This window comes from Ostrea edulis, chromosome 10 (assembly GCF_947568905.1).
Source record: "Ostrea edulis chromosome 10, xbOstEdul1.1, whole genome shotgun sequence".
NCBI lineage: Eukaryota > Metazoa > Mollusca > Bivalvia > Ostreida > Ostreidae > Ostrea > Ostrea edulis.
In genome coordinates, this window is record NC_079173.1 from 40503473 (window position 1) to 40639108 (window position 135636).

Sequence of the window (135636 nt, forward strand, 5' to 3'; positions counted from 1 at the left end):
GTTGATGCATCTTGAGTCTACGGAGTGTGTCGACCAAAAAGTAGGTCACCTTGACCTACTTTTGGAATTTGACGGCTATATTTATATATTTCAGATACTATTTGACCTACAGTCATCAAACTTTGTCAGTTGATGGGTCTTGCATGTTCGAAGGGTTTCGACCAAAAAGTAGGTCACCTTGACCTACTTTTGGAATTGGACGGCTATATTTATATATTTCAGATACTATTTGACCTACAGTCATCAAACTTTGTCAGTTGATGGGTCTTGCATGTTCGGAGTTCGCTGACCAAAAAGTAGGTCACCGTGACCTACGATTGGAATTTGACAGCTATATTTCAATATTCAGATACTAATTGGCTTAAAATCATCAAACTTTGTCAGTTGATATTTCTTGGGTTCTCAAAATGTGTAAACCAAAAAGTAGGTCACATTGACCTACTTTTTTGAATTCTTAGGATTTAACTAAAGATTTAGAATACTAAGAGGCTAAGAATAGAAATGGTGGGGTTGTACAATTTATCAGAAGAGCGATTCTAGGCCCTTGGGCCTCTTGTTAAGGTTCATATCGAAAAAACATGTGATTCTCATTTCTAAATGCCGAACATTTGGTGAAGTAGCAATCGCTGCCTATTGTAACATTTTAGGTTTGAAGTGGCCATGGCACGGGAGCCAGGCTCGAACTCACGACCTCCTAGATATGAAGCAAACATTCTACCACTGAGTTACTGCAACCAGTTCATTAGATTATTGGTTAGAACTGGTCTCTTATAATGGTACATATACAGTCTTCTTCACTTATATTGAAATTGTTATAGTGAACTATCTGTTATATTGAAATAAAATCCACGCTACCATTATGTATATGGTTCAACATCGGTTATATTGAACTTTAGAAATAATGATCAATTTGGGTCAGCCCACTGAATTTCAATATATCCGGAGTAGACTGTAAATTGAACAATTCGGCTCGGTTCCCTGAATTTCAATATATCTGGAGTAGACTGTATAATGAACAATTCAGGTCGGTCCCCTGTATAATGAACAATTTAGGTCCGTTCCCTGAATTTCAATATATTTCGAATTGTACATGGGAAATACTTTCATAGATTGTGTTCTATTGTTTGCTTACGTCACTAATATGAGAGTTTCAGACACTTATTGACTTTGAGATGTTTATAAGTTTGACATGTTATGTCACCCATTGTTTTTATCATGCATAGTACGTGTATAGCTGAAGATGTCAAAGCATTTACTTACAAGTGTTGTAGCACCTTTATAAACCAGCCAGCTCAGAGGAAAATGGCTGCTTTAATGGGGCAGAGTTGTTAGTTGGGATTGCATATAAAGTAGTCAAAATACGGAAGTAAGTTAATGGATAATTACAGACTTGTCAGACAAGGGAGATGTACTATGCGACACCTGTCTACTTATGTGACTATAAGTGCCACATGCGTGATCACCTAGTATCTACCTATGTATGACTACTAGTATCACATGCGTGACCACCTTTCGGCTTACGTGCGACCTTTCTGAATTACTTATTTTTAATTCAAAAATCTTACAACCGCAACTCCCCATTTTCCTCATAAATGCACTTCCAAGTGAAAATTTTCAAAGATATATTCCACTTTTAAGACTTTCCCAACGATACGTGCACATAACAGGGAACCATTTAATTTGTTGATCGCCAATATACAGCGACCATGGAGTCGTATTTTGGTACATACACAAGGCCTTGTTTTCTCGAAAAGTCTGAGATTTTACTCAAATTTAGACTGCTCAAATAGAAGAAAACTCAAACTTAAGTTTGAGATTTCTTCGAGAAATCCAAGCCTGCACTGTAGAATACCAGTGGCGTAGCTTCCATTGAGGCAACCGAGGCAGCTGCCTCGGTAAAAAAAAACACCTTTTACGTTGTTAAAATGTCGATAGCTTCTGGGGGGCGCAGCCCCCCAGACCCCCTGCCTCGGTAATATTCGAACCCAAGCTACGCCTATGATACCCCTTCTCATAGTTCAACATGTACGTTTCTATTTCTAAAAACGTAATCAAGTCATGGGGTTAACAGCAGGTGTGGGCAGTCAATTAGAAAGTCTTGCTCCTACTAGACACATGATCTCACCTGGTGTGCCCAGGGGTCAATGTTAGCCCCACTCTTGATATTGCATTTTTATAGGATGACGTCATCTCCACCTTTTCATTATTGCAATTTGAATACTGGATTCTAATAGTCTTGGTTGGATTTGAACATATTGTATAAATGCATTTTATACAAAGGGTTTGAACACAAGTTCTTTCAATTTACGAGGTTCTCACTTAATTAAAATACAGATGTCAATATACTAATTGATATAAATAGGCATAATCCTATCTTAGTTACATTAAATAAATATACATGTATTAAAGGTTAGTTATTTAAATAAGGCACGGTGTTAGGTAGTAGTAACAGTAAATCTTCCAGAATCTCTGATGAACTTTTGAACAGGGGAAAAATATGTTGGTTTATTTCAGCATGTTGAGCTTCGTCTCCCCACAGAAGTAAGTGACAATCAATAATAGATAGCCTTGTTCTAAAGTTTGAACCATCTATCCAGGGGTGATAGATTTACACTTTTGTCGGAAGACTCCGGGTTTATTATGTTATGCCAAAACCAAGGTCCCGTGTCACTGCAGGTGTGGTACGATAAAGATCTCTCCCTGGTCAAAGGCTGTAAGCGCCAATCATAGGCCTAAGTCTTGCAGCACATCACCGGCAATGGTGACGTCTCCATACGAGTGAAATATTCCCCAGAGGGACGTTAAACAATATACAAATGTACAACCAATAAACTCAGGCGTCGGAAGCAAATTGAAAATGGGGAGAGGGGGAGGGCTAAACCAAAAACGTTTCTACGTCGAGCACACATACAAGCTACTTCCTATTGTCTATTGAATTCATATACAAATTATAACTGAAACTACAGTACTTGAGTGAGCTGCAGGAATTGGCTCATCAAAACGTCACAGCATTTCAGTTCTTTCATTAGAATTTTCCAAAAACGGATAATCTGTGTACATTCTCACTAACAAATTCATTGCTACGCCCCATAGATCCAGATTCTCCGTCTCTTCTTCATATACGTGAAGGATCATCCGGTTATTTAGCTAACTTGGGTAAAAGTTGATCGCAGATATGATTTGATGCGGTGCAGCGTGCTGAACATTCTTTCATTAGTAGCATTTGGTGCTGGCATTACAAGAAGTTCATTCAAAACTGCAATTTCGCTATACAGTAATATGCCTTCTGTTTTGATGAATTCAGTTATTGTCTGACTGGAAGGAGTGTGTCTTTGTGGAGATTGCACCTGAGTGTTTGAAATTGAATTCTCAAATTGTTGGCATTGATGTCTGTACCGTATAAATTTGAGACCATCTCAAATTCCTTATCAAAATTTTCTCCTCTAACCCCTTCAACAATAACAATTCCAGCTGCATATATTTGGCATACCCTGGCTGATCAAAACGATTTCTAATGCCATTCACAAGTAAATCAATTGTCTCAAAATATTTAACTCTGTACAAATCTTTGCAAGTGTCGTGGTGATACAGATATCCTTCGTCATTTTTTTTTCGGAGGATGCCTTCGACGAGGCACTGCAGGACCATCAATATCAAAATCTGTGGCTCTTTTTTAGCACCCTCATAAAATGAGAGAAAAGCTTTGTCTGTTCTAAAAGACTGTTATACAACAGAAACAAAATGCTGCATGTAATGACACATAATAGTGGAGCCATTTTCATTTCTCACACCAAGATCGCTGGAAAAAAACTTTTCTGAACCCCTAAACTTGATAAAGGAAATTTGAAATTCGTGGGTTGGAAAGGAGACTCTTTTATGTAAAACTTATACGGTACTAATTTTGAGACCATCTGACAGAATGTTGTAAGTTTTCTGTTCCAAGCTTGTCCAATTGTTGCTTTTTAGAGGTTGAAGTATTACTTGGACTATCTTCAAGCTCATACTCCTCACATTTTAGATCTTCATCACCCATTCTGAATGTAGAAGGATTTTCGAGAGTATCATAAAGCTCCGCTTCATAACCATTTTCCAAATCAGAGCTGCTAGGGTTTCTTGAACCCTCGGTAAGGACATCCGATGGAACACAGAGAACAAAGTGGTTAAAAGACCAATTCTGTGGTACCACATTGGATGTATGAGTCCACATCACACATATTTCATTTGAAGACACATCGTAGTCCTTGAACGGCTTTATTAGCTGATTATGGCCGTCTCTGCTGATAGCAGAATTTATTATCTCTGGGAAAATGCTTCGGATGGGCCTACAAATTGCATTGCAAACACCACAAATGTGCAGCAATGAGGACTACTCGCCTAACTTTGCAGTTATAAGAACTTCATTCTGCAGAGATTTTGTTGTATTACCAGTTACTCTGCATTCATCTGAAAGCGAACTCTCACAAAAATATGGCATCAAGAATGCATTTTCCGATATTTTGTCTAAATTTCAGCGTTTAAATACCATTTCTCATTATGCACCAGTTCAGATAAAGTTCGAACTCGCATTTCAACATGGTGCTTTTCATATTCAAATATTGAAAGGGAAATTGAGCGGTAAAAAACAATTATCACCACCTTACACTTTCACTGGAGTTTGACATTGAGGAGCGTCAGAAGGATACAAGGTCAAAGATTGATTGTCTTTGAAAATCGCTCTGAGATACGGATGGTAAACATACAGCCTCTATCCTTTTCAACATGACTAGGAATTTCAGTGCTGCCCACCATTTTGTTGATGCATTCAGAGCTTCACATAGTATTTTCTCGATGATACTCTGGAATTGTCATCCATTGTAAACCGTTATCTTTCAGTTCAGTATGCAAGGTGAAGATAACGAACAGTGATCAATCTCATAACTCCTACAAGCAATACAAAATAGATAGTTGGGCAAACACGGACCCCTGGACACACCAGAGGTGGGATCAGGTGCCTAGGAGGAGTAAGCATCCCCTGTTGACCGGTCACACCCGCCGTGAGCCCCATATCTTGATCAGGTAAACGGAGTTATCCGCAGTCAAATCAGTGTGCCAAGAACGGCTTAACAATCGGTATGAAACACGTCAGACAGCATTTGACCCAATGCGAGGTTGTATTGACGAACTAGATCGTTATAACGACCATAGAATTTGCAAAATACTGACTTCAATCGAGACTGTTGAAATCCCTGTACCATCGACTTGTTTGTCAGTAGCTTACCTCGATTTAAAAACTGACTATACCCAGAACAAGCTCTTGCATATCGAATCAGTTGAGATATATAAACACCATATGCAGGTGATAATGGAATATTGCTACATAAATGTGGGAAGTTGACGATGGAGAAGCTGAAATCATCCTGTTTGTCATACAGTTGAGTTGTCAGTTTGCCGTTAATGTCTACTTTCAATAAAATATCTAAGTATGAAGTAGAAGTGGACGACTCTGTGGTGTCCTTTATTTCGAGCTCACAGGGATATATCAAATCGACATATGAATGAAAGCTATCATTGTTAATAGACAAAACGTCATCGATATATCACAGCGAGAGATTTTTGCTTCTCACGTAGAAGTTTTTGAATAAATTCTGCTTCATATGAATAATGAATCAATAATAATGAATTCATATGAATCAATCACGAAAGGTACATAAAGATAATCAAAAAGGTATAAACGAAATTCTATCCATAAATCTTATTCTGATAATATGAACAACCAATATGACAGGACGAATGACGTATACGCCGTGCAATGTAACATTTAAAGGTAGTTTTAGAATTCTGCTGCTCAGGTTATTTTCCCGGATTAAACCGCTTAGTGGTGCAATTTAAACGATTAATTGATTGATTGATTATTGGTAGTTTTACGTCCTGCTCGAGAATATTTCACTCATATGGAGACGTCACCATTGCCGGTGAAGGGCTCCAAAATTTAGGCCTATGATCGGTGCTCAGGGCCTTTAAGCAGGGAGGGATCTTTATTTCCGGTCTCATGATCCGTAAGTCGCCTCTTACAACACACAAGGGGATGCCGAAGACCTATTCTAGCCCGGATTCCCACGGGTCCCATTGAGTCGCCTCTTAGTTATGACACGCAAAGGGATGCTGAAGACCTATTCTAATCCGGATATCCACGGGCCGTGGAATTTAAATGTTATACACTGGGAATAAGAAATTGATTAATAACGGTCAGCAATATTATCAACTTAATTTTCAAACAGTTTAAATGAAATGGCTAATTTTACGAACAGTGACCAATGTCATAAATAAAAATGAAATCAGAGAATTGAGGTAACTCTCTGCCAAAAACGTTTGGGAGCTAAACCCCTATATTCAATGCATATATCATGTTTATATTTGCCAAAAAATTGGAAGGGGGAGCTCCTAGCCCCCCGATTCTGACGCATATGCAGTAACACGGATGTATTACGAGAAAAAAATTGAAATGATGAAATTTAAAGTGGGAATCACAATGCTTTAAAATATTCCTTAGGAAGTGGGACAATGACATTATACTGTACTAGATGTTATGATTTTATTTTAAAAAAGTGAAAAGATTATAATTTAATACGCCGGTTTCGAGATACGTCCGAGTTATTCCATTTGGAGAACTCTCGTACATAGTAAGGCGCGAAAGAATTTATTTACACGCGGGAGTGGGACAGATGTTCATCACAGCGTAAGTGAATGTACACAGTAAGTTTCTCATACGCTGTTTGATAACCCGAATTCGACTGATACACAAACTAAGTAAGTGATAAGTATTTAGGGAGTAATTAAATACATAGAATTCTTATTCTATCACGTTATTTCGTTGGTCATAAGTACCATATCCAAGATATTTCTTGCAAATATGACATTGTTTGATAAGATAACATAAGTTTATTCCAATTTTGGGCCCAGAGGGCATAACAGTAAGACATTTTATAAAGAAGGAAATTCAAAAAAGAAAGAAAGTTTACAACATTAACTACAGGTGCAAACTGCGTGTGGATGCAGCATGTTGGGGAAACAAGTACATACATATATGAATTGCTAATCATGTATATATACAAGTAGTTGGACAGTATCAGTATTATACCAATATATGAATAATAAACTATAATGATTTTTGCAGTTTTAAAGCATCACTTCTTTTTCTGAAAGTTTGCACTAAATATTCATTCAATTTGACAATTACTGGTTTGTCTTCATTAATCATCAACCAAGTAAATTTGTCCTTCTTTGTTAAATAGATAAAAAATTTGTTGAGCTTGTATATACCATTAAAAAACATATTTCTCTCTTCAACATAGAATGGACAATCAGTAAGGAAATGAAATTCATCTTCAACACAATTAAGGTTACATAATTCACATATTCTTTTGTTTCTTTCTAAAGAAATCTTCTGGCCAGAATTGGTTTTTGTAAATTCATATCTTCCTCTTTCAATTCGAAGGTCATGTGCACTAATTCGAAATCTACATAGAGTGTTTCTTAATTCTAGGGATTATAAAATTATATAACTTTCCATAGTAAAGTTTTCTTTATACGAAAAATATGTTGTGAGTTTTCCTGATTTCTGACCCTCTTCACGTCGTTTTGATCAGTAAAGTAAAAATTGTTTCCGTACCTGATTCTTCATTTGTTTTTTGAAAAATGAGAATTTGAGATTTTTACAATTGGGTACCAAAATGCCCATTTTTGCCTTAAAATGATTAACGTTTTTGTACCAAAAATTTATATTATATGAATTCAGATTGATATTCTCTGTATAAGCACTGTATAACAGGGATGATTCTGGGCAATTCTCAAGGCTATGCCAATATAGTAAAATACTTTGGATTATAGAGCAGAACATAGGATATCTACCCAATTCAGAGATTATTGCAATATTAGTACTTCTTTTACCGGCACCCAGTAGATGTTTACAAAACTTAATATTCAGGTTTTCTACCTCCCAATTTTTAAAGATATCATATAAATCTCTGTCTTTTTCCAGCATGCGTGTTGAAAGTGTTCCCCATATCTCGCAGCCATACAAGGCGATGGGTTTTACCATATGGTCAAAAAGATGCAAAAATGTTTTAATTGGTGGATCGATAGATTTGATGTCTTTATAAAGTTTGAATGAGGCCTTAAGAGCTTTATTGTATAGATCAGATTTTACTTCCTTGAATGAACCACAGGAGGATAATATTACTCCTAGATATTTATATTTGTTAGTACATTCAATACATATGTTACCGAACACAAAATTTTCTTTAATTAGGTGTCCGCTTTTATTAAAAATGACTACTTTTGTCTTATTGGTATTAATTTCTAAGCACCAATCATTCAATATTTTTCAAGTAAGTTTAGTTTGTATGTTTCCACTTCGGTAAAACATTTCTTTCGACAGTATTTTGTATTTCCCACATTTACATATTTAAAGAGAAGCCGCTTTTAATATATTTCATCGTCTTCCTCGTTGGCTGTATATCCACTCTGTCCCACTTAGGCATTCAAAATTCCACTAAATGCACCTCCTATACAGAAGAGTTCGTATCTCGAAACTGGCGTATTTAAAATCAGGAATTACAGTAATTTATTATTGCAAGTTTGATTGTTTCCGATGTCCAATAGGTCTGCGCCCTTCGTCGTACGTCGTCCGTTAACAACTTCTTCCCAGAAACTAGTGGATCATTCTTGACCAAATTTGGTATGTAGCATCTTTAGTTGAAGTAGACCGGAATTTTGAAATTTCATGACCCCCCCCCCCCCTCATTGTAAGGCGTCTTAATGTTTGGGGTAAAAACGGTAAAATTGATGTATTTCTTTAAAAGTCTTTTTCTGAAGAATCACACACATGTAGCAAAAACTAAATGCTAAATGCTGTAGAGCAGGAAGACCTCTACCAAAATTGTAAATTTCATGATCCCCGGGGTATGGGTCTGACTCCAGGGTGGGGGCAAACTTAGTATGTTGGACTTATGTGTAAAACATATTACTGAATTGAAACTAAATGGATATTTAGAAGGAGTAGGTAGACCTTTGCTGAAATTGTAATTTCATCATCCCGGGGTAGTGCTTCTGACCCCAGAGTGGGGCAAAATTTAAAATTAGTATGTAGTATTTATGTGTAAGTTTGTTGATACTGTATAAAATCTAAATGCATACTTAGGAATAGCAGAAAGGGACGTACTAAAAATGGTAAATTTCACAACCCAGGGTTTTGACTCTAGGATGGCTCCAATTAGTCATATCTTTCAATGTTTTAATGTTAATACACCTATCATATAATGTAAAGCCTTTCATCGGTGTATACACTTTTGAGGGCATTAAAGTTTTAAGAACACATCTTATTTTATACTGTTGCTGAACATTAGAATTTAACTTAGATATTCAAAATAAGTAAAAAAAAAAATTTAGATTTCATAGCCCTTGGGAGTAGTGATACTTTTTTACTAGTACTCAGGTGACCGATAGGGCCTGTGGGCCGCTTGTTAATACTTAGCCTTAGAGTTGGTAGGAACTGAGAGTGTATGTTGTTATAAGGTCAGTTTTTCATTCTCATAGTTTGAGTGTGTACTTTGTGAGATGATGGAGACGAGAACAAAATGCATATCAATTATGCTGTAGGCTTAACTGTTTTTAATTTCTATATAACAATTTTCTCGGAGTTTAACAGAGTCTCTGTCCAACTGCTTTTTATGGCGGTCCTTCCACCGACAAAAATGACCTGTACGTCTTTTTCCTCGCACATTTGTTCGAAAATTTTATGGAAAAAAAAACCCCTCAGTGTACATGTTTTCTTCTGATATGTCTGACACGTAAGTGGAAGAAAACACCCCAATGAAATGAAGACCTTAATGTGATAATTGGCTTTTTCGTAATCCGTTTATGAAACGATCAACAACCTTCTCACTTGAGGTCGCAAATGACGTCACTTATAATTTCGCTTGAAATGAATTAGATTCCATGGCTTTCAAACTCGAAAACTACTAATTATTTAAGTCATTTTAAGAATTCAAAGAAAAGAATTTTGCTAAAACAATTGCTGAGTTTAGTTACATGCGATTTGTCTTTCAAATTTCCATGGTAAAATATATCAAAAACAATTAATTCAATGTGCTTCTGTAAGCGAGCGTTATGGAAGATTGGAGATATTTAATCCGTTAGAGTCAACCTGGCCCAGTATTGTCATAAACACTGTCATAAATTGTTCCGGATTCATATTCTCCTGCTAGTCAATGGTAAACAATGGCGTAACTCGTAAAGCTGACGAATATAACTTTCAAAAACGGTAGTCTCGTGTTATTCAGAAATTGATATCCATTTTAATTTACATCTTATAAGCAATATAATAATAATTGGGTTTCCGTGATTGGAACTTCATACAGTGGTAAAATAGTTTCATAGAGATTTGATTCTGAATTATTTTTGATTTCTGCCTTTGTCCCATACATACGTGTACTATATATACTATATGTAACAGTTATATGCCCATCATATATATGATATATATATTAACATGTATTATATATATATGAAATACATTTGTATTCAAATTAACGCAATAAATTTTGATGTATGTCTTTATAATAACAACGCCCACTTGCACGGCTATATTATTGCCGCTAGTTCAGATGCTGTCTGACGTGTTCATACCGATCGTTAGGCCGTTCTTGGCACACTGATTTGACCATGGACTACTCCGTTTACCTGATCAAGATATAGGGCTCACGGCGGGTGTGAACGGTCGACAAGGGTTGTGCACTCCTCTTAGGCACCTGATCCCACCTCTGGTGTGTCCAGGGGCCGTGTTAGCCCAACTGTCTACTTTCCATTCTTTATTGAAGTTATGAGATTGATCACTGTTCGTTATCTTCACCTTTCATATTTCTACCTTTACTAAATTCGATTTTAAGTGAACAAAAATAGTTTTGAAGAAGATTTTATTTTTGTTTCTTAAGAAATTGTACACATGACATGATATAACAGTAACAAGACAAACAACAGCACTTGTAAATGAATATCCAGCCTTACTTTAATCGTTGTTTGATTTCAATGATATACGTTGCATGATAATCCTAGTTTCAGGATATACAAAAGTTAATGATACAAGTTCATTGATCTAAGTTGTATGATATAAGTTCAAAGTGTTAAGTTGCACCAATGTACCACTCTCAATGGACTTACTTCATACAGCGTGAACCCTTACAACAGTCTCCAGATCACGTTTTACAGAGTTATAGTGATGTCACATTGAGTCTTGATAAGAGTAAACATCATCCAAACCACACGTCTTCGTTGGGTGAGATGACAAAAAAGTACCTCCATGCAGTGGCAAACCTGAGGCAGATTTGGAAGTGCAAAAAATGCTGATATGATCCAATGCTTTGTGGAATTGATCTTCACTAAGTCTGAGCAGAGTTGAGGTGAGTTGTGGAACGTTGCATTGTTTTGGCATTACGATGGCCATAGTGAGGTTTCTGTGATGTTGCTGAAACGTATCTAAGGAAAACAGTTCACTTTATCTCTTTATATAATGAAGTAAAAGTAGTTTTTGTGAGTAATGTTTTAATTTCACGGCTCACTAGTGACCTCTCACGTTCACCGCAGATGGCTCTCATAGCAAGTAATTACAGCATTAAAATGTTCTATAATTCCGATAATATTATTAAATTAGATGCTAACTGACACGTTGAATTCATAAAAATCGTTATGAAACATGAAACCTTACAAACAAAGATACATTGCTGGATCCAGTAAGTGCTCTACCAAGCTCCTATCTTTGCTCCTCACGAAAATATTAACAGCTGTGAAGGAGAAACTTCAAACTTACTGTGCGACTACATACATATGCCAGAAGTGGTGTTAATCAAATGTGGATTCTAAAACATTCTAAAGAACTTTTAGTAAACTTGAAATCGCAAAACTTTTCCCAAATCAATAACTTCAAAACCTATGACTTTTCAAAACTATACACGACCATTCCTCACAATAATTTAAAGACTAGACTTTTTGACATCATAGACAGTAGCTTCTTCAACAAAAATGGAAAAAGGAAATATTCGTATCTAGTGATCAGTCATCCAAACACTTACTTTGTTAAACACCACTCTGATTCCACGCATAAGTACTCTGAAGTTGAAATAAAATATATGCTAGAGTTCCTCATTAACAATATCTTCGTGGTCTTTGGTGATCAGGTCTTCCAACAGCCTGTTGGTATTCTCATGGGCACGAAATGTGCTCCTTTGTTAGCTGACCTGTTTCTATATTCATATGAAGCAGAATTTATTCAAAAACGTCTAAGCGAGAGGAAATAATTTGTTGCTGTGGCCTTCAATTCGACATTTAGATATATTGATGACGTTTTGTCTATTAACAATAAGAACTTTCATTCATATGTCGATTCGATATATCCCTGTGAGCTCGAAATAAAAGACACCACAGAGTCGTCCATCTCTGTTTCATACTTAGATATTTTATTGAAAGTAGACATTAACGGCAATTTGACAACGGGATGATTTCAGCTTCTCCATCGTCAACTTGTAATATTTATGTAGCAATATTCCATTGTTACCTGCATATGGTGTTTGTATCTCTCAACTGATTCGATATGTAAGAGCTTGTTCTACGTACAGTCAGTTTTTTAAATCGAGGCAAGCTACTGAGAAACAAGTTGATGGTACAGAGGTTTCAACAGTCTCGATTGAAGTCAGCATTTTGCAAATTCTATGGTCGTTATAACGATCTAGTTCGTCAATACAACCTATCATTGGGTCAAATGCTGTCTGGCGTGTTTCATACTGATTGTTAGGCCGTTCTTGGTACACTGATTGTGACTACGAATAGGTCCCGCTTACCTGGTCAGGATATAGGGTTCACGGCGGGTGTGGCCGGTCAACAGGGGATGCTTACTCTCCTAGGTACCTGATCCCATCTCTGATGTGTCCAGGGGTCCGTGTTTGCCCAACTATCTATTTGTATTGCTTGTAGGAGTTATGAGATTGATAACTGTTCGTTATCTTCACCTTTCATGACAGACAGTATTTGACCCAATGATAAGTTGTATTGAATGAATAAATGAATTCTTTTATATATATTGAGCTATCAGAAATTAATAATTATAGCAATAAGTCAGAACATTTAGAAATTAATGTGTAAACCATTGTTTGATTTCTGATAGTGTAAAACAAATATCAATTATATTAAAATCATGTTGCTCAAAGGACTTTCTATAACATTAATTACGAGAAAATAGCAGTTGTGGACATGTGAATGCTATAAAAATTCTGGTATGCTGGACTTCCTTAAATAAAAAAAATGTCGTTAAATATTGTATGTTATTGTTATCAAAACACCTTTCTGGGTACCTCCAGACCACAGTCTCTGCAGGTGTCATTCTATCTGAGATGAAAGGTGAAGATAACGTACAGTGAGCAATCTCACAACTCCTATAAGCAATACAAGATAGAGAATTGGGCAAAAACAGAACCCTCAATATACCAGGTGCCTAAGAGGAGTAAGCATCCCCTGTCGACCGGTCATTTCCGCCCTGATAATATATGGTTAAATCTAATGCTGTTGGACGCGTTTCATGCATTTCCTTATTGTTAGACAATTCTTTACATATTGATTTGACTATTGAATTCTCCTTTTGCTTGATCAAGATATAGAAGTTTCCGGCCAACAGAGGATAGTTACTTCTGCTAGGGATATGACCCCACCTTTGTAGAAATGGAGGGTATTTCTTTTTTTTTTTTTTTTTTTTTTTTTTTTTTAGGTCCAGCTACTATTTTAAAATCTGAATTTCAACAGGATCATTCTCAAAAGGTTTTATTTATTGAATGAAAATATTTTAGAATTTGCATTTTGCAAGCATTTTAATTCAAAATTAAAATTATTCATTTGAATCAAAAGTGTCCATCAGATTGACTGCGTGTATTTCATTTAAAAATCTCTACATCTTATATACCTAAAGATATATTTTGTAACAAGTAGAAAAAGTATATTCGAACAAGAAAGAGTGAAAGCTGCAAGGAAAGGGACCCAGTCTGAACTCCACCTATTTACAAAGAGTAAGCCCTATAACATGTACACTGTACACCACTCAAAAATTTGTATAGCATCAATGAAGAGACATTATTTGTCGAAATGCGCATCTGGTGCATCAAAATTGGTACCATATAAGTTTTACATGATATTAATTTGGTATAAAGATATGTAAACTGACAACACAACTTGATGACAAACGGGATGACTGACAAACAAGTTGATATTACAGGGATTTCAAGAGTTTCCTTTAAAGGCAGCTTTTTTACAAATCATATTGTCGTAATAACGAGTTAGTTTGCCAAAACAACCTGCCATTGGGTCAAATGCTGTCTGAAGTGTTTCATGAACTAATTGGTAGGTCAGTTTTACACACTGAGTTTTACTGTTTAACTGATCAAGATATAGGACTCACTGCGGATGTGACCGGTCGACAGAAGATGTTTACTCCTCCTAGGCACTAGATCCCACCATTGCTATATATAGGGGTACGTGTTTGCCCAACTTTTGATTTTGTTATCCTTGTAGGCGTAATGAAACTAGTAAATGTTCGTTATCTTCAAATTTTCATACCAATCGAGGCTGTTCTTTGCGCACGGTTTTTGACTGCGAATTACTTCGTTTACCCGATCGAAAAAAAGAGCTAACGACGGGTGTGACCGGTCGATGTGGGAGACTAACTCATCCCTGGCACATGATCCCTCCACTGGTATGTCCATGGGTCTAATTATGTTGGCCCTCCTCTGAATTTTGTATTCCTTGTAAAATGACGATACATGTCTGGTTATTACATGTACATTTTGTTTTGCAACACATGCATGTATACTAATTGTATGGTGCATGTAGAATTGCACCCTTTACCAAGTTTTCCTTCATTTACACAGTGTAAGGAATGGTAAACTAAAATCACAAAACAAAATGCATAAAGACCAAGATATTTTCAAGCGTAGGAACTTCATTCATGAATACATAAATACATATATTCAGAAAAATCGCATGCATGCATTGCAGGACTATAGCATTTGTGTGTTTTAACGTTTCTGTAACATGCCATAATGATTACTTTCAGGCATGAGTGTAATTTATTCATAAATATTTTCATTTCGTAGATCTGGCGCAATGGCCATACCGCTGTACGTAGAAATTTCAAATTAAAATGTATTCGATAAGATGTTAGTATGCATAAATCAGTAAAATTCGTGTTGAGCTTTTACTAGTATTTGATATGATAAAATGTCAATATACTGTAATGCATTAGTAGGATATACAGAAGGCAAGAGTATAAACATTTTCTTTTTTCATTATCAGTATCAATATCTATATGATCACGAAAAAATATTATATAATTTACTAGTATATCCGGATTCATTTATACCGATTTAGATATCAATAAAAACAAAGCTGCATAGTTTGGGAGAGGGGTTTCTTATGAGTCTGATGAAATTAAAAGAAGGAACCCAACATTTGCATTCAAACTAGATATACTTCAACATGAATTCATTTCTGCTCTGACTGAAAGCATGATTCTAAATTCGGGAACGAATCTTGCATACAAAATAATCAATAGGGGAACACATAAATTTGGGCGCCTTTGGAATTTAATGAAATGTAGATATGCACCTTTCTTTCAACACGAATTGATATGTTGTTTCAAGCACGAAAACAGGGTGGTTGGGGTGGGCAGGAAGGCTGGTCTGCTTTCCCCACTTTTTTTGACAATTTACTTTTTCCCCGTTATTCTAACATACAAAGTAAGTATTTTCTACATGCACAGTTCAAACTAATATTTTTTTTTTAATTTGTAATGAATTCAATTATAAGCATCAACTCCTGTAAGTTTCCAATACATTGTCAATCACAAATTTTTAATGCTTGAAAGCTTACATTTATATAAAGTGATCAATTTTCTTTCCTTCTGTGAAATGATACTAGTATATCATAAATCGAAGTAGGACGGTCGTTCTCTCTTTCTCTCTCTCTCTCTCTCTCTCTCTCTCTCTCAATGAATATGGACATACAGAGACCGTAAATAATTATGTGGTTCCAAAAGAGACAACAAAACTATATTTTCGTTTATAAATTTCCTTTCATATGTGTCTTTGTGTAATGAACTGTTTATTATGGATTGCAAATGTAATACACGCATTTGCACACAGATGTATATTTTCGATCATTATTCCCTTATTTGTATATCCAAGTTTGTATATGATCATCGAGAAATTTTGAATTGTGCACGCAATATATCCAACCAGATATTAGATTCCCAATTTCTATAAACTGCAAAACCTCGACCAGACAAGCATTCAATACAGGAAAAATTTTCGACTCTGACATCTCCCCTGATTGAAGACACACTTTGGCACGGGTGAAGTGTGTCGCAGTCTGTATAATGGAATGACAACGTGTTGTAAAGTTCTAACGAGATACAAATGGAGTTTATCATTTTGTTTCGTGGATTTATCAGAATAAAGAGAATCTAATATTTTCGGTAAGTGCACATCTCCGATACCTGTTGAATAGACGCCCGTATTTGATACTTTTTTTTGGCGATTATACCTTGTGCATTGCATATTATGCATATGGCATGCACCTTTATTTTGCAAGAATTGATATAAATAATATATTTTATGCTATTTGCCTATTTCATTCTATCAGTATGTAATTGGCAAACGATTTATCCGCATTTATTTTATTAGAAAATGCAAATACTTGTCTAACTTATCTAAACTTTCCAGAATGTTGCATTAGTATACAATCAATATTTTGTAATTTTGAGCAAAGCATAATGTTTTAAAATGTTATTTTATTTGTTTCTCATTCCCTATATATTACTATCGGAGATGTGCACTGGTCGAGTCCACCTAGAAAATCACTCAGGTGTGACAATCGCATTTGGGGTATATACGGGTAGAGTAAATTAGGCTACCTGAAAGAAATATGGCGGATAAGATGAGAAAGGTGTACGTATTTATTAATTCATGTCAGCTTTAATTACAGATTACTCTGTTTACCTGATCAAGACATAGGGATCGCGGCGGGTATTTCATTAAAAAGGGAAATAAAAATCCGTGACAAAGTCAAATCAAAATAATAAATACATTTCAAAGACAAAAAGAGCAATAAAAGAAATATAGAAATAAATAGTCGATCTGCCTTCACGTCAAGATGTACATTTCTAGCATGTACTACATGCATTTCCATCAGGAAGTATTCAATTTTACAAATTTATATGGATAAAGAATCATTTCTATTGGTAACAAAAGTTGTATGTTGATCATTATTCAATTAAACCTCTCAATTAAGACGAAATAAATTAATGATCTCTGAAAATAACACAATTTAATACAAAACACAGCAATTAAAGAAATGTGTTGTTTTTCTTCATGCAATTTTCACCTTTTATTTGTGAAGATGTTCTGAAAATGTTTATTAGATATATAATGAATAACATAGATGTCAGCACAATGTTACGTGATATTCTTTTCGTAGCTATTCAAATTTCGTTTTACATTTCTATCAGGTGTTTTTATTTATCATCCTTATAATATTTCAAATAACACGGGGGCGAGACATCAGATCAACAATGTGTATTCTGTTAACATGAAAAGCTTCAACGACCAATAATAATATTTTTCTTCTAGATTGGAACCCACGAAATGAAAATACGGTGGGATTGGGCAGATTAGGTTCACCCAATTATGTCCTACAAACGCATTAATCTCCACCAGTGAAATGACTGATTTATGATAGTACAACAGAACACACAAAGGATTTAGATCCACCTTTGGCTTCCTTTTTACGATCCCGTGGGGATACGGGTTAGAATAGGTCCTCAGTACCCCTTGCTTGTCGTAAGAGGCGACTAAATGGGGCAGTCCTTCGACTGGGTCCGCAAAAACCGAGGTCCTGTGTCACAGCAGGTGTGGCACGGCAAAGATTCCTCCTTGTTTAATGGCCATAAGCGCCGAGCATAGGCCTGAATTTTGCAGCCCTTCACCGGCAGTGGTGACGTCTCCATATTAATGAAATATTCTCGAGACAATATTCAATCAATCAATCTTTTTTACGTCATTGTAAACTATGCCTTGGTTTTTGAATCAAACAACCATAAAAATGAATCAGTTGTAACGATGTGTAACCTACCGCGATTGTATTCCATACGAAAACTGCGATTTTACCAAAACTTAATTCAATAACATATGGAATAAAGTTTTTTCTTCTTAGATATGAATCTGCAAAAACTGTGGAATTAATAACCACATTGTTTTGAGATATCAGTTGACACGGGGGTTATTGTACTTCTTGTGCACGTATTTAATTTTCGAGGTAGAAGTATTTCACTAGAGAACCAACTACATGTACATATTGTGCCAAATAATTATTTATATGTTTGGTTGGTAGAACAGGCTTTACTCTGTTTTTAAATAATTTATGAAAATTGCTAGTTATACACACACACACACACACACACACACACACACACACACACACACACACACACACACACACACATATATATATATATATATATATATATATATATATAACTCTAAACACTTTGTTGAATTATTTTGACCGTGTTACCGGTCTTCTTCAATCGTGTTTGTCTCTCACGTAACGTAACGCACGACTACATACGCGGAAGGGCCATGACGTCAAAGTAAGTATTATAAACGACAAAGTTGATATTGCGCGAAAAACATTTGAGAAAGGCAAGAGTCGTAATAATAAAATGAACAATACTCACCCGACCTCGTGGACATATCCTAAAATATGACTATGAGTACAATTGAATATTTGGTATTAGTAATGAAACAGAATTTTAGAAATGTTTGTTCACAAAGCAGTCAACTACTGGCCTAAGTGAATACAAACAAGAAATATTACAGTAAGTAGCTAATCGTAAATACATCAATATTGTTATAATCAGTTATTACAACACGTTCTTTGCATACCAGTCTTACAAGACATTAATTATCAATTTTTTTTGCAAAACACTCCATAAACTACATTGCTGGATTTACAATTGATATAATTTTTTATATGATATTTGTTACCGTTGCAGTCTTCAAATTGATTGTTTTAATGACATATTGACATAAAGTACACATTTTAGCACCACACGGCTCGCACAAATTTTCTTTTCTAAAAAATAGATTATTGTGTTTCTTATGTACCAGAATGTCTTTTAAATTTTTGGCTCTTTGAAAAGCCACTATGGGCATATCTCTAAAAACGTTTTTGAGGCAGTCAGAATTTTCAAGAAGTTTTTGACGGTTTTTTAAAATCTTATGAATATTGGGAAGCCCTTTAGAATAGTCTACCACAAAGGGAACACGGTTACCCTGCTTCGTCTTTTTTCTGTAGTTTAGGAGATTTGATCGGTCGAGTTTATTTACATTCTTAAGTTCATTTTCTAAATAACCGCGTTTTCTTAGATTTTTCTTTAATTCCTTCCGCTGAATTTGATATTTTTCTTCTGTGGAACAAATTCTACGCGCACGGAGCCCAAGTTCAAAGGGAATGGATTTTTTTGTAGATTCGGGGTGGCTAGAGGTTTTATAAAGGTGCATATGTTTATCGGTGGGTTTACAATATAAGTCAGTACAAGGGATTTCGTCTGTTATTGAGATTGTTACATCGAGGAAATCGATTTTGGTGTTTGATAGACATAAGACAAGCTGAATGTTTGGATGTATTTCATTCGCGGATTTATGGAATTGTTTTTAAAAGTTCTTTTTCTGTACCTGTCCAGATACCAATATATATATATATATATATATATATATATATATATATATATTTTACCGGACACTGTGCTTTTTTTAAAAACCACAATTTGGATATATATATATATATATATATATATATATATATATATATATAAGTAGTATAACGCGCCCCGATAGGCGGTTCAACTGAGTGCAGTTTTGAGTGCGGGCGGATAGGCGGTTCAACTGAGTGCAGTTTTGAGTGTAGTTTGGAGTGCGGGGTTTTTATACAGGGGACAAGCAGTTGGCCAGGGCCACCTGGCACGGTCCAACGGGGTTGGGACGGTCAAGCTGGGGAGGTGGGGGAGGTGGGGATGTGTAGCAGGCGAGGTGTGGGGGGATAGCGTGTGAGCGTTTTGTATTCCTTTATGTTAAATTTTCAAATAAAAAGAATTAAAGAACAATAGTTGAAAGTTTACACATTTATTCAATGAACAAATTTACACATAAAGGAATACACCAGGAATACAAAACGCTCACACGCTATCCCCCGCCGCCCCCCCCCCCCCCCACACACACACACCTCGCCTGCTACACATATATATATTCAATTGCTGTGATAAAATTTAGAAATTCATTTCAAAATTAAGGATTATCTCCATCATGCATAGCTCTTATCCTTAGACGAATGTGACTCCGCTTTTTGGCACTCTGTCTTCCCCTAAAATAGCTCTACAAGTTTATCGTTATTTCGGATTTCAAACATTTCGGTTGAGCATCACTGAAGAGACATTATTTGTCGAAATGCGCATCTGGTGCATCAAAATTGGTACCGTATAAGTTTAACATTATGACACCTGGGTCGAGGCCTCTGCTAGTGGACTGTTAGTCCCCGAGGGTCTCTACAGCCCAGCAGCTAAGTACTTCGTTACTAGCTTGAAAATACGGATGTACAGTGTATATTTAATTGCTGTGATAAAATTTAGAAATTCATTTCAAAATTAAGGATTATCTCCCTCATGCATAGCTCTTATCCTTAGACGAATTTGACTCCTTTTTTTGACACTCTGTTTTTCCCTTAAAATAGCTCTAGCAAGTTTATCGTTATTTCGGATTTCAAACATTTCGGTTGAGCATCACTGAAGAGACGTTATTTGTCGAAATGCGCATCTGGTGCATTAAAATTGGTACCGTATAAGTTTTACATTACATGTAGGTCGTTGACTAAGAGTCAACATACCGATTCTAATGCTATAGTTATTGTACTTAACCTATATTGGATTACTGTAATAGTACTGTTGTGTATGTGTTGTTACATGTGTATGCGCGTTTATTGTATGTAGTCAGAAAATAGCTCTTAAGAGCTAATGATTCTGTTTGTAAACCCGACTTTAAATGAATATTATCTTATCTTATTTGTACAAGTAACATGTATTTTTTTTTACATAGATATTATCCTATCTTACATGTATTTGTACAAGGAACATGTACTGGGACATGAATATTATCTTATTTGTACAAGTAACATGTATTTGGATATGGATATTCAGTCAATAATTACCATCTAAATCTAAATATCAGAAACATTCCTAATATTTATGGTCCCTACCAAATAAATGGTGCAGGATCACTGCTTAAATGACCACAATGTAAAGTACACGGTCAAAAATTAATTTTTCTTCAGATGATGGTGGAGGTACCCTGTATCTTGTCCAATAAGTTCTGCGCAAACAAATGCGACGGCGCGTTGCAATGAAAATCCAACACCTGGAAATATAATTGGTCAATTTACAAATGGAGTGTATGAAACGGAAACTAATTTCCATTGATGACTCCACCGTGGTTTCGGCTTAGAATAGGTCCTCAGTACTCCTTGCTTGTTGTAAGAGGCGACGACCGTCGGATGAAACCGAGACCTCGTGTCACAGCAGGTATTCACGATAAAGATGCCTCCTTTATAAAAGACAGCAAGCGCGGAGCATAGGTCTAAATTTTACAGCCTTTCATCGGCAATTGTGATGTCTACATACGCATGAAATATTCTATGTTTGCATTTAAATGTTTCTATTTCATTCGTGATAAGTATGTTTACCAACACCGAGTGGATTAAGTATAGTATGGGTAATACACCCATTCATTACTGGTATTTTAGTAATCTATTTACATAATAATGAAAGTATTGTACTTTGAATTTGGGTCAACCAATGTTTGTAACTAAAGGTTCAGTCTGGATCAATACGATGGTCAACCTGTGACTAGCTTAAAATTGTTACAATATTTGCAAATCATACATGCCTGATTGACCTCGTCTACATGTATGCAGGACCAGGTGCTTAGGAGGAGTAAACATTCCCTGTTGACTGGTCACTTCACGGTGAGCCCTATATTTTGATCAGATTAACGGAGTAATCCGTAGTAAAAATTAATGTAAAGAACCGCCTAACAATCGCTACAATTGATGTCTGACGTTCCGTATCAATTGTTAGGCCGTTCTTGGCACACTGATTCTGACTACGGATTATTCCGTTTTCCTGATCAAGATATAGGACTCACGGTGGATATGACCGGTTGAAAGGGTATGCTTACTCCTTCTAAGCACCTGATTCCATCTCTGGTATGTCCAGGGGTCCGTGTTTCCCAACTTTCTTCGAGTATTTGGAATTCTTTATGCGAATTCTGATATTGATCACTGTTCGTTATTTTCACCTTTTCAGTGTGAAACGCGTCAGACAGCATTAGATATAATAATATTATCGAAATTGTCATCACATTTTAATGCGGTAATTACTGACTATGAGAGACATTTGCTGTATACGTGAAAGGTCACTAGTGAGCCGTGAAAAATTACTTACAAAAACAAGTTCTACTTCACTATATAAAGAGATGAAGTTAACTTTTTTCCTTATATACGTTTCAGCCACACTAGCACAGGGACCTCACTATGGCCATCGTAATGCCAAGACAATGCAACGTTCCACAACTCAACTCAACTCAGCTAAGACTTAGTGAAGACATATTCCACAAACCATTGGATCATATCAGCATTGCTTGCATTTTCAAGCCCGCTTCAGATTTGCCGCTGAATGGAGGAACTCTTTTGTCATCTCGCCCTACAAAGACCTGTGGTCTGCGTGATATTTACGTATATCAAGACTCAGAGTGACATCAATATAACCAAACCGTGATGTGGAGACTGTTAAAAAGGATTGCTGTATGAAGTAAGTCCACTGAGAGTGGCACATTGGTGCAACTTAAAACATTGAACTTGTGTCATACAACGCACATCAATGAACTTTGTTATATCCTGAAATGCAACGTATTGATATATAATTGAATTCAAATGATGATTGAGTATGACTGGATATTCATTACAGCTTATGTTGTTAGTGATTTGTTTTTGTCATATGTTATGTGTAACAGAAATAAAATATTTCTCTTCAAAACGGTTTTTGTTCACTTGAAATTGAAGTTGGTAAAGGTAGAATTATTCAAAAGTAAATTTTGAGAAATGAACCGTAGTTAAATCACAGCTACGAAACTGTAGGTGGACGTTATTATTATAAAGATATATATCAAGATATACCTAGACTTAGCGCTTACTGCTGGAACAGTTGTTTAACGTGTCAACGGCTACCGCGACAGGAGACCTACGTTGTTTACTTGGTCTTATCTAGGAGACCCTTGATTCTCTAATCTAAATGCTGGACGTCTGGCGAAGAAGCAATCATCACCTATGTTTACGTCTTAGGTTTGACGCTGCTGTAGTACAGGATACAGGTTCAGTCACACCTCAGAGCACAGTGTTCAGTCACATCTCAGAGCACAGTGTTCAGTCACATCTCGGAGCACAGTGTTCAGTCACACCTCGGAGCACAGTGTTCAGTCACACCTCAGAGCACAGTGTTCAGTCACACCTCAGAGCACAATGTATAAAATCTATATTTAACGAGTCCTCGACTATGAAAAATGTAGTCAATGGTCGGTATGACCAACCGATAGTCGAGTACTCGACTACTCATTCACATCCCTAACTATAATTAAAATACAGGACCCATGAAAAATATCCATAAGGTCTAAGTATTAGAATTATCCAGTGTTACAGCCTTTGTAAATTTCTGACAAGAGAACATTTGATGGTGTTCCACTAAAACACAATGGTCCTGCGATGATATCATGTACACCTGTAGGTTGTAAGTTGTAACTTGTTTAACGTTCCGCTCGAGAATGTTTCACTCATATTGAGACGTTATCATTGCTGGGGAAGGGCTGCAAAAATTTAGACCTAGTCACCTATGCGCGGCGATAACGGTCTTTGGGTAGGGGTATCATTATTGTGCTACACCTGCTGTGACACTGGTCCTCGGTTTTTGCTGTCTCATCCGAAGGACCGTACGTCTCATTTAGTCGCCTCTTACGACAAGCAAGGGGGTACTGAGGGCCTATCATAACCCGGATCCCCACGGGAATGTACATCTGTAAAGATCATTGTTCTGTAAACAGTTTAGTATTAAGCACCTACCACCATTTCTTAAAATATGATAATGACATTTTAGCTTTGCCCTTCATTCTGGATTTAAAATTTGAGATTGAATGAGCATCCCATATCATAAGAGAGAGGGATTCTACTCATTGCTTATACATGTTGTTAGGATAATGAATGACTTTTAAGATTGCAGTTGTTTGAGAACCGTGTTTGGATATGTAAATGTTTGTAGCCATGCTCTTAAAAAGTATTCAGACATTAAATTGTTATGCAAAAAGTTGTCGAAAATATCACTTATCCACAGAACCAATTTATTTTGAAATCAGCACATATCATGCTATGATTTTTCTACATATATTTAATGGAGTGTATGTTCATATTTTGCAAAGTTTTACACATCAGAAGTGGATATTTAAAAAGAAAACAAGCGTCTTACGGTAGCGCTTCTGTAGACCTGTGGGAGTAACTGTATACACACAGGGGATCCTAGCGGCGGAGTTGGGCAGGCAGAAGATTAAGAAATAGAAGTTGTTGTTATCAAAATCAAATGTGCATAATTCTAAACAATTTGTGAAGCCTTTTCAAAGGCATTTTGTGGTATATACAGGAAGATATTCCCGAATTACTCACCTTATAGTACATTCCTCGATTCATGAATATTCATAAGTTAACGGCATTGTAATCAACGATAATCTCGCTCTTTGGATAATATTCACTGCTGGATAAGAGAGGAATGAGGTTCATCCAAATCGATATTGATAATGAAGCAATTTTACTGTGGGTGATTAATGTGGTCAAAGGTTCCTGATTAATGTGGTCAAAGGTTCCTGATTAATGTGGTCAAAGGTTCCTGATTAATGTGGCCAGAGGTTCTTGATTAATGTGGTCAAATGTTCTTGGTCCTCTTTCAGGACCTTCTTGGTACTTGACATGATTTTTACCCGAAAATTAACCTTCTCTCATGGAGACAGGTTCTGTAATTTGTCTAATGAGGATAATAGTTTATTTTCTAACAACTCCTAATTGATATCGAACATGTCAACAGAGGCTTTCGATGAAGTGAATTAGTTAAAATCTATTTCTATCTAAAGCTTGAAGAGTGGCTCCATAACCTGTTTTTAATTCTTGATACGCACGAGACTTTGATCTTGTAGTTTGAGAAAGCGTATGGCTAAAGGGTCGATCGCCATGCATGTCTTTTATGAAATCCTCCGCTTCTGGCCGACAGAGGAACGTGTTCACTGGAATTAGCGGAAGATGTTTTTGGAGGTTGATTGTTACATTTCCTGGGTCCAGTATTGTTCACACATCTTTTAAATCCTGTTCACAAGTGTATTGGTTATTTCCATTTCGAAGAGGTCGTGAATGTGGAGTAGTATCAATTGTTAGGCCGTTCTTGGCACACTGATTCTGACTACGGATTATTCCGTTTTCCTGATCAAGATATAGGACTCACGGCGGATATGACCGGTTGAAAGGGTATGCTTACTCCTTCTAAGCACCTGGTTCCACCTCTGGTATGTCCAGGGGTCCGTGTTTCCCAACTTTCTTCGAGTATTTGGAATTCTTTATGCGAATTCTGATATTGATCACTGTTCGTTATTTTCACCTTTTCAGTGTGAAACGCGTCAAACAGCATTAAATTTAATAATATTATCGAAATTGTCATCACATTTTAATGCGGTAATTACTGACTATGAGAGACATTTGCTGTATACGTGAAGGTCACTAGTGTGGCGTGAAAAATTACTTACAAAAACAAGTTCTACTTCACTATATAAAGATATGAAGTTAACTTTTTTCCTTAGATACCTTTCAGCCACAACAGCACAGGGACCTCACTATGGCCATCGTAATGCCAAGACAATGCAACGTTCCACAACTCAACTCAACTCAGCTAAGACTTAGTGAAGACATATTCCACAAACCATTGGATCATATCAGCTTTGCTTGCACTTTCAAGCCCGCTTCAGATTTGCTGCTGTATGGAGGAACTCTTTTCTCATCTCACCCTACGAAGACGTGTGGTCTGCGTGATATTTATGTATATCAAGACTCAGAGTGACATCAATATAACCAAACCGTGATGTGGAGACTGTTAAAAAGGATTGCTGTATGAAGTAAGTCCACTGAGAGTGGCACATTGGTGCAACTTAAAACATTGAACGTGTGCCATACAACGCACATCAATGAACTTTGTTATATCCTGAAATGCAACGTATTGTTATTTCATTGAAATCAAATGATGATTGAGTATGACTGGATATTCATTACAGCTTATGTTGTAAGTGATTTGTTTTTGTCATATGTTATGTGTAACAGAAATAAAATATTTCTCTTCAAAACGGTTTTTGTTCACTTGAAATTGAAGTTGGTAAAGGTAGAATTATTCAAAAGTAAATTTTGAGAAATGAACCGTAGTTAAATCACAGCTACAAAACTGTAGGTGGGCGTTATTATTATAAAGATATATATCAAAATATACCTAGACTTAGCGCTTACTGCTGGAACAGTTGTTTAACGTGTCAACGGCTACCGCGACAGGAGACCTACGTTGTTTACTTGGTCTTATCTAGGAGACCCTTGATTCTCTAATCTAAATGCTGGACGTCTGGCGAAGAAGCAATCATCACCTATGTTTACGTCTTAGGTTTGACGTTGCCGTAGTACAGGATACAGGTTCAGTCACACCTCAGAGCACAGTGTTCAGTCACACCTCAGAGCACAGTGTTCAGTCACACCTCGGAGCACAGTGTTCAGTCACACCTCAGAGCACAGTGTTCAGTCACACCTCGGAGCACAGTGTTCAGTCACACCTCAGAGCACAGTGTTCAGTCACACCTCGGAGCACAGTGTTCAGTCACACCTCGGAGCACAGTGTTCAGTCACACCTCAGAGCACAGTGTTCAGTCACACCTCGGAGCACAGTGTTCTGTCACACCTCAGAGCACAGTGTATAAATTCTATATTTAACGAGTCCTCGACTATGAAAAATGTAGTTAATGGTCGGTATGACCAATCGATAGTCGAATACTCGACTACTCATTCACATCCCTAAATATAATTAAAATACAGGACCCATGAAAAATATCCATAAGGTCTAAGTATTAGAATTATCCAGTGTTACAGCCTTTGTAAATTTCTGACAAGAGAACATTTGATAGTGTTCCACTAGAACACAATGGTCCTGCGATGATATCATGTACACCTGTAGGTTGTAAGTTGTAACTTGTTTAACGTTCTGCTCGAGAATGTTTCACTCATATTGAGACGTTATCATTGCTGGGGAAGGGCTGCAAAATTTAGACCTAGTCACCTATGCGCGGCGCTAACGGTCTTTGGGTAGGGGTATCATTATTGTACCACACCTGCTGTGACACGGGTCCTCGGTTTTTGCGGTCTCATTCGAAGGACCGTTCCATTTAGTCGCCTCTTACGACAAGCAAGGGGTACTGAGGGCCTATTATAACCTGGATCCCCACGGGAATGTACCACTGTAAAGATCATTGTTCTGTAAGCAGTTTGGTATTAAGCACCTACCACCATTTCTTAAAATATGATGATGACATTTTAGCTTTGCCCTTCATTCTGGATTTAAAATTTGAGATTGAATGAGCATCACATATCATAAGAGAGAGGGATTCTACTCATTGATTATACATGTTGTTAGGATAATGAATGACTTTTAAGATTGCAGTTGTTTGAGAACCGTGTTTGGATATGCAAATGTTTGTAGCCATGCTCTTAAAAAGTATTCAGACATTAAATTGTTATGCAAAAAGTTGTCGAAAATATCACTTATGCACAGAACCAATTTATTTTGAAATCAGCATATATCATGCTATGATTTTTCTACATGTATTTAATGGAGTGTATGTTCATATTTTGCAAAGTTTTACACATCAGAAGTGGATATTTAAAAAGAAAACAAGCGTCTTACGGTAGCGCTTCTGTAGACCTGTGGGAGTAGCTGTATACACACAGGGGATCCTAGCGGCGGAGTTGGGCAGGCAGAAGATTAAGAAATAGAAGTTGTTGTTATCAAAATCAAATGTGCATAATTCTAAACAATTTGTGAAGCCTTTTCAAAGGCATTTTGTGGTATATACAGGAAGATATTCCCGAATTACTCACCTTATAGTACATTCCTCGATTCATGAATATTCATAAGTTAATGGCATTGTAATCAACGATAATCTCGCTCTTTGGATAATATTCACTGCTGGATAAGAGAGGAATGAGGTTCATCCAAATCGATATTGATAATGAAGCAATTTTACTGTGGGTGATTAATGTGGTCAAAGGTTCCTGATTAATGTGGTCAAAGGTTCCTGATTAATGTGGTCAAAGGTTCCTGATTAATGTGGCCAGAGGTTCTTGATTAATGTGGTCAAATGTTCTTGGTCCTCTTTCAGGACCTTCTTGGTACTTGACATGATTTTTACCCGAAAATTAACCTTCTCTCATGGAGACAGGTTCTGTAGTTTGTCTAATGAGGATAATAGTTTATTTTCTAACAACTCCTAATTGATATCGAACATGTCAACAGAGGCTTTCGATGAAGTGAATTAGTTAAAATCTATTTCTATCTAAAGCTTAAAGAGTGGCTCCATAATCTGTTTTTAATTCTTGATACGCACGAGACTTTGATCTTGTAGTTTGAGAAAGCGTATGGCTAAAGGGTCGATCGCCATGCATGTCTTTTATGAAATCCTCCGCTTCTGGCCGACAGAGGAATGTGTTCACTGGAATTAGCGGAAGATGTTTTTGGAGGTTGATTGTTACATTTCCTGGGTCCAGTGTTGTTCACACATCTTTTGAATCCTGTTCCCAAGTGTATTGGTTATTTCCATTTCGAAGAGGTCGTGAATGTGGAGTAGTATCAATTGTTAGGCCGTTCTTGGCACACTGATTCTGACTACGGATTATTCCGTTTTCCTGATCAAGATATAGGACTCACGGCGGATATGACCGGTTGAAAGGGTATGCTTACTCCTTCTAAGCACCTGATTCCACCTCTGGTATGTCCAGGGGTCCGTGTTTCCCAACTTTCTTCGAGTATTTGGAATTCTTTATGCGAATTCTGATATTGATCACTGTTCGTTATTTTCACCTTTTCAGTGTGAAACGCGTCAGACAGCATTAGATGTAATAATATTATCGAAATTGTCATCACATTTTAATGCGGTAATTACTGACTATGAGAGACATTTGCTGTATACGTGAAAGGTCACTAGTGTCCCGTGAAAAATACTTACAAAAGCAAGTTCTACTTCACTATATAAAGAGATGAAGTTAACTTTTTTCCTTATATACGTTTCAGCCACACTAGCACAGGGACCTCACTATGGCCATCGTAATGCCAAGACAATGCAACGTTCCACAACTCAACTCAACTCAGCTAAGACTTAGTGAAGACATATTCCACAAACCATTGGATCATATCAGCATTGCTTGCATTTTCAAGCCCGCTTCAGATTTGCCGCTGTATGGAGGAACTCTTTTGTCATCTCGCCCTACAAAGACCTGTGGTCTGCGTGATATTTACGTATATCAAGACTCAGAGTGACATCAATATAACCAAACCGTGATATGGAGACTGTTAAAAAGGATTGCTGTATGAAGTAAGTCCACTGAGAGTGGCACATTGGTGCAACTTAAAACATTGAACTTGTGCCATACAACGCACATCAATGAACTTTGTTATATCCTGAAATGCAACGTATTGATGTATAATTGAAATCAAATGATGATTGAGTATGACTGGATATTCATTACAGCTTATGTTGTTAGTGATTTGTTTTTGTCATATGTTATGTGTAACAGAAATAAAATATTTCTCTTCAAAACGGTTTTTGTTCACTTGAAATTGAAGTTGGTAAAGGTAGAATTATTCAAAAGTAAATTTTGAGAAATGAACCGTAGTTAAATCACAGCTACAAAACTGTAGGTGGGCGTTATTATTATAAAGATATATATCAAAATATACCTAGACTTAGCGCTTACTACTGGAACAGTTGTTTAACGTGTCAACGGCTACCGCGACAGGAGACCTACGTTGTTTACTTGGTCTTATCTAGGAGACCCTTGATTCTCTAATCTAAATGCTGGACGTCTGGCGAAGAAGCAATCATCACCTATGTTTACGTCTTATGTTTGACGCTGCTGTAGTACAGGATACAGGTTCAGTCACACCTCAGAGCACAGTGTTCAGTCACACCTCAGAGCACAGTGTTCAGTCACACCTCGGAGAACAGTGTTCAGTCACACCTCGGAGCACAGTGTTCAGTCACACCTCGGAGAACAGTGTTCAGTCACACCTCGGAACACAGTGTTCAGTCACACTTCGGAGCACAGTGTTCAATCACACCTCAGAGCACAGTGTTCAGTCACACCTCGGAGCACAGTGTTCAGTCACACCTCGGAGCACAGTGTTCAGTCACACCTCGGAGCACAATGTTCAGTCACACCTCAGAGCACAGTGTTCAGTCACACCTCGGAGCACAGTGTTCAGTCACACCTCGGAGCATAATGTTCAGTCACACCTCAGAGCACAGTGTTCAGTCACACCTCAGAGGACAGTGTATAAATTCTATATTTAACGAGTCCTCGACTATGAAAAATGTAGTCAATGGTCGGTATGACCAACCGATAGTCAAGTACTCGACTACTCATTCACATCCTTAACTATAATTAAAATACAGGACCCATGAAAAATATCCATAAGGTCTAAGTATTAGAATTATCCAGTGTTACAGTCTTTGTAAATTTCTGACAAGAGAACATTTGATAGTGTTCCACTAGAACACAATGGTCCTGCGATGATATCATGTACACCTGTAGGTTGTAAGTTGTAACTTGTTTAACGTTCCGCTCGAGAATGTTTCACTCATATTGAGACGTTATCATTGCTGGGGAAGGGCTGCAAAAATTTAGACCTAGTCACCTATGCGCGGCGCTAACGGTCTTTGGGTAGGGGTATCATTATTGTACCACACCTGCTGTGACACGGGTCCTCGGTTTTTGGGTCTCATTCGAAGGACCGTCCCATTTAGTCGCCTCTTACGACAAGCAAGGGGGTACTGAGGGCCTATCATAACCCGGATCCCCACGGGAATGTACATCTGTAAAGATCATTGTTCTGTAAACAGTTTAGTATTAAGCACCTACCACCATTTGTTAAAATATGATGATGACATTTTAGCTTTGCCCTTCATTCTGGATTTAAAATTTGAGATTGAATGAGCATCACATATCATAAGAGAGAGGGATTCTACTCATTGATTATACATGTTGTTAGGATAATGAATGACTTTTAAGATTGCAGTTGTTTGAGAACCGTGTTTGGATATGTAAATGTTTGTAGCCATGCTCTTAAAAAGTATTCAGACATTAAATTGTTATGCAAAAAGTTGTCGAAAATATCACTTATGCACAGAACCAATTTATTTTGAAATCAGCACATATCATGCTATGATTTTTCTACATGTATGTAATGGAGTGTATGTTCATATTTTGCAAAGTTTTACACATCAGAAGTGGATATTTAAAAAGAAAACAAGCGTCTTACGGTAGCGCTTCTGTAGACCTGTGGGAGTAACTGTATACACACAGGGGATCCTAGCGGCGGAGTTGGGCAGGCAGAAGATTAAGAAATAGAAGTTGTTGTTATCAAAATCAAATGTGCATAATTCTAAACAATTTGTGAAGCCTTTTCAAAGGCATTTTGTGGTATATACAGGAAGATATTCCCGAATTACTCACCTTATAGTACATTCCTCGATTCATGAATATTCATAAGTTAACGGCATTGTAATCAACGATAATCTCGCTCTTTGGATAATATTCACTGCTGGATAAGAGAGGAATGAGGTTCATCCAAATCGATATTGATAATGAAGCAATTTTACTGTGGGTGATTAATGTGGTCAAAGGTTCCTGATTAATGTGGGCAAAGGTTCCTGATTAATGTGACCAGAGGTTCTTGATTAATGTGGTCAAATGTTCTTGGTCCTCTTCCAGGGCCTTCTTGGTACTTGACATGATTTTTACCCGAAAATTAACCTTCTCTCATGGAGACAGGTTCTGTAGTTTGTCTAATGAGGATAATAGTTTTTTTTTCTAACAACTCCTAATTGATATCGAATATGTCAACAGAGGCTTTCGACGAAGTGAATTAGTTAAAATCTATTTCTATCTAAAGTTTGAAGAGTGACTCCATAACCTGTTTTTAATTCTTGATACGCACGAGACTTTGATCTTGTAGTTTGAGAAAGCGTATGGCTAAAGGGTCGATCGCCATGTATGTCTTTTATGAAATCGACAGAGGAACGTGTTCACTGGAATTAGCAGAAGATGTTTTTGGAGGTTGATTGTTACATTTCCTGGGTCCAGTGTTGTCTTTTAAATCCTGTTCCCAAGTTTATTGGTTATTTCCATCTCGAAGAGGTCGTGAATGTGGAGTAGTGAGTTCTTTTCTAAAACTATTTTGAGGATTTTGACCAGCCTCTGGATTTATCGTCCTTAACAGCAATCTGACGACACATGGTTTTCTTTTAGATATTCTCATCCCCCAAGATGTTCGCCAGCTGTGTGTGAATTTTCTGATCCACTTCAGCCTCCATATGAATCCCCTGATATAATGTTCATTATCAGCGGTTCGCTATGGGAGTTGTAACACTTATTTCAGGAACCGTTTACGGAACATTGAGAGCGACTTTAGATCTTGTCCTCAAAGTGTTAACTTTAGACTTTCAAATCCATATAATGTCTTGGGTTTCTCAAACATATTCCACATTTTAATGCTGATGGTTGGATTTATTCCATTGTATCTGTGCATTTCAGCTCCCATGAGTGAGGATAGGGTTCGTCTTCCCAGTGATATAGAATTTAGATGGTTTGTTTTATTCATGGTTTCTTGTCTGTTTACGTCAATATGTTTATAACTGTTTACTTGCTCTGAAGGGTTTTCGATAAGGGTTATCACATCTGAGTGTGTTTCCGTATGCTGAATATTTTGATTTTTGCTTACTTAGAAGATAGCGTTCCATATTTGCCTAATCTTTCTGGATTTTCGTTATTGTGGCAAGTTCAAATGTATTATTCGACAGGAGAAGTTGATAGTCTTCAAGTGGACTTACTAGGCTAGCAGTCCTGATATTAAATTCTAGAGTTTACTTCTATATTGGGTCCAATGCAGAACCCATTACATACTTCAAGGGTAGGCACCGGATGCCACCTCTGGTGTGTCCAGGGGTCCGTGTTTGCCCAACTCTCTATTTTGCATTGCTAATAGGAGTTATGAGATTGATCACTGTTCGTTATCGTCACCTTTCATTTCAACAGTCTCGATTGAAGTCAGCATTTCGCAAACTCTATGGTCGTTATCATGATCTAGTTTGTCAATACAACCTCGCATTGGGTCAAATGCTGTCTGACGTGTTTCATACCGATTGTTAGCCGTTGTTGGCGCACTGATTTTGACTACGGATACCTCCGTTTACCTGATCAGGATATAGGGCTCACGTCGGGTGTGACCGGTCAACAGGGGATGTTTACTCCTCCTAGACACCTGATCCCACCTCTGGTGTGTCCAGGGGTCCGTGTTTGCCCAACTCGCTATTTTGTATTGTTTGTAGGAGTTATGAGATTGATCACTGTTCCCAATCGTCACCTTTCATATCATTGTTTCTAACTGAGGTAATAGCAAATTACTTGGAAACGCTATAACATGCAACTTCCTAGGAAGCTAGTAAATCATTGACTCAGTCTGATATACATCAATCCTAAGAAACGTTTTTTTTTTCCAGTACGTTTTTGAATGCTTCCAGTATTTTTCATTCCAGAATAAGGTTGAACAGCACCAAAGACAAGTCCCTCCAGATCTTCTATGTTGCTCAGCGCTGATATGATGAGCATGAAAATTTTCCCAGTAAATATTCAGCTGCTGACATAGTTCTTTAACACTGAGAATGTGCAGTTCTACTTTTTGTCTTATTCAGCATCGAATTTTGTCTACCCATTTTATCAACACTCTCGCTATGTGTTGTTAAAAAAAAAAGTTTTTATTGGTCATGTTTGTACCTTTTTTTTTAAAACCACAGAGTAGCAGTGTTCCAGTGTTTATATCTCTCAACTGATTCGATATGCAAGAGTTTGTTCTGTGTATGGTCAGGTTTTAAATTGAGGCAGGCTACTGACAACAAGTTGATGGTGCAGGGGTTTCAACAGTCTCGTTTAAAGTCAGGATTTAAATTCTATGGTCAGTATCCCATGCATTGGTGCTATACACGCGAGAAAAGCGAGGTGAACAGGGGTATCAGTTTAACAAAGGTTAGTATTAAGGTCTACAGGAAATGAGTGGAACTCTTTTCCCTAAAACTGAAACCTCGACTCCTAACATTTACCATCGGGCTCGTTGTTTCAATATAAAGCTTCTTACTTTCACTTCATTTGGATGTGGTGAGAATGCCACAAGTGTATCATGTCTATGGTTGGGTCAGTGAAAAGCTGAAGTGGCGTGTTTGAAAAGAAGAAAAAAAGATACTCTTGTTACTATCTGTATAAAGTAAGTAAAACTTGATGCGAAATGATGACGTATTTCACAAAATGACTTCGCGAGAGCGCTTGTGTTGGGAAAAAATGGAGGAGTTATCTCTCCTCGCCTGTGTCGAGAAAGCTTTATTTAGTTAGGCATCTACACGCTCAACGCATAAATGGCATTTTTATTGTTTGAGGAAGCTTAAATTGAAATCAACCGGACTAATTTTGAGTTTACCAATATTATGTGAACTGCATGTTGGTGGACATTCAACTGTTAACACCACAGGGTTTTAACATAATCTGAGCAAACTGGTGCATGTAGTAAATAGTGAGAAGGGATCTAACAAAATCGCTAAGCCTGGCTTCAAACTCTCACAACTTCCGTATTAATGGTGAAAATGCATAAAAAGTTTTCCCGGTTGAAAGCCAGATTATGGAATGTTCTGTTTTGTATTAATACATTAATCGTTTGCCTGACGTCAAAGAAACTTTGAAAAAAAATATAAGTCCAATTTCTGAGAATTAGGTCACTGTCATTAACTCTACAACATTAATTTTCTCCATGCAATTTTCCTTCATTAATTACGTTGGATTTTATACATCCATCATCTGTTGCAATCTATACGTCTAGCTAACTTGAAATTACTGTTTAAAATATAGCTATTAGGCTAATAACTGGTGAAAACGAATCTGATCTGCCGAAAGGGACGATCAACATTCATTCAAATATTGTGAGGATAAACACAAGTATCTATATTTTAAACGGTAATTTTAAGTTGGACTGCAATGGATGACAGATGCATAAATAAAATCCAACGTAATGAAGGAAAATTGCGTCGAGAAAATGGTGTAGGGTTAACAACGGCGACCTAATTCTTGGAAGTTGGACTTCTTTTTTCAAAGTTTCTGTGATGTCAGGTAAATGATTTACATGTTACAAAACAGAACAATATTCTGGCTTTCAAATGGGAAAACTTTTTATGCATTTTCACGTTTAATACTGAAATTTTGAGAGTTTGAAGCGAGCAACCAAGAATTTTTGGCTGCTTTGTTAGCTCCCTTCTCTCTGTTTACTACTTATATACCAGTTTGTTCACATTGTATCAAAACCCTGTGGTTTACAATGAACCTAAGCCACTGACACTGACAGATCACACAAAACATTTTTTTATTTTTCCAAAAAAAAAAAATCACGAAAAATGCAGATAAAGTAATCGAGATCGTAAATCACTCTTTAATGAAATCATACATCATAAAAGGTGCTTTAAAAATGAGTCATTCAGTAAAATGTTAGTGTAATGAGACACCTAAAGTAAAATGTTAGTGTAATGAACCACCTTAAGTAAAATGTTAGTGTAGTGAGCCACCTTAAGTAAAATGTTAGTATGATGAGCCACCTTAAGTAAAATGTTAGTGTGATGAGCCACCTTAAGTAAAATGTTAGTGTAGTGAGCCACCTTAAGTAAAATGTTAGTGTGATGAGCCACCTTAAGTAAAATGTTAGTGTAATGAGCCACCTTAAGTAAAATGTTAGTGTGATGAGCCACCTTAAGTAAAATGTTAGTGTAGTGAGCCACCTTAAGTAAAATGTTAGTGTAGTGAGCCACCTTAAGTAAAATGTTAGTGTGATGAGCCACCTTAAGTAAAATGTTAGTGTAATGAGCCACCTTAAGTAAAATGTTAGTGTGATGAGCCACCTTAAGTAAAATGTTAGTGTGATGAGCCACCTTAAAGACCCAAAAAAAACACCTTACGGTTGCTCCACGGATCACTGAATGTGGGCGGAGCTTATCCATGGTCAATGTTATTTACCTGGAATTTACCTGGCCAAGAGATCGGTTGTTGTGTATATTTTTATGATATACACAGGAAATTTCTCAGGTTATTACAAATTATGCTTAGTGTCTTGATTTGTGCAACAACAAAAAATTAAAATTTCTACCTACATGCATACCGCATTTCTATTTCCCGTAAACCTTCAAACTTGGTCATATTTATGTATTGCAAATGACAAACCAGGTTTAGCCCATTTCTAAACCTTTGCTTTTTAAAACTTCTAATTAAATTGTTATATATCGTATATAAATAATTTCCTAAATATAATATTACCCGGCATTTCCGGGCACTTCCTGGTGTCCTGGGAGTTCGCGGTGTCGTGGGTGTAGTAGGTAAAATATCCATGTTTCGAGAGAATGAATAAATCCAAGTAGATCTGTGTACATGTACAACCAAATGAAGAATGATCAAGATACCCCTCAATATGGGCCGTCTGTATGGTTTCTGTAGTGTAGTGTTTGCGTAATGGTGGTATCCCAAACAGAAGCTGACACGAAGTCTTCCCCCCCCCCCCCCCCTCCCCTCTCTCTCTCTTTAGGGTTTCTGTGGACGTAGTGTTTGTGTAACGATGGTATCCCAAATAGAAGCTGACACATAGCTAGTCTACCCCCCCCCCCCCCCTTTCTCTCTCTCTCTCTCCCTTACTCTCAATCATTGACTAAATGAGTAATTATTGTCATACGTATGCAACACTATTGCCATGCCATATTATTTCATCTATATTATTGCTACAGTTTTACACATTTCTCTCTCTCTCTCTATAAATATAAAACTGTGATAAATTATAAATAGCTCAATAACTCTCTCTCTCTCTCTCTCTCTCTCTCTCTCTCTCTCTCTCTCTTATCTATATAAATAGAAATATCTCAATAACTCTCTCTCTATATATAAATATAAAGCCGTGATAAATTATGAATAGAAATATCTCAGTAACTCTCTCTCTCTCTCTCTCTCTCTCTCTCTCTCTCTAAATATAAAGCCGTGATAAATTATAAATAGAAATATCTCAATAACTTATTTATGCTTTTTTACTATTGTTTGATTTCTGATTGTGTAATTCATAATCCATGTGGTATCTCAAACAGAAGAATTTTTTTTTAACTACTGTAACGCATGGGCAATATAACCATTATACATGTTGATGTGCTGCGCCAATAAAGAATTGTTCATGTTTTTATAAATATAAAGCCACAATAAATCATTAATAGAAAATATTCCAATAACTTATGTTTGTTTGGTTATTTTTTTTTATTATTATTGTTTGATTTCTGATTGTGTAATCTATAATACATGTATAAAGATGGAGAGAGAAAATACGATGATAAATTGCATTGTCTATAGGGGACGTTAGAAATTAAAATATTCTAGGTGCGAGTCAATGCTATCAAAACTCAGGTATACTGGGGCTTTCCTCAAGATCTGAAGACTGCTGGTCATCATTAGCCATGATTGTTATCAAAACATCTTTCTCAGGTAGCTGTAGACCATGGTCTCTGCAAACGTCAATCAACCTAAGCTCTATTGTTAAAAGTTTGATTGACCAGCGACTTATCATTGATCGCAACACAGGTAAAATTTGGGGGCGTTAACTTAAAGTTGGGTCTTTAAGTAAAATGTTAGTGTAGTGAGCCACCTTAAGTAAAATGTTAGTGTGATGAGCCACCTTAAGTAAAATGTTAGTGTGATGAGCCACCTTAAGTAAAATGTTAGTGTAGTGAGCCACCTTAAGTAAAATGTTAGTGTGATGAGCCACCTTAAGTAAAATGTTAGTGTAGTGAGCCACCTTAAGTAAAATGTTAGTGTGATAAGACAACTTAAGTAAAATTTTAGTTTAGTGCAGCGATTTATCTAGCTATTTTATTTTACTACCCTTTTCCAATAAGAGGGGAAAATTGAGTGCCAGAGGCGTGAATATGCTAGGAGGGTCCGGAAAATTTTGAGATAAACAGAGCAAAATCCTGCATTCTGAGACCTTCTGAGGGTTCTTTCCTTAGTTTATTAAGGCTGGTGTAGTGAGCCACCTTAAGTAAAATGTTAGTGTAGTGATCGAGCCACCTTAAGTAAAATGTTAGTGTAGTGATCGAGCCACCTTAAAATCTTCTCATGACCAGCAGGTCCATGATCAGTCATATTAATATGCAAGCATCCTCACATACTGCAGATTAAAATTTCTTCAAATCCTAGCCCCAGGGGGAAGGGAGGTCAATAGGGAATCAAAATTTGATATTGGAAAATTTTTAATCTTCACAAATTTTCTTTTGATTAAAAACCACACTGACCATGATTATTCATATTTAATATATGCAAGTGTTATGGTCAGCTTGGTTCGAACGCTGGTGGCCAGATAGCTCTGATAGTTAGTAGAGCACCTGACTAGAGATTCAGGGGGTCCGGATTCAAATCATGGTCTTTTCCATGGCATTTTCTCCCTTCCTATTACATTTGGTGCCATTGACCACCCTTGACTTGCAGGTGAAAAGTCGATCAGGAGAAAAAGAATCTGCAGTGGGTTGTGTGTCTTCGAGGGCGAAGACAATTTAAGGAGGGAGGAATGTAGCAGTCAGCTGGGTTCGATTGGGTTTAATTGGTAGAGCACCTGACTGAAGATTCAGGGGGCCTGGGTTCAAATTCCAATCTGGTCCATTGCATTTTCTCCTCTCCTGTTGCATTTGGTGCTGTAGACCAGCCCCTGGAACTGACAGGTGAAAATGTCTACCAGGGGATAAATATATAATATGAGGAGGGAGGAATGTAGTGGTCAGTCAGGTTGACCACCTTTGGCCAGATAACTCAGTTGGTAGAATTAAGGTAAACTGTAAATATTATTTTATTACTGTTCTTTGTTTTACCGATTGTATCAATTTATGTTGTGTTTTTTTATGCCCCCGAGATCGAAGATCGGGGGGTATATTGTATTTGTCCTGTCTGTCATTTTTTAATTCTGTCATTCTGTTTGAAACTTTAACCTTGCTAATAACTTTTGAACAGTAAGTGATAGAGCTTTGATATTTCACATGAGTATTCCTTGTGACAAGACCTTTCCGTGGGTACCAACATTTTTGACCCCGTGACCTTGACCTTGGAGTTTGACCTACTTTTTGAAAACTTTAACCTTGCTAATAACTTTTGAACAGTAAGTGATATAGCTTTGATATTTCACTTGAGTATTCCTTGTGACAACACCTTTCCGTGGGTACCAACATTTTTGACCCCGTGACCTTGACCTTGGAGTTTGACCTACTTTTTGAAAACTTTAACCTGGCTAATAACTTTTGAACAATAAGTGATAGAGCTTTGATATTTCACATGAGTATTCCTTATTACAAGATCTATCTGTTGGTATTGAACCTTTTGACCTTGACATTTGACCTACTTTAAATTTTTTTTTTACATTGGTCATAACTTCTAAATGGTAAATATTAGAGCTTTCATATTGTACATGAGCATTTCTTTTGACAAGATCTTTCTACTGGTACCAAGATATTTGCCCTTGTGACCTTGGCCATCTTCGGAATTGGCCATTATCGGGGCATTTGTGTTTCACAAACACATCTTGTTTAAATATAATTTTTGTCTTTCAAATTATTACACAAATCTAGCCCACAATTGGTATGCCTCGAAAGTGCATGAGGATCAATAACTACTAGAATGAATTGCCACAAACACATAGAAAAGGAAGGTTTTGTATAAAATGTACAATCTCTACGTTCATTTTCTTTGATTTTTCTTCTCTTAATCATCAAACTATTAATGTGAAATAGTGACTTCCTTATTAAACATGAAAGAGGCCAATATATTGTAATTTATTACTTCTGCTTCAGTGCTGATAATCAAGACAAAAGATAAAATTAAAAACAATCCTATCGATCAATTTGCTGGTTTTCCATACATGAAAAAAAATATTTACAACCATGTTTTACAAGATATATATACGAGATTCATGTGAACATGCATGTGGAATGTAATCTCTCCTCCCACAAAAAGTATTGGTTACAGGGTTTAATAGTTTAAAAATTATTTTGTCCCATTTGGATTTTCTTTAAATGAAAGTCAGTGTGCATAGATTATATCTTTTATAGATGATGGCAAATAAAACAAGACAATCTCAAAGTCGAGTGACAGAGTGACTGCATCCATGCATGTACAATTGAATTTTAAAGTGTTCTGTTTAACTGAGTGCAGAATTTTTCAGAAAGGAAGAGGGTACACATAGATTTTATCATTTAAATTTATGTGCATCTTGTGTAAAATAGCGTCATTAAACAATCCGTAATATTTATAGACCTTCCACATTTTTACATTTTTTGTGGCAACGTTGGCTGCATATTTTACTTCAATACACAGTCTGATGATGACCACTCCACAGACGAAACCGGTGAACCAAGTAAATTTACTGGTGCATTAAATTCTCATGTCTTTGTGATCTGTTGACTTCCTGTAATTAATCCTGAAAGTCTTGTAATTAATCCTGTAAGTCTTGTAATTAATCCTGTAAGTGTTAAAATGTAGATAAAACATGAGGGTGTTGTGTTAAACGTGAAGGATAAAGTTCCCAGTAGGGATTTGTGGTTCAGTGTATATCCTCCATTACTCTTACCGAGTCTGGGAGTAGTATGAATGAAGACAATAGGCGTGGTCTGTGACAATGCCTCCATCAGGTCTGAAGAAAGTTAACTAAAGCTAGAATTTTAATTTGATTTGAAGGATAATTTTGCTGATATATTGAGACTCTTGTAGCCTTTTGGGATCAGCTGTGGAAACTAGCTCAATTTATCTTGATTACTAATCAACTCTCACCATTCCTCATAATAAACTCTTCTTTTATTGCCGAGCTCTTTGCTGCCTTGTATATTTCATATGCATGGCTTGCCATTCCTCATGATCGACTAGGATCTAGTGATGAAAATTGGCCACAGCAGAGGGTTGTCAATGCTGATGGATGTGGACCAGCGATGTTCATCGTTGCGTAGTTGAATATATGTATATAGTTCTGATTAGGGAAAACAGGGGAAATAACTTGCATTGCACTCCTGGAACTGCTGCGTGATATGGGTGTCTCATACTTTGTTAGGGCAATTTTTAAGGTGGGAAATTTACGCTATAGGCATTCAAGTACATGTACCGATAATGTGTGCCATGTGTATCTGTGGTACATTATTATTATGAAAATTCCAGGGTGTTTCTGACTTGGAAAAGCATGAAAAATGTCTGGTGTATAGAATTGATAAAGATATTAAATGCCTTTGATTGAATTTGCAATTGAATTGTGGAATATTGATATACAATAGTCAGAGGTAAATGAGTATCTAAACTTTCATTTTCTGCAAATCAGCTGTGAATGACTTATTAAGTCACAATTTGAGCAAATAGATTTGGATTTCTCAAAATAACTTCAGTCAAAATTTGGATTTTACTCAAATTTTGACTGCTCAAATAAAAGAAAACTCATGACAAACTTAAGTTTTGAGATTTTTTGTGAGAACTCCAAGCCAGATGCCCTGTTGAACTCAGCCCTTTTAAGATATATAGTGCTTGACATTGTCAAAGCTCCTTTAAATACTTTATAGCATTAAGAGAAATGGAATTCATAGGTTTTTGTTTTTTTTTTGGGAAACTACGGTATATCATAGAAAACAAAGTCCTTCGTCACTGTATGAAATCATTGACTCAAAAATAAAATCTGGATTCTCCCTCCGAGTCTGTAACATCCTTTATAAATCTGGATCCTCCCTCCGAGTCTGTAAGAGTCTGTAACATCCTGTTTAAATCTGGATCCTCCATCCCGAGTCTGTAACATACTGTGTAAATCTGGATCCTCCTCCCATGTCTGTAACATCCTGTGTGTAAATCTGGATCCTCCGGAGTCTGTAACATCCTGTGTAAATCTGGATCCTCCCTCCCAAGTCTGTTACATCCTGTATAAATCTGGATCCTCCTCCCAAATCTGTAACATCCTGTGTAAATCTGGATCCTCCTCTCGAGTGTAACATCCTCTGTAAATCTGGATCCTCCCTCCGAGTCTGTAACATCCTGTGTGTAAATCTGGATCCTCCCTCCGAGTCTGTAACATCCTGTGTAAATCTGGATCCTCCCTCTGAGTCTGTAACATCCTGTGTAAATTTGGATCCTCCCTCCGAGTCTGTAACATCCTGTGTAAATCTGGATCCTCCTCCCGAGTCTGTAAGAGTCTGTAACATCCTGTATAAATCTGCTACAGTACACATTTGTGGCTCTCATCCTCTGTATGAGTGACGTCCTCCTGCTGGGACGTCAAATCTGAATCAATAATTGAACACAAACATTGTGGAACAGGTGTGTGATGCAGTATATTGATTTTTTGTAATTTCGTATTGCAAATTATTTAATAATAAGGAGAAAAAAGATAATTTATTGAACAGTAAGGCTATAGACTATTTTGAATGTATTATTGAAGATCTGCTGTGTAGATGTTCATTAGAGAGTTTATTGGACAGTTCCATCACAGACACATAATTTAGCCATTACAGGTTAGTTATGAACATTTTGTCTCTACAAAACTCGGGTTTTTATCTGTGGTTGATCACTAAACTCCAATCATGAACAGGAAGCTTGTAATTACCTGAGTCTGATAGCACATCATTAGGAAATACATGAAGTTCTTAAGAAACATTAGGGGGAATTGCATGTCTCTTAATCCTCAGTCTATAAGAGGGATTTTTTTAGAGGAAAAAAAATGAAATAAATGAGGATTATTGTATTGATCATCTAACTTTATTCAGACTTAGGGTATGGTATGTATGGTATGGCAGCATTCTAGCTATATAGTGGTTAAGATACCCACTTCATGACGGGAGGGGGGGGGGGGGGTCCCGGGTTTTAATTCTTTCTCCTGACCATCAAACATAAGACATTTAACATTGGTATTTTGGGTAGTGACTGTTCCTTCACCAAGCGTCCAATATTAAAAGTGAAAATGACAGGCTATTCGGGTATGACCTTGACCTCGAGGAAATGGAGGCCCCGAGTCATGATAGACAGTTGTGCAATAACAAACTGTCATATTTTCAGGTTTTATAATGTCTTGCACAGCGACAATTTGTAGCACGTACCTCCTAAAAAGGTGTAGACATTTGTATATCGGTGAAAAATTCTAAAATGGGATGTAAAGCTAACAAAACCAACTTCATTAAAAATAATGTAAGAGTTATTTCCCTTCAGTTCTACAGGAGGCTAATTGTAGTACATATAGTTTAAATGTTAATTTGATATGAATCCTTTTATTAATACAATATAAAAATTGCAGTACAGGTAAAGAAAACGGCATGATTTTGTGACATCATCACCAGTTTTATAAAATCGTAACGATCATGCCACGTACCAATTAATGACGTATCTTTTGCAAATGGACGACTTTGTGAATATAAGGATATAATGAAAATGAATTTTTCAAAGTTATGTATAATTATGTTACGTCCATGCATACTCTTGGACTAGCAGAAATGTACATATGCATGTATATTGGACCATTAAAAAGACAAGAAATACAATGTGTAATAAAAGATATATATACAATATGCTAAACGAGAAATTCTAGTTTGATAATTTATTTCTTCACTTTTACGAAAAAAAACCTCCATGAAGATACTGTGCATAGCATCTGTTTATGAAGGAAAATTCAGGGATCTCCTCCACTACAGTGACATTAGACAAAATATTGAAAACTTCACTAAGGGGACTTTAATAAGAAATTATCAAGCCATAAAATTGTGTAATGAAGCAACAAATGATTTGAGAAACCTTCAATCAATAGATTCGGAGAGTCAAAATTTCTCGTAAAATGCTAGCTAGTACGGTTTTTAGTGTGGTTTAAACTCTCTCTGTTGTGATGTGGTTGTTACTAGAGGACTTACGAAACTCCTGAATGAACACCGTTTACAATCACTCCGGGAATGGCTGGGTTTAGTGCAATCGTGTCATTCAACTGCACAAATAATCTTTGCTTAATAACAAGAAATGATGGATCCATACGTTTTTAATCTTTCATCAGAATTTACATGTACCAGATTTTTCTCTCCGTTTATATGGATAAAAGTGAATTAGCTGACATGCAAGGGTTTAATGAATTATCTTTGTATTAGATTTGTTTTTCCCCAAACATGCAAAGAATGTTATTGCCAGGAACATAAGATCTGTCTTAATTTGTAACATTCGTTAACGACCCTGTCATTAGTTCTCGTCAGTCCGATAAAGAATTATGGTTTTAGAGAACTTTGAATTCAGTGGAAGTACAATGTATATTTATACGTACTGATCTGTAGTGTCTATAATGAAGTGGATAAATAAATGTTTATTGGAAGCTGTGGGGTTGTGGTGGTGGTGGTGGTGGTGGTGGGGGGGGGGGGGGGGGGGGGGCATTAATGATTGGCATGTTCTTGATTTTGCAATTAGATGAAATTGTGTTTTGCAGCTCTAAAGCTAAGTGATATCTTTGATACTTTCAGGAAATTTTCGTAAATAGTGCAAGCTATTACAGAATTATACATTAGTGACCACAGTAATGTTACAAAATTAATTTATTTGAATCATTAGTTCATCTGAGTTAATTAAGGCGTAATTACCTGAGTCGAAGGCTCAAGTGAACTTTATACTCATTAAAATCTGTCCGTATGTGTTTGAATTTCATTGAATATGTAATGAAATTATAAATCTCATTACTATAAAATGATATAATATCAAGAATTTAAGGGTCTGAATATGAAATGAAATTATAAATCTCATTACTACAAAATGATATTATATCAAAAAGGGTTTGAATATGAAATGAAATTATAAATCTCATTATGTGCGCTACAAAATGATATAATATCATGAAGGGTATGAATATGAAATGAAACCATAAATTTTGTTACTACAAAATGATAATATCAATATGGGTGTATTATATGTATATAAAACTATATACAATGTCAAGCTTTCCCCCCCAAAAGACATTTAGGAAATGAATTTTAGAATACATGAGGGTATATGAAGAACAAAGCGCTCATGCCAGCATATAAATACTTTTTGAAGTGCATTTGAATGGCAGAACTATCTCGAATTACTATCATCAATTTAATAGACACTTGTATACAATTTACACACACAGGCACACATACATTCAGTTTCTACATGTATGTATAGAATTTGTACATTGATAGCAACATGTAGGGTCTATATGAATTCAGTGTCGCTAGTGATCAACAATTATGTGCATGTTTCTAAATGATCTTGTAAAATGAAAATTATATCATTTTCTTAATAGTTCAAATGTGTCCTTTATTGTTCATCATAGATTTAAATCTCTTTAACATGAAATTTTTCTTTTATAAAACAAATTAATGGAATCAGCTCTGCTTTTGATGCTGAATGAGTCATTGTGGAGTTTTGAAGTGTAAATTGAATTTGCGAAAAAACTAAAAACATAAGTGCAGACTTGTTGGAATCAAGTGAAATTGAACACTTGGAAATTTTTTTTTTGTCAAATCATCAGAGATCCTCCTGAAGCCATTTATTAGACAGTACTATATTGTTTGGCCTATAGTGAAGAGCTGCTTGGTGATGTATTGATTTTCTTTACATTAGCTGTTAGAGGTATCCTCCTCCTCTGGTGACAAAAGAGCTCAGAGCAATTGGACGCAGAGAAAACCGACAAAACGTTCGGATGTCTTCACCTCACACGGACCACACGCCCAAAGGGGGGCACCTGATCTCTTGAGTGCCTGTTGAGCTACTGTACCCTGGCTGACTGTGGTAAGTGCATGGTTATACAGACTAGGAGAGAGATGTAATTATAACTTTTGGATTGTGTAACAAATGTATAACTTTCAATCTTCTAGAGAAACTTTATGTGTCTTTCATGCTTTAAAATAGCATGAATTGTCAAACTGGGTGTGAAATCTTTTTAACTGAATTGGTTGTAATTAGAATATACCCGTGTTGGTATCTAATATATATATCCGAATATATATATATATATATAGTAAAATTGCAGAAAAAGTCCTTGGGATAGTAGACAAACTATATCCAATGATGACTATATGTACACGTGATCCACATTTAATTAAATGTAGATTAATTGTGTACTAGTCGGGTATACTCAATTGGCTTTGTGATATCCTGATTTTGTGTACTAGTCGGGTATACTCAATTGGCTTTGTGATCTCCTGATTTTGTGTACTAGTCGGGTATACTCAATTGGCTTTGTGATCTCCTGATTTTGTGTACTAGTCGGGTATACTCAATTGGCTTTGTGATCTCCTGATTTTGTGTACTAGTCGGGTATACTCAATTGGCTTTGTGATCTCCTGATTTTGTGTACTAGTCGGGTATACTCAATTGGCTTTGTGATCTCCTGATTTTGTGTACTAGTCGGGTATACTCAATTGGCTTTGTGATCTCCTGATTTTGTGTACTAGTCGGGTATACTCAATTGGCTTTGTGATCTCCTGATTTTGTGTACTAGTCGGGTATACTCAATTGGCTTTGTGATCTCCTGATTTTGTGTACTAGTTGGGTATACTCAATTGGCTTTGTGATCTCCTGATTTTGTGTACTAGTTGGGTATACTCAATTGGCTTTGTGATCTCCTGATTGTTAATAAAACAAATAAACATGAATCAGAGCTCTGTTTTTGGCACTGAGTGAGTGTGAAATGTCAGCTTCTTGCCCAATATGGATTTCCCGTTTACAACGACTCCATATGGTCCCAAACTGACCGTGTGTCTACTGTCTATATAATACTATACTCCTGAAGAAGTAAAGAAAGTAATCGAGTATACTCCATACTCAATCAGCTTTGTGATATATAAATATATTTAATATATAAACTGACATGCTTTCCAGAAATGACATTGGTTTAAAAATTGGGTTTATTATAAGTTCATTCAGTCACCAGTGATGAGACATACAGCTGGTGCTTTATTAATAATGTACAATATGGTCATACTGTAATAATGGAGCACTAGTGTGTTTAATTAGCAGTATAACATGTAATGAAATGTAATTAAGTCATATATTATAGGAAATAATGAAAAATCAAGAGAATATGTTACAGGCAGGCTTTTCAATCAGCTGGATTGATTGAATATTGTTTAACGTCCCTTTCGAGATTTTTTCACTCACATGGAGAGTCACCAGTGCTGGTGAAGGGCTGCAAAATTTAAGCCTATGCTTGGCGCTTATGGCCATTGAGATTGCAGGGAGGGATCTTTATCGTGCCACACCTGCTGTGACACGGGACCTCAGTTTTTGCGGTCTCATCTGAAGGACCACCCCATTTAGTCGCCTCTTACAACAAGTAAAGGGGTACTGAGGACCTATTCTAACCCGGATCCCTACGGGATAAATAAGTTGTAGATTAAGGAGACTATATAATCTCGTAATCTTGTAATTGTGGAATGCTGTAGGTTAGTCCTTTTAATTGATTCAGATAAATGCTCCAAGATGTTCAATCTAAAATTAGTTCTCTAGTTTCCAGATTTCGTTACAGACTTATTCAAAGTTTTAGCTGTAGACGTATGATCGCATTCTAATAGCAAAACACAGGAAAATTATGAGTGAGGTACATGTTTTATGTGTGGGATTGAATATCTATTCAAACATTGTGTATAATTTTTTTGGTTATTTCCATAAGTTTCCTACCAGCAAAGCTGAAGGCTACTTCTGAATTGCATTCTGTCCATCCATCAGTCTTTCTGTCAGTCTTTCTGTCACAACTTAGTTTTCTAGACTTTTATAAATATAAATATATATATATATATATATAAAGCACAAAAACCCAACAACACCCTACTTTCTTAAAGTGTCGGATCTGAGAAGATACAAGGCCAGTAAAGAAATTTATAAAAGGTTTTTGCGTGTTATTTGTTTATGTAATATATGTCTCTTGATAAAGACGCGGGTTGCGTCGAAGATTCGAGTTTTAAATAACCAACAGTGTCGTGGCCTTTTCAGTGCTTTTATATATATATATACTTTTTGAAAGTAGGGTTGTTCCTAACCCAGCAATAGAAGTTGAGGCTGAGGATATGAATAAAGTGTTGTTTGATGTGATGAAAAATTAAGACATTTTAATTGCGTTGGCAAATGATGGTTGACATGTTTTCAGTTAAAATTAAAGAAAAGCTCAAAAACTACATATATATAATTGAAATTTCAAGGTCGTGGAAATGCATGGTAATGGCAGTATGTACAGACTTATCAGAATTTTTTTGTTTTTGTTTTATGTATTCATTTTCTGATTTTGCATAAATTAAACTGTGGGTGTAAGATTATCCTGGCCTGCAGAATATTACAGATTAGGGGACATTTTCATTATTATATGCAATATTTACTGAAGTCTTGTTTTATTGGATTTGGTTTGTGAACCAAAGAAAATGGGGGGGGGGGGGGGGTTATTAAAAAAAGATAAGAGTGTGGTCTGGTGTTTGACATGTGCCAGTGTCTTATTAGAGGTCTACCACAATATACTTTGTTGAATGAACTAAAAATGCACATGAATGAAGGTCAAATTTGAATAACGTTGGCAAATTGTATTAATCAACAATGGTGATTAGCTAGTGTAGAGATGAAGAAATGCTAATCGTAGGAAAATGTCAGATTTAGATGTCATTTAAAATGGTTTCTGTCTCACTTGTCCGTGTGGAGTTATTCTTGAAATTGGGAAGTCATGTTAAATTAATGAAGTTTTTAAATAGCCTTTTCTCCAAACACTAGGGTTAATTCATTTAATTTAAAAGTTTATTCTTTAATTTTTGTTGTGAGGATTTAAAAGTGATAATAGTTTTACATTTGATATTGTGAGTAGTTTATAATCCAAGTAATAAAAAGATTTATCAATTCCTGATGATCGATGGGTGGAGGTATAAATGGACCAGGGTTATTGTGAGTGATGGGCCTTAGGAATTGGGCCACTGCAGGTAACAAATGAAATCTCAATTTTTCAAAACAATGTTTAGTTTACTTTCAAGTCTGTGAATATGCATGCTAGTTTTTTTTTAACAATTGCTGCTTTAAGGTATGGCATTATAAATGACAGCTACTATATTCCCAAAATTGTGAAATTTGGGTGACAGAGTGTATACATTTAGGTATTATTCAGGTTTTACTACAGATATAGAGAAATGATATATGTATATCTTTCATGGAAACATCGTCTTTATTAATACCACACTGGCCCCCATGCCATTGATATCCCAGCTAGTGTTTATGAAATAAAAAACACACCTGAAATAATGTTTTCTGTCAAAAATATAAAGATAAAATGTTGTATTTCTGAAGGAATGACATGAAACGGATGGTGAGTGTGTTCATTTTTGTATGTTGCATAAGAATGAAAGTTTTACATTTCCCTGGTTTTTTAAGTTTATATTAGTTTGTATACATACATTGTACATGATAGTGTTATTATAATACAATGGAATTCTCTAAGATCTTTAGAGATGGCTTAATTCATTTTGAAGATTCCAGAAAGTTAAGTCTTTGATTTGTATTGTGAGAATTTAAAAGTAATTATGATTTTATTTCAAAAGTAAATTCCTTTCAGCTTAGTCAGTTAAAACAGAGATTAATTGATCCATTAATTAAGTTTAAGAAAAATTCTTGACTTTTCATTGTAATTAAAGTTACACAAAACTTAAAGTGATTTATTTTTAATACCTTAAGGTGCATTTATGTCTAGGGCATGTGGTGGCAATTAATGAAAGAATTAGTACTTAATGTTTAAGATAGTTAACGAGATGAAAAGATTTAAGTCTTAACTCAGGGAAAGCTGAGCCAATGCAGAAAGACGTCAGGGCTGTTTGAAACACCATAGTCTGGAAAGTTTTTCTCAGGGTTAATTATCTGTAACACAGTAAACTTCTAACTCGTTTTTCAGGACAGTGTGATTTATACAGCATTCCTCTACACATTTACACAACATGGTGTTCTAAAGACTCAGAGGTTTGTGGAAAACTTTTATTGAATTAATTTTTGTATGATTCATATCAATATTTTTTTTTGAAACCATATGCAATTGCATGCATGTTACTATAAGTTGTCTCTGTGAGAATATCCAATTTAACCGGTGACGACTGAAATAGCATGTGATATAGCACGTACAATGCCTGCCCTATATGTCATCAAGGATATGAAATATTGTGTTTGCATACTAAAATTTTGTGGATGGAGAAATCTTATATCTGTGTATTCCCTAAGAACAATTTTATGACTTTTGAATAAAAAAGATAATGAAACTTTATACGTCATGATATGTTTCACTGCGAAAATTGTAGTGCTTGACAAGAATGAATGAAATTGATAAATTTAGTATTCATTACAGTCAACACGTAACCTCAGAATGTGTGTGCAGTAGAAAAAGTTTCTGGAAGTCTCGGATGATATCTGCTTATTAAGGAGGTAATGTACATCGTCATAATGGCTATTGGATGAAAATATAAATATCAGCAATATTTGTCTATTCATTTAAAAAAAGTCATCGCTTCGCTGAGTAGCTCAGTAGGTTAGCATGTTGCCTGCTGAATTGTAGATCACAGGTCCGAGTCCAGCAGGGGTTTTATAACAAACTGTTTTTGTGTGGTCCTGAAAGTTTGCTATAACCGTGTTTTACTGTATAATAAAATTAAGTCATAACAAACTGTTTTTGTGTGGTCCTGAAGGTTTGCTATAACCATGTTTTACTGTATAATAAAGTTAAGTTATAACAAACTGTTTTTGCTGGTCCTGAAGGTTTGCTATAACTATGTTTTACTGTATAATGAAGTTTGGTTATAACAAACTGTTTCTCGGCTGCCTCTGTGGTTCACTATAACCGTGTATTACTGTATAGTAAAGTTTGGTTATAACAAACTGTTTTTGCTGGTCCTGAAGGTTTGCTATAACCGTGTTTTACTGTATAATAAAGTTAAGTCATAACAAACTGTTTTTTCTGGTCCTGAAGGTTTGCTATAACTATGTTTTACTGTATAATGAAGTTTGTGGTGTAACAAACTGTTTTTGCTAGCCTTGGAGGTTTGCTATAACTATCTTTTTACTGTATAATGAAGTTTTGGTATACCAAACTGTTTTTACTGGCCTGGAGGTTCGCTATAACCATATTTTACTGTATAATGAAGTTTTGGTATACCAAACTGTTTTTACTGGCCTGGAGGTTCGCTATAATCATATTTTACTGTATAATGAAGTTTTGGTATAACAAACTGTTTTTGCTAGCCTTGGAGTTTCGCTATAACCGTGTTTTACTATATTTGTAAGTTGACATGGATGTGACGAACAGTTATTGCTAGCCTTGGAGGTTCGCTATAACCGTGTTTTACTGTATTTGTAAGTTGACATGGATGTGACGAACAGTTATTGCTAGCCTTGGAGGTTTGCTATAACCGTGTTTTACTATATTTGTAAGTTGACATGGATGTGACGAACAGTTATTGCTAGGAGATGTACTTAGAACATCTGATTTATGGGTGAAATCTCGTCACGGTGATGAAGAAGAAATGGTTTCTTAATTGTTAAATTGGCTGCGGATTAAGCTCAGTTTTTGTCCTGAGATTTGTTGTTCAGATATTCCTGGAGCTCAATTTTTCTTCTTCCCACTCCATTAATCAGAAATGGTAGCCCATTTTTTCTTCCCACTCCATTAATTAGAAATGCTAGCCCATTTCTTCTTCCCACTCCATTAATTAGAAATACTAGCCCATATCTTCTTCCCACTCCTTTAATTAGAAATGCTAGCCCATTTCTTCTTCCCACTCCATTAATTAGAAATGCTAGCCCATTTCTTCTTCCCACTCCATTAATTAGAAATGCTAACCCATTTCTTCTTCCCACTCCATTAATTAGAAATGCTAGCCCATTTCTTCTTCCCACTCCATTAATTAGAAATGCTAACCCATTTCTTCTTCCCACTCCATTAATTAGAAATGCTAGCCCATTTTACACTTGCATAATAAGATTCCAGCTCAGTTTATTAGTGCCTTAAGATTCCAATTCAGTTTGCATGCATTCGAGATTTCAGCTCAGTTTACATGTCTTGAGATTTCAGCTTAGGTTACATTTATTTTAATTCCATTATAATGCACTTTTCTGGTTGTACCAGCACTGTTTGCTTGAGATTCCATTTCTCAATGTTCTAAAGTCAGGAGATTCCGCGCAGTGTATTGGGTTTGTCCGAGATTTACAGCTCAGTTTCCTAAAGATCCCTCTTAAAATCCAACTGATCATGGTAGCTCAGTGGTAGAGCATAATTCGCTGCGTAACCGAGATGTTGTGAGTTTTAGCCCTTCCCTTGCCATAGTCATGTCAAACCAAAGACGTAAACATATATTGATTGCTCCATTTGGATGACTGACCTAAAGATTCTAACTGGGTGTACTGACTTAGAGATTTCAGCTGGATGTATTGACTTAGAGATTTCAAGCTGGATGTATTGACTTAGAGATTTCAGCTGGATGTATTGACAGAGAGATTACAACTGGATGTATTGACAGAGAGATTACAACTGGATGTATTGACTTAGAGATTTCAGCTGGATGTATTTACCTAGAAATTTAAGCTTAATGAGGATTTAGAGATTCCAGTTAATTTCACTCGTTTATAATTAGATTGTAGTTAATTAAAGCTTACTTATCTATAGATTGCAGTTAATTAGATTTTATTCTCTATAGGAGTTGTCTCCCAGAGGGGGGGCAGCTGTTTTAGTGAATTAATAAATTCTTCTTCCACTTCTCATACAAAGTTTGTCTAAACTATAACTTTTTGTCTTTTGACATAGGTCTTTGATATTTGGTATGTGAATATATACCATGATAATTAAGACAGCATGTCACGTACCATTTTTGATGACCTTGACCTTTTATGTCAATTAATAGAATTTTTTTGTTTGAACCATATAACTTTTTGTCTTTATAATTGACATAGGCCTTTGATATTTGATTAATTGTATGTTGTTTAACGTCCCTCTTGAAAATATTTCACTCATATGGAGACATCGCCATTGCCGGTGAAGGGCTGCAAAATTTAGGCCAATGCTCGAGGCTTACAGCCTTTAAGCAGGGAGTGATCTTTATTGTGTCACACCTGCTGTGACACCAAGCTTCAGTTTTTGCAGTCTCATCCGAAGGACTGTCCCATTTAGTATGACAAACAAGGGATACTGAGGCCCTATTCTAATCCGGATCCCCATGGGTTCCTTTAATATTTGGTATGTGGGTAAACTGGATGATATATAAGACTGTGTATCACATGCCATTTTTGATGACCTTTGACCTTTTATTTAAAGGTCAAATCATAGAATTTTGGGGGCTGTTTTTGTTTGTGGACCATAACTTTTTTTGTCTTTTGATATAGCTATAGGCCTTAAATTTGATCTTTGGTAAGTTTAATTTACTATCATATGTTCATAACACTCTTCCTTGGTTGATGCACACATATATGCACTGTACATAATATGTACGTAAGCTCTTAATGTTCCACTATAGATGATCCCAAACAATGTATTCAAAAGAAATATGGAAAATGGAAGGGGGAGACATCACTTTTAGTGTGCTAAAACAATTCTTCCTAGTTCAGCTTAGGCTACAGGTGCAAATATTCCAACCATCTTCACTTATCTGCAGACATGCAGATTCCAGCTTAAGTTACCTGTTGCACATTCAGCACACCTGAGTCATGTAACAAAGGCTTCTGTCTCGTCCATATATTCATACTAGGGTTCTCTCTCTGTAATTAGTCTTGTAGTATTGTGGGCTTTGGATTAGTCGGAATTGACATTGATATGAAGGGACATGCAATATGTATAATTATGATCATCCTGAATTTGCCAGGCATGTGAAAAATTGAAGATTGCCATAAAATACTATTCTATCTAGCTTTTGTACTACAACCTTTATACCTTGTAACAGAATGTCAAGCCATTATTCACCCTCCAAAACCCATAAATGCCCCCCCAGTATGTTAAATCCCCTGTGCGTCAGTTGTCCCATCAGATGTGGCTGACTATATAACCTTCCTTAGGTATTCAGGTCTTGTCACATAGGATGAACAAAGCAGGGGTATTGTCAGTGAGTCTGTCTGTGTGTGAGGGACATTCATTCACCAGCCATCAATGCTGGCGTGTATTGTGCTGTGATTAAGTGTGACAACCAGTAGAAGGCAACAGATGGGGTGACAGGCTGGTCGTGAATAGGATGACAGAACAATAGTTCTTAAAGGTTTGGATCTTAGGGGGCTTGTTTCTCTGATGAGAAAGAAAGAGATTCTAGACTCAAATGAATTGAATTTATCCTAAACTGCAAAAGAAATGTTGCACTACTATAAGTACTTGCGGGAAAAAAAATTCCAAGAAGATAAAAGTTTCTTATTCATGATTGACTACAAATTGCAGAGTTTGTGGAACATGGACTTTAATATACTTTCTTATAAATATGAAAATTATATATTTTCAACTTGTTTAATTTCACGATAAAAACTGATATATCAGTGTATTCAATGTGTCTGTAAGGCCTCGGTATAGGATTAAATGATGGAGGAGTTTAGTTCAACTTCAAATTTTCTTTGCAATTGACATGTCAAACTGTACACTGTAATTTAGCTACATGGAGTTATTTTTCACTGTTTTTTACTCTAGACAAAAACTGAAATTTTAAATTGCAGTGAAATTATAGCCAATAATTAATACTCCTGAAAATGGATTTATAGATAAAAGCCTGAATATACACCCACAACATGAATTTAAAGCTGAAACATATTTCATAACCACCTGTAATTAAGTTTCTACTGGATTAAAGGCTGATATCAGATCCAATTTTATTAGGAATAAAATTTATAGAATGATTCCAACAAACTATTAACATATTGAAATAAGAAAAAAAATACCCCAAACTTTCTTTTAATCAAAATGTTCATTTCAGGGAAATTGGTCATTGAAGGAGAAAACTATTTAGGGTAGTAAACATGTTGCGATAGATAAATCGATTGTGGAGTTGATAATTGCAACTGTCAAATGCCTGTGTGATCGTCACAATTTCCTTTCACTCCTCGGACTTGTTGAGCTTCCTGGTATTTGAAAGTCGGATTTTCATTCAGCGTGTGTTGACAGCAGCGTATTGTGTCAATTAATTTAGTGCCTTTGTTGCAAAGATATTAACAGGGAAAATGCATTTCTTTGTCATCTCGAGCATTTCTGCATATTATTCTGTATGATTGCCTTTCAGCGATTGACTAGTATCTGTAGTCGGACTTGATATACACTTGAACTGTATGAACTTGGTCTGGTTAATATCTAACATATTATCTGTTTCAAACCAATTAAGTTACATTTGTAAAATTGGTCAAAAGTTAACATCATTCATCATAATTATGTTTTAAAAACATTTTTTATCAAATGATGTGGCTTAATAGGATACTAATCTATATGGAGGTGTTAAGTGTAAGCTTGATAAATGCCAATTAACCTATCAAACAGTGTACGTTTAACCAATTCAGATAAAACATTCAGACTAATTTTTGGATTCAACTTTTGAGCTATGTGCATGCTTATTAGTGGTTCAGCTTTTGTACATTCAGTATATTATATTTACATTCGGTGTGCATATTGTATGTGTGTGTGTATATATATATATATACATGTATATATTCAGAAGTAAGTTAAGAAAAGTCTACACAAGTAGTATATAATTAAGTGTATAAGAATATCACTAAGCTGATAGCTAGCATTTGAGAGTATGTATATAACTATTTTTATCAATTCTTTAGGAGTATTATATAATACATACTATGTCATATCATATCATATATATATTCCTGAAGAATTTATGAAAGTAGTCCAGTGTACTCAGTCGGCTTTGTGATATTTATATGTTTGCCTCTTTCAGCGGAGACATATTGTTTTTGTACTTTAATCTGTCTGTCCGTCCATCTGTCACAAAATCTTGTGAACGCTTCTCCTCCCATATGGCTTATTGGATAGCCTTGAAACTTTGTACAATGCTTCATTGCCATTTGTAGATGTGCATACATGTTTTTGTAGGATGGGAGGACTCAATAAAATTATATATAGCAGATCTAAGAGGGGTGAAGGATGTAAAATAGCTTGTGAACACCTCTCCTATATGACTTATCTGATAGATTTGAAACTTTGTACAATGCTTCATTGCCATTTGTAGATGTGCGTATTGGTGGGAAGGGAGGATCTTAGTTACCTACAAGTTATAGTGGATCTAAGAGGTGTGGAGGATGTAAAACAGCTTGTGAATACTTCTCCTAAAGGCAATTATCTGATAGATTTGAAACTTAATTAGTATTTTGTATAATTCTTCATTGTCATTTGCAGATGTGCATATTATAGGGACAGGAGGGTCCAATTGCCAATGTAATCCTTAAAGTTATAGTGGCCGGTCTGGGGGGTGGAGGGTGTAAAATAGTTTGTGAATACTTTTCCAATGTGGCTTAACTAGGAATTCATAATGTCTTTGTTCATGCCCATGTTTTCTCCTCTATACCATGCACTACATTAAGGGGAGGAGGTCTCATTTAGAGCACTTTCAATTTGGGGAGAAATTTGTTTTTCATAAAAACAATCTGTTAATAGACTAGTGTTATTATTTTTTACGTATATATATATCTTATTTTATCTTATCTATATATATATATCTATCTATTTATCTCTCTCTCTCTCTCTCTCTCTCTATATATATATATATATATATATATATATATTTATATACTGTTTATGTAATCGTAATAGAAAGAGTTGATATCACACAGTCAAAATAATCAAATAAAAAAGCAGGAAATTATGCAGTTCCAAAATATATTCAAATCAATATTAAGGCTTTCTACATTTTAACATCCATTCTCAGTTGAATATACAAATATTAAATACCATGCCATATTCAATATTAATTTGTATTCACCTGAGGATGGATGCTAAAATCTAGAAATCCCAAGTGATTTGAATATATTTTGGAACTGCATAGTCTCCTGCCTTTTTATTTAATTATATATATAGTACAAATTGTTTCCTGCATGACTGTCATTTTAGGATATTGATTTTGATCAGTGAGGATTATATTTCATAAGCAGATCAAGTGTTTGTTTTAATTTCAATTTGAATTGGTTTTGTAAATTCATGAGTGAGCTGTAATAATTAAGGAGGTGTGTGTTCCAATAAGTTGAGAGTTTTATTATACTGCTAGGAAATGATGGACTGTGCCACTTCTCACACATATTAAATACAGAGTGTGAGGGACTGTCTATTTAAATGGCATCAATTCCAGACTACTCTCTCTTTCAAGACTTCGATGAAGGCTATGACAATCGGATTTCATGGCTGTTTGAGTTACAAGGATGCTTTAAAAACAGCATTTGTCATGTCATAAATTCATCAGGCACCATATCTGTCCAATATTGTGTGGAAATTGGTCTCTGCTATTAAAGTTTTACTGGCTGCTATACCCGTCACACAATCAAGAAAAAAGAGCCTTAACGATGCTTCAGCTAAAGTTAGAAGAGACATGCACATAAAACGTTTTGGTGATGCAAGGCAAATGATGATAACTTTTGGCTTGTGTTGTAGGTTACTGCTGCGGAGTAATGGGAGTTCGGGCAGTAGCAGTTCTTCTAGTCGGAGAATGAAGTAGAAAACTTATTTTTCTGTTGTAGTTGCTATTGACAGAAACAGTACATATATTCATAAGCTCAACACTTCACTGCAATATTGACTTATCTTTTGGTGTACTATGCTGTGTGTTCAATTTATCTTTTGGTAATAAGATTGTCACATCCAATACTGGCATCACCCGGATTGCAGAAACTAATTTCTTTGTGTACGACAGATTCATTTATAGTTGTGTATTCTGTTTCCGCTAATACTTTGTGTCAACATATGGCATTTTGTGTAGCAGTGGGAAGTATCTTGATTGTCATGCTAATTATAATCAGAAAAAAAGGGAAAGGATTTTAGCCCGATTGCAAACCTGTAATCATATTACCCAGAAGTCGTAATGGGAACGAATTCCACAGATGCTTCTTAGTATGAATTAAGCCTTTGTCCACACAAGATGTCCCTTGTTATATTTCTTGAATAGATTTGATCCACAATCCCTTCCAGGAGGAACTATATCTGATAATTTCCTGTCATGGTTTTAATTAAACAAACCAGAAAATATTTCTCGCTTTGGAGATTTCTTATACTTCAACATTCTCTATATGACTAAACGTTGTAGTCCCAGATGCACCGGAGTTTAAAAGCAGCAATTAAGGGTTCAGTTTTGTTGCAATGTGCTCAGTTTCAGTCTCAGTCTTGAAATCATCTGAGTCCCTTTCTGTCATAACTGTTGGCCGTAAATTTTTTGAACATTTTCAGGCTCTGCTCTTGATTTTGGTATGTTACATGTATGCATACATGGGTAAAGGGGAAGAAAAGTCATAAATTCCATGGAGTTTGAGGGACATAATATCTTAAAACCATCAAAATTAATGCCTCAAAAATCTCCTTTACTCCTGGGTATCAAGCAGTCAAACAGTTGGCATTATAAGCCCTTTTCCAACACTGATTCCATTACCCAAGGATTTTATAAAGTTTCATGCCCCAGGGTAAAGCTATTAAAGTTGGTTATAAAAACTCATTATTACATAGAAAATCTTGACTTCTGGACATCAAGCAGTAAATCTGCTGACAAGATTGTAAATGATCGAGCACTGAGTCCTATACCAAAACTGAAATTCATGACCCATGGGTTCAGGGTTCGTGCGGCCAGGGTGGAGCTTTTTTAGAAAATTTTATTTACATCAGGAGATGAAAAAGTCAAAATGTTTGCTTAATTATATTATAAGCAGAAGTCCACTTACTAAATATGAAATTCACGACCCCCAGACTTTTGCAGTCCTCATAGGGTGGAACCAATAGCTGCTTAATTTGATTCGAGAAACTTAATTCATTTAATTCACAAACCCATGTAGATGATGCAGATATGTTGCTCTGTGGGAAAATCTTGAGACAGACATTTTCCCAGAGAGCTACAGATCTTCATCGAAGCCATGTGCAGCTACATCAGGGTATATAGGGTCAACGTTTATCATTGTAGCGAAGAGGTGAAGAATATCCTTTTAAAATCTTCCTCTGAAAAACAGATGACCAATGTTGTGACTCGGGTGAGTGTTGTGGTCCATCTGCCTCTTGTTTTTCTTTTAACTGTTAACAGATATACGAAGTAATTCCTAAACTGTTGGAGAATTTGTGAAAAACGCACACATTTATAAATTCCCGTGGGTGGAGGTAGTAATTACATGTATATACTTGCAGGCCCCTCACTACTGTTTGATTGTATCACGTAAAGGAGATAAATGACAAGATTTTTGTTATGTTTTTGGATAGTATTTTTTACATGATTATCCATGAATACTTTGTAATTTTTAATATTAATCCAATTGTAAGTCCAATTAAGAGTTAAACTGTTTTTAAAAAGATGCGATACAACAGACTGCGAAACGGAACGTAAATGGTGTAAACATCATTTGACTACGAATATTTAGCATCAGCTGGGTTCTAACATCAAACTTTATGAACTTTAGAGAAAATCATTTTTGATATATGTATGACAATTGAGATATTAGTGTTTATACTGTGTTAGGTATATTAAGTCAACAATTTTTAATAAGATTAGAATTATTGAGATCTTCACAAGTCATGTTGGCAGGTTTTATTAATAGATATTTATATCATACATCAAATTATAGATATTTATATCATACATCAAATTATAGATATTTATATCATACATAAAATTATAGATATTTATATCATACATCAAATTATAGATATTTATATCATACATCAAATTATAGATATTTATATCATACATCAAATTATAGATATTTATATCATACATCAAATTAAAGATATTTATATCATACATCAAATTATAGATATTTATATCATACATCAAATTATAGATATTTATATCATACATCAAATTATAGATATTTATATCATACATCAAATTAAAGATATTTATATCATACATCAAATTATAGATATTTATATCATACATCAAATTATAGATATTTATATCATACATCAAATTAAAGATATTTATATCATACATCAAATTATAGATATTTATATCATACATCAAATTATAGATATTTATATCATACATCAAATTAAAGCAGAATTTGGATTTTAGAACCTATAGCTCTTACAAACAAAACACCTTTTTATCAATCGAGAAAAAAATCCAGAAAAAAAAATCATATTACTTGAGAGTTTCTATATGACTCATTTGAGGGTGAAATCATACTTCATATAAGGTGCTGTGAGTTAAAAATTATTCAATTGTAGAGCCATGGCCACCTTAATTTTCTCAAATCAGAGTGAATATTATATACATATGTATATATATTGACATTCACATCTAAATATATACACATTCACATCTAATTTAATCGCAGCATTTGAATGGCAAATCCTTGATAGTTCTACATCCAATATCATTAACTGATATAGTGATTCTAGAGCATCTTAACCTAATGACTGGTGTATTGTGATGGCCAGATTAAGGAGGTACTCTACATCATCATAATGGCTGACTTCCTGTTAAAACATGGATGAAAATATAGATATTAGCAAGATTTGTCTATATTCATTTCAAAAATCATCATCTAGCTGAGTAGCTCAGTAGATTAGCACGCCAACTGCTGAACCGTAGATCGCAGATTCGAATCCAGCAGGGGTTTTAAATTAATTTTTTTCCGGATTGTTTTCTACTAAAACTGTATTTTTTGACTAAACAAAATAAATTTGAAAGTTTTCAATTTCAAATTATTGTTGTAAATATATATCCTCCACTTTTCATCTACATCAAATTTGCCTGGTGTAGTATATACCTCCTTAAGAGATTTATTGTTGGTGGTGGTGGTGGGTTGAGGTGTGAAAAATGCTGATGAAATTTAAGTTTTTAGATATGATAATACTTACTATTTTTTGATTATTTTTGTGATTATAATGCAAGCTTAAGGGAATTTCTTAACATGTCATGAGTTAAAAACAGTACAATTCTGGTTTAATTTGTATCTTATATCTACATTGAAGATAAAGGTTACATTACAACTCTTAGAGAATATTTAGAATTTAAATACATTATGTATTCCATCAAGCATTTCCACCACTTTCTCACATTACAGGTTTTGTAAATATTTTTTAAGCAAAGTAATATGTACATGTATAATTCTTTTTGGCAAAAATATGACAATATACATTTAGTGCTAATTTCCTTTAAAATACACTGAAAAAACAACAGTGATACATTTATTCAAAATTGATTATATTGATTATATTTGTTAGATAGGTCATTTGGGAATTTATAGATGTACTGTATGATCACAATGGTGTGATTGTATAAAATTTCTAATGTGTCTTTTAATCTCATGTGAAATAAAAATCTGCACAAACAGAGAGAAACGTGGCAATTTAACACAATTCAAATAAGATTAAAACCAGTTATATTTGCATCCAGTGAAGAAATGTTGAAATTAATTCTCATGCAGCCTAGATGTGTATATAATCGGAGCACATGTTTCGTGTGATTAGTGTGCAGGCGGAGAATCGGAGAGTCGTGGCTGGCACTGAGTTATGGGGTTTAGAGTTAGTTGTCTGGTAGTTTCTATAAGATTCTATAAGCTTGTAGAAAAATCTAGGGAGTACTGCTTACATTGTATGGTAAATTTCATCACGGAGATAATGATGCTCCATATTAAAGTTTTGCAAGTTTTGCTGCCAGAAAACAATTGTAACAGATTAATGCAGCTTGTCTCCGTGATGTCTGCCAATAATGGAGGAATTTAAAACTAGTATATATAAATTAAGATACGCAGAAGAATCAATCCATTCTGTCTGAATTTATTTGATAAATATATGCCAGTATATGGGGAAACCATGAAATTGTGTGTGCATGTACTTTCAGGTGTATATAACTTACGTAACTGTATAAATCTCCTTAATTTTCTTAAATTATTCCACACTTTGTAATGCATGGCCTCCTCGCCAAGTCCCACAGTGTTTACACAGCCAGTTATTTCCTATGCTAATTAGTACTGTAGTGCTGTTGGTGATTTGATACTAATGGAGAACATTGGATTATTAATTAAGGTCTGTTGTGCAGTGACTGTGCTATAAAATATTGTATATTTGAAATATATGAAAATTAGAAGTATGATTTCTGTAAGGGATATATGCTTAACTTGGTGGAGAGGTTGAAATACATGTCATAAAAAATGTGCAGCTTGAGTAATCAGATTGCAGTTCATATTTTAGCTATTTTAATTAAGACTAGTTAAATGTAATGCAATATGCCAGGTGGAAATTGGCTTATACACATATGTAACAATATATGCCAATTTGAAGTTTATCTGTCATATACTTATCTGCAGTATTCTGCACTCGGTAGATTATTACCTGATTTACTGGTCATCAGGTGAAGTAAATACAGCTAGGTCTTTAACAGGAGCTGCATACACAGTTCTAATTGTTGAGTGAACATTACGTAACAGTGATTCAGAAGTTGTTCCCCAGACTACGATCACTGCAGGCCTTATAGTGACAACTGGCAGTTCCTTATACTTGTGGTGTTAGAATCGCGTGAATATATTCAAAAGTAGTGGACTTTTTTAGTGCGACCTCCAATGGTCAGGTCCCATGTCATTGAATCGTTTGGAACGAGACCTTACATCCGACAGGTCTCGTACGTCATGTTAGGGATTCATTAACACGATCAAAAACTGACTGATAAATAGCCCAGAGTGCAGAACATACTTATAATTAAATATAAATCCTTGGCTCTCTCACTTACAGCCGGTGATGTCGCTGTACGAGAGAAAAGATTCCCGAAGGGTTGTGGTAGTTGATCCATACAACAAACATTTTCTCTCCTGTTTATTTCGTGTGTATTGCACTGCGTATTATTTCTTGTAATGAAGGGAATGCACAAAAAGGGGGGATAATTTAGATGTAGTGAAAATACAGGGGACCTAGCTGTTTAAAAAGTCACAATTTAGAAAAATGCTTCATATTTAATGTGGATTTATTTTAAAACATGATGACCTGAGTATAAACCAGGAACGGGACAGTGGGATGTTAATTAAAGGATACAGGAAAATTTTCTTTTAAAATCTTGTTATCAAGAACACAAGATACCATGTATTTTATTCATCCCCCCCCACCCACCCTCGGGGTAAATAAAGACTGCATTGCCTTAATTTATTCGGACATCTACAATAGGAGTCTAAATTTTTTACAATGGCAATGTACATGTATGCAAGAAATTATTAATTTATTCGAACTGTGACACATATAATTTGTGCCAGCTAGCTAACTTCATGATTGAAGCAGTACATCAGCTAATTATATACCGGGCACACAGTGAAGTTGCGCAGGGTATAATGTTTTTGACCCATCCTTCAGTCCCTTTTATGTTAGCGCATCTCCTCTGAGACTGCTCAACAGAATTTCGTGAAACTTTGAACAAGGATACACTGTGTAGATGTGCATATTCCCAGGAAATTCTGATTCAATAATTTTTCTTAGAGTTATGTCCCTTTTGAACTTAGAATTTCCAGTCCGTCAGTTCTGTTCTTGATTGTCAGTGCAACTCTTCTGAGACCACTGAACAGAATTTTGTGAAACTTTGTAGTTAATAAGAACCCACTGTGTAGATGTGCATATTCCCAGGAAATTCTGATTCAATAATTTTTCTGGGAGTTATGCTCCTTTTGAACTTAGAATTTTGAGCCCGTCTGTCCTGTTCTTGCAGTATTGCATAGCATTACCATGCATTCATTATGTGAGGCATTAATTGTCAAGCAATGTTGGAGCGTGGGGTGTGTGAGCTTGCTCACCTCTGCTTTCTTTCATTATACTGTCGTGCCTTGATCAAGTGTATATTTTTTCACAAATGAAATTTCTTCTTGTATTAATTAGATTCTATACATCTTTTCTGTTGACATTCAGATTCATGCAACTACTGTACATTCATGGGGACATTGATGGCTATCTGCATTTCAATTCAAAAAAATGTTAAATGTAAAAACATTGGAAATGTGTTATATATAGGAATAAGATCATCAAAAATCTTATCTAGACTGACAGTTAAAGTACAGCTTGTCAAATTGTTATGTAAGTATCCTTTAATACTGTACATATATAGATATAATGATTCAAATTTATTCAAACCGTAGGCTCACATGCAGTAGGGGTTTCCCAAATTATGAATTTAATTCTATATATCTCTTCTATACTAGACCAATATACCTTAACAGTTTGTTATTTATGAGTTAAATTGTTACGTAGAAATTTAATTAGTTTCAAATGGAAACAGTTATTTAAAGAATCATTCAGTCATATTCTTTTTATATTTGCCAAATTGTTTTTATCAAGTATATAAATATTTATAATAGTCTTGCTTTGCACATGTTAAGGGGGAAAAATTTAGCTAAGAGTGCAATCATTGTTGCAAACTCCTACTCCCGTTTCACAATGTATTATTCACCGACTGGTTTCATTTCCTGATCATTTTTACTCAGCAAATAAACTTTTGTCCAGGGTGTTAATCTACATGGCTTCAATTTCCAAGCAGCCAACTGGAAAATAAATATTTTTATCCAAACCACAGAATATATAGCCACGGGGGCAGATTGTGTGAGGGAGATAGGGATCTGATGTTGCCTTGTCAAAAATGAGTTGTATCAGCTCTGTAAATGATATTATCTATCTGTTCAGGGGGAGATAAGTCTATCTGTAAACATGAAATTGTGGAATGTTTACTCAATGATCTACATTTGAAGTACATCGTCTTGCGCGTTTCGTGGAGTTTTTGTTCGAAGGAAGTAATTTTTACAAGATTTGTTTTTGCAGGTAATGTGTTTTGTTTTAATGGCAGCATGTTTATTGTTTTTCATCTTCAGATTGTACAAATCGTTTTTGGTTGAATGTAAAGCTTTCAGATAGATCATTTGCTGTGTATATGCTATAAATGTCTTATCAAAATTAACCTGTACATAATTGTATGAAGACTGCAGTTCTCAGCTGTTTGGCTCAAGCAAATAAAGTTTCAGTTTCCTCGCATTAAATATGCATGCATGCATCCTATATCCAGTGAATGAAATTCATATTCATATTATAAACTCGGTAAATTTTGTATCGGAAAAATGTTTGACTGTTTTACATTATCTGCAGCCTTCATTACATATAATCTTGCAAACCAGACTATAGATTAACGAAGAATGAATTATTTCAATGATTTTGATACCCCTATAACTACAGAAGGATATAAAATTAAAATGTTGATTGTACTTTAGAATGCCTTTTCTGTTGTTCCAGGGGGGGGTCTTATTAAGTGTGATCAGCATCGTAATTAGTTAATAATTGATTAGGCAAACATGTTGCTCTTCAGGTGTACAATGATACCAATATCATTTTGTGATTAATACACAGAGGCAAACAGAATGAAAGGTTTTATGAGAGCACTCCAAGGGAAATGCTTCTGTTGACATTGCATTAATAGAAACTGAAGTTTGCATCGATATATTAAGAGAAAACTTGTTGGTTCTTGTGGAGGCAGGCAGTAGGAGGTGTTTATTTGTTTAACCATTGTTTTTTGTGAATTTAATCATTATTATGATTTACAGTGTTCTCAGATGGTCCACTAATTTTTGCAGAAGTGTGATGTGATTGTGTCGATATTAAAATTGATGAATTTATAGGATTTTATTTTTGCACTGAGGCAGGAAGCTCAGAGCTGATGACTGCCTTGATGGGTGCAATGGACTTTTATAATGTTATAAATTTATTACTTGCCAAAGAGTACCTCACAGCAATTTGGAAACAATATATTATTATAGTGATGAGTTAATGTGTATATGGCCGGGTGTATGTTGGTTTGAAAGGACATGCATACTCGGGATAATTCCAGAAATTGAATTATATTAAATGTATAGCATTTCTGTATATATAATGACATTTCAGCATATTTTCAGTACCGATGTAATTCACCTGAATCAGACATTTCAAGTGCGAGCTATCCTAATTAATGGTTGTTGCTTACATGTATGTACAAATGTCATTGACTTCTGTCCATTTTCTCATTGATCGTGGTCGATATTTCCACGGAAATGTTTAGGAATGCTGCAATATTTTGTTGATTATTGTTGATATAATTGCGGGAACTTGATTCAGATAATGAGATTGCAGCTACAATAATTGAGAGTGAAGTGCACACATAAAACAACAGTTTAAGCTTGAAGGCCTTAGTCTCATGCAGCGCTCTTCTGTTGGGAGTCTAATTTCGTGAATTCATGTTCGAGTGGTATAAACATTTTGTTGTTGGTAATCCTATAATGGTATTATAAAGCACAAATAGTGCCAATTTATTAAAATCTGGAGGCAGGGGTTTGAAAGGAAGGTAATTGAATTTCAAGCTTTAAAGCTCAAATTGTTAATGTAACTGAAACTGGATTCTTGTTGAAATCCTTAGATAATGCAAAAGGGGTGTTCAGTCTTCCCAATAAAGGTGGCATCTGATGTTGTGTTTGAAATTCCAGGTGTCCTGTGTTTGAGATTAGTTTTGTCACCACGAGCCCAGGTTTTCTGGATGTTCAGAGGGAGAGAGTATTCTGCTACTGACTGCTCTCGTTTATGTCGTGGTATGTTGTGTATGTGAAATCTATTGACAATGGCTGATATCAGGTGTCTCAAAATGACCAACCTGTGACATATTTGTAATTCTTCATGATGAGGTGCATAATTACACTGCATAAAAAAGAAATTGAAAGGTAAAAATACAATGTATATAGAAAGTTTACTGGGGGGGGGAGAGAGCAATTATTTTATAAAATTTTCAGAAAGAGAAAATCGAGTGCTACATTGTGAATCTACATGCATGATTATAATTATAGTAATTTTCTTCATTAGGTTAAATATCCAAACATTGAAATTGAGCTGAAATATAACAAGCCATATAAACTGAATGTAGAAAGAAGGAATGAAATGAGCAGGCTGGCTTGAGTGATGGATGATAGTTGATAGAAAAACTAGCTTTAGCTTCGACTGGAGGACATCAAATTCAATGTAACTATATATTTACTGTAGTAGTGCGGAGGTTTTCTCCATGAATTTAAGTTTCATTTAACATTTTGATATCTTGCGTCTTTCCCAATAATTGTATGGATGTTGCCAGTGAAAAGGAATGATCTATAAAATATAAATCAATTGGATTAGTTGTAGGCTCTTTGTGGTTCAGATCGAGTTACAGCTGCTCTTTCAATGACAATTATTTTTTTTTTTTCATAGATAAGAACTGTAAGAATGGCTGTCACAGGTCTGAAGAATATTTAATTGAAAATCTTAAACAAACATGTATATGGTAGAAATGTATGGTGGAGTATATAGGCAGATCTAGAAGATTTTCAAGGGGGGTTGGGGTTGGGGGTTGGGAGTTGGAACCCATTTTTGTACCTTTTATATACCCAAAAAGTGGGTGGTGGTGGTGGTGGTGTTGTGCCAAAAAATAGCAAAATATTGCCTTTTATGAAAAATATATTCAATCAAAGGGAGGGATGGGTTGGGAGTTGGGGGGGGGGAGGGGGGGTCATTACCCCAGGATTAATTGTAACATTCCCACCCCTGACAGATCCACTACTGTATACTAATGCTCAATGTTTCAACAGTGGTAGTACACATACCCACAATATTGTTTGAGGGAGCCTCTATCAGTCACACAATAATAAAACGAACAAGATAAAGGAATGAGTCTGAACTGTGATTTATACCAATAAGATGTTGCTGTGTAGCATTTTATGATCAGCAATTCTCCATAGGACAGAAATTGATAGTCGTGATTAAATCTCCAAGGAAGAATCCAATAATTCCTTGCTATTAATGGGGATATTGTATGGGGCTGCAACGCATAGCATGGAAAGGGAGGGGATAGTTACTTTTTCTGGACATTTTTTACTTTTTTCTTGCACGAGATTCATCACATTTGCCTTAAGGAGTTAGCAGTATATGTTGTTATGGGCATTTTGGTTTTAATTTATCGCTATAGTTACGCTGACTGTGCATTAGACTGTAAATAAAACCCTGTGTTAAGGTGACCGTATAAATATATTTGTGTCCTAGCTAGCTTTTAGGCTAGTATCAATTGTCTGCTATTTCTCTTCCACGTGATATTTCATAGTAAAAATAACATGAAATATTTATAATTATAGGTAAATTTTCAGTAACATGGATTTGTGATACAACATGTATTTTAGAAATGAATTTTATTTTTGAAAATACGTTTGAGTAGGATCTGTAACACTTCACGCCAGCGTACTTCATGGAGTGCATAATATATGCTAAGTGTATGTTAATTAATCTGTATAAGCTTACTGTGCATGTGATATATTGCCCTTACTGAAGGTTCATTAATCTTAAGCTTACTATGCATGATGTATTTATTCAACACAAAATGTGACGGAGAGGTTGTAGTTATTTTTTTTACCAAAATCTATTTTTCGACATTTTAGTTTCCGAGGACGCAATGTGAAGATGATGTTTTTAAATGTGGAACTTGTAATTTTATTGTCAATGTTCAACTTTTAATTTGCACCTGCTAATTAAGAACTTCATTTTCTAAAGTATGGACTTTTTAAGAAATGTATGGGTATAATTTTTTTTTTTAATTTCTCGGTGTAAATAATCATATATACATGTACCATATCACTCAATATAAGTAAATTTTCTTATATTTGAGTGATTGATCTGATTGAATTTATATTGTTTAACATCCCACTCGAGAATATTTCACTCAGATGGAGATGTTACCATTGCCACGGTGAAGGGCTGTAAAATTTAGGCCTATAATATGCTTGGCACTTGTGGCCTTTGAACAGCTAGGGTATGATCTTTGTGACACATACTGCATGGGCCTCGGTTTTTGTTGTCTCATCCGAAGGACTGCCCCATTTAATCACGTACCTCTTACGACAAGCTAAGGGTACTGAGGACCTATTTTAACCCGGATCCCCATAGAATCTTGTATTGAAGTGGTATTTTATTTGAAATGGTAATTAAGCCTTTTAAAATTGTCAATCAGTTTATCTATACTGTTAAATTATAAGATGGGTACATGTATATTTCATTTTACTCCATTGAATTCAAGAATTGAAGTTTGGTACAGGAGTTAGTACTCTCATGATAACAAGCATGTGTACTACAAGTTGCTGACTGAATTAATTTGGGCAAATGGCAAATATAGCAGCAAGAGGACTTGTGGCTTAAAAGAAAATTCTGCACAAAGACCTAGCTATAGGGCAAGCAGATTGCATGCATGCCCATGAATATCCTTTCTACGGCTGGAGAATTTAAAGAATGCATGTTCGTCTGAAGTGGGGAGGGGGGGGGGGGTTAGAAAAAAATCATTAAGAATTATGAACCTCTGTATCAATATTTATATACATACTCTGCCTCAAGAGAAAGTATGTTTTAGTTAATATTTTACAAAATAAGCAGCAGGATGGCCGGTCTTATAGTTCCCAAAGGCCATGCATTGGCATAGGGGTCAATTCAACAAGAAGAAATTTGTAGGATGTGGAAATCTGGATAAATGCTTTCATGAAACTCTTATGCTTGCTGTGTATTTAAAGATCTGTAAAATTAGACCGAAGAAAAGCAGACCTTTGTAATATTTTTCACAACCAATAGGATGCAACTTCCCCATTCGAACCATTCTGTAAAATTAGACCTTTGTAATTTTCATTAACAGATAGTCAACCTCCCCATTCGAAATTTGACAAGGGGCACTCAAACAAAAAGAATGCGTGAAATGAATTTTTTTTTGCTTTTACACCAGAGAAATTTGATATAGATGAAAAGTGGAGGATATGTACAACAATATTTTGAACTTAAATTTTTTTCAAATGTACTTTTTTTGCAGTGTTAGTGGAAAGTAATCTAAAAATTTGAAAACCCTGGCTGGCTGGACTTCAACTTATGATCTTATATATAGTTCAGCAGTCGACTTATGTTACATGACTGAACTACAACCCAGCTATATATTATGCAATGAAAAGGGATATATACAAATAGAATATTACGTACACTGATAATTGTATTTTAAATTCATGTTTTAAAAGAAAGTCAGCCATTATGTAGTAACATATAATCCCTTACATGTAGTACCTGTGCAGGTTTTGGCTATATATGAAAGCCCAGATACTCCATCAAATTTACTGGAAAGAATATCAAGATATGTAATAAGGGATTATGTCATAAGTTTATTAAGAAAATCCTCATTAGTCTGTGGGTAGCATACAAGAAATAAGAGGTTGGATTAATGAAATCTTCATTATACTGTCAGATTGGAGAAGATCGAGTCTTCAAGCAGCCAGGATTTATGTGGAATCAGATGTCAAAGTATCGGGAAATTAGGAATTAGGGGGACTGTAAGTATATACATAAATCTCAACTAATATCCAACAGTATGTGACTCATGATTAAAATCCATTGAAGTGAGTACGACCTGTATATTAATATTGAGAGTTTTAAGAAATTTATATGTAAGCCTGCATGCATGCATCAATTTTATCTCAGATTTTTTTAGATATACATTCTATGGGTACACTGAAACACAGCAATAGCGTACTATAAATCAACTTTTATTCATGTACGAGAAATTTTTGCGAAGTTCGTGAGAGGCATTGTCGTTAGGAATACTGTAAGTGGTTTTAATTTCGCGGTGCTAAAAGTTCGCGGTTTTTCATATTGGTCTAATTGCGGTGGTTTTATTTTCGCGGAATTCAAATTTTGTAACTGTTCAAAACATATTGTGTAACACTTGCAAAATGATTGCGGTTGTTTTAATTTTGCGGAAAAATCCGCGACCGCGAACATAGCGAAATTAAAACCACCGCAATCATTTCCCCATTTACAGTATTTCGTTGTTTCTCGTTTGTGTTTAACTTTATCTCTGATGTGAAAATTACTGGCTGCACACAAGTTTATCACTAAGTAGTTGAGAACAAAAAGTTTTGATATATGAGTTACGGTATTTGATTATGGAATATGGAAAGAGGTTAATATTCACAAGTGATGAACTCAATCTGGTTGAATATATGTCATTGTGCTTTTTTCTTGTTTGGAATTTCAGTTCTAGATTCTTCTGTTATTTCTGTATTTGGTGAATCTTTGCATAGAGTATAAGGTTGTTGTGTGCTGACAGGATTACCACAACAAGAAACAGCAGCACAAGTGGCACTCTATAACCAGTTGGCTGTCTGAAGAGGCAGGTTGTAGTGTTTGACTATAAGTTCATTTGAGAATGGCTGTTGATTTAGGTTTGTTTTGTATAGTCTAGCTATACCGGTATGAAATGAGTACATAGGGATCATGCTTTAAAATCTAGATAATTAAAGTCAGGCTGGGAATCGAAAAAGTTAAAATATTTTGAATTCAAAAGAAAAGATGTGTTTATAGTCTAGTTTATTGAGAGGATATGTTTATAAGTCTTAGACTTGTTCACTTGGTAGGGTATATGTGTGTGGTCCTTTTTATCATTACTATATACACATGTATATTAGTCCTATATGTGGTCATGTTCATTCATGGGATACCCCAGATATTTATGCATATACTTCTATCAAAATGCAATTCCAAAGAACTTTTATTGTTATTAAGTACATTTGAAATGACAAAACTTTTCCAAAAAACATCCGCATCAAATATATGACTTTTCAACACTTTACATTCAACTCCATTCCTCACAATAGATTAAAGACTATGCTTTTATTTTACATCATTTAGTGCAAATTCTAAAGACTGCAATGGGATATCAGGGAAATGTTCCTTGTAGCGTGTTTGGTAGAGACAGTGGAACCAGTGTCATGTAATGGGGTAGTTGTGATGTTGAAAACCTTGATAGGCACTTCATTGCACTCCCCTATCAATGACGACATGAATTCTGCAGTTTTTAGCTCACCTGATCTAAAGGCTCAAGTGAGCTTTTCTGATCAAAATTTGTTGGTTGTCTGTTGTGTCGGCGTCGTAAACTTTTCACATTTTCGACTTCTTCTCAAGAACCGCTGGTCCAATTTCAACCAAACTTGCCACAAAGCATCCTTGGGCTTTCAAGTTTGTTGAAATGAAGGGCCATGTCCATTTCAAAGGGGAGATAATCACAAAAATACAAAAATAGGGTGGGGTCATTTAAAAATCCTCAAGAACCACTGGGCCAGAAAAGCTTAAATTTACATGAAAGCTTCCTGACATAGTGCAGATTCAAGTTTGTTCAAATCATGGCCTCTGGCCTCTGTGGGTTGGATGGGGCCACAATAGGGGATCAAAGTTTTACATACAAGTATATAGGATAAATCTTTAGAACTCTTCTTCTCAAGAACTACTGAGCCAGAAAAGCTGAGATTTACATGAAAGCTTCCTGACATAACAGAGATTTTAGTTTGTTCAAATCATGGCCCCTGGGGGTTGGATGGGGCCACAAAAGGGGATCAAAGTTTTACATGCAAATATATAGGAAAAATCTTTTAAAATCTTCTTCTCAAGAACCACTGGGCCAGAAAAGCTGAAATTTACATGAAAGCTTCCTGACATAGTGCAGATTCAAGTTCAAATCATGGCCCCCGGGGTTGGATGGGACCACAATAGGGGATCAAAGTTTTACATACAAGTGTACAGTGTATAAGGAAAATCTTTAAAAATCTTCTTCTCATGAACCACTGAGCCAGAAAAGCTTATATTTACATGAACGCTTTCTGACATATTTCGGATTTCAGTTTGTTAAAATCATGGCCCCCAGGGGTAGGGTGGGGTCACAAGGGGGGGGGGATCAAAGTTTAGCATACAAATATAGGGGGAAAATCTTTAAATATGAACCAAGGTGACTCAGGTGAGCGATGTGGCCCTTAGGCCTCTTGTTAAATTTTATGATAAAATAATTATCTAATTCATAAATACAACCTGTCATTGCAGGTCTAATACACTCCTTGTCATTTCAATCCAATTGTTTGGTTCTGTAAGTGCTTATTTGACTATAGATTACTCTACTTACCTGATTAAGATCGATACACACTCATGGTGGGTGTAAATAGTCAACAGGGGATGCTTATACCCCTCCTAGGAACCTTTATTAGATCATTATTATTTTCACCTTATTCATTTCACCCCTTTTTATTTTATAAAGGTGCCAGATGTTATAAATTTGTAAAAGTATCATTTAAATATTCATGTAATGTAATTCAATAAACAGGTCTAAGATGTATGTATGTATTATAGAAGTATAGTAGTTCCTGGTCATTACAGTATGCATTATACATTGTAGTAAAATAAAGAATGAAGGATAAGTTTGTAGAGCTATAACATCCATATTTTATTTCTCTGTTTAACATTTTAATCATTAATTATGCAATGATTAAAAATATAAAACGGAGGCTTCAGATGAAATAAAGATGGAGCAGGACTATTATTACCATTTCAATGCTGTATTTTAATGCTGTATTAAACACTGTAGTATTGAAATGAAGGTTGCGTTCAGTTTGCAGTCATGCAGGGAAATTTATCTTAGGAACACCTGGTTTTACTATGAAGCTGAAAACGTACGCGCGCACATGCATCTGTGTGAATCATAAATACTTATAAGTAAAATTTCAAATTCTAAAATTTAATCTTTGTTTTGAAGAACATGCAGATGAATCTCTCTGAAGTAATTGTTAAATAACAATATATAATATAATAATAATAACATATAGTATATTAGATATATCAGAAAATTCCTGGTGACCTAAGTTAATGGTCTTGTTCACTGTCATAAGACAATGCGTTGACCCCAGTGTGACCTTTTGACATATGTTGTGTTATATCTTTAGGCATTTTTCTCTACATGTCAACAATATGTTATATGTATACTACAGGGGTGTGGTTTTTCCTCATTTCAGAGGAAATCCTCTGATTGGCTCAATGTACTCTGGGTTAATTTGATCGAAAGTGACAGAAAATGATATTTTTCCAGGTAGGGTGAGATGTTTTCCTTCTTTATGACCAGTTGTCCTCTGATTTCTGAGGAATTCAGTCACAGCCCTGATACTAGTATGAGTGTATTCCACGAATACACACCAACTCTCCTTTTACATATGTAATATTGCTACTGAATACACTTATTTGTCTATATCTGTGGAGGGTGTGTGTTCTGAAACAGAAAGGAGGGAGGGGGGGGGGGGTATACATGGTGCACAAAGCTTGGAGGGTCATCTTTTAATGTTAATTATTCGGTTTGTTACTGGCTGTAGAAATTTGTTGGGCTAGCTGTTAAAGAGATAGTAAAGCTCATGTGTAAATTTTTTCTCGTCTCACCCCATATCATCTTATTCCTTTCGAATTTAAGATACAAATGTGTGTGTATATATATATATATATATATATATATATATATATATATATATGAAAAAAAGATTAATGAAAGCTATTTCATTGCATATTCCTCAAATGTTGCATTGAATAAAATTTTTGTCCTGGAAGCAAAAATGTAGGTGACGTTATATTAGGTTATATTCGTTTTAAACTTGGGAAAAAAAATACAGATAAATGCATGAAATTGTTATTATTTACAGGAAATGCAGATAAATGCATGAAATTGTTATTATTTACAGGAAATGCAGATAAATGCATGAAATTGTTATTATTTACAGGATATGACTTGTACAAGTCATTCAGATTCATTTTGCTTCTTTAAAAAAATGTTTGAACAAAATGACCTTTACTATATCTTTAAAGTCCATAGTGGGCGAGGTGAAGCTGGGCCTAAAATTCTATGGACAACTAGACAGTTTTGTTTTGTGGATGACCGATATGTTTAATATGAAAACTCTACAATTTAAAAAGAGGTTCCGGATGCTATTTTACTATTTCCGGATGCTATTTTACTATTTCCGGATGCTATTTTACTATTTAAAGGTCTAAGAAAATTTAGATGAGCAATCACATGAAGCGTTTTATTCAATGACGGAACTCATTTTAGTCGGAGGCAAAACAAAATTGGTTATACAGTCTACTCCACTTGTATTGAAGTCGCTTATATTGAACTATCTGTTATATCGAAGTCGCTTATATTGAACTATCTGTTATATCGAAGTCGCTTATATTGAACTATCTGTTATATTGAAGTCGCTTATATTGAACTATCTGTTATATCGAAGTCGCTTATATTGAAGTCGCTTATATTGAACTTTCCGTTATACCGAAGTCGCTTATATTGAACTTTCCGTTATATCGAAGTCGCTTATATTGAACTTTCTGTTATATCGAAGTCGCTTATATTGAAGTCGCTTATATTGAACTTTGTTATATTGACGTCGCTTATATTGAACTCTCTGTTATATCGAAGTCGCTTATATTGAACTTTCTGTTATATTGAAGGTAAAACAAATCTTGGTAACATTATTTATGTAGTTCAACAGTGGATGTATTGAACTTTTGATCTAATGAACGATAGCAAAACCCTATACCCAGAAATGTCGGATCTATAACGTGGATACAAAGTGAAATACAAGAAACATGAAAAGTAATAAAATGACCAACCACACGGACGATTAGATTGTCAAATTTTCGGGACGACCTGTACCTTCCTCAGGACAAAAGGTAGGCAGTCTAATTGTTCGATTCGTTGGTCGAAAATTTGACAGTCTTTTGGTTTTTTATAAAGAGATTTTAAGGCTACCGGTCGCGGTAGCTCAGTAGTAAAACGTTCGCTTCGTAACCGGGAGATCGTGAGTTCAAGCCTTGCTTGTGCCATTGCCGCGTCAAAACTAACACGTAAACGTAGGTAGTGCTTGCTCCTTCGCTAAACGCTCGGCATTTAGAAGTGAGAATCACGGGTCTTTCGGATATGACCTTAAAAACGGGAGTTCCGTGTCGCAGCAGGCACTGGCACGTTAAAGAACCGTTATTGCTATGACCGTAAGCTCTTAGCATACGTCTAAAGAACAACGCACGTTAACTCTGGATCCCGCCTACATTTTCAACTTGTATATTTTGAAAAAGTTTTGTAATTTTGTTAAGATTTTTTAAATGAAAATTAGAATTCATTAGTAATTTATTATACATTTGCTAAATGACATTTTATGTAATACCTGTAAAAAGGAATCTGTGTTTCATGGGGGAGGGGGTATTAAAATATTGTCCGTTTTCCATTTCTAGAGTGAATACGTGATTGGAACACAGATTATAGAGTTATCTCTTTGTTTTGTCAGATAAATCAACTTTCATGAAACTTCATATAAATATTTATATTGACATAAAAAAAAATTGAAAATGATCACTAAAAAAATATACCAGAAGGCAGGCGGCGAAACAATACTATCGTTCGCAGTTCTTTGTGGTACTTCACCTACAACTTGTGACATCTCAATATGAGTGAAAAATTCTCAACGGGACGTAAAAGTTAAACAAACAACCAACCATTTTAGTGCTTTCTATCTATAAAGTCAGCAAATCAAACGCAGAAGAGAGTAAAATTAAGGAGGATTTTTTTTTTTGTTATACCCGCAGTCAGGTGCTCATTAATGATGACGCAATCGCTAACAGACCATTACCTAGGTCTTCCACGGAATACCTGGGTGCCTGCAGAAAAAAAAAATGTCGATATTGTCGATTTTCTGAGGAGTCTCTGAAGTCTGTGTGAAGACTTGGGAATCAAAATGGATATCTTTTGTTGAAATGCATTGCCAATTAATACCTAACCCAAATTATGTATAATGGCCTTTGATGGTTGTTTCCATCACTTAATTAAAAGTTACTGATGAGGAAGGAATGGGAAGATGAGAGAGAAACTTCAATATATTGTAAAAGCTTTTGTGTTCTTCATCATAGTATATATGTAATTATAAGACTTCAGGCTGAAGTTAGGGAATTTCAAAAGCAATATTACGATGTTTAAAAGTTTGTATCGTCTGAGGTGTTTGGTGCGGTTTTTCTAATTTGTCAAAATGCCCGAGGTGCACTGGTACATGAAATGCGATGCATGTTGTGAAGGCGAGTTTCATGGATACATATTGACCGTGCATGTATATCCCTGTTCATCTCCCTAACAATTTCCTTTATAGTAATCCGACCCTCAGCTGCAAAAGTCTCATTTAATTGTGGAAGTGGGTTTTCATACGCTCAGAACTATTAATGATGCTAAACAACAAGATATCATATGTCTGGAATGTTGCCTTATTTTAAAAGTCTCGGCATCGTTAATCGCACATCAATGTAAAGAATATGTAGACGAAGCTGACGACTGTCAGTTCTAAAATATAGGATTATTAGCACTCAGCATGTTTCAAATGCATATCAACAGGTTTGATTTTTAGATCTATGATAAAATCTCCTGAACTTGAGAGTGACTGATAAGGGCTTGGGGATGGATAAAGTTAATTATCAATACGTTTAATTGGACTTATTTAACACGCGCTAAAGTGAAGCGCTGCTCTCAATAACTAGATGTGCTTGTGAAACACTCATGCTCCGGTGTGACAGCAATTATCACAAGGAATACACTTGTCAAGTCCTATATGAAAGCATAGAAAGCATTCAAACATTATGGTCAAGGTTAAAGTTTTTAGGCCACCTGAGTCACTCAGGTAACCTATTGCAATTTAGTCCGCGGCCGTGGGACATAGGTTGTCCGTGGTGCAATAGGACATTTTTCACTTCTTGATAACTACCATTTCAATTCTTTTCAAATTTGGTATAAAGCATCTTTGGGACAAAGCAGACATTAGTTGTAAATTCCAGGACTCCTGCACGCCTTGGGCCCTAGGGACGGAGCAAAAATTGACAACTTTTCAAATATTTTCTTCTCTACAACCGTAAATCTGTAAGAAAAACTAAATGCATAGTGATGTAGAACAGGGCGGCTTCTACCAAATTTGGAAATTTCATGATCTCCGAGGTAGAGGTTCTGACTCCAGGGTGGAGTTGGACTTGTTATTAAAGCTAAATAGATATTTAGAAGAAGTAGGTTTTCCTTTACCAAAATTGTAAAAGTCATGATCTCGCGGAGTAAGAGTTTTTGTTCCAGGATGGGGCCAAAGTTATTGCAGTGATTAGTGTCTTTATCGTATGGAAGAATTGCTGATGCGGTATAAAAACTAATTGCGTATTTAAGAAAAGCAAAAAAGGATATATCAATATTGTGGGTTAAGACTCTAGGTTGGGTCCAAATTAAGTCATATCGTGTTATATATCATGTAACTATAGTCTTTCATCAGTTTAGACACTTTCGGTGGAATTAAGTCTTGTTGTATGCTGTTGCTGAATATTAGAATTTAGCTTTGATGTGCAGGAATTTTTTTTATAGATTCCATAGCCTTTTAATGATTAGTGATTCTTAAAACTAATATTCAGGTGACCAATAAATTACCAATATTTATATTCTACGAAGGAAATGGTAAACTAATACCCAGGTGACCGATGAGGCCTGTGGGCTTCTTGTTAAAAGATAGGTCGAACTTCAAAGTGAGAGTCATGAGATCAAATGTTTTGGTACCATAGAAGGGTCTTGTCACAAGGAATGCACATGTGAAATATGAAAGCCAAGGTTAAAGTTATTTTTAGACAGACGAAAGACAGACTAAAAACTATGTCCCGAATCTCCGATTACGGGGACATTAAAAAAAACTTTTCAGTTTAATTGCAACTTGGATTCTTTGATGTCTGTAAATATGTAATAAGGTTCTAAAATTCAGGGACTTTACAAACTTTCTTAACATATTACTCAACTCTACCACAAGTTTGTCACGAAGGGTTTTTTATGCCCCCGTAATCGGAGATCCAGACTGCAGATGTTATAATTTGATCTCCGGTGTACTTTTTTTTTCTTTGTTTAATTATTATTTTGCATTTGATAGTTTTTCACTCATTTAAGAAATAAGTTTCATTTTTGAAAATACTCAAGAGGGGTATGAACAGCGACACACCACACTAACATACTTCATGAAGCGTGTAAATGAATTTTATTTCTATTTCTGGGAGAATTCCCTGTCGTTAAAATACATTAGCTATATTTATCTGTAGTCATGTGCGCATTGTTTACAACTGTAGTGCGTTCATAAGGAAATGCCTACCATTACAATGTGTAAAGATTCCTATTAAGAATACAGAATTAAGAGTAGGGCAAAGACGGACCCCTGGGCACACCAGTGCTGGGATCAGGTTCCCAGGAAGAGTAATTGTCCCCTGTTGACCGGTTACACCTGCCATGAGCCTTATAATTTGATAAGGTAAACGGAGTAATCCGTAGTCAAAATCAGTATGCAAAGAACGGTTTAACAGTTGGTATGAAACACGGCATACAACATTCAACCTGGTGATATCTTGTATTTGCTAATTAGAGTATTATAACGAATATATATAATTATATACACGGTATATATATATATATATATATATATATAAAGAGAGAGAGAGAGAGAGAGAGAGAGAGAGAGAGAGGGGGGAGAGAGAGAGAGAGAGAGAGAGAGAGGAGAGAGAGAGAATTTGCAAATGCTGACTTTTAACAAGAATGTTAAAACCCCTGTAACATATATTCGTTAGTAGCTTGTCTCGAATTAGAAACTGATCATACGCAGATCATGCTCTGATATCGAATCTGTAGAGATGCATCATTTCACCATATGCAGGTGATAATGGAAGATTTCTACAAAGGTATGAGAAGTCATCCTGTTTGTCATAAATTTGAGTTGTTAGTTTGCCGTTGGACATATATGTTCAATAAAATATCCATTGAAATATGCAGTATCCAAGGCAAAAACAATGGAAGTGAAAATACACAATTACGTGTGTATATGGACGTCACCAAAAGTCGCGCGTAAAGAGATAGGTTGATAAAGTGATAGCTGTACCAGGAGGATTATTTCACAGGTGACAATTGTTACTCGTTAACTTGCCAATATATGTCTCTCGGAGGTAACGAGGATGGACAGCATGAACCTTCACAGTGAGGTTAATGTGTGTTCAAAACAGCTAAGCCATAGTCTGAGAACAATGACCAATGGTTCTCCTATAGGACAGTAGCAACGGACTAAACAACAATCGTCACCTTAGAATGATATAAGTTATAAAATAACTCACACACCCCTTATGTCGGTAGTTTCGTAGCAATGCATCATATCTGTATTATTATTTTATTATCGTTATTTACTCGTTTGTGTAATATGTTATGAGAACATGTTTTTTAATGGGTCGTTTTTATGACACGTGTTTTGTCAGCTTCGATTGATCAGATTATCGTGCACGATGTAAGAACATGCTGTAGTGATTGATTTTGACCATGAAATTTGGCTGTTTGGGTTTATTCTTGTAACAAATGTGATTTTAATATGTTTGTAATGATTGCTACCATCGATTAGAGTCACATGTGACAGCGGGGAAAAGGAATGGCTCTTGATCATGTTGGCCATTCTGAACACAACTTCTGAAATCACCTGTGGAAAGGTAAGACAGGTTTATTAATGGTGGTTTGTGCTTTTGAAATAAAACAAAGATAGAGAAAACAAAATTATGTTAGACTTTAGATTTTAAATGTCAAGCGATATTTAATTAAGTTCCATGTAAATTTCTGATTAGGGGAAGTAATTAATGTGTTTATCATATAATGAAGGATATACAGTACCCGGTCTATTCGGTTGTCGATATTACCTTTAGAAACAATTTCAATTAAATGCATTCATGTTAAGGATGATCCTGCCATGTCTTTGAACTTCAAAAATATACAATATTTATTTAATCTTAAAAGAATGTATTATAGAAATACATTTTGTGACGTATTTTGTTTTGATGTGAAAATTTCTTTTGATGTAGGAGAAGCATGAAATAAAAAAAAAAATACACCTCATAAATGGTACAGAGCGAATTGTCACGTCCACTGTCTATAAACCCTGTGTGACCTTTGACACGTATTGTCCAATGTTCCGGGGGAGACTTCTCTATACACCTTTCATCTACACATTAAGTACGACCCAGATACAATTCTACAAATAAACTCACAACTGCACAGTACAGGTTTTCTAGATCTGCAAGGATAACACATCTGGAATTTTGACACACCGTAGATAAACAGGGGAAAGTGAAAACAGGTAAATGTAGATAACTGTAAAAGTGTATACCATTCTGGCGTTCACTGCAGTAAATCTAGAATTTAGTGATCAGCCTATTGTTGCCTTAGTCTTGTAGCGAGTTACTGTGTGAGATTCTGAATGTTTTGTGGAACATGTAATTTATTGCCTTAGTCTTGTAGCGAGTTACTGTGTGGGATTTTGAATGTTTTGTGGAACATACATTATTGCCTTAGTCTTGTAGCGAGTTACTGTGTGAGATTTTGAATGTTTTGTGGAATATGTACATTATTGCATAATGTACAAGACAAATATATCTATAGAATGCAAATCCAACTTCGTATCTTTTTCGTTTTGTGTAGGAAAGTTGTTTAGAGTATGGATGATTTCATTTTTCGGTAAATGTAGTTGTTACGGTTTGTGTTTTATCTAACATATTTGACCTAGTCTTGGTTAAGTGGTTAAGTTTTACGTCCCGTCGAGAATTTTTCACTCATATTGAGACTTTACCAGTTTTAGGTGAAATACCACACATTTAGACCTGCTTAGCGCTTACGGACGTGAACAGTGAGGTTTTTTTTTAATGTGCCAACACCTGTCGTGACACGGGACCTCCATTTTTAAGGTCATATCCGAAGACCCATGTTTGTCACTTCTAAATGCCAAGCGTTTGGCGAAGGAGCAACCACTACCGATGCTTACGTCTTAGGTTTGATGCGGCCATGGCACGAGTGGGGCTCGAACTCACGACCTTCCGCTTACGTACCGAACTCTGTACCACTGAGCTACCGCGAATGGTGACCTAGTCTTGAAAATATAAGTAAATAATGAAATACATCACGCTATCAATTTATACCCCCCTCCCCCCGAACGAAGTTCAGGGTATATAGGAATCACTCTGTCTGACCGTCCGTCCGTCCGTCTGTGCAGATTCGTGTCCAGGCCATACTGTAACTTCTTTGTTCTTTGACTTAGGCATACCATATTTGGCACACAAGTGGATCACCATGAGACGATGTGTCGAGTACCTTCATGACCTCTATATGACCTTGACCCTTGACCTCAATGTCAAAATTAAAGGTGTTTTTTTTTTACAATGAATTCCTATCCGGGCCATAACTTCTTTGTTCTTTGACATAGGCATACCATATTTGACACAAGAGTGTATCACCATGAGACGATGTGTCATGTACCTTCATGAACTCCATATGACCTTGACCTCAAGGTCAAAATTAAAGGTTTTTACAATGGATTCGTGTCAGGGCCATGACTTCTTTGTTCTTTGACATAGGCATACCATATTTGACACATGAGTGTATCACCATGGGACGATGTGTCGGGTACCTTCATGACCTCTATATGACCTTGAACTTTGACCTCAATGTCAAATTTGATTATAGGGTTTTGACATAGTCATACCATAAGACTTGGGTGTATTACCATGATACTATGTGTCATGTACATTCATGACCTCTTTATGACTTTGACCTTTGATCTCAAGGTCAAAATTATAGCTTTATACCATGGATTTGTATTCGGACTATATCTTCCATTTTCTTCTACAAAGGCATACCATATTTTTACACTCAGGAAAGAGGTAATTTATACCTAGTAACAACACCCTTTGGGAGATCGGGATAAGCGGGGGGTATTCTTAGTGAGCATTGCTCACAGTACATCTTGTTTTAAAGTTGTCGTACAAATAAAGACGGACGGGTATAGAAAGTATTAACAAAAGTGCTGCATACATCCAATAGCGATTTGCTCTAAAAATACCTGCAGGTCTGCAGAAAATGTCAATCTTTTCTAACGTCTCTCATGTGAGTTGGAAGCTAAAGGGAGTCATTAGTGTGGTGGTCTCATCGTTGTTGCTACACATTTCCAATATCTAACCTAAACTCAAGTATAATGGTCTTTGATGATTGTTTCCATCACTTAATTAGAAGTTACTGATGAGGAAGAAATATAAAGATGAGAGAGAAAATTTCAATATTGTTGTGAAAGCCTCTGTAGGCTTGCTTACGGTGTAGGTAATTAAAAGACTTACGGGATGACCTTATGGGGAATCTCATTGTAATTACAACAGGTCCACATTGTCGTCATTGTTTGATTTTCAAATTTTATTCAAAAGTTGTTTGTTGCTTTGTTGATTGATTGATTTTGGTGATTGGTTCGTTTGTTTATTAGTTTCTTTGTTGCTGAGTTTCTTTTGTTTATAATGATTTGTTTGTTGATTGGTTTGTTGATTTGTTTATTTGTTTATGGATTTGTTTGTTGATTGGTTTGTTCGTTGATTGGTTTGTTTGTTGATTGATTTGTTTGTTGATTGATTGATTTGTTGATGGAGTGGTTTGTTGATTGATTTGTTTGTTTGTTTGTTGATTGATTTGTTGATGGAGTGGTTTGTTTCTCGTTTTGCGTCCTATTGGTATTTTTGTCGATCATGTAAAGTCGTTACCAGCTTCAGGTAAAATGACACAAAAATGACCAATGCATGGGGCTGATGGCTGAAGCAGTGGAGGTCCTAGATCTTTATCACGATAACACCTACAGCGACATGGGACTTCTGTTTTAAGGACCTGTTACCTTCCCCTCCAATATCGATCGCGAGAATGCTTAGAGAAGGAATAGTCACGACAGATGTTAATTGTCGTAGGGTTAAACAGATGTTAATTGTCGTAGGGTTAAACAGATGTTAATTGTCGTAGGGTTAACGCTACGTCCGGGGTCGAGACTCGAACCAGAGTCTCCCGATTCCAAGCATCCTTATCCCTAGACCACCTGCCACTGGTTCTTATAAGCTGAGATGATAAATTGTTATTTACTGTAACGCAAAAGAAACGTCGCACCTGAGACGGGGCATGCTAAGATAGCTCAAGTAGATAAAGACATATTTTGTCATTAGGATTGTGTATGTGTATGTTTTATGAATTATTGGACTTAATTTTCATATATATTTTTTTGGATTTTTTTTTTTCAAGTTATCGAATTTCATGATCAACTTTTTCGATGTGTCGTTTCGTGCGAACTTTCTTTTGGAGTTTAGTGTATGGTATTTTGTATTTCTTCCAGATTGATTCTAGTTTAGAATAAATCGCCAAATTAAAGGAAGTAAATTAGGTGATACTGCATTGTATGCACAAGTAGTAGTGTGGAAGTGCTCGAGCAGTAGTTGTAATCAATGATTTTAAAGTCCGATTTAATTCATTTTCTAAACTTAGAACTTTGAAACTTTTTTCTCCTCATTTCATTGTTCCATTGATGTGTAAATTGATATTGAAAGAGATACCTCAGGGACGAAATGATTGTTAATTAAAAAATAATTACATTTGAATTCTCAATATTTGAGTTAGATCTTCACCTTCAGTATTGTCTCCGGGCTAAGCACTCCACAGTTAGGAAAAGTTTTATAATCAATGATATATCATGACTAATTCTAGGACGAGTCGTTTCCTATGTACAAATGACGCTTGTCACCTATTCAGTTACCTGCTACTAAAAGGTAAACTCGACCACCTTTGCCCATCGCAGCCAGGTTACCTCGCGTCTACTATATCAGAGACACCTCCTATGAACTGTGAAAATGATAAGTAGTGCATGGTACCGCCATTTGGACATTGTCATTCATCTCGAGATCGGTATATGTATAAGGATTGTCTAATAAGTCGAGATGGCATTTCTGGACTAAAGTCAGGGCAGGTAAATATAAGTGATATACATTGTATGCTTGTCCTAGGGATTCCAACTAGATCCTTATTTCAACATTCGCCTTGCGATTAATCGTTTTTCTAAATTTTCAGTCCTGATAATTTAGTATTGTTTGGTCGTGTAGATCAATTCATCAAATCGGTGTTTATGTGCTTATACATAGTCCGGTGATTGATTCTGACCATGGCACCTGACAGATTTACTTGGTTCTTGTAACTTTGATGTCATTCATATCTTTGTTATGGGTGCACTTATTACCAATAACTTTTCTGCCAGAGGAATGTGTTCAATATATGTAATACTCAATATTAAATATCGCATTTTAATGCCATGTTATCCCGCACTCACGTTTTCGGTTTGGATTTGTTTGTGGTTTTTATTATGTAAAGTTCTGGAGGGGTGGTCAGCTTTGGAGTTTTGTCTTTTGAGATGGGGGATATTTTTGCGTGCTTGCACGGAATGGATAGGACACCGTGTTTGTCTTAGTGGAGGCAAAAGTCATAAGGTTCAATAACTAAAAGATTTTGATTAAGTCATAGAGAGAGAGAGAGAGAGAGAGAGAGAGAGAACACTAAACTGACAAGACACGAACAACAGTGAATTGCCAAATTTTCCGGACGACCTGTCCCTTCCTCAGTACCCTCGGGACGATTGTTGTTGGTTTTAGTCCTTTATATATATATATATATATATATATATATATATATATGGAGAGAGAGAGAGAGAGAGAGAGAGAGATAGAGAGGAGTTGAATTTCGCATTGTAGCTGCCTTCTATAGAAAAGTGCGTGATGATATTGCAAAAGAAAAAAAAAATGAAACTAAAAGTTACTAAGTATTATTTAATTTCTAAATGATATAACTTTTACATGTTATATAGTTACGTACAGACATGCCCTGTTTATTGTACATGTAGTAAATACAATGAGTGTGTAATACCCAGTGTTAACGGATATCCGTCCGGGACATTTACTGTGGGTTACAATTACAGTGTACGTATTTTAATTAGGTCATAATGTTTGGAATAATGATTGCTATCAATGTGAACTTCAATAATCACTATACTCTGTGAGTATGGACTAATTGAAATGTTTCTGTTGATTGAATTCAACTCGTGTTGTTTCATCATGCAGCTATACGTAAGCGTCACAACCACACATTTTTAGTCTCTCATTCCTTGTAGAAAATCTATCTTTTTGCACTCAGACTTATTTTTTTCTTAAAAGATGATTATAATTTGCATATTTTGGAGAGACATTGTGTTGATAAAGGAAGACACGATCTATTATTCATGGTACTTGAATTTCTTATCATTGGATAGAAAAATAAGAGAAGCTACTCGATCGGTGCTCGGATGGTGTTCAGTAAACCTTGAAATTGATATATGGTGACAGGAAATGTAAAACTGCTCCATCATTTATGAGGGTTAAATTCCAGTTTTTCTGTTTTCTTCTGAAGTGTTACAGGGGTTACTTCTTAATCTGTAAGTGTTAACTTTATCTTGGTTAGGTTTTTAAAACTTTATTTTCACAGAATGTTGGATATGTATTAGAGATGTCTCTTTGGTGGTCTTCTCCACCTCGTCTTAGCGTTTATTTCAGGGTGTCCACAATAATTTTCAGTCATATTTTGAGAGTACAAACAGTGATACGAAGGCCACTTAAACATTTCTAACCGCACTCTTCTTTTCACATATAAATCCCTGGCATCGAACTGTCGATTTTTCTGGTGTTATAGAACATTTGACTTCCCGATAAAATCACTCACTCAGGAAAACTGAACCGATTTCCATGCGTTATCATATTGTACTCATCATTTGATATTTCTGGGGTAAATTCACCCTCTTTAGTTGAATTCTAAAAGCAGTAGGAAATCTTGTCTCGCTCAACGGGTCTGTGTAATCTCGCTCAAAAATCTGATCGCTCTTTTTCAAAGGATGTATAAGCCAATGCAAATTAAGTGTTATGGCTTTAATCGAAGCTCGTGAAGGCCTATTGGTATTGAAGTGCAAATTATATATTCTTTACATTTTTAATGGCTTTGTTGAAATGTTTAATGGAGAAGGAGTAACCCAAGCATGGTATCGGAGTTTATTAAATGTTTGATTTCTTCAGATGATGACAGGTTTTATTGAAACGTTTTGGTGACTTTGAATTGATAGTATGCATAATTTTGCTTCATTCAAATTGTGTATGTCTATTATTACTTACGCTGTCCATCAGTGCACCCCCCCCCCCCCCATATTGAATGTTATTTGCTATCGCTAATTAATTCAATGTTTTGATTTTATTGGAATATATTGTTTTTAATTAGAGTGAATAAGTTTTTTTTTTAAAAATTATGGGAATACATGTATACATGTAGTTGTAAAAGAGTTCATCAGAGATTGGATTGATTGCCTTGTTTTGTTCGATTTTTGTGTGGATACAATAGTGTTACTTTATACACCCACACGGAATTGAAAAAACAAAACAAAACACCGCATCAACTAAACCAAAAACCAAAACAAAACTACCAACAAAAAAAAAATGACTCCCAACCAACCAATCGACTGAAGCACTGTGAGAAAGGTCATCCATATTGCATGCACGTAAACGTGGCATGATATTTTTTCTTCTGTTGAAAAATGGATTACATTATTGACAATATAATGATAGCGTGTATTTCTATTTTCATTTTTATTCTCAATTTTTTTGGTTAATTTTGTAGAAATGCATTTGAGTAGTTGTGAGTGTTAAATATTTGATTGGTTGCGTTGTAATTTCCTTTTCATGATACGCTGTAATTTAAGGTTGATATATTATTCTGTATTGTGTAAAGCTTTAATTTAAAAAAAAAATTCTCAACTCCCAAACTCGTTTTGTTTTTCCATCAAGTTTCACTTCATTTGAGCTCATTTTATTAGCATGTGTAGCGGAGTGAAAAAGTAGAAATGGTTTGGCTTGCAGACATTCCACAGATAAACAGCGAAGAGAATTTGTGTTGTTATAATTAGTGTAAACAGAAGTGTTACAAATGACAGGCGTGTTCCGTGGTAGATAAAAAAGGATAAATATTGAATAGTTTCTGGTATATAGAGTAGCAGTAGACGGATTCAGTTAGACGACCACAACAGACCGTCTGATATTGTATACTCTAGGAACCTGAGTTGTAGCAGATTTGCTCATAATGGTGGCCTTCTCTTCTACACGTGTTATCAGGGATTTAAGGTATTTATAGAAGGAAGCAACATGACGAGTCAGAGACCCCCCCCCCCCCCTCTCCTTTCTGATTCTACGTGCCTGCTAAATGAACGAAAAAAATATGCCGCTCCTAGAAATCGGATGTGTCAACCTCTCTGTCTGAATTTTTCCATATAAAACCTTTTATTACACCCTCATATTATTTTCACTATTTGATAGACTGCAGTTTTCAACTTGCATTAAAAATGCATATTTAAAATGGGAATTTCGCCTATTATCAATGTAAAAACAGTCTCAGTTTTAAGTTTATGACAAAACAAAATCCTTATTTTAGTAAATTAGTACGATAGGATTTGCTGCTGCTGTATGTCAGTTTTTTCCCCCTGATAATAATCAGATTCCAGCTAAGGCCATTCTTTACTCTCCGATTTTGACTATAGATTACCCTGTGTACCTGATCAAGATGTAGGGCTACCGGCTCATGGCGCGGGTGTGGCCGGTCGACAGTGGATGTTTACTCCTCCCATACACCTGATCCCACCTCTGGGATCCAGGAGTCCGTGTTTGCCCAACTCTCTATATTGTATTCTTTATAGAAGTTATGAATTTTCCCCTTTTCATGATCACACATTTTCTTTTAATTTCACTTAGGTATTTCTAGTGTAGATTGTGTTTAGTAAAGACCGATAGGATTGGGAAGTCTTTAAAGGTGTAGTGGCGGTATAAGAAGGAGCATGTATTGATCGTGATGTGATAATGGACTGTAATGACTCCGGCATTGTGTGTTGCACCTGACAGAGAGTGTGTGTGTGTATGTCTTCTGTGACCGCGGATCCATGCCGGTAGTCGAACGTAAGCGGCAGAGCGTGTGTTCTGTGCACTCTTCCCATTCAAAGAATGATATCACGAGGACTCCTGACTCTATAACATCTCCTAAAATGTCTTTGTGCTGTTAAATAGACCCGCTACCTGGGAGGATATTTTAGAGTTGGGATATAATGATTTATAGGTTGTGATTGTTTAGGACTTGTACACGACTGAGGTAAGAGACAATTCGTGTTAAAATATTGATCATCCATTTTCGGTCATATTGTAATCATTTCTTAAAATCTTGTAGTTTCGATTTCGGCTCTGTATCTATACAAGCAATGCGCTTTGCCTATATGATTATCTGCTTATGCGATAGAGGGGGAAATCTCCGTTAATTTATTGAGTTTTTATTTCTTTCATTCACCAAATCTCGCGTCCAGTCAACAATTTGAGAATCTTTGTCAGGCCTACCGCGTGGTCTTCTAGTGGAAAGTTTTTATTATTATTATAAAAGGCCATGGTTTTCTTTTTCTGGAGACAGTGTTGTGTTTGAAGTTATGTGTGTGACAAAAAGATGTTCCACTTGAGTTAGAATTAAATATGCAGTGCAGAGAGAGAGAGAGAGAGAGAGAGAGAGAGAGAGCTGTCCACGAAGGTTAATTATTTTAATATATTGCAGAAAGATTATTCGTATGTGTCACTGCCTTGAAAGTACTCTAGCAATGATTAGTTTCTTAAAGATATTGATACTTGTCAACCTAATTATTAAGAAAAAGTTGATGTCTCCTTTGTACCAGTGGAATGGAATGAACGCTAAACAGACACTTCGTTATGAGAGTGTTATGCAATGACTTGGTTTTTTTACATTCTGTGTAAGATTTTCATTAATTTTCAACAATGATCAGAGAAGAATGTATGCATGTAGTTTTCAATGTTCAAGGCTTGATGGTTAGTTCTCGATGCGATTGTGTGTACTCGTATAATTTCGAGGCTTTTGAAATCGTGGATGACTTTTGGGGTATGTTCTGAACAAGGTTTCATGAATAGCTGTCATTTCTTTGTATGTATTCAGAACTGAAGGATCTTATTTCTGCCTTGAGACTTGACATAAGCTGAATTCATTATGTTGTCAGTGATGGAAGCATTTTCACCGCAGCATTGATTTAAAGCATAAATCATCGATTCTTTCATATATGTACAAACGCATGTCCTTTAGTATGGATAAAGGAGAAATGTTTGTATCAAATAAATCGTTCTTTGCTGTTATTTGTAATTCTACTGCACGGGATATTTTTAAATGATCCTGTGTTGTATTTTTTTCCGGACAGGTGCGACGTATTTTTATAAAACTACTATGAGACTTAAACATGTAATCATATGTATTGTACCATTTCATTGGGGGGGGGGGGGGTTAATTATTATCATTTTAAAAGCAATTTTACCAGATTTGGGTGTAATATTATAATAATGTGGACTAAATAATATGGTACCTTTTACTAAATGCATCCTGTACTCTTATATATGACTTCTCTTTTGCGCACTGAAACCCCAGTGTTTATTTACGCACAGTCGGTATGGAGAAAAACGTGTCTATAAAAATTCCTGTCTGTCACAAGGACCCGCAGTCGAGGAAGACCGCTATTTTTCATTAATATTATGAACATCGCTTTTAAGTGCAATGAAATATTGCTGAAAACTTAATATAGACAACAGACTGCAGTGGGTTTTTTCTCCCAGTACTGGGTAATATTGCGATGTACACGAAAGTTTCCTATTGTTGTGTTTGGAGTCTGGATACCTTGCTGTTGACGTCTATAGGAGTTCCTGGACTTTCGTAAGGTTAAATGGGGCTTGCCTCGGCTGTTACTGCCCCACGATAAAATCCTGATACATCGCGGATTATCCCATGCGTTGTCCTGTTAATCTCTGTGTGGCTATTGATTTCCTGCAATAAGATCGAGAAAGGACGAACATACCTTCCACAAAATCTGGTATTTAAAACTCGATAGTTGTTAGTGAAATTTTTTGAGTTAAGTGTTCCTTTCTTTCTGTGTGTCACTCTTCATAGCCGTAAATAATCAGATCCTGTCATTTCTTCAACAAGTGGACGTCAAGTTTGAAAATATTTACTTGGCTGTGTTTATTGATAAGCTTGTGGCCCCCAGCTTTTACGTTAAGGGTTTTTAAAAACACTCGTACACCCTTTGACGACAAGAAGGTCAACGAAAGGTGCATTGTCCAAAGACGTCGGAAATAATAAACCTGGTGTTTTTTCCTTGAGCTCACATAGATATTCACACACGACATAATACAAAGGTGGAGATCATTTCTATTACACTGTGAAATCCTTTGGTGCCAGACATACAATACCCGGATTTAAATATGTCATACTCTGATGGAGGGGGAAATTGGATTATAAGGTAGGTGAAAGAAAGGGGTTATTTCGTCAATTAGGGTGTTCCTTTCAGATGGTATTTAATTCTTCAGTAGTCTGCTTAAATTACTTGACAAATTAAGAAAGTCATCGATTGCTGTATATCATTATAGAATGAGAGAAACGAAACCGACAATTTTCCATTTCTGTCCGACTGACAAAACATGCAGTAAGGTTGAAGCAGGGGAAAAATATTTTTTATCAAGAAATATTTCTTTATGCTGCTGCAAACCTTTCATTTTCTGATTATGGTAGTGATAATTTGTCTAATAAATCGCTTGTTGGCAAGACTATAGTGATGTATTAAGAATTCATTGCAAGTCGTTACACTGTGAAATTTGTCTCATTGAAAAATCAATCAGGCAAAACAATAATTGTTGAAAGATAAACCAAAAGCATCACCGATAGATAAGATGTGTGGTTTATTATCATTCCTAGGCGAATTTATTGACCATGAAAAATGCAATCTAGTAACCAATGCTGCATCGATTTGGTCCGTCACAAGTCCTTCAGTTGTAGCTGAATTTAATGGTACTGTAGACAATTTTGAATTAGACTTAGTGTATAAACCTTTAATTAAAAAAAACCCAAACAAACAAACAAAAAACTGGCCGTTTAGTAGATAACTGATAATTTGAGCTATCACCAAGGACTTATATATTATAAGATCACGAATGGATTAAGTGTTTTTCGTTCCGTTTTTATTGTCACGGCTATTGCCGGTTACATGTAGCTTGCTAACGTTCACTGTTTATACGAGAGATAGTCTCCTGTATATTGTAGACATGGGTATATGATAAGGTGTGTGATTGGATTGGGGTGTTAGGGGAAAGAAAAAAGACACATTTCTACTCTAAACTGTGACAATCTGTATAATTAACTACAAGGCCTAAATTTTACAACCCTCCACCGGCAATGATGACATCTCTATATGAGTGAAATATATATATATATATATATATATATATATATGTATATATATATATATATAGAGAGAGAGAGAGAGAGAGAGAGAGAGAGAGAGTTTTAAAAATTCGACAATACTAGTAAAACGTAGGCGCTTTCATTTTGATCATCAGGAGTTTTGTAATAATGTTGTCAATTTTTTAAAAACTTTTTGGTATATATTGAGTTTGGATATATATAGATGATTAGTGTAGGTACAACTCTTTTGCTCTGAAGTTGTGAGACTGTCAGATATTCTAATAATGGGTCCTGATTTACTATCGGAGGAAACATATCTGGAGACACAATCTTATAAGGGGTCATACTTTTAAATGAAGATCTTTTATCAATATAGAATATGCAAAACACTGGGTCCTGTCAGATTCTAAATTGGATGATCGTAAGAAGCCTGCCTCATTAAATTGTAAAGAATCGTAAAATTGTCCTGTGCAGGGATGTGTATGTGGTTTGTGGACTTCTAAGCGGGATTACCTGATTAAGTTTTGTGTCCTGATTAAAGGAGGAAGACAAAAACATGTAAGACATATCGGAGATTAAAGGTTAAACGGTTGGAATGGGTACAGTAAAGTTTTAAAACACACACACAGAGAGAGAGAGAGAGAGAGAGAGAGAGAGAGAGAGAAAGAGGTTATCTCTTATTCCCTGATCCCCCTATAGGCGAATGCTTTTTCTGACTTTAAAACTTTGTTGATTTCCTTAACTCCATTGATCTGTTCTTTGATCCAGTATAAATTTCTATCAGAAGAGTGTTTTAACATGCTATTGTATCTGAGAAAGATAAACGTGTATGAGGCATTTTATTGATACACGGACCTTCTGCCGTTGACACATGAACGGACCGGACCGTCTTGTAGTATTGATTTAGCATATAGCTGGGTGCCGAGTGTGGGACAGTAATTTACCTATATTGTGTTCCATCAAAAATCATTCCCGTTTGTGTTATATACAAGAGGGTTAAATATACTTTGTAATTGCAAGTTTTAGGATTTTGCCAAATCTTAATGCACCTTTGTCTGGGGTGTACACATTGCATCATGGGTTTTGAAAGACCAGGCTTCGATTTTGGCAGATTTCAGAATTGAGTAAGTGAGTGTTCGTATGCGATGTTGATTCCTGGTAGTTTTTACTACCCACTCTGTGATAGTTTTACTGCATCGGATAATGGGAAAGATGAATATTGAACATAATCTGGCATCTGTGATCACACCTTTCATTTGATATCACAGTTGCTCCAAATGATGACGGTAATAAAATGTGAAAATTCTGGCTGTCGATCGGAAGTGAAGAATATCTGCAGAGCCACGGATATGTTTACCGATGTACACAAAAAGCACCTGTTTCTGAAAGAGCACCTTGAATTTTAAATTAAAATGTGTTTATAGTCGTTTTAACATCCAGTTAAACTGCAGCTCGTGTTCAACATATGACCTACAAAATTGACTTGACAGCTGTATATTTTAAAAGGAAGTGAAGTATTTATATGATAGAAGGAGAACTCATTTATCGTGTCGGTTGTTTGAAATATCTACCGTTTAGTTAATAAATATTGGAAACGGGCGTTAATTCGTTAGATCTAATAGTCGGTCTAGGTGTTAAGTTTATTATTTCCCCGTCAGATTTTGATGTTTCTAGGAGAATTTTTTTTTTGCCAAGGGAGTCCTCTTTGACCTTCATGAATAGGTAATTCACTTGATGGGGTCACACGACAACGTGTTTCATCGCGTCTGTAGGGATATGTACATGTATGTATCAGCGAACTTCACACTTATACTCACTTTCGATAATTTTCTTACATGTAAGATACAATGAGGAATAACAACATAACGTCCGAGGAAAACCAAAGGAGCAAGTAAGATACAAAGAGGAGAGGCAGCATAACGTCCGAGGAAACCGAAGGAGCAAGTTCAACAGACGGTTAGGGACGCTGTAGTATTTATCTACAGTGACGGAAACTGGGGTAATGCTCTTGGGGTATGAATGACTGCAGGCTTCTACAGCCTTCTTCTGACAGTTGACTAGTGTAACTATGGAAAAGAAACAATGTAAAGTTACTCGGAATTAGAGCTTTAGCGCTGATGTCATGGTTGTCTGTCAGTTCACATGTACATCTCGGTTAACGTTCACGCTCCCGAAAAAAACGATAACAAAACTCCCGACAACGGCATTTTGTATTAGCTATATGAAACGTTTATTCACCAATCAAGGGCACTGGGGAGTGTGCAGTTTCTTCTAAATGCATGATTCAATAGTATTGTGAGGACGTGACCACGATAGTCTGAGATAGTGTGGATGGTATGTACAGAAGGTGCAATATGAGAAGTAAATGGATTTCTAAAAAAAATTGTATTATATTTGTAGCATTATAGTAATTAAAAAAGGTGTCTTGAAGTGGCTCATTATATCTTGAAAGAGTTTCTCAAATCAGATCGAAATGATTCAATTATTATGATATAAATACACGTTTAAAAAGCAAGGAAATCAGTAAATTTTGATTACAAAATGATTTTCAGAAATTTATTTCCATGAATTTGAACAAAACACTCGGGTGGATTTGAACTCAGATATGCAGTTCCTTTATCCACTTGGCTACATTAATAGACAAGCAAACCCATAAATACAACAACAAAAAATCCACACACAAAATCACAAAGCATTTAAATCGTCATCTTGTGATGAAGTGTCATAGAAACTAAAACTGTGTTGGTGTAATGCGCTATACAGAAGTTACCCAGTCGTACTGATGGACTTGTACTCTTTAAGTAGTACATTTAAAAGTACATGGCGAGGAGTTATTGGCCCTTAATATTCTATGGGTGACATTCCTGATTCTAAAATCATTTGCTGAAAATCTTTGCGTACACAATTCATGGACTTGTATACATGCCTAGAGTTGCCTTGAATTAGTAGGTTTTGATTTTAAATGTTTAAACATGTTGGTTGGATTTATTTTCACATGGTGAATTGTATAAGAAATGACTAATTGTCAATTGTTTTCTAGTCGTATGAATGCATGCATTGCACACATGCGTTGCATCGCTCCCGGAGGGCCGCGCTAAGTTTCTCCGTGGTGGCTGAAAAATTCTTCACATATTTCGATGTTTATGTTGATAATAGAAGATCTCTTAAATATACAACCAAAAAAACCCCAACCCCACGTAACAACAGACAAAGTTTTCTTTTCACGCCAAAGACAAAACTAATTTAATTCCCAGCCTCATGAGTGTAAACATCTGTTTCTGGAAGTGTAAAATAACCCTACTCTTAAAAGCCTCCAAGGTTTAATCGCTATCGACGTTAAAAACATAATTAATATTCAAACAAAGAGAACGCTATCTTCCCGATACCGTCTAACCGGCTTCTTGTGTTGTTTTTTTCCAAAGACTGCTGTCGAGGAGAAGCGAGTCGGTACAGAGCTCAAGACAGCGTATCCAAAAAAATGCCTCCATGTTTTGAAATGTTCTCTCTGGCACCGTAGTGATTAAAGTAACCGAAAACAAAAGGAACGAGGCTGTCATAACCCTGCTATGGTAAAGTCATCACAAACGAATACCGCTCTTTCTTCCCAAGTTCTTACTTCTGCGAACGCCGGCCATTTGCTGTTTCAAGGTGTTCGGATTATTTTTTTGTTGTTGATGCTAAGCTTTGCAGTTATAAGAAATGTTTTTATTTAACAGTTTGCTAGGACCCAGGAACTGTGGTATCTCCAAACAAGAGTATGTATTTCCATTATCTAGGAATTGGATACAATAAGAAGTGATTCTCAGTTAGTTATAAATTGGATTGCCGTTAGTTTTTGCGACTCATTAATGAGAGCATTGTCTTGATGTGTATGGATGAGAAAGGGTATTTCGTTTAAACTAGCTGAAGATAATGCCCGATGCTCCGCATACTGGTCTTTCAATTTCGGATCTCATTTTGTTTTATCACGTGTGTTGACATTTCCATTGGTGAGGCGCATGTAAATTGGCGATTGTGAAACCAATTAATGTATTGGAATTCTTTGATATCTGATTGATCGTATCTTAATGTTGTCGGTATTTTTCTATTGGAAGCGAAGGGATTGCGCGGTTTGAATGGGGGAATCTATACATAATGTTTATGACGTGGTCCTTTTTAATCAGTGCGTGAATTTGCCCGGCTGAATTGCAATTTTCTTAATTAAAACATTTGGATTATGAAGTCTATTTCTTACCAGGTAATATGTGAGATTTAAGAATGATGTGTTTCTTTACCTAACAAATTGACCCTGTTGCGTTAAATCGTCAAGCTTTTCAGTGAAAGACGTCCGATCTGAAACTTATCAATTCCATTCTGAGTAAGGGGATATAACTCTTAAGAGCATTTTTCTTGGAGCACTTCAGCATTCATGAATAGTTTTCTTCTATAACTGAATATTTCAGACGAAGATTAGGATGAAAGTGGATATGCAAAAGAGAAACAGTTGATTGAAAATGCCAGTAACAGTTAGTCCACTGAAAGGGAAAGCTAAAACAAAATGTCGTAGCCCTCTTAGGTACAGGAAACAGTGACAAATTTATCACACTGTTACTAGCCTGACAGATGGAAATGGATAATCCGTAAATTCCTCAATCGACCAATTCAGTTCAACAAACACTCGTCAATTACGTCTCGGTAATTGTACAGGCTAATGAGAGAGCGATTTGTATCAAGAGTTTTAAAATGTGGGGAAATGATTGAGCGATTTTTGTGGGGTATTCTTTTTCCTTCGGATTTGCATTTGGGTAGACGCCGTCTTTCATACATTTTGTGTTGTTTGATTGGCGTATACATATTCATTTGGTTTACGATTTAACTTTGTAGCATAATTAACGAAGCAATGAATAATGCCTGTATTTGATAGCGTATGGATATCATGGTTACACGCTGTTCTGAAATTGTTTTCGTTTTGTGCTTTGCTCTATTCCGCATACAAAATTCAACTTCTGTTCGATTACTTGGGCCCACCTCTCGTGTGTCCAGGGTTCCATGTTTGCCCTACTCTTAATTTTGTATTCTTTATGGGGGTTATGGGATTGATCACTGTTCGTTATCTTCACATTTTCATGTTTAAGGATATCTAATGACATCCGACTTTACAATAAGTATTTGGCATGAGAATCACAGATTTGGTGTTATTTATGACCGAGACATATCCAATCAAGATTTCTAGAAATGTCACTATTTTGCTATTGGTAATAAAAATCCAGACTTGGCAAGATTAGGCTTTTTATTCCATACTATAGATGAAAATCAATCTTTTTTCCCAATGCAGGTATATATATATATATAATGCACCTTTCACGCACACTTTGTTTGTAGCGTTTGATCAAAGCTTATCAACAAGAAGTCAAAAAGGGTAAAAATGGAAAGGGGGATAACTCTGAATTTGACTTTGTATTCGTTTAGTGTCCTCAAAGAAAGAGGAAATGCCCTCAAAGAAAGAGGGGAAAACCTGGAAATCCACGTCCCAGTCAATGCTCCTTGGTTTTGTGTCATGTTTAATTAGTCCCATTTTCCTCTCATTTTAGCTTGATTATAAAATCAATACACGCTTTGATTCATCTCGATGCTTTCGCTATTTGAGCTCAATGTTACAGAATATAATATGGCGACACTTTTGTTCAATAGCAGCGAGTGTTCGAAAAAGAAAATGAGTCATGTAATATGAGAGTTAATTAATCAACGGGTATGTAATTCCCTTATAATCATAATATAATCATATTTTTTTTTCCAGATTATATGATTTAGCTTGGACAAACTCCATTTGATAAATCCACGGCTCATCTACCAGTTCTTGTCTAATCCGGGATCTTTCCTAATGTGGTATTTTTATTGCAGATCTCGTGTATTATTGACTCGCTATCTTTACCCATCAAAGCCAAAACAAAAGAGACAAAATCGGCGGCGAATGTTTCCAAAACTGTAGCGTATTTAACTCCTCAAGGAGGGGTTTAGAAAAGTTATCACTGTCTACTTTTGTTTTATTTTACAGATTATGGCCACTAGCTGTCAAATGGTGAGCCCATTTTGGAGACTGGCCAATCAGTGACGTGCTTTGGATTATTATATTATCAGTCTATGAAGCGTCTGTGTTCAACTGGCAATATTAGCTGCATGTGTGCTCCTTTGTGAAATGTTGTAACTCTCTCAATTTCATAGACAAAAAAACTCATAATAACGTACGATTATACACAAGTATAAAACTATGTCTGAAAATAGTGATACATCCAGCGAGGAGAGCTTAGCTCCAAAGCAGAATGGAAAAGATGATGACATTTGCCGCGATTACCTGCGAAATGTTTGTAAGCGGGGCAAGCGATGCAAATACCGACATCCAAATACTGACGAAGCGCGAGATCTAGGTAGACAACAAATAACATTTTGTCATGATTTTCAAAACACAGGGTGCAGGAGGGGAAACTGTAAATTCTTGCATTGTACACGTGAAGAGGAAGAGCATTACAAGCAGACTGGGCAACTTCCGGTGCGGCTTCAACAGGCCGCCGCTTTAGGACTCGGTGTAACTCCTAATGTGGATGTTCCGTTTTTACGGGGAGAAATCCCAATCTGCAAAGACTATTTAAAAGGCAATTGTAAACGGGGTGCTAAATGTAAATTCCGACACGTAACGGGAGGAGAATACGATTTTGAACTGCGGAAATCCGATCACAGAAATAATAACAATAATCAAATGTACGACCCGTATGAAGATGACTTCAATACTTTTGAAGCATTTGAGTATGGGCACACCCCGGGTGGAGTGAAGCGAAGGAGATCGGAACGTGAGTTTGATGGGTTCGGGGGATTTGAAGGCAGGTATTCGTCAAGCCGTCCATTTAGTTACCAGCTCCTGGAAGAAGAAAATTTAATGTTAAGACGGAAAGTGGAAGAACTTAAAAAACAGGTGGCGGATCTTACTGCCACAAACGAAGTGCTCCTGGAACAAAACGCGAGGTACCGCGTCAGTCGGACCACTGCTGTACAGTCCCTAAATCCGGCGGGCGTACCGGTGAGCCAGCAACTAACCGCTGGCATCGGTGCAACCGCTTCACCGGCGCAACCTCTTAATCAGCTAGCTGTTAGCAGCCTCGCACAGCAAATTGCGCTTAATAGTGAACTGGCATCCCAGCATGCTTTGCAGCAGCATCTGGCGAGAGAACTAGGTCAGCAAAACGCTGGGGGGTTGGCAGGGGCAACCCTTAACCCTTCCGTGACAATAAACCCAGGAAATATAGTTCCGGTCTCTCTTCCACAGAATGTTTCCTTGACTTCGGGTTCTATGCAACAGACACTTCAACCCGCTGTCTCCATGACGCAGAGTATACCCCAGAATTTACAGGGCCCCCCTTCAGCCCCTCTGGTGTCGTATCCCATCGTGTCCCAAAACATGAGAGCAGCACCCAGCAGTCTTGCCCACTAACATACGGTAAGATTTTTTTAAAATTTAAAATGCAAGTAGTTGTTTTAATAAAACTCCATTAATTTTGATTAACAAGTTGAAACTTTTTCATTTGATTTTCATTCGTATAAGGAATTACAAACCACACAGGAGAATACGTTTTGTTCTCATAGTTAAGCGTGATTAAGTCCATAAAGATGCAGTTTGTCCTCATGTTTCTAATAGCTCTGATCCTTAGAGGAATTTGACTCCAGTCTTTGGCACTCTGTTTTTCACTTTAGTTCTTACAAGTTTATTGTTATTTCTGATTTCCAAAATTTTGGCTTGAGCATCACTGAAGAGACATTATTTGTCGAACTGCATATCTGGTGCATCAAAATCGGTACCATACAAGTTTTACATATTATGCGGAACCGTCCTCGGCTTTGGATATTTGTAACTCTTGTGGTTAATTCTGGTATGAGCCGGTAACTGATGCGATGCGATGTGGTTAATTCTGGTATGAGCCGGTAACTGATGCGATGCGATGTGGTTAATTCTGGTATGAGCCGGTAACTGATGCGATGCGATGTGGTTAATTCTGGTATGAGCCGGTAACTGATGCGATGCACTACAGAAATTGTATTACGTTCTTTCACTGTTAGAATTCCTGATATTTGTTTTAAATCTGGTCGATATGAGGAACTCTTCCACATAAAAAGCGTGGTGAACAATAATGCTGACGTAATAAACTGGAGTTTACAGGAATAGTTAAGAAATTCAGATACGCAATATATTCTAGTGGCACATCAGTTATCCAGTGTCCTAAGGCTTATTTCTCTCTCTCTCTCTTTTACTGTACCTTTTTAAACACCTGATTTCACCTCTGATGTGTCCAGGGTTCTGTGGGTTTTTTTTTTTTACTGTACCTTTTTAAGCACCTGATTTCACCTCTGATGTGTCCAGGGTTCTGTGTGTGTATTCTTAATTTTGAACTCTGATAGTTTCGAGATTGGTCACTTTTCGTTATCCTCACCTTTTCATCAACGTTTGCTTCATAGATAAAGGTCAAATAAATATTTAGGATTTTGAAAATTTTCAGTAATGATATTAATTGAGATTTTAACTGAAAATATGGAAAATATATTTAACTTCAGGGGAAAAAAACCCACCATCCACCAGATTATATATTTTCACATAGCCTCGTCAAATTCGGGAAAAAAAAGTGGAATAAAAGCGAATTGGGGACATGATGGAACAGGTTTCTTGATAGTGTCTTTTTTCTTCAATAGGACAATGCTTATGATCATCATATTTCATTTTGTTTTATCGTGGTGATTTGGGTAGGAACCAAGGTGTAATTTCTGATGAACATTAAAGGTCTAGTATTAACGTGAATGTGGAGTTTCACTTGAGGATAATTAATTTACTATATCATTATTGATATAGGATAGTCGTGTTTTCCTCCTAGAAAGGATTGATTTATCATAGAAGGTGACTGGAATATGACACAGCTCTTTGTGTCGCCATCAATCGAGCCTTTCTCTCTCCGTTCCATCATTTGCAGTATGTATATGTGTAAACGGCTCCGTCAGTCGTTTTCTAGTACCAGCTCTTTGCTGAGAGGAAGGCTAAATGATAGGCATAAGTGTATGGAAATTGATCTGAATTAGCCTTAAATGATAGACAGGACCCCGCGAGTGTCCAAAATGAAGGCTCTTAATCACTTAACAGCTTATCGTAAATCAACCAAAAAGTAGAACGGCTTGTAAAAGGAGCCGGGATTTGTAACATTTTTTGGATAAGGTATAATTATTAATTGAACTTTGAACTACTTTAGGTTCACCACATGTTTCTTAGATGTCTTCTCCACCCACATTTTGAAAAAAAGTTATAAATTGCGTATGGGCTTAGAAACCCAGTTTCGTTGTTTGAGTTGAGGTACATGTAATCAAACGGCATGACGTCATATCTGGGACATATCGTTTGCCTCTTAAAGAAATGTTTGTCTATAAACTGGAAATGACCCACTATAACTCTTCACTATATTTTATGAACGTGAACGATGTCTTTATTGTCGAACGTTTTTGTGTGAACTCTTAATGTCATAGATGAATGATACACGCAATGTTGCGGTTACTGGTCAGTGAGAAGTAAAGATTCCACAACATTAGGGTAATTGTCTCCCCTTGTCAAACACAGAGGTGACGTATGACATTTTCCCTGTGGGTGGACTTTGTCATTAATGTGATATTGACCACAACTGACCACTGGAGGTCGGAACAAGGCAACACAAGAACACCAATGTATGACTTTTCTCAAAGTCCTGAATGTGGAGTCATGCTAAGCATGTGATATTTGACATGTATTAAATTGAATTCCACGGTGATATCTTTATGCGTTGATTCGCATGTATTGCAGTAAAGCAACGTGATGTCAATCTTTTCTGACTGATTTAGTAGGACATATTTGTATTTCTGCAATTTTTATAAAATAATTCATTCTCTCTCTCTCTTTATCTCTCTCTCTCTTTCTGTCTGTCTGTCTCTCTTTCTCTCTCTCTCTCTCTCTGTTAGAAGTGTTGAAATGAAATCAATACCTCAGACCCTCTAAATCGTGTTCCGTATAATTAAGGTTAGCGATGAGCTTGAACTATCGGGTCCATCTCTATCATTGAAACGCTTTATCTTTAATGATGTGTTAGGCCCTTTTGATCTCGTTTATCTCTTAGAGTGGCACCCAGTTCGGATAGTTCTGTCCTTTTCACACTGATAACTCGAACTATGGACAGAAATTGATAGTCTTTTTAACATATTCACAATCGGTCATGGAATTGTCGATACACAAAGCTTTGGTTGATTATATGAAAACGTATTATGAGAATAGTAAATTAAGCCTTGTGAATAGCCAGTGAAATAATTTTTCCTTGAAAACTGAGACTCTGTAGGGATTTTTAGTGCGCCATGCTTTCTCTCATACTGAATGGATTCCGTAGTTTACACGAGTAAAACAATTCAAACATCAAATGAGTCGTACACGTCAAAGCACAAGAACCCGAAGTCGTGAATGGTCTCTTGATTAGGAGGGTTTTTTAGCAAGTGTTTAAGCAATACAAAAATAAAAGCGAGGAATTTTGGCGAGTCCCGTGGGGATCTGGATTACAATAGGTCCTCAGTACCCCTTGCTTGTCGTAAGAGGCGGGCGATCTATTGGACGAGACCACAGAAACCAAGACCCCTCTCTCTTCAAAGGCCGTAAACGACGGGCATAGGCTTAAATTTTACAGTACTTCACCGGCTATGTTGATGTCCCCATGTGAGTGAAAAGTTCTCGTGTGGGACGTCAGATAATATAAATCCCTCGCATATATATATATATATATATATATATATATATATATATAATACATATGAATTTACAGTATCTTCATTCCAGTTCTTACTCCTTTGAAGGTGCGCCATTTGCTGGAGAACACATCTCAACTATGTACATGCCTATACTACATTTATGCTGTGCTCTATGTCAAAAATACAACCATAAATTAGCCAAAAGGTGTTGAAACAATAATCGAAAGGAAGATAATGAATTGCGCCTCACTGTTCCGAGGCCTTCGTTGAATCGATACCCCTTATTACTCTCCAGTGCTCTGGAATTTTTATTTGGCGTTTTAAGGTGATTTTTGCGTTTGAAGGACGCATTCATAGAAAGCAACATAACTGAGATCCAATACCTTGTATTGTCATCTCTGGTTCTAAGCCGATTATCATCGCATGGTGGGCTAGGAAGATTTCTGCTGAAAGTGGCCATTTATGTTGGTTCTGCATGTGTAAGAATCATTGCACTAAGAAAACTACCAAGAAGATTATTTAGCATCAAAGTGCAGTAAAACAATTAAGACAAATAATTGCATTTTGTCACTACATGTTGAGTTCTAGCCTTTATTTTTTTTTCACTCAACCCAATTACAACTCTCTTATATCGAATTTTTGTTACTTTCCTTTGAATCTCGTTCCAATTTACCTTGATCAATCAGGCAGTCTATCAATATTTCATTAACATCCGCCTTGGCCTCTCCACTAAATGGATCGGCTTTTACCTTGCGAGTTGTCACAGTCTTGAGAAAGCTGTTTTGATTTAGGAGGTTGGGATATGTACATTTGACATTTTGGATCCAGTGTATAAAGCACAAACAAACAATTATAACACCCAACCTTACGTTTACCCCTAGGATCTAAACGATACATGTGAAAATCAATTAATTAATATATAAAGCACTAAATAATCACAACTAGGTACTGAAAATTATCGCCCCAGCCCGGGGTCGAACCAGCGACATACGGCACCCACCGCCTAGCAAGATTGTCAAACCAGTGCGTAAGTCCACTTGGCCACAACGACTTCCCTAAAAAGGAAGCTGAAACTGAATGACACAGCGACTGTGTGGGATTGCATCAGTGTGTATAAGTAGCGCTTTAGGAGCATAACAAAGCTTCCTTTTTAGGGAAGTCGTTGTGGCCGAGTGGACTTACGCACTGGTTTGACAATCTTGCTAGGCGGTGGGTGCCGTACGTCGCTGGTTCGACCCCGGGCTGGGGCGAAAATTTTCAGTACCTAGTTGTGATTATTTAGTGCTTTATATATATATATATATACACACACATGCACACTATATATTTTTTTTACATCCCATTGGAGAAGTTTTTTTCTTTCATATACAGGCATCATCACCTTTAGGTGAAGTGCCACCAATGCACAGCGCTCAGGGTGGTAACAGACAATGCACAGCGCTCAGGGTGGTAACAGACAATGCACAGCGCTCAGGGTGGTAACAGACAATGCACAGCGCTCAGGGTGGTAACAGACAAATGCACAGCGCTCAGGGTGGTAACAGACAAATGCACAGCGCTCAGGGTGGTAACAGACAATGCACAGCGCTCAGGGTGGTAACAGACAATGCACAGCGCTCAGGGTGGTAACAGACAATGCACAGCGCTCAGGGTGGTAACAGACAAATGCACAGCGCTCAGGGTGGTAACAGACAATGCACAGCGCTCAGGGTGGTAACAGACAAGGTTCTTTATCGTACCAACAGCTACCGTGACCTTGAACCTACGAATTTAAGGTCATGTCCAAAAGCACCGTGAGTCTCACTTCTCATTCCAGTTAATTGACGAAGGAACGGTCACTACCTATGTTAAACGGCTTATGTTTAACACGGCTCCAGTCCTGAAAATCGAACTTAGGTCATCTGCCTGACTGAAAATCGAATGTAGGCATCCTACCTGACTGAAAATCGAACGTAGGTGATCTGCCTGACTGAAAATCGAATGTAGGCATCCTGCCTGCGAAGCAAAACATCCTAACTCGTAGGCTACACTGACTGACGTGCAAGGATAAAACTCTTTTGGAAGGTACCCGTATTATTGTATTATCGTATTATTGCAATATGTATTTATTGTATGAAGATTAGTGGTCAATATCAAATTCTATAAAGAAACAAACAGGACCCGTTGACAGATGTGGGATTGGGTAAGCATTCCCTGTTCACCCGTCCTATTCAGGAGCCTCAAACGAGGTACAGAGGATTTATTCTAACCTGATTGATTGTTTGATGTTTTCCGCCACACTCAACAATTTTTTAGTTATATGGTGGCTCCCGGTTTTTTATTGGTGGAAGAGAGAACCCAAATACAATGTACCTGGGAAGAGACTATCGACTTTCCGAAAGTAAACTGAGAAACTTTCCCAACTTTCTCAGCGGGATTCGAACCCGCGTCGACAGAGGTGAGAGGCCGTGTGATTTTGAGCGCGATGCTCTAACCACTCGGCCAAGGAGGCTCCCCCACGGGACTGTTCGAAATTGAGACAACGTCCATTCCTTATCTCATCATCGAATTGTTACCGATTCCATTTCACTGAGCGAACATTTGTCTATCTGGAGTTTGAATAATGCATAGCGCAACACCATACAATTTTGTTATTTCTTGATCTTACAGTACAGATGGCGAGATCGTGTAAACGTGTTCCAAGGAGTACAAACGAATCAATACGGGTCGCATACACCTTTGCTGAGATTGAAACTTGTTTTCATATATATTCCAAATAGAGAAAAAGTCCATGGTGATACACATTGTCCTTAATCCACAAGACGACGCTCTCTCTCCTTCTCATTCTTTCTCTCTCTCTCTCTCTCTTTCTCTCTCTCTCTCTCTCTCTCTCTCTCTCTATCTCTCGCGAACTTAGAAATGTTGCTTTTGAAGACTTTGGAGCCGTGATTTATCGTTCTCGCTTTTGGTATGACGTTGAATGGCGATTACCTGAAATATCAGCCAATTCAGATTAGGCATATTCATACGCATGCATTTTAATATATAAATGATTAGTTGTATATTGTTTTAACGTCCCACTCGAGAATTGTTCACCCATGTGGAGATGTTGTTACCATTACGGGTGAAGGGGTGCATAATTTAGGTATATGCTCGGCGGTTATAGCCTTTGATCAGGAAGGGATCTTTATCGTGCCACACCTGCTGTGACATGGGACCTCGGTTTTTGTGGTCTCATCCAAGTGACCGACCAATTTAGTTGCCTCTTCCGACAAGTAAGGGGGTACTGAGGACCTATTCTAACCCGGATCCCACCGGGAAATGTAAAATTGTATCCTAGGTCGCAGTTAGCGTTTTCTCCAGTGGCAAATTGTTAAATATTTCTGTGATGACTACAACAGTATGAAATGGGAATTGATCAGAAGGCAGAAACATCGCTTTTCTATCAAACATGATTGATGTAAATTATCCTACTTAGAACCCTGACTTAGAATAGAATAGTCAATTGTTACTGGTAAACCCGATGTTCTGTCAGAATGGTGACTGTTGAATTGGGTCATTGCAAAACCCGGGTTATATTTTTAAATATTTTATGATTATAATTATTAGTATTTTTTATTTTGCATTGAAAAACGCGATTTCTTGCCAACGCATGTCAGCTTGAACTTAATGAATATGATGATATGCATTAGTGATGGCCCTGTGTCATCAAACAACACTGGATATCGATGAGACACGTCACGTGACAGCGTACTGAATGTTTTATGATGTAGACTTTTGTTCTAAGAACTGGATAAATGTTGCATATCATTACCCATTCACGTGTCATGGTGATGTCTATATCAAGGCTATCAACACACCGAGAAAGTTATTTTTTACCCTTATTATTAAAAGAGGTACGCTTATGAGTTTTGTAGCATTGTCAATTTTTTTTGGGGGGGGGGGGTATATTATTGATTTCTACATTGAGCGGGAATTGGGAAATTTAAAAAAACAACAAAAAACTGGGATCATTGTGCTCGTTATTGAGATACAGTGTGTTAAAGAGATAACTAGTTACTTAGAATATACTAACAATCTGTTCACATCATAGAATATACTATAATACTAACGATCTGTTCACATAATAGAATATACTATAATACAACGATCTGTTCACATCATAGAATATACTATGATACAACGATCTGTTCACATCATAGAATATACTATAATACAACGATCTGTTCACATCATAGAATATACTATGATACAAACGATCTGTTCACATCAACGAATATACTATAATACTAACGATCTGTTCACATCATAGAATATACTATAATACTAACGATCTGTTCACATCATTGAATATACTATAATACTAACGATCTGTTCACATCATAGAATATACTATAATACTAACAATCTGTTCACATCATAGAATATACTATAATACTAACGATCTGTTCACATCATTGAATATACTATAATACTAACGTTCTGTTCACATCATAGAATATACTAACAATCTGTTCACATCATAGAATATACTAAAATACTAACGATCTGTTCACATCATAGAATATACTATAATACTAACGGTCTGTTCACATCATAGAATATACTATAATACTAACGGTCTGTTCACATCATAGAATATACTATAATACTAACGGTCTGTTCACATCATAGAATATACTATAATACTAACGGTCTGTTCACATTATAGAATATACTATAATACTAACGATCTGTTCACATCATAGAATATACTATAATACTAACAATCTGTTCACATCATAGAATATACTAACGATCTGTCCACATCATAGAATATACTATAATATACTAACAATCTGTTCACATCATAGAATATACTATAATACTAACGATCTGTTCACATCATAGAATATACTAACAATCTGTTCACATCATAGAATATACTATAATACTAACGATCTGTTCACATCATAGGATATACTATAATACAACGATCTGTTCACATCATAGAATATACTAACAATCTGTTCACATCATAGAATATACTATAATACTAACGATCTGTTCATATCATAGAATATACTAACAATCTGTTCACATCATAGAATATACTATAATACTAACGATCTGTTCACATCAACGAATATACTATAATACTAACGATCTGTTCACATCATAGAATATACTATAATACTAACGATCTGTTCACATCATAGAATATACTATAATACTAACGATCTGTTCACATCATAGAATATACTATAATACTAACGATCTGTTCACATCATAGAATATACTATAATACTAACAATCTGTTCACATCATAGAATATACTATAATACTAACGATCTGTTCATATCATAGAATATACTAACAATCTGTTCACATCATAGACTATACTATTATACTAACAATCTGTTCACATCATAGAATATACTATAATACTAACGATCTGTTCACATCATAGGATATACTATAATACTAACGATCTGTTCACATCATAGAATATACTATAATACTAACGATCTGTTCATATCATAGAATATACTAACAATCTGTTCACATCATAGAATATACTATAATACTAACGATCTGTTCACATCAACGAATATACTATAATACTAACGATCTGTTCACATCATAGAATATACTATAATACTAACGATCTGTTCACATCATAGAATATACTATAATACTAACAATCTGTTCACATCATAGACTATACTATTATACTAACAATCTGTTCACATCATAGAATATACTATAATACTAACGATCTGTTCACATCATAGAATATACTATAATACTAACGATCTGTTCACATCATAGAATATACTAACAATCTGTTCACATCATAGAATATACTATAATACTAACGATCTGTTCATATCATAGAATATACTAACAATCTGTTCACATCATAGAATATACTATAATACTAACGATCTGTTCACATCAACGAATATACTATAATACTAACGATCTGTTCACATCATAGAATATACTATAATACTAACGATCTGTTCACATCATAGAATATACTATAATACTAACAATCTGTTCACATCATAGAATATACTATAATACTAACGATCTGTTCACATCATAGAATATACTATAATACTAACGATCTGTTCATATCATAGAATATACTAACAATCTGTTCACATCATAGACTATACTATTATACTAACAATCTGTTCACATCATAGAATATACTATAATACTAACGATCTGTTCACATCATAGGATATACTATAATACTAACGATCTGTTCACATCATAGAATATACTATAATACTAACGATCTGTTCATATCATAGAATATACTAACAATCTGTTCACATCATAGAATATACTATAATACTAACGATCTGTTCACATCAACGAATATACTATAATACTAACGATCTGTTCACATCATAGAATATACTATAATACTAACGATCTGTTCACATCATAGAATATACTATAATACTAACAATCTGTTCACATCATAGACTATACTATTATACTAACAATCTGTTCACATCATAGAATATACTATAATACTAACGATCTGTTCACATCATAGAATATACTATAATACTAACGATCTGTTCACATCATAGATATACTATAATACTAACGATCTACTCACATCAACTCGGGTTTTTTTTCTGTTAGTGTCCACACCACAAACATGTAAGCAACACAGATCAATCATTGCATCAAATGAATACACGCTCGTGTCTTCTATCAATATAGATATTAAAAGTCCAATGCTAGTTCATATTGGAAATAAGTAATTTTCTTGCTGTACTTGCTATTCGCAAAAAAATCACCGTATGACATTTGAGAGTGTTAAGCAGATAGTAGGAGTAGTGCTATGTTTTGATAATTCAAGATGGAACTTAATAGAGTTGAGGTTATGGATCGAGTTTGGAATTATTGGCCAAAAATGCTTAATTTTCCTGTAAAATTTCGTGTAAATCAATATCTATAAATATTTTTAGGAATTGTTAATACATCAACCAAATCAATGAAGGAGCAACATTTAAATTATTTTAAATTATTAAATTACTTCAGTCATTATTACTTGTATCATGAATTACAAAATTTTAATCGAATGAAATAGTTATTGACGGGATGCGGGGTAAAACAAAAACAGTAAATTGTGCAAATGTTAAACTTATACGGTACCGATTTTGATGCACCAGATGCGCATTTCGACAAATAATGTCTTTTCAGTGATGCTCAACCAAAATGTTTGAAATCCGAAATAACAATGATCTTGTAAGAGCTATTTTAGGGGGAAACAGAGTGCCAAAAAGTGGAGTCAAATTCGTCCAAGGATAAGAGCTATGCATAAGGGAGATAATCCTTAATTTTGAAGTGAATATCTAAATTCTATCACAGCAATTAAATATAGAATCTACATCCGTATTTGCAAGCTAGTAACGATTTACTTAGCTATTGGGCTGTAGAGACCCTCGGGGATTAACAATCCACCAGCAGAGGCCTCGTTCCAGGGGTCATAATGTAAAACTTATACGGTAATACAAATGTATATCTTTTTCATTAAACCACATAATGTAAATTACAAACTTGAAATACATCCCTAGGTGTATAATTATTCACGATATGTTGCAGAAAGCAAAGAGTAAACTCGAGCAAATTTAGATCATTTTGATTATAGAACCCTTCCGCCACAAAATGTAGTCCTGTCGAAATTGGAATTTCGTAATTATAAAATATACATATATTTGGACCAGTAAAATAAGTATTGAACTATCATTTACATTTATATATGTATCATCCGGCGCAGTTGTGCTCAGAAGCCGAGGCGCTAACTTCCTTAATACGATTTTGTAAGCTGCATATATTCGGGGTGATGGTTATGTATATTTTGAGCTGAAGGTAATGAACAATGATCAATCTCATAACTCATAAAAGAAGTATAAAATTAAAAGTAGGGTAAATACATACCCCTGGACATACTAGAGGCGGCACCAGGTGCTTAGGAGGAGTAAGCTTCTCGTGTCCAACGGTCACACCCTTTGTCTCAATCGGGTAAACGGAATAATCCGTATTCAAAATATATTTAAAGATCGACCACGGTTGGTATATAACATGCCAGACAGCATTTTTACAAATACACTGAGATTAATAGATAGATAGTTCCCGTGATAAATGATTGGTTTGAGCGCCTTTGTAAATATTTTGCCCGATGTGCAATTGAAAACAGCGATTTTTATTAGTTTTTTTTTAAGTTAAAAATGTTCAATTCTAAAACATTTAATTTTCAATAGTTAATGAACGATGAAGTCAACTAGTGTGTGGTTGTTTCGTCATTTTACATCTTGACATTACACCCATAAAAGTGTAGAATGCCGAAGCTTTGCATTTGAATCTTTAAAATTTCAAGTAGATAAAAGAATTGATTTTGATATACACTCTGTTTAAAGTGCACTGCCTTAATGTTAACTTTGGAGGCACTGTTTGGTCTACTTCTCTATACATGTTTATTATCATTATTGTTGAAATTATTGATATATGTATTTTTATAGGAAAAAATGAGTGGTGGAATGAGGGAAATCACTGAGTCCAGAGAACGCTTGTCTCCAACGAGGTGAATGAAGGAAAAGGGAATCAAATCTCTTACACGCTTGTGAAATCAAAATGAGAATATATGATTGAGACGGATAGGTGCAAAGACGTAAGATTATTGTGTGAATTAGTGAATTTTATTTCGTTCAACTGATCTCCACATTCATTGATGAATGAGCCAACTCACAGCCCATTTCATTTATTAGAGGGAATATAGCGCTTTTCATCGGGTTTAGTTGCTGCTGTTTATCAAGTTTTACAGCCTGCATAAAGAGTTAAGGTTCACGAGGTTTTGATATTTGTGCGGTGTTTAAGGAGGTACTCTACATCGTCATAATGGCTGACTTCCTTTTAAAACATGGATGAAAATATTATATCAGCAATATTTGTCTATTCGCTTAAAATATCATCGACTAGCTGAGTAGCTCAGAAAGTTAGCACCTCGACTACTGAACTGTAAATCGCAAGTTCGAGTCCAGCAGGGGTTTTAATTTTTTTTTCAGAATGCTTTCTACTAAAACTGCATATTTTTTTTTACTAAATAAAGTAAATTTGAAAGTTTTCAATTTCAAAACGTTGTACATATATCCTCCACTTTTCATCCATATCAAATTTCTCTGGTGTAGCATACCTCCTTAAGCCACCTTTGAATGATGCTGTACATTAATTGCCATGTTCTTGTAAATGTCATGAGTTATGATACTGGTTTTCGTATTTTCCTTTGAGACCTACTGATTTGACCCATGGAAGTTAAGAAGGTATTTGATTATTTTTGGGCCAGAATATGTAAGGACATTCCATGAGTAACTAACTCCCTTTGACAATTTTTATAAAAATGCCCATAATCTGATATATCAATGGAGCGTTAATTGAAATTCAGGGGAAAAAGTAAATAAAGGTAATATGTATTGTATATTGAAAGAGAAATTAAAACTTCTTGAGAGTACTTCTAGTTGTATTGGTTTTAATGGGTATCTTTTTAATTTATTTTTTTAAAGGGAAACAACATTTATTTTTGGTTTTAGAACGCAAGCTTGGTTAGAAGGGCAGCACTATGGCATTTTGATTCCGATGTGCTTTTCTATAATTAAACTGGGTTATTTATTTCCGGTTTCAGCAATTCAGTAATTAATTTTTGAACTCTTAGATGACCAGACTGTCCGAAATGTAATGCAAAGCAGGCATACTCAGACAAAAGAGTGATATAGGAATAAAGTGATGTATTACAAAAAAACATGCAAGTTCTGTTGTCTCAGTGGAAATCAATGACGTATTCATTGGGACTATCGTGACGTCATGAAAGATATGTTAGTGATGGTATGTTTTTCATTTAATTTCATTGTTCAAGATATTTATTTTTGAGTTGTAATAAAAACTTTTGAAATAATTAAAATTGGGAAAAGAGCTACACCTTGTCGTCTGTTTGATTGTTGTGTGTCATATTCAGTGAGAGAGACATACATGTATATTACAACACATATACACACACACACGTCAACACGACTCGTACAGTAACTTATAGTTTGTTTAACAAATATAAAATGGCTATATTTGTGTGTTTTATATATATATATAAAGCACAGAAATAGCAACGAACTCTTAAATAAACATAACTGCCCTAAGTGAAGAAATGTTTAATATCAAGCACAGAAAATTTTACTTTATTTGGATACCCACTTCCGCCCCTACCCGTGGTTGAACTCTCGACCTGCGGAACCGAATCTCCTAGCAGCATGTCGCTAGACCGCCCGACCATCTAGGCAAGTCTAAAAACTTGCTTTCGATGACGATGGAATTCTCGCCACGCTGTCGCACGCTACACGGTCATTGAGAATGGAAATGGGATACAGTTATTTAACGTACATTTTAAGAGGATCATACATGATACACATTGCATTCGAAATATTTTACATAAAGCACAGAAATAGCAATGAACTCTTAAATGAACATAACTGCCCAAGTTAAAAAATATTTAATATAAAGCACAGAAAATTTCACTTTATTTGGATACCCACTTCCGCCCCTACCTGGGGTTGAACTCGCGACCTGTGGAACCAAATCTCCTAGCAGCATGTAACCACACACACACATACACACACATATATATATACACTTTTGTAGCGGACATTATAAGAGGGAACTTGTACTGCTTCGCTAGTGAGCTAGCTTTTTTTTAGTGAGTCTCTCTCTTGATCACGCAAGTTAAGCAACGGCGAGCGTGATCAGCATGTGGCTGGGTGACCGCTACACGTTACAAATTGGTGGCAGCGGTGTGACTCTGGTGTTTGGCGGGAGGCCTGCTTTAGGTAGAGTCTCTTCGGAGCTCTGGGTACGGACATGGATTCGTCCAGGGACGACGGTGGTTGTCCTCGGGAACAGCAGATGCCAAACACTCATAATGGACTTGCGCTAAACTTAGGGACGAAGCTTCCCCGAGTGTGTGTGTGTGGGGGGGGGGGGGGGGGGGGGGGGACAGTGTAGCGGACAATATGAGAGGGAACTTATACTGCTTCGCTAGTGAGCTAGCTTTTCCAGTGATGTGGTAGAGTGTCCCTCTTGATGACGTAATCAGGGAAAATAAATTCCGTTGAACTTCATAGAAATAGTTATACAGAGAAAATAAAACAATTTATTTACACATTGTAGTGTTCTGCAATGCCTGGAAGAAAAGCTATCAAAAGAAGAGGAGATTTTGGATTTAAACCATCCTTGTCAGTTTCAAATCTGAAAGATTATAAAATTCACTTGTTGATCTTGGAGATTTGAAAATAAGCTTGTTGATATTGCATTACTTGGGTCAAATTTTAGAGATGTTAAAACTCGGAGATTGTGTAACTAGCCGCATTGTCATAAAGGAATCCGTTTTCTAATTTACTCTACGTCTTTAATGCGGTATATTTTAACCATAAATAAGTGAATGGAATCGGGCAGGAGGCATAGCCTATTTTAGCCCTCTCCCTATATCAAAGTCACTATGAATCAAACATATATAGATATACCATGTGAAGATATACAGAAAACAGGGATACAAAGAGGTATATACTAATGAAACGAGAGAAGGAAAAATAGTGGAAGTAGGTGAAAATTGATTGATTGATTGAATATTGTTTAACGTCCCTCTCGAGAATATTTCACTCATATGGAGACGTCACCACTGCTGGTGAAGGGCTACACATTTTAACCCTATGTTCGGCGCTTATGGCCATTGAGCAGAGAGGGATCTTTATCGTGTCACACCTGCTGTGACATGGGACCTCGGTTTTGGGGGTATCATCCGAAGGACCGCCCCATATAGTCGCCTCTTACGACAAGCAAGGGTTACTGAGGACCTATTCTAATAAAAGAAAAAACAAAAACACACAAAAAGAAATAATTTACGCTACACATTTCTTTCAATAATGTATTGTTTGAAATTATCTCATTCTGAACTCACTTTTAGTGTAATTTTATGAAATTCAAAGCGTTTATTACAAAACATCCGAACGTAAATTATGCGAATGGTTAGGAATTGTTTGTAATTTGAATCGCAAGTGGTAGCAAATTATATTCTGCGTTTCCAATTTTTTCGGTTGCATTATACCTCTATGTGCCTGTGCTAATATATATTTCGCGATAATAATTTTGCGGATTTTTCCTATCCGCAAATTTGGCAAAAAACGGGCAAACGTAGAAAATACCCTATTGATTGTGATGTTCTTACAGTCACATAACATCCATGTCTGTTCGGGGAAGATTAAGAAATACACTCCTCTGACACGAGATGCGGATATCTGTGGTGTTAATGGTGTAAAAGTTAACATACTCTAGATAATACAGACAATGACTTTTGAAATACGTGTATTTCAAATTTTCTGGGGGGGGGGGGGGGGGATCTGAACTATTGCCTGTTTATCAACTTTAAGTATACAAATATAAGTATTACATATATTGCGACATAAATCAGTGCTCTAATCCTTTAAAGTACATATACGTACGTTAATGAGGTACCACGGATTTATACCTATTCTTACCGCTTACGACTGTAGTTGTGTACATGTACGTACGTTAATGAGGTACCGCGGATTTATACCTATTCTTACCGCTTACGACTGTAGCTGTGTACATGTACGTACGTTAATGAGGTACCACGGATTTATACCTATTCTTACCGCTTACAACTGTAGTTGTGTACATGTACGTACGTTAATGAGGTACCGCGGATTTATACCTATTCTTACCGCTTACGACTGTAACTGTGTATATGTACGTACGTTAATGAGGTACCGCGGATTTATACCTATTCTTACCGCTTACGACTCTAGCTGTGTACATGTACGTACGTTAATGAGGTACCGCGGATTTATACCTATTCTTACCGCTTACGACTGTAGCTGTGAAGGGTCTTAAACGTGCCAACGCCTGACACGACACGGGACCTCCGTTTTAAAACTCCTTAGAGTTTGCGTTCATTTTATTGATTTTCCTCTATTAAAGATGACAGAAAATAGTGAAAACGACTACATAGTAGACATATTTGAAGCCCTATAAAATCTGCAAAATCCGGGAGCTTCCGAGGGCTGGACTCCCTCCAGGGCTTCTTCCTAGACCCACTGGGGCCTCAAGACGGCCTCCAGACTCCATGCCTGATAAAGTTGCTCCCTCTAACCGCAATTCCTGGATCCTCCCCTGTTAGTTGTGTATGTTTGATCATATTGGGGCGTGGGGAGGTGTATTAGTTAACACTATTTCGCTTCTGGACGCTGCAATCCGAGTTCGTCCTCGTGGTCGGCAGTGGTTGTATGTGAGAGGGTATGGATGTCGCCCGCTCGGACACGCGGGCTTCCTCCAGGTACTCCGGTCTCCTCCCACAAAAAGACCCCTTAGCGCCAACATCCGTACAAGTCGGTAAATAGATGGTATACGCCTAATGTTCATTGTTGTTCTGCCCGACTTTGACATTATCATTCTTTCAGAGGACCAAGAGGAACAATCCAATTTTTTTCCTCTACTTTAGACGTTCAACGAAAGACAACATTTGTAATGTTACAGTCCAACTAATGGGCATCACTTTAGGGCCTATAATTCAATCACATTCTTTATTTTCCCATTTGAATGAAGTATCCGGAATGTATATTCAATTTAGTCTTTATTGATTATATTTTGAAATTCAACCTAAACAGTTTGTAAAATGTTGCTTGTATATTTGTTCAAATACCATTTTCAGTCTTAGGTAGACTTTTTTTTTTTTAGCTGGGTGCTGCTCTCTAACATAACGAACGTATATAAGATTTTTCTTTCTTTAAAGCATCATTTAATGCTTATTACTATAATAAAGTGAAGTCGTATTTTCGAAGGAAAGTATGTAATTTTAAAAAGTTGATTTTTCATCACCATGTTGTTCGAGTTCACAGCACCGTTATGGCGCACTATATGACGAAATGAACGGAATATAGGCATGGACAAATTTATTCATTTTGAGTAAAGCTATGTCAATATCATTCTAGTTTTTTTTTATAAATTGAAATAAAATCATAATATAATAGTTCAATCGGAAACAAATTTAGTTTGGCCACCATATTTATCATTCACATGATACATATATAAAAGTATCGCATGGAGGTCACATTCAAATATCATAATAATTAATTTGATTCAAATTCAAATTTTATAAATTTATGATTTCTGCATACGTTGTAGCTTCTGCTCCTACTTATATATATATATATATATATATATATATATATATATATATATATATATATATATATATATAGAATTAGCAGTGTGGAATTTCTTTTAAATTCAAGTAATTAATTTTTTGTATAAAACCATAGGCGTAACTTGGGTTCGAATATTACCGAGGCAGGGGGTCTGGGGGGCGCAGCCTCCCAGAAGCTATCGACATTTTAACAACGTAAAAGGTGGGTTTTTTTTACCGAGGCAGCTGAGGTTGCCTCAATGGAAGCTACGCCACTGTAAACAAATTAGGAATTTGTTCATGAGGTGAGGAATCCCATTTTGGTCGACGTCTAGGGAAAGTAAATTTCTGGGCAGAACAATGAAAATTTTTATAACCACTCGTCTGTGGACAAGTAACTAATTTCTCGAAGAATTTTCGTTAAGAAAACACTGTCAAATCACGCAAACACGATATCGATTTGACAACCAATGTAGTTCCCAGTAAGATTTATCTATCTTTTGATTATAAACTAGCATTATTGTTCAACCACGCTACATGATTTTGATATATTCCATGCTTTGCACATGTACATATAGAGCTTACAGCTGATGTGAAGGTTAACAAAGGCTGCTTACTCCTCCTATGTACGTGACCCCCTCCCCCTTGACATATTCAGGAGTGTGTGTTTGCCCTACTCTTTAAATAGGATTAATGAGATTGATCGCCGTTCGTTATTTTCACTTTTTCTTTTTCCGATCTTTCGGTTAGTGATAGCCCCGCGTTGTTTCCGTGTGTTATAGTAGAGAAATACATTGACCTTTCAATTCGACGTGAGCCGAGTAGATTTACATAACATAATTAGTACCGTATAAGTTTTACATAAGGATTGAATGTCTGGGTACTGTGTAGTTTAGACTTTAATAGTTAAATTCTCGTCTGTATCCTTCAAGTTATGACCAATTAAAAAGATATTTATTTTATCTTCTATGAATGAAATCTATGCAAAACTTACATGTAGTGTTTGCAATTTTATTCATAGCTGAATACTTTCGTGATTTATAATGACATATTTTGATATTGAAAATTTTCCAAGATTCAGTATTGCATTGCAAATTGTCTCTAGTATATTCAACTTGAACATTAAAAGAGCATGCAGTATTATTGTTTAAAAGATAGTTGAATTTAAAGTTTGAAATACTTTATAAATATATTTATAAAAGTGACAGTGAAACACGTGTTTGTTTTGTATTCGGGTGGGTGTTTTGGGTATTGGTAGATCGATTGGCTATTTTTGAAAAGTGTTTACGGGTGAATAGAATGAGTCCGTGCTACGCATGAGGTAACCACGTTTAGGGTAGAATCTCGGACACATCATTCGAAGTTCGCTGCTACTTTGCAACAGACTACACCCCCACCCCTCCCAGTATTGATGCATATCGTTTTAACTTTAAGAATTGTTGATTTACTTGTTCTATTTTCTTTTGTAGAACGGGTTTTTTGAAGTCAAATGAAGATTGATTTTGTACATATGTATTTATTAAAAAAGTCTGTTGCACTAGTGCATGCGAGCTCATCCTACGTACAGGTGTTTGTGTTTTATTTTATAAATGATTTATGTTCGGTTGAACTGGTGAATAAGAACATAATATTTTTTTTGTACATTGATACATTTGCAAAAAAAATGTATATAGCTGTCCTATCAGTGTTGAAAATAAAAAAGGTGGAGTCCTATCAGTATGTAAGTCAAAATAAATGTGTGTCCTATTGCATTTTGCACCGGTCCCAACCCCCAATAAATATTAACCGGTCCCTTAATACGGCACCAAACAGTTACTGACCGAGAAGACAGTGTGCGCGGGGAGACAGGTAAGTCTAACTTCCAAAGTACAAGTTTTATCTTCTTCTTAAAAGACTCGCGATCAATAGTACTTGGGGTGAAAAGGACATATTATTTTACCTAAATTATGAAACATACTGTTTCCTTGCTGTACGCAAGTTCGCTTGTGATTCCCAGATTTTGTCGAACACCTTATTTGAAATGAAAGGCTTGTAAAGTTTACAGATTAATAGCATATACGTGAATATGGTTAAAGAGTAGTTGATAATATATAATAAGTTTTCCAATGAAAATGAAAGCGTATATTCAAAAGGGGGTTGTAAAATTTACCTACCCCAAAATAAGAGTACCGTAATAATAAGAATAATCAAAATAGCTTCATATATAGTAACACATATCGTGCTATAACGTTAACGATCTTCCAAACACTTGAAAGTAAAACAATGCAAGGCTAAATATAAACGCTGAGATAGACTGAGTATAAAACTACGAACTCTGAAAATACTAAGGTATCTTGTTTTACCCTGAACCAAAACAAACAGCGACTCCACTTGGTTATCTACATTTTTTCAATTTCTAGCGTCCTAGTCTTTATATGGGACTGTCAAACCAATGAGATATTTTAAAGTAGTTCCACCCTCCTGTGACGTGAAAAAATCTTGCAAAGTCAATGGTTTAATAAGATTAATGCATGACAGGAAGATAAAGATTGCTGGAGTCTTTTTCAATAGTCATTGTCAAAAATCTTGTTAACCATAACAAGATTCATAAACTTTTAAAACTATAAATTCATTTATTTTACCCAGACTTAAATGAAAGGTGATGATAACGAACAGTAATCAACCTTATAAATCCCATAAGCATTTACGAAATAGATAGTTGGGTTAACACGGACCCCTGGACACACCAGATATGGGATCAGGTTCCTAGGAAGGGTAAGTATCCCTTTTCGACCGGTCACACCCGCCGTGAACCCTATATCTTGATTAGGTAAACAGAGTTATCCGTAGTCAATATCAGTATGCCACGAACGCTCCAACAATCGGTATGAAACACATCAGACAGTATTTGGCCCAATGATAGGTTGTGCTGGCAAATATTGTCATTATTACGACCATAAAAATTGCGAATATATACATTTTATTTCTGAGGATTTTTTTAAAGAAACTATTCCGGAATCTTACAGGAAATAAGTTAGCAAACACAATAGCATTTTCTTTTATGATTATCAGAAGAAAGATGAGATAAAAGTTGAGACAAAATCTTATTTTTTAAGACTCAGAAGCTAAGGAAAATAAGTTAAATTTAAAATACGAAAAGAAAGATCAACAAAGGCGAAATAGAAGAGAGGAGCTGAAGTTATTAGAAATGGACGAAGAAATAAAAATGTGGAAAGACCAGTTGAAGTTCAAGAGCAGACGGCAATGGAGACATAGAAAATGATGGATCTAAGGGAAAATATTTAGACATATCGACGACGTATTATCTATTAACAATAATGATTTTTATTCATATATTGATTCGAAATACCCCAGTGAACTCGCAATAAAAGACACCACAGAGTCGTTTTCTTCTCCTTTATACTTAGATATTTTTTTTAAAAGTAGATATTAACGGCAAATTAACAACTCAACTTTATGACAAACGGGGTGATTTCAGCTTCTCCATTGTCATCTTCCCATTTTCATGTAGCAATTTTCCATTATCACCTGCATATGGTGTTTGTATCTCTCAACTGATTCGATACGCAAGAGCTTGTTCTTCTTATGGTCAGTTTGTAAATCGAAGCAGGTTACTGACAGTACAAATTTAAACTTATATGAACGCGTTTTAGATAATGTATACTTAAGATGTGATATATATATATAATAAACTTGGATCAATATCCATTTATTTGAAAACTTCGTAAACAATAACATACCTTAATCTTCGTTTTCAAAACAAATAATAAACTCTCTATAATGAGCTTCTGTTATGATAGATAACCTTAATTTTTTTGTGAAACCTTCTAAACATATTATACTGTAGATTTTGATCCTTTAAAGTGAAAAACAAAATTGGGGGGAAATCGTGAATCAGTCCTTTTAATAAATAATACGTCGTCGATATATCTAAATAAATGTCGAATTGAAGACCAGAGGATTTTTTCTTCTCGCGTAGAAGTTTTTAAATGAATTCTGCTTTAAAGAAATATAAAAACAGGTCAGCTAACAAAGGGGCACAATTCGTGCCCATGGGGACTCTAACATACTGTTGGAAGACCTGATCACCAAAGACCAAGAAGATTTTGTAAATGAGGAACTTCATCATATTTTCTATTTCAACTTAAGAGTATTTGTGCGTGGAATCAAAGTGACGTTTAACAAATTAATTTTTAGATGACTAATCGATAGATATGAATATTTGCGGTTTCCATTTTTGTTGAAGAAGCAAATGTCTATGATGTCAAAAAGTCTAGTTTTTAATTTATCGTGAAGAATGGACGTGTAAAGTGTTGAAAAGTAATATGTTTTGATGTTGTTGATTGAAGAAATGTTTTTCGATTTCAAGTTTACTAAAAGTTCTTTAGTATTTTTTAAAATCCACAATTGATTTACACCACTTCGGGCATATGTAGTCGCACAGTACGTTTGAAGTTTCTCCTTCACAGCTGTTAATATTTTCACGAGGAGCAAAGCTAGGGGCTTGGAATAACGTATGGTTTTGGAATAATGTACTTACCGCCAATATAGATATACCTCAGTTGATTGTTTCACTGCTTCTAAAACTTCAGAAATCGTATGTTTAATGGATGATTTCAATGTAAGAACCAGGAAATCCAAAGACTTTGTATGCTTGGTTGATTTTTAACTAGCCATTATCATTTGCATGAAGAAACACGGCAATCCTTTAATAATTTTTAATATATTGGTCGACTCAAATATTCTACTTGAAAGGACAAGTAATGGTATTCCCTTTAATATTTATGGGTACAAATTGAATAAGCTGTGTAAAATAATTATTTATTCATTGTTAACGACGGAACTGTGGAAACGTCTTCACATTCTTTGAATATTGAAAAAGACAGGCACAATAATGTTTTAAGGACTGCGAGGCTTTGTAAATTATGTGATTATAATGCTATAGAAGATGAGTTTCATTTTATCCTGAGATGTCCATTTTACAAAGATTTGAGAACGAAATATATTAAGAGTTTTTATTACACAAAACCAAGTATCTTTAAATTAATTAAGCTCCTTAGTGTAGACAATACTAAAGAACTCAATAACTTAGGAAAATTCTTAGTTCAAGCTGTGAAAATACGAAGTTTAGCATTGTAAATCAATAATGTAATTATAGTATTTTTCTAATAACATGTGCATCTCATAATGTGATTACATATATATTATTTTCATTTGTAATTTATTCTCCTCCTATCTTCTCCTGTCCACTCACCTGTTGTTTATCTTATACAATTTGATATACTGTGTATACAAATGTGCATGTACATGTACTAGATGTACTAGATGTATTCTGATGAGTTATATAACTCAAGGACAATAAAGAATTGAAATAAAAATGGGAGATCACGTGACATGGACACGGAGTAGGAGAGGAACAAGTGAGCTCCGCTGAATTTCTCAATATCTTGTATATTTAGAGTTCCACAGAATTCTTCTGGTGCAGAGTACTCGATAATATCATACTTTATGTGATGAGACTTTTTTCTTGGATTCTTGGTGTGTTGTGGTGTGTTTGAAGTGTTCTTGACATCGAACTGTTTTGTTTTTTCAAAATGTCGACGGAGACTCCGAGCTTAAGGAAAAAGGAGAAAAAACATGACAAAAAAGCACCGGAGAATACGCAGGGAGCATCGGAAAGAAGGTTAGTACAATTGAGTTTACAGTCAGCCCCGGCTGCTGTTAAAAAAACGGTGGTTTCAGAAAAACAACCGCATAAGAAACAGATATCAAGAGGAATTCGTTGGACAAAATCATGAACTGAGATCACTGAAAGAAAACCTTAAACAATGCCAAATCATGTCAGGGGATGCCTTACAATTAGCTAATTACAATCAACAGTACTCCCAGAAAAACAACATAAAATTGTTGGGTTGGAAAGAGACAAGGGACGAGGATCTGAGATCGGATTTATGTACCATTCTTAAACAAAAAGTTGGCGTAGATTTAAATCCAAAGGATGTGTTGGCAATCCATAGATTACCGAATGGAAAGCATGGTGAACCTAGACCAGTCATTGCGAAATTCATATCAACAGAGATTAAAGTGAAAGTGATTAAAAAACAATCAAATGAGGAACTAAAAAAGACCTTTCTTATGTTTGACCAGATCACTCCAAGGAACGCCAAACTAATCAGCGTTCTAAAGGAAGACCCTCGGATTTTGTCAGCTTGGATCTATAATGGCAAAATATTTGCCTTAGATAAGGACAACATCAGACACAAATTTGATATCCTGGACTCCGTGGACGACAAAATGAAACGATAACTTTCAAATATTAGCGGAGCAAAATACGATAGACTGTTTACATCGGGACCGTAAGGTGATCGGGATCGGGATGATCAAAATAATTTGTAATTTTCGTTTTTGTGTGTGTAGTGGACAAACACCACCAAATGTTTTCCCATAGACTTCCATACAAATTCCAATCACTGTCAATTATTTATTAAGCCAATTTTCAAAAAATCAGTCACCATTCAGCAAAGTTCATCATCTCCCCTTCAAAATTCCACCAAAAAATATATGGCTTGCCGTTGCGTTTTTCCTTCAAATTTTGGCCTGTTTACAACTAGTGTAGATCCGCACTGAATGAAATTGTCCATCCAAATATCACCTCTCCACTCAGATCTTCCCTTATAACTTCTGTATCTTTCTACATATTCTGTTATGTCACCTGTCATTTTTATCACTTATATTTCACTATTAAATTCCATCACAAAGATTTTCTGTTAATGACCAATCAGATCTCCTGTCTCCTGTCAACTTTTCTTCTCCACACAACTTTGGGTGTCCACAATGGCGCTGTAGCTAGGCAATTCTGGTGTTTTTCCTAGTGTGTGTAAGCGTGAGGATGATAGGTGTGAGAGAACAACTAGTTCCTCAAAGGTATACTTTATAGGATTTAGTGTATTTCATTTAGTGAATTTGTTTTCTATTTTTATATGTGTAAACCCGAATGGATGATATGATAAAAATAGCATCAGTGAATTGTCAGGGCATAGCTACAGATTCTAAGAGACAAGATGTACTGAACTTTTACAAAAAACAAAATTATTCAATAATTTGTTTACAAGATACTCACTTTACATCCCAGGTGGAACCATTTATTGAAACACAGTGGGGATATAAATGCATATTCAATTCGTACAAATCGAATTCAAGAGGCGTGTGCTTCCTTTTTAACAATAATTTCGAATTTAAAATTCGTAATGAGAGTAGGGATGACGAGAGAAACCTGTTAGCAATTGACATTACTATTGAAGATAACCGAGTAACTATTATAAATATATATGGTCCAAATACTGATAACCCAAGTTTTTATGAAAAGGTCAGAGACACTTTTTTGAACCTAGATAATGATTATTTTATACTTTGTGGCGACTTTAATCTTGCTTTAAACCCAATATTAGATACACAAAATTATCACAATGTTAATAACGCAAAGGCTAGAGAAAAGTTCTTGAGATGATGAATGATTTACAACTTCTTGATTACTACAGGATTCTGTATCCTGACCAAAATAAGTATACTTGGAGGAAGAAAACCCTTTAAAACAAGCTCGTTTAGACTATATATTGATATCAGAAAGCCTCTCAAATATGGTGGAACAGTTTTCTATTAAGCCTGGATATAGATCAGATCATTCAGTAGTAGTGATAGAGTTAAAATTTAATACATTTAAAAGGGGTCGTGGACTTTGGAAATTCAATAACAGTCTACTGACAAATAAAATTTATATAGAAAAGGTTAAACAAACTATACTTAAAGTACAAAACCAATATCTACATGCTGACAATACAGACAACAATCATGATCATAATATTTTTCTCGAAGTTCTTCTCATGGAAATTCGAAGTATAACAATTTCACACTCTTCTTTTAAGAAAAAAGAAAGAGACAGGCTTGAGAAAAAATACTGGAAGAGATTGAAATCATAGAGTCGGACTATAACATTAATTTTAAACTTTTAGAGGAAAAACAAGGTTGAACTTGAAAATGTAAGGAAGGAAAAATTACAAGGTCACATCATTAGATCGCGGGCTAAATGGGTAGAAGAAGGGGAAAAACCTAGTAAATATTTCTGTTCTTTAGAATCCCGTAATTTTTTAAACAAAACTATCAAAAAAGTAGAAACACATAAAGATCAGGTCATATATGACCAATCAGATATTCTTCATCATCTCAAAGATTTTTATGAAACTCTTTACACATGTAAAGATTCAGATCTCTTAGATATAAATTTGGAAGATATCATAAAAGTCTCGGACACCCCTAGGTTAGACAAGACAGCTTCAAACTCTTTGGATGACAAGGTATTAATAAATCACCAGGAAGTGATGGCTTCACCGTAGAATTTTTAAAAAAAATTTGGACGGACCTAAAAAAACCCACATTGTATCAGCTGCTAATCATATTTTTGAGAAAAAGGAACTCCTTATATCACAGAGACTGGGGATTATTACATGTTTGCCAAAAGGTGACAAACCCAGACAATTTCTGAAAAACTGGTGTCCAATTACTCTTCTAAATGTGCTTTATAAACTTACATGTATATCGGGGTGTCTCAGTTATAGAATAAAATATACCTTAGATTATTTGATATCGGAAACTCAATCTGGGTTTATGAAAGGCCGGTACATAGGAGAAAACACTAGGTTTGTGTATAATCTCATGTCTTTCACTGAATCCTGCAACACACCAGGTTTACTTTTACTGATAGATTTTGAAAAGGCTTTTGACTCTATATCTTGGAATTTTATAGATAAAGTTTTAAGTTATTTTGGCTTTGGGGATTGCATAATTAATAGGATAAAAATCGTAAATACAAATATTAAAGCATCTGTATTACAAAGTGGTTTCCTATCAGAGCAATTTGATATACAGAGAGCCTGTAGACAAGGCGACCCTATTGCTCCTTATTTATTTATTCCTTGTGCAGAAATTTTAGCTATTCTTGTGAAACAGAATACAGATATCAAAGGTATAATAGTGAATGGTAAGGAACACAAAATTTCCCAATATGCTGATGACACAACTTTGGCTCTTGATGGTTCACCAAAATCTCTTTTTGCTGTACTTGACACTATAGACTACTACTCAAGTCTCTCTGGATTAAAAATAAACAGCTCAAAAACAAAAATTGTTTGGATAGGCTCTAACAAATTCTCTAGTCAAGTACATCATCATACAAGATGGAAACTAGAGTGGGGATGCACTACTTTCAACTTACTAGGGATATGAAAAAAATAGTCGATTTAAATTATAATATTCAGATACCAAAAATGAAAGCGTTGATACGCCAGTGGAATAGAAGAATACTCACCCCCATTGGTCGAGTCACAGTCACCAAAACACTGCTTTTACCTAAGCTAAACCATGCAAGGTGAATATAACGAACAGTGATCAATCTCATAACTCCTATAAGCAATACAAAATAGAGAGTTGGGCAAACATGGACCCCTGGACACACCAGAGGTGGGATCAGGTGCCTAGGAGGAGTAAGCATCCCCTGTTGACCGGTCACACCCGCCGTGATCCCTATATCCTGATCAGGTAAACGGAGTTATCCGCAGTCAAAATCAGTGTGCCAAGAACGGCTTAACAATCGGTATGAAACACGTCAGACAGCATTTGACCCAATGCGAGGTTGAATGAACGAACTAGATCGTTATAACGACCATATAACTTTCGAAATACTGACTTCAATCGAGACTGTTGAAACCCCTGTACCATCAACTTGCTTGTCAGTAGCTTACCTCGATTTAAAAACTGACTATACGCAGAGCAAGCTCTTGCATATCGAATCAGTCGAGATATATAAACACCATATGCAGGTGATAATGGAATATTGCTACATAAATATGGGAAGTTGACGATGGAGAAGCTGAAATCATCCCGTTTGTCATACAGTTGAGTTGTCAGTTTGCCGTTAATGTCTACTTTCAACAAAATATCAAAGTATGAAACAGAAGTGGACGACTCTGTGGTGTCCTTTATTTCGAGCTCACGGAGATATATCAGATCGACATATGAATGAAAGCTATTATTGTTAATAGACAAAACGTCATCCATATATCTATTTATTTATCTGTTTATTACACTACCAAATCCTGATAAAGATATCTTGTCTTTTCTGAATAACTGTTTCTTTGAATTTATATGGAATCCAAAGATTGACAAGGTCAAGAGCCAAATTGTCATCCAAGATTACTTAAAAGGTGGCATGAAAATGGTTGAGGGTAATTTTTTTTATAATGTCTTTAAAATGTTCTTGGATTAAAAGATTAACAAACAGTCACAAACCATGGGTGGGTATTTCTTTGGCAGTACATGGCAATGAGGTGGTAAAAAAATGATATATTTTGGAGATGAATATATCTATACTATTATAAACCATAGCAATGATTTATGGCGTGATGTTTTTCAATCATGGTTAGCAATTATTCGAGCAATGGATGAAAAGTATTCCATGCAAAAACTCAGTTCCATTCCAGTATGGCATAACACAAATATGTGTGTTGGTAATAAAGACATGTATGTTAAAAGATGGTATCAACATGGTGTGAAATAATTGGAGACTTTTTAGATGAATATGGAAATTTTTTATTACTACAAGATTTTTCACAAAAAGTTAGACTAACAAATGTGTGTACAATGTAATATAACAGTATTATCAGTACTATATCTAAGTTTTTAAAGACTTTGTTAATAGATCAGATGTTAAAAAACGTGTACACCATTTATTCCTTTTTACTTTGAATTTATACTGTTGAATGATAAATGTTCCAAAGTGTTATATGATATGATAAATAGTAATGATCTCATACCCAAATCAATTTAAAAATGGAACACTGAATTATCTGTACATTTAGAAGGCAATGTTTAGGTCAAAGAGGCGTTTAAAGTTTGTTTTGAAACAAGTATTGATCCCCAAGTTCAGTGGTTGCAGTACCGAATTCTTTACAAGCTTCTTCCTACGCAATATTACCTCAAGAAAATCAGTATAATTTCAGATGACTGTTGTTCGTATTGTAAAGAAAATGTAGAAACAATGCAACATATGTTTATGTCTTGTTCTTACACTTTAGCACTTTGGAATAATCTTAGCATGCATATTTTCAGAAAAACATAAAAAAGAATTGGTTTTAATGTTAATGTTAGTAATGTTATTTTTGGTGAAACGCCTCTCAGTTTGTGTAATAAAGTTGTTAATTGATTTCATAATTCTATATACCAAACAATATGTTTTCAATTGTTCAAAACAAAACAAAATTCCTCAAATTACTGGGCTGATACATTGTCTTTCTTTCAAATACAAAGTTGAAAAATGTGTAGCAATTAAATCAGGTGAAGTTTTAAAATTACATTTGCGTAATCGATTCCAATCTGCTTCTTTGACCGCAAAAAGCCTCACTGGGTATTGACAGTTCTTCATACCGTAATATACATATTGCGAGGGGCCATCAACCGTCCTCTACGTCCCATTCTGTTCTACTTTGACGTCACCGTGTTACGAGAATAGCGTGATGTAGAAGGCATTGTCTCTTCAATACCAGAAAATGGACAGAAGTTCTGTTTACGGACGAGTCGGGATTTCATATGGGATTGTTCCATCGACACCACGTTATTCAGCTCTGCTAATTCGGCCGCGGAGGGAGGATTATGGTCTGGGACGGAAGTACAACACATGGAAGGACCTATTTAATGATTATGGAGGGCAATTTAATCGGGGTACGCTGTATTAATGAGATTGTGTGTCATCACTCTATTCGTTCACAACAACCAACATAACGTCATTCTGCAGCAGGACAACGCATGATCACACACCGTACGCGTTGTTAATAACTGTCTACAGCAGGAAAACGTGAATGTGCTACCCTGGCTTACGATTTAACGCCTATAGAAGATGTTTGGGATTAATTGAGCGACGTTTACGTCACGAGCCAAACCTGACTGCTCCGTTTGACACTTTGCATCGTTCCTTATTGCACATGAAAGGTGAAGATAATGAACAGTGATCAATTTCATAACTCCTATAAAAGTGAAGATAACGAATAGTGATCAATTTCATAACTCCTATAAAGGTGAAGATTACGAACAATTGATCAATCTCATTACTCCTATAAAGGTGAAGATAACGAACAATGATCAATCTCGTAACTCCTATAAAGGTGAAGATAACGAACAATGATCAATCTCATAACTCCTATAAAGGTAAAGATAGCGAACAGTGGTCACTTTCATAACTCCTATAAAGGTGAAGATAACGAACAGTGATCACTTTCATAACTCCTATAAAGGTGAATATAACGAACAGTGATCAATCTCATAACTCCTATAAAGGTGAATATAACGAACAATGATCAATCTCATAACTCCTATGAAAATACGAAATAGATAGTTGGGCAAACACGGACCCATGAATACACCAGAGGTGGGATCAGGTGCCTAGGAGGAGCAAGCATCCCCTGTCGACCGGTAACACAAGCTGTAAGCCCTATATCTTGATCACATATGGCGAAACATTCCCCAGGAACTTCTGTATATCCTGATTCGTTCAATGCGTCGGAGCCGTGACGAATACATTGGTCGGTTATACACACTATCAAACTTGTAAAACTATTTGCATCACATTGGTTATTTGTATGAACCGTAATGGACATAATTCGTCATTTGAATTGAAAGGCAATACATTATATCAAATAATGATATGCACAATGCAACATAATGTTTTGTATATGAATCTATAATTAAATTACTAAACAACACAGGTTTTTTTTCCTGCCGGTATAAATTAACATGCAAATAAAGTACCACTGTTGATTATTTGATATGTAGTGCATTTGTATTCCAGTTTGTTAAGAATTTTAGCAACCTGTATTCTGGTGTTCGCTGTCCAATATCATTCGAGTAAATAAACCATCACGCACCAATTAAGACTCAATTACCTAATCAAGTGTCTGAAATGGTGGAATAAAAATTATTTTTGAGGACTCCGTAACAGCTATCGATTTCGAAAATAACATCAGTTACAAGCTTAATCACGTTTAAAACAGTGTAGATGAATTAACGACAAACCCTCACTCAATAAACACGATATAGACAAATTTACATGTGACATTTGTAATCTTTTTGTTGGCTCAACAGAAACACATTTAGAAAGGTGAATATAGGGAACAGTGATCAATCTCGTAACACCAATCAGAAATACAAAATAAAGATCTGGGCAAACACAGACTCATGACTACACCAGATGTGTGATCATGTGCCGGGTGGGTTAAATATCTCCTGTCGACGGTTCACAGTCGCTGTGAGCCCTATGTCTTGATCAAGTAAACGGAGTAATCCGTAGTCAAAATCAGAGCACCAAGACCGACCTAACAATCGGTATGAAACGAGTTAGACAGCATTTGACTCAATATGTTGTAATGGCAAACTAGAGCATTATAACGACCATGGAATAAGCGAAATGCTGACTTTAAACGCGACTGTTATAGAACTTGTAACATCGACTTGTTTACCTCAATTATCAGTAGCCTGCCTCGATTATCTAACACATTGCATAGTACAGATGAACTAAGGTTTGATAAAACTTGAAGGATTAATAGAAAAATACTCTAGCTAAGGAATGCACAGTCAAGTGAAACCTTGGATAATCTAAGAAATAGATATATGCAATAAAGATCACAGTGATAGTAATTCAGATAAACCTAGAACAGTCCATAACAGCATTGGGATATCTTAAATAGCTCCAATAAGAAAGACATAACTAGTGTTGATATCAATTCCATGTTTGAATGTATGAAGCAAACTAGGGAAAATAATGAACAAAACGAAGGAACGTTCTTGGCACACTGATTTTGACTGCGGATAACTCCGTTTACCTGATCAGGATATAGGGCCCACGGCGGGTGTGACCGGTCAACAGGGGATGTTTACTCCTCCTAGGCACCTGATCCCACCTCTGGTGTGTCCAGGGGTCCGTGTTTGCCCAACTATCTATTTTGTATTGCTTGTAGGAGTTATGAGATTGATCACTGTTCGTTATCTTCACCTTGCATGTAGAAATAGTCAATGTAATATTTCATTGTGGCATTGATCCAGAGGAGTGACTTACATGATTAGTGAAACCAAATTATAAGGATACAGGTAAGGGCAATCGAAGTCATTCTGAAAATTTACAGATCAATCGCACTACTTTGTTGTCTGAGAACATATTTTTACTGGAATCTTGTGTGATCTTTGGAATGCTTTTACGGATGAAATACAGTTAATCAGTGAAGCGGAAACATGATTCAGGAAAGGTTATTGTACAACTGATAATGTATTTGTGCTAGATTTGACCACTAAGAAAATATATTTTTGCACTTTATAAATTTTAAGCAGGCATTTAACACTGTTTGGAGATATGGCCATTTTAAACGGTGAAATAGATAGAAGATTTTTTAAATTGATCAAATATATGTAAAAGGATATCAATTCAAAAATACAAATAGGTAAATACGAACCCGAATTTTTCATGTGAAAGGTGAAGATAACGAACAAGTATTTATCTCATAACTCCTATAAGCAATGCAAAATAGATAGTAGGGCAAACGCGGACCCCTGGACACACCAGAGGTGGGATCCGGTGCCCAATAGGAGTAAGCGTCCTCAGTCGACCGGTCACATCCGCCATGATTCCTATATCCTGAACAGTGCAATGTTGGATTAAGAGAAGAGGAAAGTTTATCGCAATATTTACTTTCATTGTTTATTAAAATTCTGGGCTAACTCCTAAACAAGTGGTTAAATTCTATTTTTCCAAATGGTGGGTGGATCCAATATGCTATTGGATTTGTGGCCTGTATTTTTTAGATTACCCACCTCTTTTGTGAACAGGCAGGTTGTATTCTGTAGATAACAAATTAGTTGATTCTCATTTAATTTTATGTTATGTTTTGTTGGGGGTCAGATTGCATAATACTTATCCAAAGATACTCTTTATTTGCCAATGTTTTTCTAGTCTTTTCTGGCCCCCATAAAATTTTGTTATATTTGTTGGGGGTCAGTTTGCATAAAGGTACGCTTTGTTTGCTTTTTCTGACCCCCATTATTTTGTCGTGTTTTTCATTCGTCATTTTATGATTAAATGACATTTTTCAATCCAACACTGTGTTACTGGTTCTGTCTGCCTTGCCAAAAACTTGACTTGGCTAGGTATTCCTATACTAATGGAATATAAAGCAGTTTAATACAGTGGTTACCTAACACTGTGTTATCCGAGTTAAACACTTGCTAATCATTTGATTACCCATAATGCACATGCACGTTCTATACAAACAATAAGAATTCAGGGGTAAATAAAAAATCTTGTTTGTGGGTGATAGCCGTTAAAATGTTCATGCATTGGTTAGTTTCGAAATACATATACATGTACATGGCATTCACTGTGGGTCATACACTTGTGATCGTATAAATGCATTCATTAGTCTACTCAATTTGAATCATCATAGAGATACCGTAAACAATCTGTGTACAAACCGTAGACATCCGTGTTCTTCAACAGAAAAGTGTCCTACACGGATGACCTCGGACTTTACACGGTTACTTCGGTGGCTACGGAGGATTTTTCCGGCCGATCTGGGGAAAAATTAAAACATGTTTAATTTTTCCCCGATTTGGCTTGACCTAGCCAGATGGTCCCGGACGCCGCCGGATGCATACACTACACACGGTTTGTACACGGTGATAGCGGATTGTCAAGGACTATCACGGATTGGCAATCTGGGATGATCCGGCGTCTCATCCGTGAATGTGTGAAAGGGGCTTAACACAGAAGTTAACACCCGGATAATAGCTTGTTAAAGGTAACTACTTTTCGGAAAATAGGGCCCTGGAAATGAAATAGATAGATTTACATATTCTTGTATGCAAGTGCAAGACGATATTTTATGCTGATGACACTGGTTTAATATCCGAAACTGCTATTGTTTACAACGCTCGTTCTATATCTTTGCCGAATATTTCGGTTTATATGGAAACTCGCGATGAATAACCAAAACAAAGGTATTAATGTAATCAGACAGTTCTATGTCAAAACATGAGTTCTTGTACAGTGATATTGGTAATGAAAATGTTAAAGAGTTTTGTTATCTGGGTATATTCCTATCAAGTAGTGCAAATTTTAATAATGCAAGAAACCATTTATCAGAACAATTATTGAAAGTCTTTTATGGTGTATTACGTAAGCTCAGTTTTTTTAATTTACAAATTGTCATCAACCCAATTTTACCCTTTTCTCATGAAATGTGGGGCTATGATAATTTGAACATTATTGAACAAGTACACCTTTAATTTTTGAAATTTATCCTGAATTTTAAGACAAGTACATCAAATCGTATGGTGTGTGGAGAAAGCCATTCGTTTTGATGTCACTGATTTTTGAAAGGTTTTTCGATTTCAAATTTACTAAAAGTTGTTTATGATTGTTTTTTAGAATCCTTCTTTGAGTTACACCACTTCTCTCATATGTTATACGTAAATGAATCTATACATAAAAGTATACACTTTCTGCGCTTACCTCAATGTAGTACCGTAATCATTAAGTTATTTGATAACAATAAAACGTAAGATTTATTCTCTTCCTATCTAATAATCGCACATACATTTCCTAACTACATGTATTTCACCCTTTTCTGTCCGTTGGGTGGGACCCTAAAGTGTTATCTGTGTCAAAACTCCCTTGCCAGGTAAAATCGTTTTTCTGATTTTTAATAAAAAGTACGTTTACTAGGAGCCGTCAGGGAAACTCAAAACTATTTACTTATGAAAGGTGAAGATAACGAACAGTGATCAATCTCATAACTCCTATAAGCAATACAAATTAGAGAGTTGGGAAAACACCGGTCCCTTGCTATACCAGAGATGGAATCAGGTGCCTAGAAGGAGTAAGCATCCCTTGCCGATCGGTCACACTCACAGTGAGCCCTACATTTTGATCAGGTAAATGGAGTTACCAGTTAGCCAAGAACGGCCTAAAATCGGTATGAAACACGCCAGTCAGTATTTGACCCAATGACAGATTGTATTGGCAAACTTGATCGTTATAGCGATCATAGAATTTGAGAAATGCTGACTTCAATCGAGACTTGAAACGCCTGTCACCATCAACTTGTTTGTCAGTAACCTGCTTTGATTTAAAAGCTGACTATACTCAGAACAAGCTCTTGCGTATCGAATCAGTTGAGATATAAACAAATAATATTGCTACATGAAGATGGGAAGTTGACGATTGAGAAGTTGAAATCAACCCGTTTGTCATAAAGCTGAGTTGTTAGTTTGCAGTAGATATCTACTTTCACTAAAATATCTAAGTATGTAGCAGAAGTGGATGAATCTGTCGTGTCTTTTATTCGAGTTCATTGGAATATATCAAATTGATTGATTGATTAGATATGCTTAAAGTCCCTCTCGAGAATTTTTCACTCATATGGAGAAGTCACCACTGCCGGTGAAGGGCTGCAAAATTTAGGCCTATGCTCGGCGCTTACTGCCTTTGAGCAGGGAGGGATCTTAGTCGTGCCACACCTGCTGTGACAAGGGACCTCTTACACCGCCCTATTTAGTCTCCTCTTACGACAAGCGATTGTATTGAATTGACATATGCTGGATCCAGTAAGTGCTCTACCAAGCCCCTATCTTTGCTCCTCACGAAAATGTTAACAGCTGTGAAGGAGAAACTTCAAACTTACTGTGCGATTACATATGCCAGAAGTGGTGTTAATCAAA

General features: G+C 35.7%; 1 protein-coding gene across 13 annotated transcripts; it reads left to right on the top strand.

Annotated features, from left to right (window-relative positions):
• The first annotated feature begins 34668 nt into the window (after positions 1 to 34668).
• LOC125666098 (zinc finger CCCH domain-containing protein 10-like) lies at positions 34669 to 113561 on the top strand. Of its 13 annotated transcripts, none has more exons than XM_056151360.1 (7): positions 34669 to 34819; positions 46231 to 46398; positions 50525 to 50589; positions 50969 to 51045; positions 71034 to 71118; positions 98869 to 100302; positions 112112 to 113561. In XM_056151360.1, the coding sequence occupies exon 6, from the start codon at positions 99082 to 99084 to the stop codon at positions 100294 to 100296; it is 1215 nt and encodes a 404-aa protein (XP_056007335.1). In that variant the 5' UTR covers positions 34669 to 34819; positions 46231 to 46398; positions 50525 to 50589; positions 50969 to 51045; positions 71034 to 71118; positions 98869 to 99081; the 3' UTR covers positions 100297 to 100302; positions 112112 to 113561. The 13 variants fall into 13 exon arrangements, with proteins under 13 accessions (XP_056007335.1, XP_056007327.1, XP_056007339.1 ...); XM_056151361.1 differs by lacking the exon at positions 34669 to 34819 and adding an exon at positions 42962 to 43136; XM_056151352.1 differs by lacking the exon at positions 71034 to 71118.
• The last annotated feature ends 22075 nt before the right edge of the window (positions 113562 to 135636 follow it).

Excerpts from the sequence above, each read along its gene's own strand:
- LOC125666098 (XM_056151360.1), top strand. The coding sequence starts at position 99,082 with ATGTCTGAAAATAGTGATACATCCAGCGAGGAGAGCTTAGCTCCAAAG.